Raw genomic sequence first — 101,071 nt, 5'->3', positions numbered from 1 at the left:
ATTTCTTTGTCGTTTTCCTTTTTCACAGTATTTTACTATTGGAATCTAATCACAATTTGTTCACCAGAAACATCATTATTGGGTTTTTTTTTTACTTCGAAAAGGGTGTCGCTGCATTTTAAAATGAAAACGATGGTCAATAACTGGGTTAACAGTTAAAAAATATATATATAAAAAGATTACAGCTATTAAGAATCAAACTTTTGAGAAATATAAACTTTTTTTTCTAACCAAAGTGTCCTGGAAGGAAGTCATCATGCTTTTGTAACCGAATAAAGGAATAAACTACGTATATTTGTTCAGTTTTATTTCCATGAGAGTCGTATATCTCACTCCGTGCCTCTGGCAAATGGGATATGACTTTAGATATTACAAGCAGAGGAGGATAAAAGCTGCTGCCTGGGTCTGAAAGGAGTGCAGTGATCCAAAAAATAATCTCAGGCAGTCTGTCAGAAAAAAAAAGAAACCAGTGTTACATGAGCTGCAAAACAATTAAAAAAAAAGGACCAATTTGTGTTGACTTAATGGTCAAATTATTGAGTACAGACAGCGTTTAATTAAGCAGCACCTTCACATGCACACCACTCAAATTCATATCTGTATGTATGTGTTATTTGCTTGTATAGAAGCAGGTAAATGATCTGCATACAGACTAAGAACAGAGATGTGTGCTATATATTGTTTCAGATTAGGTTTTTAGATTTTTGCCTTTATCTGACAGCATGGAGAGATCTAAACAAGGAGTGTGGAGAGAGAGAGAGATAACATGCTGCGAAGGTCCTCAGCCTGGCTCAAATTTGGGATGGTGCAGTTTGTGATGGAGTAAACCACCAGTAGTCAGTTTCAAACTGACACAATTCACAGTTTGGAGATGAGGAGCTATCCCCTTAGCGCCCCTGTTACTCCTGACTCTTTCTCTTTGCTTTCAGTTTTTTGTTTTTTTCAAAAAATATATTTTTTGACATGTCTGAGGAACGACATTTGAGCACAGTGTCTTCATTCTGGTCCATTTCTGCCATGTCGCTCAGCCATCACTTTTTCCTTTACAAACGAGATCCAACCTTCACCACAATGTGACCATCAAGCAAGAGATAGTCACTTTTTTGCTTTTAACTTTAACCTTCATTGATTTAGTTTTGGCTAGTTGGTGGCGGTGACACAAGCTATAAACACAACACCGTTATGTTGACAGGTTGTGAGGATGCGTGCACAGCACTGGGGTAGAAAAGCCTTTTCCATTATGTCGTAATAGCTTTTATACAGACATATTCACTATTTATAAATAAAGCAGCTTGCTGGAAACCCATGAAAATACTGTTTAGAGGTGAATTTGTATGTGACACATCCTTGAATTGCATACTTGACAATTTTTGAACCACACTCCACCTTTGATAGACAACTCTGGCAGCTAACGTGAGACATATTCCAGTGAGAAACGGCAGCTAGCAGCAGTGAAAATGCCAAATGAGGCTATACACAGTCAGCTTGACTGGTAGAGAGAAATGACCTATTTTGATCCAGAAGCATCAACTTACAGCACAGAAGCCTCATCACACAATTAATGCATTCAGCTCATTATAATATTTGTAACATTAATTGCAGAAATCGTGCTTTTTTTTTTCTCAGAATACACCAGATATTGAATGTGTGACATATGCACAGGATTTTATCAGTATTATTGACCAGCCTCACAGGAACAACAGATTCATTTTTTTTTCTCTGATAAATTAGAACCAATGTGATATGTTTTCCATTAGTCTGCTCCTCTATCAGCTATTCCCACCTGAAACCTATTCCCAATCTGAAAATCTAAATGCACATCAAATACAGAGCTTTAACAATATTCATTAAACAGCCTTAAACACACAATGACAGTGTGAACTGTCTGACCTTCAAATTTACTTGTATTCCTACAGTTTCACTGTAAAACCATCCAGAGCTCTGACCATCACTGGAACTAAATTTCCTTCTTGAGATAATAAAACTTTCCACTCATTAGTTTTGTGGTTTGTGGCGTTTCAGGCACACAAACAATGTTTCATGTTGATCTGCTCATGAACTCTCAGTCATTTTGGGTCATTTTCTGCCCCCAGCCTGTGCATGAATCGCACTAATGTGTCATCCAGAAACTCATATATTGGCACATTATAAGGGTGTTACTGAGAAACGTATCTGGCTCTAGGAGGAAAATGTTCTGCCATTAGTTATTGATTAGATTTGAATACAGTAGGTTTTCAGAGCTATTTTTTATTCTAAAAACAGCTGAGTGTGAACTTAAACAGTAAGGTTGTGGACTTGAAAAGCAAAACAATGAGCTGAAAGACACTAAAAAAGCTCTTCACAGCTGTGAGGAATGGCAGAGTTGGGTGATAATTGTCTGTGGGTTCATCACTATGAGAGACCTCTTTCACATTACATTTTTTCCATTGTTAATTTAAAAATACTGAGCACAGCAGCTTTAATTGTTTCACCGATCAATAAACTTTATAGCGTCAAGCAACAAATATTTCAAAGGAGCACCAAAGGAGGCCGTGCTGTTTGTCTCCTTTGGTGTTTCTTCGAAACATTTTTTGCACCTTCCTCTATAGAGTCAAACCCATCCCCACCATTTTGACATGTAGTATCACACATGATCAAATAATGCAATATTAATGCCGTGCATGAAATTATTTTATTCATCCAGGCAATTTATTTAGAATATATTATTACTGTATGTAGAGTGTGTGTAAGTGTAGAATATTAACAGCATTAATGTTTAGCATCTAGGCTCTGAACTCATCACTCCCCACAAGAAACAGCAAGCTCAGCGCGGCAGGGAATGATGATGATAACTTCCCCCTTGGGAGAACGTAGGCTCGGCTCCTACAGGTGGATGCTGGGCGGAGGTGTGGCTTGTGAAATATTAATACTCTGCAGTGCACAGAGTACAGCATGTGTGTGTAGCAGCAGACTTGAGCTGACTGCCTGAACTACCTCGCAGGCTTCATTTCACTGATGCAGAAACAGGAAATGAGCAGTCCCTTTATATGTAGTTGTACTTCAAACTCTGAAATAACCAGTGTGCCTTCGTGCACATTCAGAATATAGATGAAGACAAGCCAAAGGAATATAGCCTTCTCTATCTGAGACAGTTATATTGACGGTGATTTTGAGTTCCATCAAAACTGCGCCGCCTTTCCAATCTTCAGTCTTTTTCGTTGTGAAACATTTGTAGCACGGCTTTTTTTTTTTTTATTGATTGACCAGAGTGTAATTACTCCAAACCCAAACTGACTGTGACATGTCAATGAAGCTGCTGGTGGTAGACGAATCCTCAGTCATGTGTGTACCTATGTGCACACACTCTGCTCGACGATCCATTTATTTTGTTAGTTTTTATCTATTCATTTTCCTGCCTGCATCATTTAAATTCTGCTTTGTAAATTCCATCTGTGTGCATCAGGGGTGAAAACACACACACACACAAAAATATATAACTTTCAATGCCTGGAAGAAATATTTCATGCAACAGCCGCCTCTTATATTATTATTCAGCCTAGAGGAAGGAATTATCACTATGATGAAGATACAAATATAGAATGTGTCATTGTGTCCCGTAGTGCTCATTGTGTACGTGTGTGTTTGTGTGCTACACAGAGATAGCACGGTGTCATGCTGTGTCACACCCCATGATTAGTGACATCAACAGCCGGAGAGGCCCCACTCTCTCTCACTCTGACAGCTAAAGGCCTAATGTATAATTAACGTCTCTCTTTCCTCTCTGTCGCTCTCTTTCTTCCTCTTCCAAGCGAGGTGTTTCAAGGGTCGCTGCATTTCTGCATTTTTGTTTACCACTTCTCACCCTGTAATTCTCAAGATTCTCGTTTATGACTTTTGAAACAAGGTGCTTGAAGAGACTCGTCACACGCTTAAATGTGGTTTTGGGCGTCGCTTGTGTCCTGCACTGCCCGCTGGACTTAAAGAGTCATCACACGTTGACACTTAGCTCACACCTAGGATGAAATTTATCTTAGGAGAATGAAATCATGTCCCCAGGTTTTAAGAGCCTGAGTAATTAGTTCTTATCTAAAATTAAATCTGGATGCGTCACCTGTCCTGGATCTTCGAGGACCAGTAAATCACATCCTAAAATTATGATGTCCTTTGAAACTATAATGTCTTCAGGAGTACAATTAGAAAAAAAAAAGGCTTCGACGGTGAAATAATGAAGGTTCTCTGAAACAGCTGCAGGTGTGCTGGTGATGGTGAAGGCAGCAGAAATATTATTTAGGAGTGAAGAAGAAACTTTGATGAGAAAACAGAAAGCATGCACAACAAAAGAGACAAGGAGACAGAAAAGTACAGGGAGAGTATCTTGTTCCAGCCTGGAGAGTCATTGAGAGTGAATGCTGGTTAAGTGTGTCCAGGTGCAGACTTCTCACACACTTTGTGTCTCTCATTAGAGAACTGTTGATGAGCTGCAGCAGCAACATAACTCAACACAAGTGGACACACATGCACACACACACACACACCACACACTCTCACTAATAAGCATATTCACAGATTTTTCTAATAGGGACAGTTTATTAGCAACAGGGCCGGTTTCCAAGACGCCAAGACAAACACAGGTGTGGAGGCGCTTACACGTGAACGCAAAATATTGAAGCCTCATGAATGAATCTGTTAAAGAGAAGTCATCACCTAAAATAATGGAAACAAAATTTGTTTTGTTTTAGTTTAATTTTAGTTTTTTTTTCATTATTTGTGTTAAATTTACCACTTACTATCCCACTTATTAGCTAATTATACCTAGCTAATTAAGCTAAGGCCATCTACATGAGCTGGTTGACGGACTTTTTAGTGTTTCAAGCTCAGTTGTTTTAAAACAAAAGCTCTGGGATGTCTTTAATATGAACTTAATTGCTACATGATATTGGTTGAGGTTAAGCTGCATTTCCCAGGTGCCGTTAGAAACTACAATTGAAGGCTTCAGCATTTGAATAACAAATTTTTTGGGGGGGTGACCATGAACCTGTAAAACTCTTAGTAGATTCTACCTGTTGTCCTGCACATAGTAGCCATGTGAGCTCAGGAGCCAGTCATTTCATTAAGTGATAAATTTGGTTGGTTTCACTTGCTGTGTGTGTGTCATGGTGGTGCTGATTATTGATTTTTGCCGAGGGCATTTTGTTTTCTAAATCAGCTCTGCTCCCAAACTCTCTCCTTCTCTTCCTTTGCATCTCAGTAATGCTGTTATGAGGAGAGGTAGTCTAACTTTGTTGCAGTGTCTTATCCTGGCATGTGAGCCATGTTTTTCCAAATAGAGGAGGAAAGGAAATCAATAGTGGTGAAGACGCTGCTGCCAGCTCGTGTTGGAGGGATGGAGTAAAGCCTCGCAGTCATCAGGGAGGAAATGCTTGCTCCTCATTGGAACAGCTTGAGTAAACCGCCTCAGTCTATAGCTAAAGGGCAGAGTCACACACAGCTTCATGGATGTTGACTCTTCCTCATTATCTTTATCTTTTAAGTCACTTGCAATTCACCTGTCTCCCTCTCTGTCCTCTCTTGTGCCTGCCCCTTTGTTCCTCCATGTGTGTTGTGTATACCCACAAGCAGCTGCAGGCAGCGGCAGAACACATTTCTGTGTGGGAGTTTTCTTCCACTCATATACTTGAGCAGACACACACACACACACAGACGTGGACACGTGTGCATGTACAGTATGCCCAAGCACATACACACACACGTACACGCTACGCCCACAGAGATGCTGCAAGACAGAAACCCTGTTCAGTAGCATGTAGCACCTCTCGCCTCTCATCCATCCAGCCCTCAGGCCGTTTCTCTCGGCCCGAGTGACTGGCACTTGCAGCAGGATGAGATCTGAAGACAGAATCTAAGGACACATTGACGATACACAGACGTCGCCTCAGGACAGTCTTAGTCCTGGTTTGATTTCCAAACACATACCAGCAAAGTCTGTACACATGCATGTCACATGCACATATATACAGTACATTAAATTCAGGAAACATATACTTAAAAACAAAGTGATGTTTTTAAGTGTTTTGGCTCTGCACTGCAGCACATTGATTTACAATACCTGAGGTTAAAGTGCTGGCTTTCAAGACCTTGTTGCCTCTTTTACACATAGATCAGCTGTTTTAGGAAAACCCAGCAGGATGGAGGATTTTTGGGGCCAAAGACAGTGGTGGATTCTAGCTAAGCTCTGCACACCCACACATGTTTTCCGTTACCCTGTCTGATTAGACCAAACTCACACTGATGATCCCGAACCCAGAACAGAATAAACAAACCAAAAAAAAGAAAAACAAAAGCAGCACGTTCTGACCACACTGTACAGGCGGTCAGACACAGGTACGGGTTCTACACTGGCCTGAGGGAGCAGTGTCTTAAATATTGCCTCAGTACCTCAGTGGTCAGTAGACACATCAAGGCTCACAGTTTGAGGCTTCACTTATCCCATTAGCGGTTGATTTATAACTGGTAATGGGGTTATATTGCTCTGTAAATGAAAACGTATGAGGTTATGGTGAGTTATTATCCAGTTGGGGCTTTATTGGTCCTCCCACGTCTCTGTGGTGTTGAGGGTCACCCAGGGACAAACTGAGAGGGACAGTCAATCACGAGACAGAGCCTGTTAGTCCGGTGCTCTCAAGATTTACTGTCCCTGTTTGAGATATGTGCCTCCACATTGTTGGGGTGGAACAGAAAAGTTGCTCTGTTGCCAGCCCTCCTGAAGTTAAGGGAAAGCCCACGCCCTGAACCCTACTTCTCTTCCCTCTGTTTCCCATCTGTCCATCTCCTTGGATGCAGGCAGACGACGGCTTTGAGGGGAAGATGGATGGAGGTAGTAACTGGCGCGCTGGAGACAGAAAGAACAGGAGAGCAGGAGAGGGAGGGAGGGAGGGAGGGAGGGAGAGATGTATGGCAGCCCACATCGCCTCAGACAGAATGACAGATGAGGGGATTATGGAGCAGGGCTACTTTCCACAGTGATCAAAGTTTGGGAGCCTCACCGCACAACCCAGGTGGACTCCAAGCCAATCACTCTGGTGTATAGGGTCAAAATCCAAGGAAGAGGAAATACCCTACATTTCAATGTAATATTTGTCTCAGTAGGCCAGAATTCCCTGCTTAAACCTCTGCGCTGCAAAGCAATGCTTCAATTGTCATCTCCATTTGTTGAAAAGGAACTGTTTTTTGACACTAGTGGACATTTTTCATTCTGCCAGTCAGTGCACAGTGGTGTTGGTTGCTGCGAGCTCTGAGTGGGCAATCTCTTCAGTTTTAACAGACAGTTCTTCTGTTCTCCTTCTCAATGTCAGAGTACACTTGGAAGACACTCACATCACTGTAGAAACATCCTTAACTCGAAATTTCAGCCTCGTCCTTCCCGCAGGCCCGGGGCATATTTAGTAGGCACACAAATCAAATTTTCCCAGACAGTCACGTTACCTGAAATGCATTACTGCGGTAATGGCGCATTTAGTCTAATGCATTTATGTGAATGTGCGTACAAGTGTGTGTATGTGTTTGTGTGTGTGTGAGCATGTGGAGGGAGGATACATATATGTATGTATGCATGGAGGAGTGCATGTGCAGGTGTGCATGCATCAGCATGCGAAGCGTGCAGGTGGGATTGTGATTTTGGTAAACACAAGGTGTGAAGTAAACCCTGAATAATGGATTCAGCCCCAGTAAGAGTAATCAGTGAACCCTGAGCTCAGCCTATTGAAGTTTAATAACATTCTGAATGTCAGAACACATGACAGCAGAGAAACGTAATCCCCTCTCCCTGTAGAGAGAGGCTGCAAACTAAATCTCACCCTCTCTCTTTCTATCCCTCTTCCTCCTCTCACCCTCTCACCCTCTCTGTCACAAGCAGCACACACACATCAACACTGGTAAAGCCTTTCAGATTAGCTGTCCTGATTTAAACAGCATTTAAAGAGCAGTAAATAAGGGAGAGTTCCAGCTGAACAGAGCCCCCGTCCCCCCCGTCCCCTGCAGGGTTTTGTCACCTTATCACACCCAGGTTCTCTTGTGTTTGATAATTGGAATGAAAGTTACACAGCGCCCTCGGTGGCATCTTTCCATTTCGGGCTGTGCGACTGTGACTGTGTGGCTTCTATCAATGTTAAACACCATTAGACTATGAAATCATATTTTTTAGATAAATGTGACACCTTGAAATTTCTCTCAGATTTCTGCTGAGATCGTAATGACTAACACGAAGCTGACAGAGGACAATGATATTAAAAACAGATCATAATTAGGTGTACAGTGAGATCAGGTTGGGAAAAGGGCAAACACATGCATAGTGATGAAGGTGTTACTATATTTAACGGGAGAAGCTCTCAGACACCTCTTGAACTTTCTCTCCCTCACACACACACACACACACTCACACACAAGGTAACCACATAATAATATTCACACACTTCATCCCACACAAGCTCTTCAGATAAAGTGGTGAGGTGGGTTTTTTCAGGATCTACAGCACAGGTTCAGTTTCTGTTTGGGATCAGGCCATCTTTACAAACAATCAGACAATAGCTAAGCTAGGTGGAGGCAAACTGGAGCTTTTTTCCATAGGGATACAACTTCATTACACTTTTTTGTTGTTGTAGTTGTTTTTACTTTTAAGACAAAGTAACTAATATCCCTTCTCTGTTTCCTCTACTTGTCTCCACCTTTACTTCAGCCTAAATTTGTGCTCTTGTCTGGCAAACAAATTATATATAAATTTATGGTTCCCTGAAGTATCTAATTCGTGTATGAGAGCCTTGAGAAGTTGTGATGTCCAAATTCGGTCTGCTTCCACTACGTACAAGTAGCCCCAAGCTCATTCACAACACTGCAGAGAGATGATTAAAGGAGAGATGTTAAATTCTCTTCTCAACACACACAGTTTCAAACCGACATGTTCAACTTTGAATTGATTTTATTCCAATCTTATTCTCCGCTCAGATCTAATTTAAATGTTTGGAGAATTTGGCCCAAGGTATATTTTACTTTTAACAACGTGTTTGTGTGCACCTGATGGCTGCCCAGTGTATCCTCCATTGGTCATGCTCAGCACTCTAGTCTACAGGATGCAGAGCTTAAAGGAGAGTTAATATAGGACGTACATTCACCAAGTGGCCGGAGACAGGACTCCAAATGAATGATAATGCTGTTCTGTATTAACAGAAAGTAGACAGTAGAAAACCCAAAGTAGAAAACCCAAAAACAATCACTTAAAGCAGATTTGTTACCATGAGTGTCTCCATTGTTAGTTATGTTCACCTTGTACAGATTCAGAAGCTGATCTGTCATCTTGCGAATATCATTTTTTATCCTCTAGGTAAACACAAAATGCGTATATGAACAGTAGCGTTGTGTCTCAGCCAGTTGTCTATGCGTACGCGTTGTTAAAAAGCAAATATAAGTCTTAATGTCACATTAACATGTGACATTTACAAGACACCTAAATGAAGAGCAGTATTATATTTATCCTACTCGCACCGCTGATTTCCATAACGCAACTCAAAGCCGGCGGTTGATTGTTGACTTTAAATACGGAACATGTAAATAAAGTTTTTATGCAGGATGACAGTCATACTGAACTCTTGATGGCTAATGATGCTGCATGTATCTGAATGCCTCATTATCACGAGTTTGCATTAATTCGGTACTTGAACGCCTCTTTCTTTCTCTCTCTATCTCCCTCTCTCTCTATCTGTGCGCCCTCACTCTCTCACATCTATCACGTCTTCTCTCCACACCCCCCCTCATCTTCACGTTTTCTCACTGTCTCTCTCTGTAATCTGTAAAACTGCACATTTGGCTCGGTGCAGAGAGTGATGAGAGGAAATGTCACATTCCACTGCAAGCAGCGGACCGTCACCCTGGAATGTCAATTGGCCGACTGGTGTCGGGGTGGAGGGATGGCGAGATGGAGGGATGAATGGGTGGAGGAGTGGAGGATGACAGGAGCGACCCTGTTCCATTGTGTGTTTTTTAAAGACATGGCGTTTTTTTGATGATTATTCTAATCCCACCAAGGACCTCTCAGCTCGAACTGGGTGCCTTATCTCCCCTCCGCAGTCATTCTCTCATTAAAACACAATCACAGGCCACCAACTCTAATAAACCTTCAACTTGCTCTTTGAAAAAGGACGGGGAGGGCGGTAAAAATGCAGATTACAGTAGGTCTGTCTGCCAGTCCCTCTGTAAGTGACATAGGGAACAGGAATGCTGCTTCTAATCACTTCTGGTGCAAAATGGCCATTTAAAAATCACTGGATTTGGTAATTTTTTTTTAAATCCACGATGAAGAAGGTCACTCTTTAATAAAGGCTATGGGGATTATAGAGTGCCTAGCAGCATATAGGCTGTATGTACCTTGATTGTTTTTGGTTGCCTTGGTTGAAGTGACTTGAAGCACACTTCTGTCGCTGCTCTTGGGGCAAGTTGTCCAAAGTTAACATCATCCCAAACACTTTAGAGCAGGGCTGCAGGCACTGATGCTACCGACTGCAATCCTTTTTGACTTCCATATCCCACCCTCTCTCTGACACACACACACACACACACACACACACACACACACACACACACACGCACGCACACACAAACACACGCACACAAACACACACTCCAGACAGCGCTTTAAACCCTCTTTAATCATGAGCTCAAGTGAATATATCAACCCCTGCAGCTTGGCTTAAATTCAAACATGGTGCAGTGAGGTGGGCCAGTTTGTCGCCTGTCTACAACTTCAGCATTTGGGTATATAAACTGTGCATTTATATCCTAGGACTGGACTATAAATCAGGTTTATTGACACAGTCAATATCTGACAGATCTCAATAAATAATAGCCTGTTGCCCATATAGTTAACCAGAAAATGGCTCAACCGGTGACATCGCCCCAGTCAGCTCAAAGTCCATTCAAGCAGTCCATGATTTTAAACTCATCATATTGTAACTAATCCATATAAACGAAAGTAAGTCAGCACAGGAAAAGATACAGAGATATATCCAGTGGTGGAAGAAGAAAATTACGAATGTAAATTAAATTTCTTACTATAAAAGTCGGCCGTTCAAAAGGAGGATCAGGGGGTAAAATATTCTCAGACAAAAAATGAATTCATCAAAAGCTGTCATTTTACAGAATGGCCACATTTGGAGTGCTGTATTGTCATATACAGTATATATTACATCTCTGGATATGTTTTTTGAGATTCTTTAACATATAAGGAGCATTTTACTGTTGTAGTTGGTCAAGATGGAGATGCTTTTATCTACTTATACTACTGGGCAGTTTAGTCTGTACCAAATCAATAAAGGCTGATCTAATGTTTTATAAAGAAATCTGCAAAAGTGTGGAATAGAAGTATAAAGTTGCATTCAGGTACTTCGGAATTGAACTTTGGTACTGAGCAGTTCTTGAGTAAATGTACATAATTAAGTTCTGGTCCTTTGTCCAGTCCTTTTGTTGCTTATTTGGAAATGTGCAACATGCTAATATCAACTGATCTACCATCCTACCTCTAGTATTCAGTATTGTAATCAAAAACTTTTCCTCAATATATCAAAGTATATAGAAAGTTTTGATCAGTGTTGCATCTCCAAATAATGACATGACAAACAAAGCTATTGTTCCCCAGTACTGATGATTATGCAAATGTAAATAATGATTTGGCATGACTGCAAGCTTTTTTTTTTTTTTCCTCACTGCTGACGGAGCATCATAATGGTAAATTAGTACAACATGTGTATTTTGGACATCTGCCTCTTTAAAAGTTTAATCACACCACTGATGCGTGGCTTGTTTTCCACTGATGCTGGACCTCTGCAATGCAGCAACCAGTTTTTAAGCCTTTTCCCCCAGCTTTGATTTTTATCTCCTCCCTTCTCTCCTCCTGCCCTTTTCTCCTCTTCCATCTGAAATCAACAAGTCCACTAATCACCATGCAGCAATTATATCTGACTGGAAATTGCAAATCAATAAAGACTGTCCGCCACCCTTAACAGAATGCTGATGATTTAAATGTGAGTGTGCGTTAGAAATATTTCGTCATGTCCCATTTATCATCTACAGTAACACTGTAATGATATTTATCTCCAGTCCTCCTCCTCCCTATAAATTTAGTCAAGAGGGCAAAACACTTGATTTAATTGCTTCAAGAAAACTGAGTGGGAAATCTCCAGGCCACCTCTTTTCTGTTGTTTTCTAGAAGTCACCTTGCCCCTAAGGCCATAGCCTGTGTTCATGTCAGAGACTCAGCACTATGCCCTTTGCATCTGGACACAGCTTAGAGATGTAAGGAGAAGAATTTATGGAAATAATATGCATTAAAAAAGATGAGAGAGGAGCCAGAGTCAGAGCAGGCAGCTGTCATTGGTAGTGATTCAGAGGTCTATGAGGCCTCTCACTTTGTTCCTAAATTATTCATGCAATCTGTCAATGCTGCTGTCTAGGCAGACTCCTCTCCCCATGTGTTCAATGATGACAGAAATCCTGCGCTATGTTCACTGCTATGTTCTGCAAATCCCTCACAGGAGACACACCGGACTCACAAATCTCCAGCACATGCTTTTGTGTGTGAGCGTATGTGAGCGAGCACCTGTGTATGCGTGTGCAGGTTATTATATGCTCCAACTCATGCACACTAATGCTATGTATGGCTACGCATGTGTTTGAATGTCGCCTGTTGTGTTTTTCACTAGCTTTAGAATCTTTTTTCATCGTTATTGTGCGCCTTACGGTCTTTGTGAGTGTTGTCATATGTTTCTTTAAGAGTTATACATACCACATACATCGTAGCTTATGAATATTCAGACACAAATGTGCACGCGCAGTAGCTTGTCTTTTTGTGGGGGACTGAAAAGACTTTCTTTAGACGTTGAAAAGCATGTATTATTGAAGCTCTCCTTTAAATAGCCTCCAAAAGTTTCCTCAAAAAAGAAAAAAAACACTTAACTAAAAGATAAACTTCCTCCAATGAATATTCACACTGAGTGCACCGCGGTCACCTGTCGCTACGTGTAGATCTAATGAAGTATATCCAGCTCTCTAACTATGCACCTGCTGAGTTTTGAGTGGGACCATGCAGCTCAAACTGAGACAGACGTGGCTGTGTGTCATGGTGATCCAGGCCACTGTCACTCAGCATTAGGATGGATTGCGTCTCATCTATCACGGATGACCACATGGACTTTTGAGTCTTTAAAAACTTTATATAAATTCATGACTTTGGTAAACTAGTTTTGGAGCCAGCTAAAGTCTAAATAAATGAGACTCACTGCTCGCACTGTCTGTTAGAAATGTCAGAAATGTGAGGACTGTTTCTGTAGACGCTGACGTCAAGCGTTTGTGAAGCAGGAGGCTCAGGGGAGCAAAAGGCTGAATGCAGATGCAGAGACAGATACTAGTATATTTGCATTTACACATAGACACACAAACACACCTTTAAATACTATCCCTGAACACACAGGATGTCTGTGTGTCCAACAGTGATCTAATTAAGAAGTGCCCACTGAGCAGATTATCAGTGTGACGGTAACCAAGGCCGACCGCTTCGCCTCCATGACAACCAAACATCAGAACTGGAGAAAGTCCCTGTGCTCAATGATACTGTGATGCTTCATATCAGTGCAGTTAGTCACTGCGCTGATCCTGCTCATTTTTCATGTTACAGGAAAACGCTCTCTTTATTTTTGTTCCCTCTCTGTCTCTCTTTCTTTCATCCATGTCACATCTAACTTTTCACTTTTCCCTGCTGCTGCATATTGTTCCTTTGTCACAGGATTTACTGTAATGATAAGACCCAAAGGCTCGACAGTAAATGTGATCTCATCCACAGCTTTGGCTTCTGCTGTTTTCATTCAGGCACCTCCTTATCTCCCAGACACACCTTTGGTTTGCAACAAACTTAAATCCCAAACTCGCCCGAGGTGAGGCGCGCTCTCGCTACGATGACTTGCCACAGGGAAAATTATGACCACCAGGTGATGAGATGAAATAGACTGATATCACTGTATTTACTGAAATGTGCATATTTGTCAAACGGAACTGCCCTCTGAATCACTCTTTCCTCTTATCTCATTTTCCTCCCTGAATCCCTCCCCCTCCACTTCTTCTGCATCATCTCACTTTCCCCCAACGACTTATTTCCTTCTTTCATCATCTTTATCACGATCATTATCCTCTCCAGTGTCTTGGAACTTGTTGTAGATATGATCTGTCTCACTGTTTTTCATTATTCAGATGGTCATTGTTCAAAAGTTATCTCTCCCATATGTCTCCTGGCATCCTGTCATCCTTTTCTTTAAGCAGAAATATCTATCTTTTGCCTTCTCTACAATATGCTAATATTTGAGAGTCTAGTTTGACTTGTTCTCTGTTTCATTACATCATCTTACTGGTCCTACTAAAAAAAAACAAAAAAAAAAAACACATACCCATTTTGTCTATACAAACACATGACTTAAATTTAGCTTGGCACATACAGCTTGCCTTGGACATATGAAAACACACATCTCAAACATCTGCTGTTCACACAACACAGCATGCAGATGGAGAATCACGAATGCACAAACACACTCACGCTGCTGTGGTTGTCTTTGGGCATTTGACTCTCTATCCCTCTGTCCTTGTGGTACATAAATATATAAACAAGCAACACAACATGCACACAGTCCACTTCATACAAAAAGAGCCCCACAGCCAGGTGTGTGTCCCAGCAGGCGGTAACTCTACGAATCAGTGAGCCAGTTGCATGACATCATGCCTCCTGTAGCGCCTTCCCCTCCCACCCTCCCGCTTCCTGTTTCTCCTGTCCTTCATCTCCCAGCAGGTGATCCCGATCTGCTTCATTTATTTTTGTTTGTTTTTTCTTTTTTATACAAGGAATCACCAGAACATGAAAGGACACCCATGTTTTTTTTCTTCCCTAATACACTCAATCTGTGCTGTGTTGTCTCAGATATTTACTTTGTAAAGGAGCAATGGCGCTAATCCATCTTCTTTGACATGTTAAACTGTCAATCATGCACAATGGAAGGTCAAACTCTTTTGCTCACCTCACAAATCTTCAACTTCAAGGCTTGAATGGTTAAGTATCTTCTTCAGGGGGGAAATAAGGGCTTTCAGAAGAAGAAAGGAAAGAGTTTTATTGCCTAATCCTGCAACATAATGGCTGCTCTCTGGGTTCTAGGTCGGATGTCTTTGTCTTTTCTGAGTTTTTTTTTTTTTTTGTGGATCTTGTGTGTTGCTTCGTATCAAGGTATTTATGATGTGTCCCATGGCGCTAACAGAGGCAGGTGGCCAATATGTTTACCTTGGCTCTCTGTGGCACTGTCACACAAGAGCATACTCATGGGTTTATCATCATGTTGACACTCAAGGGGATTATACAAAGACAGAAACAAGCAAGGTTTGTCAGCCTCAGACCCAAAGGAGAACACACACACACACACACTGATGCACACACCCTGAAAAACTATAATCCTCCAAAGAAGAGGGGCATTGAGCACTGTAGAAAGCACATACACACACACACATATGCACAGATTTGGCAACTTGAGCTCTTTCCCACTATCTTCCTCTCCTCTTCACTCTGCTTCAATTCACCACACTTATATCTACAGGAATTAGCCTCCTGCTTGTTGTCTTTCAGGCTGTGTAAGGTAAACAAAATGCTGTTCACTTCAAAGACAAAGTTTCACAATTTCCTAATTGATAATCCCGCTCTTGACATTGAGGTTTGCCAGGCTGGGTTTTGTTCCTATGACAACAGAGCTGCATTCATCCTCTGAAGCTCTCTGTGACTCTCTGGCTGTTGTTCTATATTGCAGGGAGAGCTGGCTGGTCTATTTTAATGGAGGCCCCAGTGAGTTGTTTCATAATTATGGAGGATAATTATTAAAGATTCACACACAAGCACACACTCATTTGTAATATGCTTTTCAGGACTTACACTGAAACCATTCTCTCTGTTGCATTTCTCACCATGATCCTCACTTAACATAGATCCCAACCTTAATCTCTGAACCTAAATTCTAAACCAGTCCATACATCCTCCCTGTGAAGGGGAGGATTCATATTTATATCCATGTGAGGAAAGTTGGTCCTCTTAACAGCAGTCATACAAGAACACACACATCCAAACATGCGCGCACAACCACAGCCGGTTCCCCCCTTTGTGATAACTCCTACAAAACGCCTGTCATCCTTACTCAGTCATACACAAGCAGGGAGTCAGCGCAAGCCGATGGATCAATTTAGTACAGAAAAGCTGTGGCATTCTTCAAATGTAATGGGCTTTGATGTAGACGCTGAGCTGCATTACAGAACCCTGCTGAAGCCAGTGAAACCTCTTTTCATCTGCCTGCTTCCTATGCAGAGGACGCTGGCATGAAACGTGCCTCACTTCTGCTACGCTGTTTTTTTTTTTCTTCCTTCTTGTTCATAGAGGAGTGTCGCTCATGCGTGCCAGCACTCTCACATCCTCCTTTATTTTCACTCATTTCTGTCCTTTTTTAGTTGCATGGGAAATAACTACTTCCTCCCAGCTTGTTTCATGTGACTGGCTCTCGCTGCCAGCCAGAATCTCGCTTTTGACCAAGTCTGTGACACTAACATGATCAGCATGAGCCTGTGTGAAATGGAAAAGCCATATTCTTTTTGAGATTTCTTCTTGTTTGTAAAGTATGATTCCATTTGTGTAACACTGTTAGCCTTCCACAGCTGCAGACTGCCCTCTGGTGGAAACTTTCTTCATAGCATGTGTTTGTAGACTTGATTTGTCCACATTTTTCGCTTGTGTTGTTGTGAGGATTATATTTTGCAGTGGCTTCTTCTCAGATTACACATTGGTCATTGGTTTGGTTAAAAAAAAAATAGTAACTGTTTTAATCTACAGCTGCACATGAGGACAATACTATTTCAGACATGTGCTCCATGAAAGTAGAACATAATAAAAATAGTACCTGCTCTGTTCATTCTAATTTTCATTTCTACTCACAAGAGCAAACCCAATGCGTCTCTCTGCAGTGGCCTAGAGAGTTCAGTGCACTGCATCTTAAGAGAATACATCAAATAGGTAAAAGACCAGCAAATTAAGAAAATTCATCATCAAGTTGACAACACGTGCTGCAAATACACAAAACACAATCAGACAAGTGCACAGCAAATTAAAAAAAACTTTTTGAAGTTACTGAAATCGGCTACTTATCAGCTGTGTTAGAAAATAAGCTAAAATAAAAGTTTTTTATTAATTTTATTTTAAGATTGTGATTGCATGTAGCACCATCACCTGTTTGTGTTCCCTTGGAAACACTATTGTCATCTGTGTTCCTTGCAGCCCTTCTTTGTTTCTGGTTGTGTGTATTTGCAGAGCATTTGTCTGTTTAGTTGTGTTGTATGTATTTGCAGTGCTTGTGTTGTCAAACTGATGAGGATGTTAATTCTTAATTTGCTCGTGTTTTGTCTATCTGCATGTTTTTTTAAGTTGCAGAGCGTTGATCTCTGTAGGCCGACACATCTTTCACTCTGCTGCAGCTGCAGCACTTCACAGTTCTCTCAGTAATTATAACTGTCTCCATGCCAAAGTGTCTTTCTATCAGTATGTGAGGCATGTTTCACTCCCATCATCCCTCCTTTCTGTCATGCTGTGAATCGCAATAGATCCCACCACTTCCATTTGGCTTGTAACATCACCTTAATGACCAAAAAATTAGTGGCATAACATTCAAATCACTCAGACACAAAACATGCAACATGCAGGTTTAATGAAGATAATGCAGGATTTGTTTGAAAAGCTTCATTTATTATAACATTCAAAAAGTCATCCAGGGGGTAAGCAAATGAACAATAATCAGATCAAGATAATTTACTGCTCTTGGCTTAGAGGTGGAGGAATGAATACAAATGAATCAGATAGAAACTGCTTCAGTTTCAGTAGGATGAAATATATTAGCATGTAGGTATTTGTGCAGAGAATAACAGGCATGGCTGTAGTTTACACAGAGACCACAGACCACTGACCTTCAGACCACATGAGCCAACGTTTCCTGCAAAAGATGCAGCGCACGTCAACCATCGCGCTTCTTTACAAAGTACACAGGAGCTGAGACTTGTTCTCACGGGAAGTCGCTGCCAAGAACTGGTTACTTACTATGCTCCATGTTCTGTATTAGAAACAATGTGGATTCAGTGCAAAATGTTTTGACTGTGTTGGAGGACATTTTCTGATAGCTAATTATACCGCATCTACGGCTAATGGGCGCCTGCCAGGGTGTAAAAGGGGCAAAAGCTGCAGTCTGAATGAGATGAAGAATCACGACCGCACTGTAATGCATTAGCAACAGCAAAGTCGAGCCAATTAAAAGATTTTAGGCAAATTTAATTCTAATTTGAAAAACAGTTCATCAAAAACATGGAGGTGAAATAACTGATTTTGTCAAATATATTTAGCATTTTGACACACCGGTGCAGAGATTAGGTTCTGTTTTAAAACCAAGTAAACCACTATTAGACCAACTGCTGTGATCAACATACATCACCATTTTATTCAGTGAAAGGCGGCATCTTTAAGTAATAACAGTGATACACAGAAATATGCATGATTTGAAAAACAGAGGAAAATGTGTGAGAAACTGCAGCTGAGCATCAAAAAACAAAACACACACAAAAATAATTTCACTGTGCAAAAATACGGTTTTCTCCAACAAGAAGTGGGACGAGGGAGTGAAATTCAGCTTAGTGGCCACGGACCTGCAGTCATGTATTGCTGTCATCTGTTTACCACAAAGGCTTATGAGGCTGGTCTTTCAAGAACTCCGTAAGAATTTCAATCCCTTTTTGATTTGAGTAAGCTTTAATCATATCTGGTAGCAGGAAACTGACCTTTGATGTCAGTGACATCAACAGCTTTGGAGACATGTTGTGATAACTGGCGCATTAAAGCCTCAGACTCTGATCTTATTCCCAGATGGCTTCAAGAACTTCAGAATCAAACAACCCATGTTAAGAGATGGTAAAAAAAACTGTTTGTTCCCCCAAAAGTAAATGAAAGTTCCCAAGTCAGAGTTCAGAGATTAGCCTGTTATTCAGGTAGCCAATGCTGAACCAGTATCCATCAGTCTGTCCATTAGTTTGTCCTTCATTGGGACACTTTTGTGCGTATCAAGTCTCATGATTACCCCTTTTATTCTAAGCTATATAAACAACATCACATTAAACTGTACTCCGTCTTAAAGTGTGTCTGCTGGACTAATTCTGACTGCTTAAGGTGATATGTTGGCCATGAAAAGATGGTAGTTCACTGTCCACCATACAAAAGGCATGAGGGTCAAAGCCTAAGTTCAGAGTCTGCGATGTAGACAAACATACACACAGTTTCTATTCAGCTAACTATCCATAGAAAACACATAACATAGAAATATCTATGGCACATTTATCAAAGTAAAAAAAAACAAAAAAAAAACAAAAAAAGAACCAACATAAGCTCTCGTTTCACCCAGTTAAGCCCGTATTTGTTAGTAAATCAACTACATGTAACATTGCAGCTTTGACATTCTATGGAATGTAGCGCTATATCAATAAAAATCAATGGCAAAAATCACACAGTCCATCCTTTATGCTGTGGAGAAACTCTATAACTCGCAGGTCTCCACGTGAGTTGGCCCAGGCACTCAGAGGCACCATGACTGGTGTCAGAGGGGCCAAACAGACAGGGAGACACAGCAGGGGCCAGAGGTAGGTGTTGTGGCCTACGCAGAGGCACCGCAGGGGGGACTCAGCCCAAGTCAGACCCTAGGCAAATTATTTTACATCTGTCCCTGCACAAGAGATGTTAAAGTCTGTGTCTTGCACCTCGAGGGAGCGGACATGACAGTAGCTGTTATCAGTGCTGACACCATGCCATATCTAAAAAAAAACAAACACTAAAAATCAGCTAATGGAAAAGGGCGACTGACAAAAAAAAATGACTCCTTCTTTCTGTCACTGACACACATACATACAGTGCTGCATCCATACCTGACCATACAACATACATAATCACACTGGTTCATACTGTAAAACAAAGCTGGTGCACCTGAATCGCCCATTCACTGACCCCATCTCCCCATTTTCAGAATTTCACAGATGACGTTTCCCACCAGATGATCCAAAGGCAGCAGTGCTCATCCATTTAAAAAAAAAAAAAAAATCATCATCCAGTTGCTGCCATTCCAAGTGACATTATAAACTATTATTGCAATATTTACTGATACTAAATAGGGATCTTTTAGGATTACTCGATAAAATAAAATGAGCCACAGACAACTGCTGTCAAGGCCAACAGATGCAACTAAAATACAAGCATTACAAGTAGTGACTTCCAGCAAACGACAGTCCAACCCATAATGATTACCTGCAACACATAAACATTAATCCTCTGATGTGCATAGTCCTGAAAAATTCTCTACAAATTGCGCTGTGCGATAAATGTTTATTCTCACTCCACACTTAGCTATGCTAATGAAAAGAGTCTGATTTGTATTGGCAACACATGACAGTGCAGTGCAGTATATTGTACTAGCTCGGCTGATGCTGTTGCAAGTTCTTCACGTCTGTAATAACTGGAGAGAAAACAGTGACACCTAGAGTCAATTTTCAGCAACATTATTTAGAAAATGAACAGATTTATCTGTATCCACAAATAATAATTAACCACTTTTGATGGCCTTAAATAAAAAGCATCTTTAGTCGACCCTGCAGTTGTTACTGGTACAGCAAGTACAGTGTGTACTCAGAAATTATTCTGAAACCTTGAATTCCCAGGGAAGAAAATGGTGTAAGAAAGATAACATATGCAAACCCAAACAGCAAAACTCCAAACCTGTATAACTGCTCTGTGTTCTGTAATAAAAATCACTGTCTTTCTGCTTTCAACCAGGTGATTTGGCCTCGAGCTGTTACTTCAAGACAGTCCCTCTATGATTCAGAGTCCAAAAAACCCCAAACCCCGACCTCTGTGTTGTGAGTGCGTTCATTGGTTTCACTCTATTCGTCTGTGTGTGCGTAATATTCCACTCTCAGTTGGCTGTGTACCACTGTGCTGTGGGGTCTAGCTCTGAGAGAAGTACTCGAGAACGAGGCGGAGGTGTCCCAAGCGGTCTTTGAGCGAGTTCAGCGACAGGACGGTGGTCTGATAGGAAGGGTCCAGCTGGAGGACAGACAGCAGCCACCAGCACCAGGCCGGACCGTTGGATGAGGCCTACGAGACAGTTCAAAAGGATGAGAACACAAACATATAACCGTGTTTATCGTGAAAACGCATGAAGCACCATACAAACCCATTAGTCCTTTTAGCACAAACCAAATGACATGACTGCTCTCCAATTTCCCTGAAAGCTTGTAGCTTTCACTGATCCTGTCTCTGTAAACATAATGTCTGTTTATATTAATTCAAAGTTCCTGTTACAGCTGTGCTATGATGGAGCTCTGTGTGCTGTCTGATTGGAAAAGCCTACACTACTTTACCATAAGACAACAGCTGAACTTTGCAGTAATATTTAGGTAAATAATAATGTGATGTTATAGAGGTTAAAGGTCACAGCTACTGTCACAATTATGTTAAGGCCCCAACCTGAATGTTTTCCTCCTTTTCAGGCATGGTGCCGTACTGTCTGTTGATCTGCTCACGAATGCGACTGCCCAGGCGCTGGTACCAGTCCTGAGCCTGCTGGTACACGCTGTCATGGAGGCGCTGCAAAAGCTCCAACTCACTACCATCAACCTGGGAGAGAGAGGACACAAAGACAGGAGAAAGACGAGACAGAGAGTAAGAGGAGAGGTCCAGTGATCCAGGTGTCCAGCAGTAATATTTTCAGAATATTTTCAGTGTGTTTTCTTTGTGTTTGGTGTAGTTTGTGATTTAAAGATGCTGACCTTGAGGTCCTCCAAGTACTCTATGTCAGCGGTGTGGTAGCCATCCCTCTGACCTCTCTTCAGCACCCTGAATCTGCTGCCGCCCACAGTGTCCACATAGGACCGTCCATCAGGCAGCAGCTCCAGACTGAGGATCTCCAGCATACAGCCGTAGTCTGCAAATCTTCAGCACATGAGACCAATCCTTGAAACTCGTGTGTACAACACATTTGAATGTAATATCTGCAATTTAAAAAAAATGGGCTCTGTAGTGCTAAGAAGAATCTGGTTCTTGATACTAAGATAACATATAGTGAGCCTAGCACTAATATTTGGTGGAGGATGAAGATACACAGCAGATTGGTGACCATGCTGCTATTTTCCACCCCCTCAGGGTCACATACTGTATGACTGTATGATTTAAGCTTTGCCCGCCATGCTGCCTGCTTGTGCTGTACCACTGACAATCTCATCAGGTTCCACCTAGCCTGCTGTGTGCTTCACAGTTAGCGAAATGTCAAACGTGGTCTCTCCATACCCAGAAAGTTGGATCCAAATTACTGTAAACGCCTGTGTAAATGCAAACTTAGTACATTTATATCTACCCACATCCACAATATTTAAATAATCAGGTTTCTCAGGATAATTGAACAAAGTATTTATGTTACAGGTATGCTGTGTTTCTGTGTATCGCATACCCTTTGCCATGCTCGTAGCTGCACATGCCAAATTTCTTGGTGCCAGTCTCCATGCAGCGACGCATCATCAGCCGATATCGAGGCTCAAAGATGTGCAGGGGGCAGGGAACTCCAGGGTAGGCCACCGTGCAAACAAATATAGGGATGTCCTTAGTGAGACTGCAAAGGAGGAGACAGAAGAGAAATCAGTGAGAGAGTCTGAGGAGTAGCTACAGTAAATTCTGAGTGCAGACTGTTTTATGTTCAACCAAGAGGTACCTACTTGGACAGTTCAGCCATCTCAGCATCATGGACTTGTTTCCTCTCAGCCAACTGTGAGGGAAAAAGGTGAGTCATGATGTCCTGAAGCAGAACTGTGGGGTTGTACTTCCTGTTTTTGAAGTACTAGGAAGAGAAAAGTTAAATCAGGTTATCAGCAGTCATACACAACAATATAAATACTCAACCCACTGTGTTTTTTATTTATTAGGCGGGTATTTTATTTAAATGTGGTCTTGCTGCATGTGCGTGGAGATCAGTGCATACAAAAGAAATGATAAAACACTATTTAACATAGATGTGATCATTTATCACAAGCGAAATATAGGAATGAGAAACCGTCAGGTTCTCTTGTCCAGTAACTTAGAGTGAATTTGTTAACAGATGAAAGGTATATGAGAAAACCAGTTATGAATGCTAGAAAATCATCTTTACCAAGTTTCCATCCAGGTTAAAAACAGGAGTGAGATGCATCTCACCTTAATCAAGCTAAGTTTGGTATCTGAAGACCTCAATGTGGTGGCAAAAACAAAGTTTTTTAATTTGTATTAGTCAGATTTTAAAGTGGAGATGTCAATGAGAAAAAAAGGGTTTTTCATGTAGTTAAAAACAGATGTATGAATGAGTCTGTAGGTGGTTACCTCTTGCAGTGGCTGTTTGCAGAGCGGACAGCGGAGGTTGTGGTCCAGACTCCTCTCTATGCAGTTTTTACAAAAGGTGTGACCGCAGGGAGTTGTGACTGGCTCAAAAAACAACCTTCAGAAAAACAGAGAATCTTTAGTTAGAACAGCAGAGTGGAGGAAGGATGTGCACACTGTCCATACAGTAGTGGTGACTATGTGTGTACATACTCTGAATGTGCTAAGCATTGAGCAGAGAGGAGAGTGAGAACAGACTGATGTATGGTACAGACAGCAATGCATTATTGATTCGAGGGAGTACTCGAGGATACTGACCTAATGCAGAGAGGGCACTCAAAGTCTGACACAGTGAGAGCACAGAGAGTTTTCTCTCTGCGGTGACTGCCTTCACCTGAAAGAGAGATACAAGGCAAACCACAGTCAGTTTCAAGGTTCTCAACCTCAAGCTTCTGCCCTGCTGAAGAAAAAAAAACGTACGAGTTGTTATGCAATTTCAAAACATCTGTTGGGTGTAAATGGTAAAGCTGTAATGACAATGACAGAGACGATAAGGAAAGTGATGATGAAGACGACAGTCAAATCATAATAAGTGTGTGTGCTGGCTGTGTCAGCGTACCCCTGCCATGCCCGTCTTCTTTCCTCATCATCATCTCCTCGTCGTCTTCAGCAGCAGGGAGGAAGGAAACAGCTTGGCAGAGGCTGAGGCAGCACTCAGTACCCGTGTCATGTTTCACCTTGGAGCGAAAAAGACAGTTTGATCAGGTAAGGTTATATTTACATTCTGTAAATGCAAGCATTAACATGCATTCTCCTAATCAGCTTACCTGGTGTGCCTCTCTCCGCCCTTTACCTTCTCCCTCTTCTCCAAGTGGATGTTTGAGGCCCTCAAGTTGTGTTTGCCCCTGTGAGCCACTGAGGCTGGTGATGGGGCAGGGCTCTTTCAGGTACTCTGACACCACCTGCAGGATGCAGGACACCTCCTCCGGCACTGCCATACCCTCTGCCTCCAGGATCTGCCATTTGAATCCATGTAATGACACAATTAATGTGAAAGGGAATACCTAATAATTAAATGCAAATGTAAAAATGTAAATTCCTGGCATTTCAAAATGTGTGTTAACTATTTTATATTATTTATTTTGATTTTATTGTTGGTATGACACCACTGTGTCATACCAACAATGATACTTCTGCTACTACCAACACTGCTACAAGTAGCAATAGAGTTAATAAAAATAAGATAATAAAACATAAGATGGAAGAAGTAATTCACGCTTCAAAAAACCCACACAAACTAAAACTAGGCTGAAGGAAAACAAATTTAGAGGCAAAGCAAAATCAAAAAGAGAGGGCAATCTCTACCCATAATAACCATAAATAGCACCCACGCATACTGGAAATAATCTACTATCAGAGCAGACAATCGTGCAAGGTAGGTTTGGCTTCTGCACGTATGAATCATGATGTGACCTACAATGAAAAACCATACAATCGTGATAAAGAAAGTCTTTAATGTAGCGAACTCATTCTGCATCTCTGCTCAGGTGCAACGTTCTCACAGATAAAACAATAAAAATAAAACAGTGTATGCAAATTTATAATAACTACACAAATGCTACATCTTCTGTTTTAAATTATTAAATCACATATGATGTGATTTATAGTTTCTGTGGATCTGTACATTAAACAGACCTGTGTTTAGTTAACGTAAACAAACCTTCTTGATCTGGCTCTTTGCAGGAACAAAGTCAGCTTGAAGTTTTAGGCAATGGTGGAACTGGATGAGGGCTTCTGTCTGCTGACCCATTTCCAGCAGCACATTCCCTTTACGAAAAAAACCCTGCACAAACAGAACAGCGCAATCAGCACATCACTGCCTGTAAAAGTGAAAGACACATCTAAAGCGCTTCATTGCAGAGATCATAAAAATTCTATAACGCATCCTCTTCAAAAAGTTTGTTCAAATTATGTTGCAGTGTGATAACACTTTGTTTTTGCCAACTTTTGCACTGACTGTCATTTGCCTCCTCCCTCGCTGCTTAAATAGTGAAATGTAATGTGAAATTTCTGAGTGATATAACACATCTCTGGAAATAAAATGAAACAATATAAATGATTATATACGGTGGGCGTTTCTGCATTAGCAGTGAGCCACCCACTTGCACAAAGTGATTAAATGACATTATGACATAAGTAGCTGTTTGCATAATGTTGCCAATGACATAACATCAATAAAAGCAGCTCTAAGGGGGTCAGCTTCGCACACTACGTTGAAATATAAAAAGATAAATAAAACAGGCAGCACCTCTTTTTTCTGTGGTTACATGTGCACTATTACATTCAAGTTACAAAACCAACCGTCTGTGTTCATCTGAGGTTAAACCTGTGGTGAACTGAAGTGAAATGACAAATTCAAATTTGGAATCGTTCACGAAAGTGCAACAGATTTGTTCATGCTGAGTAGAAAAGAAAAAAAAAAAAGACGCCATTAAAGTGAGACATAATGTCTTCGGCCAACGCCGTCCTGTCTCTCACCTCAGTCCAGTTGGGACGAAGGCAGCAGAGGTAGTTGAGGTCTGTCAGAGCATCAGAGAAACGAATCAGGCCCCAGTTAGCTTCGGCTCTGTACACCCTCAAACTCTGATCATCTGGGACTAAGGATGCAAACGAACAGGAGAGAGAGAGTAAGACAAGGAGAAAGAGGCAGGACGTAATTCTTGAGTCACTGTTCAAGTTTGAAGAGGTGAGGCCTTAATGCTTAGACCCAGAAAGCTTATTTTAATAAGAAAGCTTATTTTACAGACAATATCATTAATATTTACACAAGTTTAAAAGTGTATCTTACAGGTATGAGACTAGTACAAAATATAGCCTAATATAGAGTGTAGGTGCTGGGACAGGCACCCGAAGAGAAAAAAATGGAATCAGGTTTGATTAGTAAACAGGGAGGGCACGCTGCTACATAAATAAATGTAATACATGCACAATCCCTTTCCATTGCAGTGCTGGTTACATACAAGATTTAAATTTTTCAACCCACTGCTGCTTAAAACTGAAAGTGATATTCAAACATCATGTACTGCTGTAATGCTTCAATTCACTTCTGCTACAACAATATTATGTGAGTGAAAGTACTCAAGGCTCAAAGTGTAACTATTATCTAAAGCCATTGCTCCTGTCAAGTCATGTTTATTTACTGAATATAAAGGCTTTGATTACAGGCCCAACCTCAGGGCTTGACAGTTGCCCACATTATGAAATCGTAACAGCAAAATGACCAGGCCCTACCTAAAGCCTCCAGTGACAAATGAAAAACTACCATACACAAATCTGCCAGGAAATCATTACACAAGGTAGAAGAGCGCTGGCACAAGGGAAGCAGCTGTATTTAATTGAACTGGCTGAGGTGGCAAATATGTAGGTAACTCAATGGTATGTTAATCACTGTAGCACAAAAACTTGTATGCTTACGAACCCCAGGACGCCTACTGACTACATAAACTCATCTAGGGCAGAAGTTGTCCCTTTTACTTTCTCGCCGCTGCATGGAGAAAATAAGGTCAATTGCACCAACTAAAGCAAGAGCAGCACAGTTAAAAGCAGCAGAAAATATCTGTGCAGGGCATTTTCTGGGAATTATAGGCATTCTCTAAGCGATGAAAATGTTACACAATGTCCTCTCCACACCCTTCTTTTCTGTACATAGATTTTGAATGCAGAAATGTCCAGAAAGCCTCTTCTGAAAACAGAAATTTCCTCAGGCTGTTTGCTGTACTCTTCCTAGAAAACAGCTTTCATAGCTGCTGCTACTACTTCTTAAACTATGTGTTACTAACTAACACAGAAGGGAAACCACCCTGATGCAGGTTTTTCCTTTGCATCTTCCTTACTCTGCATAAAACCTTAGTTTGCGTGTTTTGCCTAAATGGTTGAGTGTCCACACAGAGGAAAACAGGACTCTTGATATAGATCTAACAAGGAAGAAGGAGCATCTGGAGACTGATTACTGACCCAGTTACAAATTCAGGTCATCAATAGCCTTCCACGGTGGATACAATAAATCCTATGGCGTCAGGAACTTGAGACACAGAGGGTTTCCTGTATCCTCCTGTCATTACACCTGTATCACACTGCTGTACATGAATCAGCTGTGTTCTGTGAAAGGGATGCACTGTCAGTCACCCTCACTGGGCACCAGCCAAGACTGTGTGCGGTGCGTAAAAGTGGGACTCCAGTCTGATCTTAGCTAAATGTTTTTGTTTCTTTGTTTGTTTGTTTGTTTTTATAGAAGCAGGCCTGTGGACATCTTTTCAGAAGCGAACCTAAGTATACATCAGACAAACTTCCGTACAGAGACTGCAGCTGTTACGGTGTCTTACATGTGTCCCTTACCTAAGTCAAGCCCCTCATTTGCGATGCGTAAAGCTTCGGCGAACTCATTGGCTTTGAGCTTCTCCTGTATATGGCACTTCATTCTCGTCTCGTCGGGGCAGCACTTCTCAACGACACTGATGAGCAGCACGTTGTTCTTCATGCCTTTCACCTCACGCTGTTTTAACCTCACTTTGCACGCCGGGCATTTGGACGGAAGGTAGCTCCCGACGCACCTCCGGCAGAACGTGTGACCGCACGACATGGTCACCGGCTCGCACATCAGGAAGAGACAGAGCGGACACTCCAGCAGATCCATGGTCGGATGGGTTATGTCACCAGAACGATGTCCTCCTGGAAGAAATGCTGTTCTTTTCGTCGAAGCAATGTGGACGGAGAAGCTTTTCTGTATAGTAGTACTGCATGGACCATTTATATAACACAGCGACAGCCAGCGATACAGTAAATGTGTCCCCAGTTATATCACGTCTGCTCGAACCCGACCGGTCTGTGTCCAGTTAAGATAACAATAATTTGAGCTCTCATATGCTCACCTCACAAATGTCCTTTTCGTATAAAACTGACATCATCCATTTTCAGCCCTAACTTAGTCTTTGGTTTGGGACACAAAACATCTTCCCTTTTCAAGCAGGTTGGATATATATGTATTAAAAAAAAAAAAGGGTCAGCTTCCAGTCCAGTGCGCCGCTCCAAACTCCATATACGCCACACGAACCACAGCAGGATATCTGTACATTAGTACTGGTTCTTTGTAGTAGCCCGTGTCCGCTTTTAACCCCAGTAGCGATGTATGCACAGCCACAAAGCTGGGTTACTGTGTAACACCATTACATTACATAAATAAAGACCACGTGACGCAGCAACGCGCGATCCGATTGGATGAAAGGACGGCTTTCCGCCCTGTTGTGAAACCCAAGGATGCCGAGTTTCATAACATAATTCCTGCGACAAAAGTTCTTGGATTTTATAAGGTTTAATTAAAATCCCATGGGGTAAATGGGTTGGTGATCTCGTGCGTCTTGTCACCGTGGTAACGACGTATCAGCTCAAGAGTGCAGGTAATGAAAATGACTCTGTCACAGTGTAGGGAATCCCACCAGAGGATAATAATAACAGCCAGGGGGCGGGGTGGCAGGATCATGACATAAGCCCAATTATGTTCATCTTCATTATTTATTTACGTGCCCTGAAAAATAAGGCATGTCCAAATTTACATGTTGTAATGCAATTATAAAAAAAAAAAAAAAAAGCAAACATGCAAACATGTTCCTGTGGAGGTGCAAACTGCACACGGGGAGTAAAACTGCAGTTACTGCTCATGAAAAACAGTTTTCTGTGGTTTTATGCAGTAATGCTACAGAACTGCTGTTTTGTAACAAAATCTCTGTACGTCTGTTATACAAGCCAGTGCACATCAGGTCTGTCTCATGGAAGCCATTCAGGGGCAGTGAAATATGGCTGCAGCCTGGGGCTGGCCACCAAACACAGACGCTTCTTAGATTCACATTATTATAGCCTGTTGCTCTCAGAGGGCCAATCAGGCCACCAGCCCATCAGTGTGAAATAACTGTTTTATACTGCATGTACATGAACATGAAAAACAAACAGCATAAAGTTCTAAATTTGCTTTACATAGTCTCCTAAAGTGTCCATTAATCATCAGTATATTTGAGTTAAACATCTTTAAGTTGACCCCTAAACATTATGGGGAAACTCTGCTACACAAGGACTTGATTAATGTACACATACCTAAGTGAAACTGCCCGGTGTCGCAGACGTAGACCTGGTATATTTCAATATTCAAATGTGCCCCCTTAAGATTTGGCTCTGTGCTGCAGTAAGTAAATTAGGATTGTTCTGAGGATATTTATGTGTGGTACAGTTTTCATAATCAAACAGGTAAACAGGCAGAAGCTTAACAGGCAGCCTGGTAAGAGAGTTGCATTTCTTTCTAAAAATCGTGCAGAAATTACCCTCTGGAAGAAAATGTTGTAGGGATGAGGAAAACCTCAGGTGAAAGGGACTGAGGGAGGGAGGAGTGACTGTGTAACTACAGTCTATACATACTGACATCTCTCACTTTATTAGACACTGTGGAAGTCATAGTGACAGGACCGAATTGCTTTACAAATGTAAACAATCAATGCATGTGATGGACTGACTGTGACAGCATTGCACTTGCACATCTTTTTTTATTGGTTTTATTACAAAAACTGAAAGTTGGCACCCCAACTGATGTATGGTATTTAAATTCTTTCAGTGTTTTCACAGGAAGTGGTAGTAATATCTACATGATAGGTTTTAAATAAAACACCATTCCAGTCAGGATTTCAGGCCGAGTGAAAATACAGCAAACTTTTTCATAGTTACACTATGTATAGAACACAAAAGACAAAAACAGTTTAGATGTACAAAAAAAGAATTACAACTACTCAACATAAAACTTAAGCAATTTCATCAATAATACTGCACATGGCGGCATCCTTGTCCCATATTTTGTCTCTTTTTGCAGTAGGGCTGCTCTTGTCCTGCTGACCCACTGCCATACAGCTGGCACCTGCTTCCTCGACATCCATAGGTTCACTTTTCAGCCTGGGGGCCTGTCCAGAGGAACAACCCATACCGGCTGCTGCAGATCCACTCCTTGTCCCATCTCCAGCCCCATCTGCACCCTCCATCTGTGGTAAGTCATCAGGTAGGGAGGCAAGGCACCCCTGAATCATCTCCACCACCCTCTCCAGATGTTTCTGGAACCTTTCAGCCGTCTCAAGCCTCTGTCTCTTCTGCACCTCCATCATCACCCTCAGCGTCTCCCTGGCTTGATGCGGCCTGTACTCATTTATCAAGTGGTGCATGTGAACAAACAGAAGCTTTAAGTCCTCCAGCTTCTCTTCACGTTTTATACTGCCAGGGCTCTTGATGAGGATGTCCAGCAGGTCCAGAAAGTTCACGAGAATGGACATGTTCAGCTTCTTAAGCTCTCGTTTGTGGTCAAACTGCATGGGATGGAGCCTCTCAATGCCTTGGCTCTCCAGAGGCCGAATGATGATCTCGTCACACTGGAACTGGTTGCCAAACATCATGTAGCTGTCTCTGATGGGCGGAGGTGGCTTAGGAGCCAGACCCTTACGAATGTTTTCATCTGTGTATTCTTTGATGTACTGCATGGGTGGAGGGGGCAGGGCACTAACCTGCTGTGGTTCACCCATGATGCTGACCTGTGACAACAGTGACAAAAATGTTAATCAGTCTCTTTTCCTTACCAAGTAGGTAAAACAAGTTCTTCCTTTAATAAATATGTCACACTTTGTACACTAATTGTGGGTTTAAAAACGCCACGTTTGCTCTGTACAATTTAAACTCTAACACACATAGTGTGTAGTTTACATGTAATGAGTGTTCAAATCCTGTACATAAGAGTAGGAACACAGTTATATAAAAATCATGTATCACAAGTATTAAAGATGTTACATGACTAAAATATGTTTATATAGTATAAGTGTTATATAGGTGCACACAAGTAAGTACAGTAAAATGCAAGTATCAGAAGTACAAGTTTTCTTTCTTTCAGAATTCTGTAAAATGATAATGCAGTGATATGTAAGTAAATTATTATTATTATTATTATTATTAAATGGTAATGTTTCGCTTATTCCAGGGGTTTTGTCTGTGTCCGTGTAATCCTCGGTATTTTACATTCGTATAAAGCAACACAAGCAAAGTATGTGAGGACAAAGTTAGCCTGCTAGTCGTATGTGCGGGCGAAGGCTAACATCACAAGCGAGCGACGCTGGTCTTCCTGAAAAGAGAAACTGATGAGCGGACATTATCATTTGCAATCTAAAGCCTCTATTTGCCTTGCTGAATATGTTAGATCTTCAATGCACAGCCAGGCCTAGACGCTGATTGCGTTTGAAAGGCAAATATAGAGTAAGAGACATAACATAGAGCTAACTAGCAATGTGGCTGCTATTGGGTGCTGATGCTAACCTCTGCTGACTAATTACCTCGTTACATAAAACGAAAAATGAAAAGGCACTGGTGATATTTCTACGTACCTCTTTAACGACCCACCAGTTGCCGAATAAAGATGTTAGATGTAAAAATGCAACGGCGATATATAATCAGACAATTAGCTCATGACAAGCTTTAGCTCCTTCCTTTCACCGACAGGGACCTTCGATTCTGTCCCTATTTCATTGGCTGAACTGTGCTCGTGCTGAACAAACGGAACGCTGATTGGTCGTAAAAAGAAAAAAAAAAAAAGGAAAAAACTATAATGAAACTATTATCAATGGATTGTTCATATTATCAAGGGTAAGTTTGGTTTGTAGCATAATTTGCAACAACAACAATGATAATAATAATAATATTCTATTTGATCTGAAAATTTTGTGGAAAATGTTTATATGTCTTACATTTGTCACTACATACATCATTATACTCATCACTTCCTATTTTTTGGTCTTTTACACTCTGGTCTTTTATTCATTTTGCTGTATGACGTTGGCATTGACCTCTGGTAGTGTTAGTATTACACACACACACACACACACACACACTAGCTTTATCACACATCGACACGCGTACACACATACGACGACAAGCTCCTCTCTTTTTTAAACGCTCAGACTCGAGATTCATTTACACTTCCTAGTCCAAAGCATCCAGGCTCCTTCAACTTATTGAGACCCTCTGTTTGTTTTATTTTGGATTGGTTTATTTAGAATTTTTTGTGAAAAATGTGAATTTTGTACTACTTTAATTAACAGAACTCAATGAGCAATTGACTGTGCTAGATGAAAGTTTTGCACAGTTCAAAATATAGAACTTTACAAAATAACAAAATTATTAAATAGATTTTTTTTTTTAAAGCAAAAACAAAAAAGCACCTTAACATGAGTGACAATCTACCTGGGCCAGATGAGACTCCAGCCTCATCCAAAACTTTACTGAAGACTGAATTGTCGGGACAGTTTTCCTGATGGTGGTGCTGTAGCATTCACTAAACCTTTCATGTGTCAGGAGGAGGATTTGTCTCAGTTTTGAACTCTCCCCAACTCTTCTCCCAGTCTTGTCACAGTTTCCAAAAGTTTGTTTAATTCCCTGGTTTCCCTTCATGTTTACTGGAGCCCAACTCTATAATTGCTCAAATCTATAATCAACATAGTTTTTTAAGAAGCCCAATACAAATAGTTTTTTTTATTTGTCTCTGATTTTTGTAAGAGAGAGAGATTATAAAAGACAAGAAAACTTTTGGTCACAAATATGAATGGATTATTCCTGAATCCTCAGTTTTGTTAAACATTTGTTTTCAAGTGGTTTTTTTTTTTGTTTTTTGTTTTTTTGTTTAATGCACTCCTTTTTTTTTAAATAAACACCTTTGTTCAATGTTTACATCATTGCTAAAAGTTTCATCATCATCGACAGGATATGGTTATTATCTTCACGGTGCACATTTAGGTGGAAAATGTTCGAAATTACCCAGATTAAAGAATCGCCCTCCTACCACTGCACAATCCACAGACTTTTTGCAACATTCTCAGTGAAAGTGCATGTGACTGTGTGTACAGTGAGTGTATATATGTGTCCATGCACGTGTGTGTGTGTGTGTGTGTTTGCACAAGGCTTTTTTTTTTTTTTGCCGTGAGGATGTGGTTTACCGAGTGCAACAACTTTTATGCCGGAAGCTCCACAGCTTCTATCAAATCAAGCAACCCACTTTTTTTTCTCTGTCCCTGCAATGTTCTCAGTCTCTCCCCGTAAAGCCAAAAAGCCTCCAGTGTTTCTTTTTCACTGTGTTGTTCGCAGCTGTAACCATGTTCCCCAGGGTGATTTTGAAGGGAACTATGATCAAAAAATCTCAGCAAAAGAAAAGAACATCACCTTGTAACTACAAGGAGAGATTTTTTGTTTTGGACACCCAAGACCTGAAGTATTCTGAGCGCCGTTCGGGGGTAAGCATGCACATATTGTTAGCCATTCATTTCAAATTATTCAGCTAATAAGGAGGTATTGTTTGGAAGTTTGGCCTTTTTGGAACTAACTGTAATTTGAATCATATCCACGTTGTGTAGAGGAAACATAAAGATCATGTTCTTTCAGAAAAAGCCCATGATGAAAGGTTGCATCGAACTTTCCAAAATTAGATGTGTGGAGATTGTGTGTAGTGATGTCCCCATACCATGCGACTATAAGTACCCTTTTCAGGTGAGCTTCACAATTGTTTAAGGAATACACACTTAAAAAGACACACTAGTTAAATATGGTGTTATATACAGCAAATATGAAGGATGATAAAGTATGTAATAACACAAGTACAGCGTTTACATTTTCTAAAATACAAATGTCTCCACAGATTTTTCATGACAACCATTACTTGTACATTTTCGCCCCAGACAACGATTGCCGTCAGAGATGGGTCAGGGCTCTCAAAGAAGGTAAGAAATTTTAGAACATCGATGATAGTAGTGCAATAAATAATGGCGACCCTGGATTTCACACAATACAATTTCATAAGCTTGATATTTCAAACTATTTATTTTGTCTGATATAGAGACAAAGCATAACAATTTGGTCACAAATTATCACCCAAACTTCTGGATGGATGGAAAATGGAGATGCTGCCAACAAGCAGAGAAACTGGCACGAGGCTGTCATGTATACGATCCGCTGGGTTATGGTTAGTCTTATTATTTAACTTCTTCTTGATTTTTTTTAATCCCCTGTGAACATGTGGTTAGAGCAACTCTTGATATTGATCTAAATGTAGTAGTGTTGCATAGCATGCTCAAGTAAAAATTATTTTGGACAGTCGGCTTTGTCAGAGACATTCTCCAATGTCATATTTTTCATTCCTCCACAGCTTCTAAAAAGCCACTCCCTCAACTCCCGGATCCAGAGGTAGAATTTTCTAAGGCATAAATAATATGTGCTGTTGTTGAAATATTATTGATGTTCAAGTTGACACTCTTCAAACTACAGGAAATAACTTTTTTGATAAGTATTGTGTTGCTTGTTTGGCGATAAGTCATTGCTGTTTTCAATGCCGTTTTGCATTTTGGATGGTATTTTTCAGGAAGCCTGACCTTGACATGTTAAATCACTTTTTATTTAACCATTGCTCCTTTGGTTTGGGCACAGATCGTTTTGCATCTTTTCAACTTGGTTTGTTATCTTGTGTTGTTCGTATCAGATGATTTTTAGGCCTCTTCTACAGCTGACATTTGCTACTTACCTAATATACTTATTATTCAGAGTAATATAAGCCAAATATTATTGTGGTAAAGTGGAAGTTTAGTGGGGTGTTTACATAATTTTTTTCAGCTTATCGTTTTTTGAAGAAAATGTTACGTAAACAAAAAAGTCTCTGCTTGCCTAGTTCATATAGCTCAATAATAACTTAATGTTTCTGGATGAAGTTTTCCTTCTTCATGTCTGGCAGGTGGGACAGCACGATGCAGGACAGACGATGGTCATCGCTCTGCAAGACTACATACCGCAGGGAGACGATGACTTGCCTCTTCAGAAGGATCAGGAGTATGTCCTGATTAGAAGCTCCCACCCTGACTGGTGGGCCGTACAAGATAAACAGGGGTAAAGCACACAGAAATAGCTATTCATTCTTAGTTCTGGCTTATAGTCTAAAACAACGGCACTTGTTTTCAAATAATGATGACTGGTTAATGTACATTTCTTCTGACCCCTCATCAGGAACACAGGCTTTGTGCCGAGTACGTACATAGCTGAAAAATCTGGCAGCAATTTTGAGAGATTTGAGTGAGTTTCATTTAATTTCTGTTCTGTATGTAACAAGTTGTTTACATGTGAATACCTGTCATTCTGCCCCAAATTATTTAATTGTGTTTAATTTGTTGGCTCACAGATGGTACAACAAAAACATAACCAGAGGGGAAGCAGAGGAATTGCTAATGAAAGAGGTAAAAACAATGACAGTGTTTAAGGATCCAACGATTATTCAATTTTCATTTGCGTATGTTTCCAGCTGTGTTTGGACAGGAAAAAAAGCTTTAAAGCTCTAAATAATAAATAAATAATAAAATAATAATAAATGATAATTCTGATGATAATTGGAGGGATGTTGCTCCTGTATGACGCAGTGCAATTTTGCTGTGACTGTGCCACCTACGACAGTGATGCATTTGCAAAATAAATGCAAAAGCACCTGCAAAACAGCAATCTGACTTGACATATAACTTCAACAATGTCTCACAACCACAATGTTTCCTCCAATGAGAATTTCCTGCGATGTGCTATGCTGCATTTTGCAAGCAGGAGGCAGAAAGATTATCCCTCGTTATCTATCAGTCAAAGTGACTACCAGGCCGGTGCTGGTATTAGCTGCAGATTAATCAAACGATTAGTAAAATTGATAACAAGTGTATTGCAAATGTGTTACTAAATTTGGATGATTTTTATGTGGTTGCAACATTTTATTTTTAGGGGAAAGAAGGTGCGTTCATGGTGCGCGACTCAAGGCAAGCAGGGGTCTACACAGTGTCAGTCTTCACCAAAGCACCGGGGTAATTGTAACATCTTTCTTTTATGCTGTAGTTATGTGATTAAGTGGTACCAATAATGACATATAATTCATAGATAATACGTTGACACGTGTACATACGTCTGATATACTTGATGGCATGACATCATTTCATTGAATCTTGTTTAAATCATTAGATGCCAGCACTTGGCATCAGAAATCTCTGGCTTTTTCTCGTGCTGTACTGTAAATTTCACATATAAAATGCTTAGTTTGGAAACACTTTGGTATGATTTGTTGCATAAAAGCATCTCTTTATTACCTTTAGGTCAAACGGAGAGAAGAATCCAAGAGTCAAACATTACCAAATCAGACAGACGGAAACAGGAGAGGGCCCATTTTACTTGGCAGAGAAATACCTGTTCAGCACCATTCCTGAGCTCATCCATTATCACCAACACAATGCTGCTGGTAAGCACGGCTTTCCGCATACTGTGCTATTAACAACATGATCCAAAAGGAAGATGAAGTGGTAAAATAGCTTCACAAACATAGTGACAAAGGCTGGTGCTCTGAAATACTTATAAATATGTATTAATGTCTCTGTGTTATCTGTGTGTGTATCGGTTGGCAGGCCTGATAACGCGTCTGAGACACCCCGTCTCTCAAAATGGAGGTTGCTACCAGGAAACAGTTGATCCTTTAAAAGGTTAGAGGATGTACATTTGTACAAATGGCTCAGCTGGTTGAACGGGAGTTCAAAACAATTATAACCTAATGCTGAAAATCTTGTTTTTGCTGACCTCTAGTGGATTTTGTTTTTTTTTACATAAGTGTACGCAGGGTGTGTTTAGTGCAGCAAACCTGAAACTGACCTGCCTCTGTGGTTATTTCAGCTTAACAAAATGATGTGTGTTGATGTTCACTACTTTTTTGCCGTTCCACAGATCAGTGGGAAATCCACCCTGAGGAACTGACCTTGGGTCAGGAGTTAGGCAGCGGTCAGTTTGGGCTGGTGCTGGAGGGGAGCTGGAGGGAGAGGAAGGTTGCGGTGAAGATGGTAAGAGAAGAGTGCATGTCAGACGAGGAATTTAAAGAAGAAGCAAGAGTCATGATGTAAGTGCAATTCATGATGGCATTTCATATCCAGGCAAAATGAACTGAAAACCTGCTGACTCATGCAGGTGTGTGTGTGTGTGTGTTTTTAACAGGAGATTGTCCCACTGTAAGCTGGTTCAGCTCTACGGCGTGTGCACACAAAACTCTCCCATGTGTCTCGTGTTTGAATTCATGGAAAATGGCTGTCTGTCGGAGTACCTGAGAGACAGGAAAGGGCAGTTGTCTCAGGACGTGATGTTGGGGATGTGTCTTGATGTCAGTGAGGGGATGGCTTACCTGGAGAGCTCAAACTTCATCCACAGAGATCTGGTAAAGCAATAGATAACTTTTTATAATCCACTTTTGTGTCACAGCTGTTAGAGTAATTAACCCTTTCACTGTTCCTCTTTTCCTCTGCAGGCTGCCAGGAACTGTCTCGTTTCAAAGAACAATGAGGTGAAGGTGTCTGATTTTGGCATGACCAGGTACGCTTCTCACAGTCATCAGGCCTTTTAATCACAGTACTTTGTTTTTACTGTAGTGTACCGCTGCTGTATAATGTTGTGTGTCCACTCTCCCGACTGTAGATTTGTTCTCGATGATCAGTACACAAGCTCTCAGTGCTCCAAGTTCCCTGTCAAGTGGTCGGCCCCTGAGGTCATCAAATACTGCAAGTTCAGCAGCAAGTCCGACGCCTGGTCATTCGGTGTGTACCATTCAAATCAATCTGAGTTTCTCAGTGAATCCTGGTCTTTGGGAGCTTTGCAGGTTTGGCAACTACACACCAGAATCATCAGTGTTTTCCTGACAGCACACTGACTCTGGTGTTCTGTGCTATAATGAACTTAACTGGAAGCTTTAAAACACCACAGTGGTTTGGTACAAGTTTCCACTGAGGACACACAGAGCAAAAGATTGTATAGAAAATTATCTTGTGGAAGCTGCAGATGCAATTTCAAGATGCAAACATTTCGGGAAAAAAAAGAATGGTTGTTGGAAGACCTTTTTTAATTTAATGCATTTTAATCAATTTATTTATTTGTATGCGCATGTGTGCCAAACACCATAACCATTGGTAGCTATTTTCACTATGCAATGCCAACAAGGGAATTTACACTAATCTCAGAGAAGTAAATAGTGTCAGGGCCGCCTCCAAAGCAGGGGTTTAAACAGGCGGCAAAATATTAACTTGGCACGAACGGTTCCCTGGGACAAGATTCTGTATTCAGAAGATGTGACTTGCTTGTATCCAACAGATGGTAAACATGAATAAGTTTAATCAGAACTTCCATTGAGCAGCTTCAGCTGCTCTTGTAGTGTAGGTGATGTGTAAAAAGTATGGATATTTCAAAACTTGATGTTAAACAGTAAGTAATGTGCAGCGAGATGTGACAGTTCTGTAGGTGAAACAAGCTGTGTAAAAGTTTGCATCAAAAATATTTTACTGTTACCAAGGATGACTTCTCCTGTTTTTCACATATAGAAAGTTAATCTGGTTAAATATGGATAAATATGGATAAATAGATGGCTTCTCATATTCTTACATATTCTACAACAACCGGAGTCTCCCTGCTCACCCCTGTTCAGGTGTGCTGATGTGGGAGGTGTACAATGAGGGCCGTCTTCCCTATGAGAACCGCTCCAATGCTGAGGTGGTGGAGTCCCTGAACGCAGGCCTGAGGCTCCTGAAGCCCCGCTTGGCCCCAGATTCTGTCTATCTGCTTATGGAGTGGTGCTGGAAGGAGGTGGGCACAGGACTTTAACATATTTCTAGTAGAATATCTGCTGAATCACAAAATAAGCAGACACCAAAGTGTTGTGTTAAAAATGCATTTTATCTCTTCCCATTCCCAGAAACCAGAAGATCGTCCATCCTTCGCTCTTCTCCTACATGAGCTGGCCTCCATCTCAGACCCGTGAAACAAGATCAAATTAGAAGATGATGTTTTGTTTTGGGTTTTTTTTTGTTTTGGTTTTTTTGAAAAAAAAAAAAAGCTTTATTTATTTAATTTATGGATTCATTTACCTAATGTTTGTGAAATGCTTTTCAGATGCGTGTAAAGTTTTTTCATCCAGTTATCACCATTAAGATGATTACAAAACACAGGGCAATTTTACATCCCTGAATATATTGCACTTTATCATAGTTCTGTGTACAATCCCTGAGAATTCTCATACAATCCATTTATACAACTACAGTTGTTTACTGCAAGTTTATGTAACTATTCTACAAGATCTCTGTGTATTAAACAGGTGAGATGATTAAGTCTGACTGCTCTTGTTCCATGTTTTTCTTTCTTACAAGTTCTCAGCAGGTGGCACCTTGTTAGATGAAAGTAGGTGATTACATTTGCCTTTCAGAAATGAAAAAAAAAAAAAAAATTCTTGAAGTTGCCATAAACTGTAGGACTGTAGAAAATAAAATACCACTTGACACAAAATCTGTCTTCAGACAATTATTTAATAATTTTTTTTTACTCTTTATGGAGAATAGTAGCTGTAGCCTCCTTGAGTTCAGGTTTCCTGACCAAAATAAGACAAACAGTTCAGATATGATTATACATATATGGGGATGTTAAAACTCTTAATAACAAATTGTGACTAATTTTGTAAATAAATGGGATCACAACACAACAGGTGATTAATCAGCCTTTGCTATCAGTCAGTCCAGCAAGTCAGAAGCTCTGCTCTGCAGGTGTCTCACAGTGGTTCACAGTTGGAACTGCAGCTGATGCTGGAGCCCACAGAGGCTTTTTACCACGTATACGATCACAAAATACCTAGAAGTATGAATCCACATCCTCTACAGAAGTAACAAGAAAAGGTTGTGACTCCAACTGAGACAGCTATTATATATATATATATATATATATATATATATATATATATATATATATATATATAACTGCATGATTAATTAATAATAAAACAAGTGGGGCAAGATGGGCCCAAGGGCGCCTTGCCACCAGGGGGGGAGATGACCTTTATTTAATTTTGTCCTGTATCATTAATGCAGTGTTTTTGTTTAAAATAAAACTGGATTCGTCTGTCTTCAGTACACCTATGTGTTGTTAAAAATTGACAAACAAAATCAGAAAATACTATCATCACGAGCATTACAGTTACCCTGTATATCCCAAAAGCAGAAACATATAAAAAGTTTATTTAGAGCATTTCCTGTAGAGGACAATACCCTCTGGCCTATTTTGCTTTAAGGATCAAAGTTCACCTGATCACACTTTCCCCTACACACACACACACACACTTTAAATGTGAATGATGGAAAGTCTGTAAAGCAGTATGTGTAACAGGCACAACATTTTTATTATTATTCTTAAAAGAGTAAAAATAAAAGCTGACAGGAGCAGAATCAACATGTCGGGGGTTCCTCACCACCACCACCACCATCACCATCATCTCCCCCCTCTCTCTCTCTCTGCTCCATCACTGTGACTGTCCCTTTAAGAAAATGCACTTGCAGCCATTTTCTGCTCTTTGTGTGGGGTGGATTAGCACTGGGTAGATACTGGGCGAAACTAGAGCATCAATCGGCACAGAAGACGAGGGCAGGGGAAAAAAAAACACCCAGGAAACATTGGACCGCCGTCGCAGACCGCGACACCGTCCGCCCGTCTTCGTAAATCGCCGGACGGACATGCAATTTACAGGTATGTGGAGAAATGTAGCGACGGATGGAGCCGCAGCGCTAAAAGATGATGTGCTCTGGGTAGTGATGATGGCTGGAGACTACAGAGCTGTTTTTTTGTGTGTGTGTGTGCTTTTCCTCCTCCCATTGTTCATCTTTCCTCTCGATACTGGTCAGTCCGCGCACAAACATATAATAAGCTGCCGGTGCTGTTCGCCGATAAATCGCCCTCCAGCCAAAGCGAGCCGGCGGATGGAGCCTCCCGGTCCTCGCGGCGGATTATTCTGACACATGAATGGGATCCCCGTTAGCTTACATCGGCGCCGTAGCTCACGCTGAGATGGGTGGGGTGAGGAGAAGGGTTCCTGTGTAGCAAGTGCACTGATGAATGATGGAGAGCTGAAAACGCTTTTCTGACCTGATAGCGGAAAGCAGAGAGAGAGAGAGAGAGAGAGAGATGTCCGCTATGATAAGGAGAAGAGTGAATTTGATGCTTCGGCTGGCTCGATTTCACATCACCTGCTTTCACATTCTTTCATCTTTTTGTGTGTGTGTGTGTGTGTGTGTCCTCCTGTATCTGCCCCCCCTTACCACCACTACCACCACCACCACACACACACACACACACACACACACCCTTTGATCTAAGCGGCCAGCAGGGCACAGCATGATAGGCCTGTTACTGATGCACAGATGACAGGTCCACCTACTTCCGTTTCACTCAATTGTCTTGAACGCTTGGTTTTCATTCGTTGTTGCTGGAGCTCTCCTGTGCATCGACCGCCTGTGCATCCTGTCACTCAGAGTGCAAGCATGAACCTGCCACTGTTGCATCCTGGCTGAGTTGTAGATCTGTGTGCTTCAGGCCCTCACCGACACGCAGTGATGTAATGATGAGGCTGTAGATGCTCTGCTGCTGCTGCTGCTGCTGCTAATACTGATCCATGCAAACTGGAAACGTGCCAGTCATGTTTCTACTCAAGTAAAGTCCAGTTTTTATTTATATAGCTTGCAATCACTCATTCTCCTCAAGGGGCTTTACAGTCTGCACATCATGTGTCGCCCTCAGGTTGGATGGGAAAATAAATCCCCCCCCCAGAAAAACCTTCAAATGGAAGAAATAAAGGAAGAAACTTAAAGGATAGACATTCAGTGTGGATGTGGTATGTAAGAGATTATAGGTGTCTGTAGAGATTGTTCACTGCCTGTGGCACACTGTCTCAAAGTGATTTCCCTCAGTAGTATCTATGTAATATCTATGAATGAATCAGTCCATTATTAGGAAATTAATCACCAAGGGGTTTGATAGTCATAAATAAAGCAAAAATGCTAAAGAATCACTAGTTCCTGGCTCTGAGATATGAGGATTTGGCCCTTTCTCCGTTTTATACCACTGTAAATTGAATATCTTTGGGTTTTGGACGGTTGGTTGGACAAAACAAGACACTTGAAGACTACATGTTGGGCTCTGAGAAACAGCAAAACACATGTTGTGAAAACATAATTGACAGTTTAGTCGACCATGGAGCTATAGACTCAGCCCTAGTAATATCCACATAATATGGCTATTGTTGTGTATAGTAGCCTTGTGGTTATATGTCTTATTATATGCATTATTATAGCTGTTCCCCTCAGACAGCTGAGCAGCCATTTGCAGCTGACAGTGCTGTTGCTGCTGGGTTTTGTTTTCAGTTGAGTAAACTGAGAGACAAAGGTCTGTAGACATAAATAATCTCCCAGCTAAACAAAAAAAAGGAAGTAGAGGAGAACAGTGCTGAGAAACTATGATGAACATAATCCTTCAGTATTTTTCACCAGTCGTGATTCTTTCATTATTGTTGTATAAATCTGATATTACTTTCTACTATAAATCTTTAAATGGATTTTTAGTTGAAGTTAGTTTTAGTTTTAGGTTTCTTTTTTTTTTTTTTTTTTTTTACCCTCCTCTGCCTCTGCAAACACGGTCGTGTGAGCCAGGCCTGTGTCATTGTTGTTGGTCTAAAAGGTGAGCATGACATCATGGGGCTCATGAGACGACAGCAGTGCTGTTGGTCACTCGAATGACAATCAGCCTGTCAAATACCACAGCCAGCCAGTCAGCAAACGTCCTGCCCATGATGAGACACCGTAGACTGCATAGACACACATTTGACTAGTGTTAGTGTGCGTGTGTGTGTGTAAATCGTCACGTGTGCGTCTAAATGCTCGAGATTCCCTTTTCTTCCCCGCTGATCAGATCTCGTCTTATTGTGTGGATGAATATATATTACAGAGCTAGCCTTGGGGGAGATCCCATTCAGTGGTGTGACCCTGGAGTTGACACACTTTCTCTCGCTCTGTGTCTGTCTCTCAGGGAAGACGTACACAAACCCCTATCAGCAAATACTGGCCACGATTTTCGACTACAAATGATGTGTCATCTGTGTTCATGCTGCTTTTTGTACCTTTCCGACTCCATCTCATTCCCAGCCTTCCTTTTAAGCTGTAACACTTGGAGCACTTCCTCAACACCCTTGGATCCTCGTGGTTTAGTGCTGTCATGTGGAGATCTGACCCGAGCTTGTGATGTATAGAAGCTTGAGTTATGATGTCAAGTTGGCCTGAGGGGGGGGGTGCGCTATGCATATCATTGATGTCCTGTGTTGGATTTGCCCAAGAATCCGACCACTGTATGGGATTTCTGAGGAGAGTTGTTGTCTTAGTTGTTCCGGTGTAACACAGGCCTGCAGCTACGTTACCAAGTGTCCAGAAGGGAATGAGGGGGCCCTTTGCTTTGTAAAGATGCACACACACCAACTGTTGAACAGAGTCGGGTATAGGGTGGGAAAGTTTATTCAGCCAAACCAGGCTGCAGCCTGCGCCTGTATTCCCAAGCACAGATGGGAGTTTAGTAGCACTGAGCGTGTTTGTGTGCTTGACAGAAGCCCTTGTATCGAGCGGCGTGTTTCATTTTCTATAAGCTGAACAGTTAAAAATAACCAGCCGAGTCTTGAAAGAGAACGTCTGAATCCAGGAAACACATTCTTCAAGACATCAAAATCATCCTCCTTTTTAATACCCTTTACTCAAACAGTGTAAGGTTCCAGGCCGCACACAGGGGTTAGGTTGGCACTGACATTTCATCCTAAGCTTCCATTAGCATACACCAGCATCAGTGAAGCTCTACAGGCCTTTGTTTGTTTAATTTTCATACTTACAAAATTAGTCGTGTCTTGATTGTTGCTCATACTTTTGAGCAGAAGTGAAAAGTGTCTGCAAAGGGCACCGACTCTCAGCTTGTCAGTGGTACTGTATGTGACGATGCAAAATAATGTCACTCATTATCAGTCATTCTGTTATGAAAGAACAGTAAGACTTTGACAGAACATACACGAATCATAAGAATCCAGTAAATCTCATTCTGCATCAATCACTATCCACCTCTGTGTGGCTTTTTCTCTGCCCATACTCAGAGATGTCCCTGAAGAACCATTAAAAATTTAATAACTCCTTCATTTGTCTTCTTTTTGGGCCTAACCCTTGTGGTGGTTGCACTTTGTGCAGCTACAACCATTGCATGTCAACTCTGGCAGATTGATGTGACAGGAAACCTCACCCTTAATCTGTGGTCATATCAGTAGGCGTGCACACGTGAGCGTGACCAGCGACAGTGGATACCAGTGTGTTTATGGTATAGACATCTGTCTGTATATGCCATAATTAATACGTCTCCCTGCTTTTTACAGGAAGACTCATCGTAAGAGTGATCGTTTTTAGAATTTTATACTTTGTATGATATCTCCACTTAGAAAAGCTGAATACTAATACTGCCAGTGAGCTGTCAGCATGCTGCTGTTTTGACATTTAGATACATTGACGGTCATTTGTATGCAGAAGTATTACTGTGTTTGATTCACCTGTCTGTTCCTCTGAGCCTCAGTCTGTGGCGGACTGCCAGGACAAATAAAAAAGCCGTTTGACTGCATAAGGTGCCGTAACGCAACTTTATCCATATTAAAGCTGAAATAACTGTGTCCATTAACAATTTTACAACTCGATGCAACACTTTACCTTCTGTTGCTGTCTACCTCAAACAAGTAGAAAAGAGACAGCCATGTTTAGTTTTATCTCCCTCTTTTCTCTTTGCTGTTTGGCCCCCTGGCCCACTCAGCTCTAGTCATGCTCTCGCTGGCTGTGAATATTAAGCTGATTATGGGTGCTGTCAGCTCTGTCTGCCAGGTCAGACGTGAAACACACATTTCTGAGAGGCACATGATATACGGGGTGGGCTCATACGCACTGGTTTGCCCGGGCTGGTGTTTTATAATGAGGGGAAGGCACTGCTGGGACTCTAGAGTTTCAAGGGGAACTAACCATTTATACCATGGATGAATCAGGTAGGGTGCAGTCATAACGATGGCCTTGTACATGAGTTGAATATTCATTCGTGTGTCTATATTAATTTTGATGTACATAAAATGTTTCTGCCTTCAGCTTTGCCTGTCATTGCCTGTGGATCCACTGTGTCTGTGAGACAGCACCTTCTGTGTTTAGTCAAAATGTCATTCGTTCTCTGCTTCCTTCAGATCAATGAGATTTTCAGGTCTTGGCATTTCAAGAATTAAACGCTTCATCTATTCCTCTAGTCAAATAAGAAGATGAAAAGGAAACAGTGAGGGGCCTCTGCCCTTTACTTCCCCTGTGCGTTAGTCTGGTAAAGACACACACAGCATTGTGAAATGGGAGAGGATACAGGTGCAGGGTGAACACACAGACACACTGCTTCCACGTAGCCCTGAAAAGGGTTACATAAGAGGAAATGAGGTTGTCTAGGCATGTCATGACAATATCTGGTGTATTTATTTGTGACTGAAAAGCTTCATCGTTGCATTCTCTGACTGTGGCATTTATTTCTATCTTCTGAAGCAGTGGTTCCCAACCTTTTTTCTCAGATGACTCAAGTCCCCCCCTCATCAACACCTCCCATGATGTTTCAAACGTGTTTATTTGATTTTAAACTGCATATTACTGACCTCCTGAGAATTTCTTTATTAGGTCCATTTGATTAAGTTTGTGTTTCTATTATCACCACGATGCAACATGTGGTGTTTGGATCTTATTGCCAATTCTATATGTGGATACATTTTTATAAATCAAATTGTAATTTCTGTCTTATCAAATCTACTCCACAATCTTTCCACGTACTCTCTGGCAACTGCAGAACTACCCCCTGGGGTAAAAGTACCCCTGGATCAGGAATCGCTCTCCTAAAGCTTATCCAGTCCCATCTCGCATCTTGTGACTTTCTGTAATTGAGCTTCTTCTGACTCTTTATCTCATATCGCTCCCTCTTCCTCCCTTTCTGTCAAGACTGGGGTGTTGTGTGAGTGACGCCTTGTTACCATGACGACCCACGTGACCCTGGAGGATGCTCTGTCCAACGTGGACCTGCTGGAGGAGCTGCCCCTCCCGGACCAGCAGCCATGCATCGAACCCCCTCCCTCCTCTATCATGTACCAGGTAGGCACTCATGCAAACACTGCCACGGCCGTCCACCATCACCCCCCGACCCTCCCCCCGGGCTTTCTCTCAATGTCTCTCAATGTCCCCCCCTTTCTCTCTTTTCTCCCCCCTTTCTACAGGCTAATTTTGACACCAACTTTGAAGACCGGAATGCATTCGTGACTGGCATCGCCCGTTACATTGAGCAAGCCACAGTCCACTCGAGCATGGTGAGGCTTGTGTTCCAGTTTCCAACCGCACACGTCATGGCTTGCCTTCATATTGGTTTTTACATCTGATTGGTTAAATCAATTTGTTTTTGTTGCCTATCTTCAATAGCCGCTGTTCCTCTTTCAGTGGACACAAAGACGACTGTGGGATGCAGCCTCACGCCCTTAAAGAGAGCCTTGTTTTGTTTTTTCTTTTTTTGTGAATTGATTATCATTTGGCTCCTTTGTTAGGATTTGGCTAGGCCTGTGGCAGGACACACACAGGCACACACATACACGCTCACACTCATGTAGACACACATTCCCCTCACACTCTGGTGAATCAGGCAGGCAGTGGACCACTAAACCTCTTTCCCCTGATGGTGAATGAATGGAGAGTGTGATTCGACTGGTAAAGAGGGGAAGTAGCGCTTTATTTAACCCTATTTAATCAGGAAGTCCCATTGAGGTTGAAGCTGGTCTATTTGAGGACACTCCTTGTTTAGATGGAGCGATGGAGAAATCTGTCTCACCCTCTGCTGAATGGAAGAAATGTTCCCCTGCTCAAATATTTATCATGCCCCATACATCTAGGAATGCGTGACTCCTCTGAAATGTTTGGTGTATTTGTTGTTGTTAAGTGCCTTTGCAAAATTTCCATTAGTAGCACACACATAGATACAGAGAATTAAGGCCTCCATTCAAGGTTTTTGTCTATTGGAATTTTGTTGTGATTGTGCATTGAGAGTGAATTATGTCTTTGTTGGGTGTTCGTGCAGAATGAGATGCTGGAGGAAGGACATGAGTACGCTGTGATGCTTTACACCTGGAGGAGCTGCTCCAGAGCCATTCCCCAGGTGACACACACACACACACACCACACACACTTGCACTAACCTTTCTCTTTTCATCACACCTCTCTTTTGTGATGTAATTTTTGCTCTGCAGACTCTAAGTCAACTAAATCCAATTATTTGCCTCTACTCTGCATTTTCTCGTTTTGATTAACTACTTTTAAAAAGAAAAACAAATCAGAGATCTCCCTCTTTTGGAAATACATTAAAATCTACTTATTGGATTGTTAAAAAAAAACATTCTCAAGAGTTTTGTACCATTACCATTATTACATTATTGAATATAATTTTCCTAAAAATGTTCAGCTCATAGATACTTTAAATTAGGAAGCCTTGGTGGTGGGAAAGATTAAAAAACACACCTTAATATTTTTTAAAAATCATGTTTACTTGCAAACAAACTAATATTGCATAAACTGAAGTAAACATATTGTACTGCTGCAGTAATGTGAAGCTGTAGGATTGCACCCTCTTGTGTTTGCCAGGTGAAATGCAATGAGCAACCCAACAGAGTGGAAATCTATGAGAAAACAGTGGAGGTGCTAGAACCTGAAGTGACCAAGCTCATGAAGTTCATGTACTTCCAGGTAAGACTCCACTGCCCGACAGTGTCTTTTATATTTTATGATTAATTAAACCAGAAGGAGACATATGTTTTTAAAATATATTTTTTGTTGGTGAAAGGATCAGTAATCAATTGCATATGAACTGAAATCTTTGTCTTCACAGCGGAAAGCAATAGAACGATTCTGCAGTGAGGTGAAGCGGCTGTGCCACGCTGAGAGGAGGAAGGACTTTGTGTCCGAGGCCTACCTGCTCACTCTGGGCAAATTCATCAACATGTTTGCAGTGCTGGACGAGCTGAAGAACATGAAGTGCAGCGTCAAGAATGATCACTCTGCCTACAAACGGTAGTGTACCGTACATTCAAAAATCCAAATAGGTTTTGTTTTCCTCTGAAGAGACAAGTGAATGTTTCTCTCCTCCTCTTGTCTCCAGGGCAGCTCAATTCCTGAGGAAGATGGCCGACCCTCAGTCCATCCAGGAGTCCCAGAATCTCTCCATGTTTTTAGCCAACCACAACAGGATCACTCAGGTTGGTGTGCAGACTTTACAACATACAGAAAGTTGATTCAAGGCTGCTTTTCCAGTGCATCTTTGTAAAAAATGCCCCCCTAAAGCCTTTTGATCAAAGGGTTGCTGCAAATGCAGCTAAATATTCTGTTCAATCTGTGCAGCAACTGAGCCTCTAAGTTTTTAACTTAATATCTCAGGAAATGACATGCCAGACAAGCTGTGGGGCTGAACGCCTCAGATTTGTACTCTGTGCCTCTAGCTGCATGAACGTATTATACAGTCTGATTAAAAAAATGTAACTAGAAGTCTGATAAAAGCTTAACTTGAAGGGCAATCAGAGAGCACAGACCTCTGCCAAGGCCAGTGTCAAACGACATACACAGACTTCAGAGAAAAAAAAAAATCAGATTCATAGTAAACGATTCAGATCTGCCCCAAAATGTAATGGGTTCATCCCTGACCCGTTCCTCGTCCCTCCACCGAGTTTGTGGCAAATCGGTTCAGTAAATTTTGTGCAATCCTGCTGACAAATAAACAAACCAACAAACGAATGTAGCACTGACCCCTGTCATTGTCATCACAGGCCGTTCTCCTTGTGTTTGCTGATATGTCAGTTCAGGGTAAAAAAAAAACATCAAATAATTGCAAGGTCCCTTAAGGATTCATCATTTTTAATGATCAAAGGGCCCATTGAACGCCATTTAGAATGAGCCAGTGTTTAAGAATAACATCGTCTTGAGTTAGAAGGTGTTCACACAGCATTATGAGTGTTCATCCTTTTTGTATATGCAGGAAAGAATTGTCCTTTTCTGGCATTTGCCTGTAAATGTACTGTTCAGCTAAAGTTGACCTGTTGTCCCGTCTCTGTCTCGGTGCAGTGCCTGCACCAACAGCTGGAGGTGATTCCTGGCTACGAGGAACTTTTGGCCGACATTGTCAACATCTGTGTGGACTATTATGAGAACAAGATGTACTTGACACCGAGTGAGAAACACATGCTGCTCAAGGTACACGCATTTGACATCTTTACGCGCTGCCTACAGATAACAGTCAATAGTCTGATCTCTAGATGACTCGGTGTGTTTTGTCATCCTTAAACAAATCTGTCTTTCTGTGTGTCAGGTGATGGGCTTTGGTCTGTACCTGATGGATGGGAATGTGAGTAATATCTACAAACTCGATGCCAAAAAGAGGATCAACCTGAGCAAGATTGACAAGTTCTTCAAAGTAAGGCTTTTGTCTTTTTCAGCATCTGTTTTATCCGAGAATATGTTTGTGCGTATAATTGGCGGGTTGAGACATTCGTTCCTGTGTTTTTCAGCTTCAAGTGGTGCCGCTGTTCGGAGACATGCAGATCGAGTTGTCACGCTACATTGAGACAAGTGCTCATTACGAAGAAAACAAGTCCAAGTAAAAGAACTTATCCGTTTTTCTGAATACCTCGTTAACAGAACTGCTCTGAACCAGAGACAAAATCAGAAATTCTTGACCACCGTGCCATCTGCTCCCGCCCACCCCCCTAACCTTCCATCTTCTCCCCTCCGTGCCCAGGTGGACGTGCACCCAGAGCAGCATCTCGCCGCAGTACAACCTGTGTGAGCAGATGGTGCAGATCAGGGAGGACCACATCCGTTTCATCTCGGAGCTGGCGCGCTACAGCAACAGCGAAGTGGTGACGGGCTCGGGCCTGGACAGCCAGAAGTCCGACGAGGAGTACAGGGAGCTGTTCGACCTGGCTCTGAGAGGACTGCAGCTGCTGTCCAAGTGGAGCACGCACGTCATGGAAGTTGTGAGTAAAGCGTGGGATTGGTTGTTTTCCCGCGTGGGCGGGGATAATGTTTGTGCGGCAGTCATTATGTGTGGGTTGAGGTGTGAAAAGTTTGTGGTTCTGCCATTGATCGTTGTAGCTTTGGTCTATTTATAGCTCTCCGTTGTCTCTTTCAGTACTCGTGGAAGCTGGTCCATCCCACAGATAAATTCTGCAACAAGGACTGTCCAGGCACGGCGGAGGAGTATGAACGGGCCACACGTTACAATTACACCAGTGAAGAGAAATTTGCCCTGGTGGAGGTCATTGCCATGATCAAAGGGCTGCAGGTAAAACACCGTGACCCCTGAGAGGTATTGAAGAGTGTGTTTTTGAAAATATGAGGAGCTCTCTATTTGATTCTCTCAACAGCTTCGTCTGTGTGTGCGTATATGTGTGAGAGGAGAAGATTAGCAAACCCACAGGAATGGGTTCGCTAATCATGAAGCTACAGCCAGCAGCCGCTTAGCTGAGCTTAGCATAAGGTAGCCTGACTCTGTCTGAAGTTATTTTTTTCTTTTTTTTTTTTTAGAGGTGCTGGTTGGCTAGTATTTTTTAACCTTTGGACAGAGCCAGGCTGTTTCCCCTTGTTTCCTGTCCTTATGCTAAGCTAAGCTCTGACTCTTTGCCCCACTTGCGTTCAGAAACGTGTTTTCTTTGCTAAAGTTTGATGTTCAGCCTTCACAGGTTTCTCCGATCTATCTCTTAATCTCAGTTAAAGATCTATACACACAAACATGATTTTGGAAGCCAATCGTGTATTCATAAAACACAAGCGTGATGTGGAAACTTGAAACACCCAGCACACACACTGAGAATGGGCTTTTCAGCAAAGTAGGAGACATCTTGTGTCCATCAGTTAAACTTCTGAAATGAACAGTATTTGCATATTCATAGATTCTGAATTTTTCAGTGAGGGAGAAGTGGTAGATGTAGTTTTAAGAGTCAGACATGAATAATTATTCGGAGCAGAGGATTTTTATACATTTTTTATGTCCTCAAACATTTCTGGAGAGAATCTCTAATGGATATGACAGTGATATCGATCTTTTTATCTAATTCTTTCTGGAAAGCGAAAATGTGTATTTCCCAAAATCTCAAATTATCCCTGTAATACTGAGCTGAAGGTCAGGAGTCCTCACAACCAATATGATGATGATGATGATGATGATGACGGTGGTGTTGTGTAATGTACTCTGTAGGTTCTGATGGGCCGAATGGAGTCAGTGTTTAACCAGGCCATCAGGAATACGATCTACGCAGCGCTGCAGGACTTTGCCCAGATGACCCTTAGAGAGCCTCTGCGTCAGGCTGTACGCAAGAAGAAGAACGTCCTCATTAGGTACACAAACATAAAGATGATCCGATTAAATGTACATTAAATTTAATCTTATGGCTCTTGTGATTTTTGGCTCTTAAAGACCTAAAGCACTTCTGTAATCCTGTTTTCTTTACAGTGTTCTCCAGGCCATTCGAAAGACTGTCTGTGACTGGGAAGGGGCGAGGGAACCTCCAAATGACCCCTGCCTGAGGGGGGAGAAGGACCCGAAAGGTGGATTTGACATCAAAGTGCCCCGAAGGGCTGTGGGACCCTCCAGCACACAGGTGGGTCTGTGTAATAAGACCATCTTAGATGGTTTTGGAAAACGGGCCCCAGACAAACCGAAATGTTGTTGGTTCCTACTGTTAACAACAGCTGTGGAGGAAGAACTGAGATTTTTTTATTAAGTAAAAGACCAATATCACGAGCAGATCCACTAAGTAAAAATACAAGTAGAAGTCCTGCGTTAAAAAAAAAAAAATTACCTCAGTAAAAATACAGAAATATCATCAGGAAAATGGACTTAAAGACTCCAAAGTAAAAATACTCATTATTCAAAATGGCTTCTTCCATAATCTTTATGTTTCCTGTGTTATGCACACAACTTATTATGAGTTGTTTTTGAACACAGTAGTTCCCATGTTCACACATCTCTGTGTTGAATGAGACACAAACCCGAGTTACTCAGCTTTTGCCATCTGTCACAACACGCATTAATAAGCAACTGTAAAAATTGCAAATGCTTTGTCACATAAATAAATTCTAAATCTTTTGACATGCAGTGTGATTGCAGAGTGAGTTATAGTGGATGGCGTAACTAAGCAACACGCCCTTAGTTGGATTTTATAAACACCAGGATAGATTAAAGAAAGAACAGATAAGGAGACATGAGAATAAATCAAAGTGTAGCGTGTTTGTGACTGATAATTTGTTTCTCTCAGAACATTCAGCACTAAACCTAAATTATTCTCTATATTTTGGGGCTCTCTGAGCAAGGGTTTTATTCTGAACGTTAGAAACTGTGGTTTCATTTCATTTTACCTGGAAAATTTCCTTCAGCCAACTCTGTACTACGAAGTATATTCAGGAAATTACAGTCATGTTTAATACCAGGGTGGAAATTATTAATATTGTTTCATTACATAGTGTTCCACCTTTCCTTTGTCCTCCGTCTGCAGCTGTACATGGTGCGCACCATGCTGGAGTCACTGATAGCAGACAAGAGTGGGTCTAAGAAGACTCTCCGCAGTAGTCTGGACGGACCCATAGTGGTGGCCATAGAGGACTTCCACAAACAGTCCTTCTTCTTCACACACCTGCTCAACTTCAGCGGTGAGTATATTGAGGCTGAAAATAACCCGATGTGTTTTGTAGATCTGCTGACATTTAAAAGTAAATCCCTCCTTTTCTGCTTCGTTCTGCTGTGCAGAGGCTCTGCAGCAGTGCTGTGACCTGTCCCAGCTGTGGTTCAGAGAGTTCTTCCTGGAGCTGACCATGGGCCGCAGAATCCAGTTCCCCATCGAGATGTCCATGCCCTGGATCCTCACCGACCATATCCTGGAGACCAAGGAGCCCTCCATGATGGAGTAAGCCCGAAACTTTCACGCCGAAATTCCGAATGTGTCCGCACCTTGAGAAAACGGACTGTATTGTAACTGCTGTGCTCCCTCCCCCAGATATGTGCTGTATCCTCTAGACTTGTATAACGACAGCGGATACTACGCTCTCACCAAGTTCAAGAAACAGTTCCTTTACGATGAAATCGAAGCTGAGGTAATGTCGCTTTCTTTAAGTTTTGTCTTTGAGAAATAAAATGCACCACCACGTTTCTGCTGCTCTTTAAAAATAATACCTTCATAATGCGTTTCTTGTTTTTAGGTCAACCTCTGCTTTGATCAGTTTGTCTACAAGTTAGCGGATCAGATATTTGCCTACTACAAAGCAATGGCTGGGAGGTAGGACAAGAGACTTTATTAATTAGCACTTTTTGGGACATACTGATCTTCTTAAGATGTATAAATCATATAATCTGTGTTCCACAGCGTCCTCCTGGACAAGCGGTTCAGAGCAGAGTGTAAAAACTATGGCGTGATCATCCCGTACCCTCCATCAAACCGTTACGAGACGCTGCTCAAACAGAGACACGTACAGGTACTGGAAAAATAAACACTGTTTTTTTGGCAGCCACTGAATTTATTCTTTCATGGCTCACTTAGGCTTTTATTTTGTCTCTTCTACTTCTCATATGTAGGGATGCAGGCTGACAGCCATTGTTTTGGCCTTTACAGAATATCTTTTTATCTCTGTATTTCTCTGTTATTCTGTATTTCTTATCCACTCCTCCTGCATCTTGCAGCTGCTCGGTCGCTCCATTGACCTGAACCGTCTGATCACCCAGAGGATCTCTGCAGCCATGTACAAGTCTCTGGACCACGCTATCAGCCGCTTTGAGAGTGAGGACCTCACCTCCATAGTGGTAAGATCACACACCAGGAATCTATTAAAAATGAGCTTCCTGATGACCCTTCATCAAACCTCATCACAATGCTTCCCTGTGTGTGTCCTGTACAGGAGCTGGAGTGGCTGCTGGAGATCAACAGACTAACCCACCGTCTCCTGTCCAAGCACATGACCCTGGACAGCTTTGATGCCATGTTCCGCGAGGCCAACCACAACGTCTCCGCTCCCTATGGACGAATCACGCTCCATGTCTTCTGGGAGCTCAACTTCGATTTCCTCCCTAACTACTGCTACAATGGATCCACAAACCGGTTCGTTTCATGGTGTATATTTTTGGGGAGACTTTTTTTTTCTTCTTCTTTGGTTTTTAACATTTTTCTCTCTGTAGCTTTGTACGTACAGCCATTCCCTTCACCCAGGAGCCTCAAAGAGACAAGCCAGCCAATGTGCAGCCTTACTACCTGTATGGGTCCAAGGTATGTCGTTACGAATAATCTGTATTTTATACAGCAGCAGAGATTTTCTTAAAAGCTTGTATCTTTGTGTAAAGGAAACCCTTCCTCCTACTGTTCCAGATTAACACTGTCTCTCTCTCTCTTCCTCTCTTCTCAGCCTCTGAACATTGCCTACTCCCACATATACAGCTCCTACAGAAACTTTGTTGGCCCGCCTCACTTCAAGACCATCTGCCGTCTCCTTGGTTACCAGGGCATTGCTGTAGTGATGGAAGAGCTCCTTAAGATTGTCAAGAGCCTGGTATTTATCTTCCTTTTCCACTGCTTCCATAAAAGAGAAACATGTTTCCCGCCCCCTTAGTCTGCTGGGGTCTTACAGTCATTTTTCTATCTTCCATGTGACTTTGCAGTTACAGGGCACCATCCTGCAGTATGTAAAAACACTGATAGAAGTCATGCCCAAGATCTGCCGCCTACCACGCCATGAGTATGGCTCCCCAGGTGAGCTTTTAGTCTCCACTGTCACAGTGAATACAGTTCATGTGGGGCTTTATCTCCAGCATTTAAAACAGCAATTTTCATCCCATTAAAGCTGTAATAGCGGAAATACTGAAAATGGTACATTTACTGCTGACATTTGCAGAGTGGATTTGTGTGGTTGCACCTGTCCAGTTTATCACCTCAGTAAATATTATGTTCATAGTCACATTAACTGTTTGGTCAAAGATATTTTTACTGGATTCACAGCGAGGGGAAAAAAATGTCAAACTGGTTTGAGTTTGAACAGAAAGTTACAAATTTCTGTATTAAACAAAACCTTTTTAATTGTCATTTGTTAAACTGTTTTGTTATAATAGCAATTAACACAGTACCTGCCCTCTAAGCACAGAAACTGACATGGGCACTGACAGTTACAACAGCTGTGTATTTCAGCTTCCAGATTCTCCTTTCAAGTGCGTTCCCGGCGAGTTTAAAAAAAAGGAGCATCTCAGCAGAAGAGAATCACATTTATGGTTCAGAAGTCTCACTTAAACTTCATACTATTTTAGTGCAGTGAGCTACACTGTGCCCAAGACATAAAACTAGTTTTCTCTCCATAACTGTTGTCGACTTGATTTTCACCTGTGAGTGATTCAGCATTTTAAACAACTTTGTTCTGTAAGAAATATATCAAAGTAAGAGAGCAGGGTGAGCCATGCTGGTGACATGGCTCTAGAGATGGCAGTATCGGTCTGTCGATCAGTCAGTCAGCCACTTTGGTCCAGGATGTCTGCGGGCTCTTTCCCGTCACTCCACTCTTGAGAACAACCCTTTTATCACTTCTTGGAATATTTTTTTTTTCTCTTTAACAAAATTTTAAGAATATTATTATACTATGGTACGGTCTGTAATATGTTTAGATCAAGTCGGATTCTCGTGGGCGGTTTCACATCACATGTAAAGGTATCTAAACTGTTTACCTAGGACTGATATATTTTAATGTACTGACCCATTTATGGTTTGATTCTCAGGTATGGTTGGTAGTTGGGCCTGTTCTTATTTTCTGATACATTCAGTGCATTTCCATTCCCACTCTAGCACAGACTGCCTCTGTGAGTGCAGTCAAGGCTCGGCATTAACACATCATTTGAAGAAGATTCAGCTGTAATTTTGTATCTGCAGTAAAACAGTTGCAGCAGAGGAAAATGCTTACAGCGTATAACCCACTACACCAACAGGACTCAAACAGCCATCATTGTAAAAACAGGAGGGGTGTAAACGAGCCAGCTGGGGACACAGTAGGGAAAACAGGTCTTTACACTGTAATGGAAATCAAACTAAGTATAGGTTTATATATTGTATTTAAAATAAAACAAATACAGTGTTATAAATTATTTATTCACCAATATGCGATCCAGAAAACTAAATCCAACATCAGGTATAGAAGAAAGTCCTTTTAAAGCTTAAAAGATGGTTTTATTTCTCTTCCTGCTTGCGTTGCTTCTTTGTGTATTCCCTGACCTGCCTCTGTGCATTTTGGCCAGAGCTGTGTGTGTGCAGATTAGAGGCCTGTCAGATGGGATATCCCTGTGAAGCAGGGTTTAGTAATCTGTAGATTACTGATGTTCTGTACACTGAGTTCTGTACCTGGCTTATTGCCCGTGATCTTACTGTCAGCAGTTAATGATCCTCCAGTCCTCTGCTGCGAGGGCCTGATGCTCGGACCAAATGTGGGTCAGAGCAGCCGGGCAGACACGCTGGACAGACACGCTGGACATGATCTGGATTCATCCCGGTAGCAATAGATTATCGGTGACATAATGAGGTATTAGCAGGTGCTTTCTGCTCAGCCGTGCGTTTGACTGTAGGAATGAAAAACTGTTTTAATTGATGAAAAATGTGCCGTTCCAGGTATCCTGGAGTTCTTCCACCATCAGCTCAAGGATATCATTGAGTATGCTGAGCTGAAGACTGATGTCTTCCAGAGCTTGAGGGAGGTGGGAAACGCCATCCTCTTCTGCCTGCTCATCGAGCAAGCCCTGGTAAAATGTTTTCCTTTGCAAGTTGTCCATTCCCCCTCTGACAGTTATGCCATTATTATTATTATTATTTTTTTTTACTCCCGTTCCCTTCCACTCCTCCTTTCTTTGTTGATGTCTCTCTTTTTCCCTGCATTTATGTCTACACCCTTTTGCCACATTTTGTTGTCTCCCCTTATTCCACTGCCTTCTCGACTTTTCCACTATTAATTCCTTCTGTGGTCCCTGAGCATGATCAGTGAGCAGGGCCGCCAATGTGTAGCTGTCTTGACTGCCATGTTTTCATGTGGGTGAGCAATAACCTGGGTGCCTGAAGGTTTCTGGCTAATTTATGGTGTTGATTCACATCCTAAATCAAAACTCACGGACGGAAACTGTCAGGCCCCCAGTCTGAGTGCCCCCCCAAGTGTGTTTGATCTTTGATGTTTTTTTTTCTGAAATACAACTCTATTTTTCATTACACGCTGGCAACTACCTCAGGTGGTAAGGATTTAGGTCTTGTCGTTAGTATCAAAATAACACAGAGACCGAATATATATTTTTCTCTTTTATCTCTCGTTGGTTTGGGCTGCTGTGTTTCTGTTTTTTTTTTCTCTTTCTCTTTTTCACCATGTTACTTTGGCACACACGGTTTCACCTCCAATCAGCCATGGAAGCAAAAAGGACTGAGACACGAGGATTTAAGTGAAATTTTCCCTTTTGACACAAAAACCTACAGAAGTAAAAAGCAAAGACAGACATTTGATCAAGAACATTTAATAAGTCACTAAAAAAAAAAACTCCACACATTTAGCTGCTGCATTACAGAATCTTTATGTCCTTGTCTTCCATGGAAGAGGTGATGATACATTTCTGGTTGGTTGTTGGTACAGTCTTGTGCTTAACTCTGCACTTCTGCCTCCATACTCTCTTCTGACTCTGGGCGCTTGTATTGCCTGACTACATAACACTACCTCAGCTGTCACTCTTTCTGCCATTTCTGTCTGACTGCACTGACCTCTGTACGTGTAGTGTGTTTGTGTGTATGTTGATTTGGACTGCCTGTGCGTGTGTAGATGTGCGTGGGTGTGTGCTTGGGTGTGTGTATGTGTGTGTGTCTGTCTGTGTGTGTGTCTTGCTTTGATCATTGCATGGCTCTCTTTTCTCATTCATCACCCTCTAGCCGGGGTTTCAAGATGCTGCTTCTCGGCATTTAGTTTGATTTGTAGCTCGTTGTCTTGACTAACAATCGCCATGACAACCATCACGCTAAGTAAGCCGGTAACAAGTAACAAGAGTTGTCTCACAACTTCACATAGCTAAAACGCACACTGACATTTTATCCAGAGGGATGAGAGTTTATTAAGATGGTTGCAAAGTTGACCTCTTGTTGCTAAACCAGATTAGATGGGATGTTGTACTTAGAGTATGACAAATTATAATCCTCCTAATATTGGCCTGTCATCATGGCTTGATAAACATAGTTCCATGATACACACAGACACACACTCAGTGATCTCCTTCTCTCCATAAGCTGAAGATAGAGTTGACTAATCTATCTACATACTCCTACAGTATGGAGCTCATGGCAGTTTTCTTAACTCGCATTCCAAAAGCTTTAGTCTCAAAATGAGTTTTTATGCAGCCGTAAAAATGAATTTTGAGACTAATTTAAGGAATTCAGCAAAATAAACGTCACCTCATGGCTACCTGCATGCTCTGTAAGGGTGTCCGTAAAACAGAGGGGGTGATGTTCTTGATTAAAATGATGTGGTTTTGTGTTGTGCTTGAATCTCAGTCCCAGGAGGAAGTGTGCGATCTGCTTCATGCCGCCCCCTTCCAGAATATTCTGCCCAGAGTCTACATCAAAGGTACACAGAAGAGCTAGAAACAATACGTTAAAGGCAAAGCAGTCAGATTACTCACATGCAGTCCAGTGTCCAGTGATGTATGTGTCACTTTTGCACAGCGTGTATATGTCCTTCCTTGCGTTTATGTGTTACACAGAGGGAGAGCGTCTGGAAGTGAGGATGAAAAGGCTGGAAGCGAAGTACGCCCCTCTCCACCTTGTTCCTCTAATTGAGAGGCTGGGAACCCCACAAGTGAGTTCTGTCTTCAGGACGGCTGACGGACATAAAAACAGACGAATGAGGAAAAATTTGATCCTTAAAATTCTGTATTTTGTTGTGTCTTTCTTCTGTATTTTTATACTTAAATGCTGTGGCTCCTCTCTCCACCAGCAAATTGCCATCGCCCGTGAGGGAGACCTGCTGACCAAAGAACGTCTGTGCTGTGGCCTTTCCATGTTCGAGGTCATCCTGACACGCATCCGCAGTTTCCTGCAGGATGCGGTGTGGCGTGGGCCTCCACCCACCAACGGTGTGATGCACGTTGATGAGTGTATGGAGTTCCACCGCCTGTGGAGTGCCATGCAGTTTGTCTACTGCATCCCTGTGGGTACACACGAGTTCACAGCAGAGTAAGTAACACCTGGCCGCTGTATGTATGGTACACATGGGTTTGCAGATGTATAGCTCTCTAATAAAGGTAATAAGGCAGTCTGTTGTTTGTTTGCCTGAATGCACGTACCTTGAAAAGCTTGGTAGAAAAAAGCCAAAATATCACAACATCGGTTTTTTTAGTCTCAGCCAAGGTGGAAAATGTGGCATATCTAAAAAAGAGAGGACGTGATAAAGGTTGAGTGAAACTGATGTTTTCAGTACACCTTGATGCTGCGGTACCTGCTGCCACTCTTGTTGTGTTGATCCACATGACCTTACCTTGGTTTAAGACTGGGACCATTTTTGCATGCAGCTCCTTTCTCTTTCACAATAAACAGCTGAGAAAAACACCACTACTCCAGGGTATACCTGGATCAGAAAAGACGATTTGCACAACTAAATATATAGTCTTGTCAGATCTTCTGGAATATATTTGCATAAAGTTAGATGATGGAAACATGCACTGAATTGGATTTTATTTTGCAGAAGCATCTTGAGCTTCAGCTCACTGGAAACATAACTCCTGTGGTGTTGTATGTGCTTTGTCTTCCAGGCAGTGCTTTGGGGATGGGCTGAACTGGGCCGGCTGTGCCATCATTGTGCTGCTGGGACAGCAGCGTCGTTTTGACCTCTTTGATTTCTGCTACCACCTGCTCAAAGTCCAAAGACAGGACGGCAAGGATGAGATCATCAAAAATGTGGTGGGTATATTGTGTCCTAAACGTTTACTCACACAGATTAACATACAATGTTTGACATATTTTCTCTTCGGCTGCATGATTTAGATACACCCGACTCTTGTCTGTTTTCCTTGACAGCCCCTGAAGAAGATGGCAGACCGCATTAGGAAGTACCAGATCCTCAACAATGAGATCTTTGCCATCCTCAACAAGTACATGAAGGCTGTGGAGACGGACAGTTCCACTGTGGAGCATGTTCGCTGTTTCCAGCCTCCTATACACCAATCCCTGGCTACCACTTGTTGAAAAAGGCCCTTCACACATAGTACACACACACACACACGCGCACACACACACACTAGTGCACACGCACATTCCCCATAGCTGTGATACTAATTCCTGCCTCTTGCTGGTCTTGTAGAGGTATAGATTACCATGATGGCTCCTCATGGGCTGTAAGAATCCAAAGACAAACCCTCTCAAACTGTTCCTCTGTCTAAAATATGACCTGTGTCTTTGGATTCTTTAAACCCGTAGAAGTGGACCAAACCAGAGGTGGAAGTGTATAATCACACCTTTTCTGTTTTTTTTTTTTTTGTTTTTTTTTTAATTTTACTATCTGTGTGGCTCTCACTCAGACTCATGCATGCCTTCTCTTACTCCCTCAGCTGCACACCTGTGGATTGGACCACTGACACAAATGCCAAAAGAGTATGACTATCCTATAATCCGAAGCCCTCTTTGGCTCCACTTGTTTGATGTAACAGCCATTCTGAGTCATAAACGCCTTTCAGAATTTGTAATCGAGCGCTGAGACAAAAGTTAATCTAACAAAGTTTAAATAAAGTACTAAATAATGCGACAAATAACTAATTTTCTAAGTTATATAAAGTTCTTTTAAGCGCAACATGGTGCTCTTAAGTGCTACTACAGCTACTAACAGTACTAGCACAGGCACCAGCACACCTGTGCTGTCATTATGCGTGCCCTCTGAATGACCCAGACCTGTTTATCGTGACACATTTCAAACTCTCCATCACTCATTTGTATGATAATCTGATCTGCCCATGGTCATCATACATAGTGTCTTATCATGATGCATTTGAATACTTCTTCTACACCTGCTTGCTTTCAAAGGAATGAAGGTACATAGCATTTTTGATTTGCTTTTATTCATCCTACTCTCCAGTCTGTTTTTTTTTGCTTCCTGCTGACATTTTTATTCAGTACCAGTTCCACTGTAAATTTCACTGTTGAACAAAGTGAAGTGTTGAGTGTTGTAATTGTTCTTGTTTTTAATGATTAATATTTTAATTTACGCATCCTTGGTATACTCGCCTCTCTACTACTGACTGGAAACCTCATCAATTTTTTTTGTTGGAAAGATTTTTATATTCTGTACATGAATACAGTGATATTATTTACAATTTGGAAAAGACACATCTTCATCTGGGTAAATGTGTTTGCTTTTTCAAGGGTAAAAAAAAAAATCAAAAGAAACAAGACTAGAAAATACCTCTAGGTTGTACAAAGACAGTGCTGTACTAGATTAACCTGTTTTGAGTGTGAATGGATGATGTTGGTCTAGCAGACCCAAGAAACATTAACTCTGCACATAAAGGAACAAAAAAAATCAAACTAAAATATCACTTATAATTAAAGGGCAGTTTCCTAAATATAGTCAGTATTTACTATTGATGGATTTTTGCTTTAGATTTAGCAGTGTTATTAAAATATGCAAAAGTTGTCCCAATTTTTTTTTCTTATGAAGAAGAACAAATGAATTCTTAATAAGTAATCCTCCCCCAAACAGCCCTGTGATCTTTTTCTGCTCCGTTTTGAATGAAGAAAGTTTCTTTTGTAACTCCAGTGTCTTTTTATCATATTTATTCAACTCCGACTTCTTGTTCATTTAAAGGTTAATCTAGTAAAAATGAAGGTACCAATGTATCATCTTGAAACCTTAGCATGGCAAGTGTAATTTATTGTCATCAATGGCTCCATTTGTGACATGAGGCTTTGTTTATGATATTGTTGTACAAGTGACCATGTTTTCAAGTACAAAAAAAATGGACAAAAGAGTATAAAATGTACAACAATGGTCCTGCAAAGGATTTGAAATTATGTTGTATTTCCATGAAATAAAAAAAATGTTTAACTGAAAAAATGAAGTTGTATTTTACGATTTTGGTTTTCAGTGGGTTCGACCTTTAAGTGCAGTATTAAAGTTGTCAACAGACGTCTCCTCGGGTGCTTGTGGGCCTTTCCTCTTATATTTAGATGATTAGTAGTATAGGTTTGTTGAGTAAGTGGCACTTGCACACAGGGCCATAGCTGCCATTGAGGACACCACGGTCACATCCCTTCCAGGAGCTCTGGTGTGTTTAAAAGCATGAGAAAAATGTAAGAGTTTAGATTCTGATTACAAATACACCAGTCGACCACACTGTTCTATCAGGTGAAGTGAGAAACATTGGTTATTCTCTTCACAATGACACCTGTCAAGGAGTGTGATATATTAAGCAGCAAGTGAATATCAGTGCTTGATCTTGATATGTTGGAAGCAGATAAAATGGGCAAGTGTTAGCATCTGAGGGAGTTTAACAAGGTCCAAACTGTGATGGCTGGCAGATGATTGGGTCGGAGCATCTCCAAAACATTGGAACCAAGGTGGGACCACACTCATCTTGGAACTCACATTTTGATCTCAATTACACAACTGTAAAGTTTTGTGACTGCATTTTGCACACAGTAACAAAATCTGTGTGTGCAGATAGACAGAAAGATGACTGCCTAAGTACTCAAAACAGAAATTTAGACTCATGACTTCAGTATTACTGAATTGTTAATGGTAGTAATGTTAAAACTAATGTTAATTTCCTTTGGTGCACAGAGTCCACATGCCCACAACTGTGAAAAACATGAAAAATATTACCAAACGTGAGCCTGTATGAATGTTATAGCTTCCTATCCCAATGTTTTGAGCATTACAACACATATATTTTTAGTATTTTTTTCAGTAATTATGAATGAATATAAATTAAATTCGACATTTGATTGGAGCATAAGAAAGAGAGACACGTTATGCTGCATAAGTATGACGTTCTGGGCTAACAGAGTGGCTAACAGAGGATAATCGATTAAAGATTATTCATGGGATGGGCAGTGTAAATATTCCATCCGATTAATAACACTGCCATACGTAAACGCACACACACACGTGCTCGTTCAGACCATAGACTGGTTCAGACGTTAGGTTTGAGTGGAGAGGATGACAGGGAGGAGAGGGACGGCGTCATCCAACACTGGCTGCCTATTGGTCATACGTACGTAAACGTGCGTATGACATTATTTTTGAAATTTCAGCGGTGAAGCGTCTGTTGTTGTGAGCCGTCGGGAGCTGTCCCGCAGCTTTATCGATACGGATAGAAATTCAAATTTAGTTACATACACCGGCTGAGAAATGTCTTTTTCAAGAGCCCCTTTGAAAAGGTTCAACGAGCAAGTGGGTAAGTTACGTGAAAAAAAACAGTAGCATGTTAGCAAATTATGCACGTAGGTAAAGTTACTCAACGGTAAGTAGCTTATGTTAGCTGGCGTACGTTATGTAGGCAGCAAACGTTATACTTTGTCTGTGTGATAGCCTGTGTCCTGAAAACAAAGCAAGCAACGCAGGCTGGATATTTAAGCTAACAAAGAAGGAGCACCAGTGTTTGCTTGACGCTAACTTAGCTAACGTTGTGCTTTTGGCTGAAGGCTGTGCCCCTCCACCGGGGTCCTATGAGATTAAACCTGGGGACCTGAAGGGAGCTGCGTCCTTCGACAAATCTGACCGATTCAGACCTCTTAAGGCAGGTGGGTAAATCTAATAAGCGCAATACAAGAAGGAAAGAAAGCGAATAAGTAATCTTATCTAGAATATAATGTGTGGCGCTACTTATTTTCATTACCCGTGTCTCCAGCAGCTGGAACTCTTCTGCCACCGCCATCGCCTTCCAGAAATGTCCTGGTGTCACCTGTCCGCAGGACTTTGTCTGTTGATGGTCTTGTAAGTTTTCTGTCACTTCAGCAACGTAGTAATGCCACTCCTCTGGCTCTTCATTAAACAGATCTGTTAGTCCTACAGCTGCTTCTGTCACAAAACTATCCCTGTTTATTGCCTTGTCAAAACTTAGGTTGAGGGGTCAAGTGTAAAGAAAGAGAAGAATGGCATGACCGTGGAGAGGAAACAGCAGAAACTCTTGGAGAAAGAGGTACTCTTTATTCTCTGTCATTGGTTAATCACAAAATATTTGTGATCTTTCTTTCTCTGTGATTATTGGTTCCTGTTACTCTGAAAAACTGCTAAACCAATAGATGTTTACATTGTCATTGTTTCTGCTGTGTGGGAGTCAAACACTTAGCTTTGAATCCTTTCAGATAAGGTCCTTGGTTCAGCAGCGAGGGGAGCAGGACCGTCGCTTGCAGGCCCTGGAAGAGGAGCTGAAGAAGGTGGAGGCCAAACTGCTGGCTGCAGTCAGGGAGAGGACAGGCCTCGCTGCCAGTGTTACCACCCTTGAAAGACAACGGGCTGAGCTCAAGAAAGTGAATGAGTTCCTAAAAAACAAGGTGGGTGTGGTTTTGATGCTTTAGTGTATTAAGAAATCTTGTCTTAGGTGTTAAAAAGTCTTTTTTTAAATTTCTCAGCAGTGCTGTGTGGAAATTGTGACTGAGTACATGTTTTTTTAGGTTTCTGCTGACACTACAAAAAAGAGAATCAATTCACTAACAATGGAGTTGATGGAGGCCAGGAACACTTTGGATGTTAAAAACAAGGTAGTATACTTGTGTAAACGTAACCCCCCTCATTATTCAGTAAAATACTTCATTCATGGTTTATTCTCTGCCAGACATTAAATAGCACATTTTCAACTGCATTAGTTTGTGCTGATGTTTTGTGTGTACATGTGTGTGCCCAGGAGTTAAGTGTCCTGCAGATTAACACTGAAGGCCAGCTGAAGGTACTAGAAACTGACCTCCATGCTGCGAGGGCTACGGTCACAGCTCTAAAGGACAGGAACAAGGACTTGGGTAAGATTTATGTACATATAGTGCTATCAGGAAGACAAATGTGTTTGCCAGCATGTTTTGATTAACTAATCAGGGCTTTTACCTTTTTATAGAGGACCTCCATCAAGTGACAAAAATCCAGAACGAAGAGATGGAGAATGAGAATGCACGGTTACATGGTGAGTTCAGTGTATTTCACGCCTTTTCGTTTGTAGCCCTTTGTTCATGTTGGCTCATAACTGTAAAGAAAATACACATTTTACACAAGTAGACAACTATTTCCTAGTTACAACATTTCTCATTCTGTCATCTGCACATAAAGATGCTTGTATGTCCCTAATACTGTAAAGGTCACAGGTGATACAATCCCAGCTTGTGTGTTTGGGTTCGCCTGCTTATTACTGCCCACAATGGTGTGTTGTTTTCCAGCTGTGATACGGGAGCTGAGGGAGGAGATCAGAGTTGTGCAGGGATATCTGGACACAGCAAATGACCAGATCCAGGTAAAAACTAAAAGCCTACATGAGCAAGTCATCCATAATTGGGTGTCTTTCGTCCTTTTTTTTTTAGTCATACTTTATGAAAGACATGCCTGGTCTATTTGTGTGTTTGTAGGATCTCCGCTTGAAGCTTCAAGAAAAGACGCATGAGAGCACTGTTGCAGGTTCTCAGCTGGAGAAAGTGAAGTAAGCAAATGCTTAATGGAAGTAAGTTAGATCTCAACTGTGCACCATGATGCTCACTTGTCACTTCTCCGCAGGCAACTAGAAACCGAGGTAGAACAGCGCAGCGCTGAGCTAGAAACCACAAAAGATATGCTGAGACAAAAAGAGGAGGAGGCACAGAAATTCCAGCAAGAGCTGCAGGCGTCAACGGATGCTTTACTGGAAGTGGAGAAGAGGTTGGAGAACCAAGAGCTGGAGCTTAAGTCTGCACGAAAGTCAGCAAGTGACATGGAGGAGGAAATGAAGTTGACCAACCAAGAAGTTCACAACTCTCAAGCAACAGTTCGGCAGCAGGAGGCAGAGCTTGCCAGACTGAGAGAGGTGCTCAGACGAACGGAGAAGGAGCTGGATGAGAGAGTGGCACATCTCGAACAGCGGTGTCTTTTCTCTGAGGAAGAGAGGAGTATGTTCACCAAAATCCGTTTGCTGTGTTAATTACAATAGCAAAAATGTGTTGTCAGTTATGTGATGCATGTGTTGTATGCATTTTCTTGTTTGGCTACAGGCAGGACTCAGGAGGAGGGGCTGAGGAGGGTGCAGGAGCTAAAGACAGAGCTCAGCTTGCTAAAGGAGGCTAAAAGAGATGAGGAAAAGAGACACATTCAGCTCCAGCAGGAACATGCTGCTCTTACTGAGGAACTGACGAAAGAAAAGGTTACACAAACATTTTCTCTTACATGGCAAATTCTTTTTAGATGAATAGAGTGACATTTCAGCTGTAACTTACTCTTCCCTGTTTTCTACAGGCGCTTGTAGACTCCCTGTCTGTGCTGGTGGAGCAGGAGAGGGAGGACTCCGAGGAGCGGCTGAAACAGTTAAAGGAGGAGATGGAGGAGGTGCTGGGAGAGCTCGCTGTCTTGGAGGAACAGGAGCAGAAGAGGCAGGAGGTGGTGGAGAAAAGTCAGGAGGCTGTCCAGAACCTGCAGGAGGAAAACAATGAGCTGGAGAGACAACTGAGTGATACCAGGGCACTGCTGGAGAGGTGAGCACCCAAAGGCCAAATACGTTGACAAGAAGTGTTTACAGAAAAGAAACAGTAAAGGTGAAACTTGCACGTCCAAACATTTTCTTCACAAGAATCGAGAATGGAGTTTGAAAGTTGTACTTACATTAAAGACGTCCTGCTCACTGCACTTGCAAAACAACACCTTTGTTTTTTTTTTGTTTTTTTGTTTTTTTTTTCTTTTTTTCTTTTTTTGGATTTGTTGTCACTGCCTGTGTTACTATTTAGAGTTACAGGCAACTGGCAACATGCCCCAGAATTTAAAGTAGAGAAAAATAATTGACAGGTTGCCAGTCCATCACAGGTTTGACATCGACAGTGTGGGTCACTGTCTATTTCTGTTTATGAGCAATTTCAAGTTTGCAAGTCACCTCACTATCTTGTTTTTGGAATATGTGGGTAACCAGGGTCATTGGAGGGGCATGTTTTTTTTTTTTTGTTTTTTTTTTATTAGACAGCTGAGAGTAGAGATGGACTGAAAATAATGGCAAGGAAAAAATAGTATGCCTGACACACTACAAATGTCCTGAATTTGAACCCAGGCTTGCAGTTTTTTTTAATGTTCAGTTTGCAACTAGGGCAACTAACGGTGATTTCATAGTTTTTTGTCAGTTATTTTCTGAAGTATTAGATTAAGTTGTTTAGTTAGTGTATGGAATGAGGTTGAGTAGTGACAGTTTCTCAGAGGTTAGGATGGTGCCTTCAGATGTCTTGTTTGGTCAGCAGTACAAAACCTTGTTTTTCATTTTTGCTTGTAAAATGATGTAAATGATTGATGGAATACCCAAATCAAATAGCTGCAGACTTATTTTCACTCAACTATTAGAAAAGAACAGCATATAAATATGTAAAATGTCAGTCTTATGAAGAGGCGTCTCTCAGTAAAGGTATCTACTTTTAACACATCAAAAATATGTGCTTGTCGTTTTTAGCAAGAGCAATGATGTGGCAGCTTTGGAAGAGCAGCATTTAGCAGCCACGAGAGAACTCCAGGAAGCATACACAAACTCACTGAGCAAGATGGGAGACACTGTCACAGAGATGGAAAGGTGAGCGCTCAAGTGTCAGTATTTCTGGAACATCGGTTTGATTTGTGTTGGCATTTAGCTTAAGATTCTGTCAATGTGTGAGCTTCACGGACTGCTTGTCTTACTTTTCAGTGCCAGAGAGGCTCTGAAGGGAGCAGAGGGGAGACAGAGAGAACTGGAAGAGGAGATGGAGAGAGTGACCCAGCAGATGAAGGAGGAGATGGACAAAGTGGTTAAAGAGAAAGAAGCGGAGATCAAGAGAGTGAAGGAAGGGTTTGAGGAGCAGCAGGAGAGACAGTCAGCTGAAGCGAAAGCCAGAGAGGAGAATGCAAGGTATGCTTCAAATTCACTTTCAGTCTGGGTTGAAATAACTGTCACTTTTCTATCACTTTTTTTTTTATGTTTCCTTTTTCCTTTTTGATTTGATAGAATGTTGCTGGAGCTGCAGACTCGCCTTGTGCAGAAAGATGAGGAGATGAAGGCCATGGAGGTGAACCACACCGGCCTGATCAGTCAGCTACAGCAGGAGCTACAGCTGCAGACAAAGGAGAGGGAAGAGGCCCTGGGGCAACTAGAGGAACAACGAGGTCAGAGTGTTACTCTGTTCCAAAATGAGAAGGAAAAAGCACAGAGACTACTAGAGGAGGTCAACCTGGAAAAAGAGGAAATAATGGAACAGCTCCAACAAGAAAGAGAAGAGAGAGTTAAAATTCAGACAGCACTTCAGGAGGAAAGGGGAGCATTGGAGGTTGAAAGGAAAGACCACCAGCAGGTCAGGTCAGAAGTGATCAGACTGCAGGCCGAGCTTGAGAGGGTAGGTGAGGAAAACAAGAGTCTCCTGTCTCAAGTAGAACTCAAAGACCAGTCCAGGCTCGTGCTTGAAAGTCAACTAAACATGGCAGAGCAGGAGAGAAAAAAGCTTCAGTCTCACCTAGACGATGTTGAACAAGAGTGTGCGAGCTTCCAGGCCCAATTAGACCTCATGGAGGCCCTGCAGCGTGAGCTGGAAGAACAACGACAAGGCTGCCGGGCTCTTCAGGAGCAGGTGGAAGTACTAACTCAGGAGAAAGTTACACTGCAGTGGGAGATGGAGGAGCAGCGACAGGAACTGCAAAGACAAATAACTGAAGCACAAGAGCAGAGGTGAGTGAGATTTTTGTGTGTGATTTATAGATTTTTTTTTTCTTTTTTAGAGTTTGCAGATTTTAACTCCTCAATCCTTTCTTCTAAGCTCCCTGAGTTCAGAGGCAGAACACTGGAGGAAGCAATACGAGGAGCTGTTTGCTAAAGTCAAGCCCTTTCAGGTCAGTAGTCGCTACATGAGTTAAGTAAAATGCAAAATGTCAGAATATCCCAGAATATCTTTCATTAAAGCTGAACTAATCATTATGTCATGTAAGGCATAATGTGTCACTCTTAGTGATGAAACCACAGATAATTATCACTCGTCTGCTGTTCCACTTAGCTCTAAGGAGCATTTTGGTGTCTTTCAGCTCATGGTTTTGGTTTTACAGGGACACAGTTTCACTGTTTTGATTCGGTCTCCCTGCTCTCATGTCCTGCCGCAGCTGTTTCAACAAAAAATAAAAACTGTCTCATAAACCCACTGTATGTTACATGCTCAGCACCAAACAGCAGACAGACAAACTTAGCAGCTATCTGGTGAACCTAGTGAAGAGCTGGATTTGTCCTGCAGCAGTTGGACAGTTGTATTTGCAGTCATTTGTCAGGTGGCCAGAACTACAACTCCAGATGAATGCTCTTGCTCCAACTCTGCTCGACGTGGAAAACTGTTTTCTAACATGTTTGCCAAATAAAAAAATGTTGCGTTGCAGTGTTGTTTACAGCTTGTTGCACTGCCCCCAAGTGGCCAAAACACTCAGTTCATGGAGGTTTAAGTCAATGTTCACATTCGTGTGTTTCCACAGGAACAGCTCAATGCCTTTGCAGCAGAGCGAAATGCACTGCTCAATGAGAACGGGGCAAACCAGGAGGAGTTAAACAAGTTGTCTGATGCTTACGCTCGCCTGCTGGGCCACCAGAACCAGAAGCAGAAGATCAAACACGTGGTGAAGCTGAAAGATGAGAACATCTTGCTGAAACAGGTAAAACACAAGAGCAGCGCTGTCTGCTTTCCAAAACACACACGCGTTTTGTCTCAAGCTCAAGTGCTTGTACTTCATCCCCCCTTTTCCTGGCTGTGTGTGTGTGTGTTTGTGTAGGAGGTGTCTAAGCTTCGCTCCCAGGTGAGCCGGCAGAGGAGTGATCTGGAGCAGCTGAAGTCAAAGCTCCCCGGTGCTCCACGCCGCAGGTTTGATCCCAGCAAAGCTTTCCAGCACGACAAGGAGAACAGGCAAAGTGAAGCAACTGAACCTCTTAAAGAAGGTAAGCAGTAAACTGACCTCTCACCTTGACACCCTGAACCCTTGGAGAAATGACAAGCTGTGATATAACAGTTATTTATCATTTTTGTTGATGATTTTCACCTTATTTGGCCTATTTCTTTCTTTGTTTTGTCAGGGAATCATTATGAATAATGGAGCTCTTCTATCAAACAAGAACTGATTGGCTGACAAATTTAATTTCAAAGGTTTGGTCTTTTGAATAACTAAACCCCTAACAAGTATTAACTGTATTCCCACATGCAGATGCTTTACAGCCCCTTGATATAAGGAGTCTGAAGATTTATTTGTTTAGATTTTTAAAAAGAAATGTGTGTGCAGGAGCCATGTGTGAAAATAATGAGGATATAGATGGGAGCAAGTCTTAAGTGCTCACATTTGAGAGCACAGGAGCGTAGTTGGCATTAAAGTAAGATGCATTTTAGTGTTAAATGTATTTTGGAATTTTATCCTTCTGGCTTTCTTAGCAATTCTTAGGGCAGCAGTACTAATAACTATTTCATGTGGAGTAGCTCTTTATAAACCTTTCTTCTTTGTAAATAAAGACAGATTTTAATACTCTTCTTAAACGAAAGTCTTACAGAGATTTATTTACTTCCCAAATGTAAAATTGTTGTGTTCTAGGCCTTTGTTGCTTGGGTCCTTTTGGCCATATCTGTCCTCAGCCAGTAGAGTGCACTCTAGGACTACAGCCACAAGATGTAGCACAGCACAAGGCTATTGCAGCCCATGCCTTATCCACACTATATAGCAGCTACAAAGAACACAAATTCACATCTTTGCAGAGAGGAGCCGTAGGTTATGGGTCATGAAGCTTTATTTCCTTCAGTTGATAAGACATAGCCAGCAAGTATCGGGCCAGAAATTGACTTCGGGACCTTTTTTACAAGCTATGAGTGGTACTAGTTGTGGAGTGGCGAGTCAGTCGCAGTAGCGCTCCAGGTGGTAAATGCTGCATGGCTTATGGCAGCACTGCTCCACGATGCCTCTCTTCACCTTGGGCTCGTCGTGGCCAGACAGAGCCCTCCACAGCCGCTGCTCCTGTCTGGCCCTCTTAGACAGGAAACCTTTGAAGTGGAGAAAGTTTCCATAGCTGTGTTAAATCCTGCTGCGGCTGCGTAAACCTCCAGTTCCTCAAACTACCATTTAGACTGTTCACACTTTAATGGAGACTTAATGACTACGTAATCTGATCTCCCCAATCCATTTAGTCTTGTTAGTGTCTACTTCAAGAGGAGATATGACGGAGCTCCAACAGCGGCATAACATAGCTCACACCTCTAAAGTTAAATTCAAAACATCAAAAGAATGTTTGAGGCGGAAGATCCAAATAATGCATTTTGGGAATAACTTAATGAGGAATTTGGGGATTTCACGAGATTTGTGTTTATTGGATTTGTCACATCATAGCTGTTGAAAGCAACAATAAAAAAAAAACCAAAAGCTAGGCTACACCACTGAATTCAAAAGGGGTCGGAGAGAGACTTTGCACACTAATGATGTTTTGGACAAATACATAGATTTAGTTCAGTAAAGTTTCCAGCGTGCTGTCCCTAAACATTTTTCCTGCAGCTAGCATCCAAATTGGCATTCTCATTAGACCCGGTCTCAATTCTGAACGTGGTGGGTAGAGACTTGCAGAGACACAAAGCCACCCTGGGGTCTCGGGGCAATGTCATGCTGTTTCTTTGTGAACTCCCACCATCAAGGGGACAATTAACTTATTTTACACAAGTCATACAAAAGAAGGCAGAGCTGTTCCCACAGTTAATGACGCCTTACCGAGCAGATGTTCCAGATCCCGCTTGTGGGGTCGGTTTGGACTGTAGAAAAAGCCCCTTTCTCCACATACGAAGTAGAGGGCGTCCACCAGGTGGGAGCCGCACAGGTGCTGGGTGGGGGTCGAGGACACCCCGTGGGAGTAGAGCACCAGCAGAAACATTACAGACACAGCCAATGGTACCCTGGCCATAGGAGGGAGACCTCTTGGGCAGAACAAAGAAGTAAAAAGTTCACATACAAAGTAGTAAACATCTGATCAAATTTTTATTATAACAGGTTTTGGAGACGAAAGGAGACTAAATCCATCTATCAATACTTAATACCTCGGGGCCCAGCAGTTTAAAGCTAAAGGATGAAGTGATGTTCAAATTTGATCAGACCTTTCTTGATGAATCTCGAGCTTTACAAGACCACATTGTTTTAATATTTCTAGATATAGATATTTTTGCAGTGTTCCTGTGAAATTCTACCTGATAGCTCCAGGCCTTGAGAGCATAGTAGCACAGAGATAACATAGAAGGAATGCAGCAATACGGCAACATAAAATAAGGGCTTTGAAGTGAGTAGAAAACTGAATAATTCATTCTTTCAATGGAAATCAAAGGCTAGGATGAAAAGCGGTGAAACAAGGTCTATAGGAAACTCATTGGATGATGTCTGACTCTAAAGTCTCTAAATCTGACAAATTTGCAAGAGCCTTAGCGGGCAAAGATCACAGATTAAGAAAAGGGATGAGCACAAAATCCCATCTTGACAACCTAGGTGGTCTTCGAGCTGGTCTTCACTGGGGTGATGTAATGGTACGTTCTCAATTTCCTGTCTCTGTCAACGCCTAAACTGTATGTTGTCTCTTTGATGTCGCGCATTTCATAGTTCATATCTTCTATATCGGCATTTCAGAGATCAGCCATCCAAGGTTACGTTTAATGCTGTTGTCCACACAGTTCATACTGAATTTAATTGAAAACTGATTTTTTATTTTGATTTGCTCTTGCTTTACGTTTATCCCCAAGTGAGCCTTACTTTATCTTAGCACCATCTGTTACAAACGAGAAAGACTGCATATGTATCAGAATCAGCATTGTGGATACTGTCAGTGTATCCTCAAGGTCAGTCCCCACCTCGCTCGTCCAGCTTAGCGGCTATAGTGCTCAAGAGTGGGAATGATCTGTCTACGATTACAGAATTGTTATTAGTGAAATCCCATTTGTGATGGATATTCTTCCGGGTTTGAAGTTCAGATCCTGTTTCAAGGTGAAAAACACATTTAGCAGTCATTTAGAAGCTATATAGACCTTTTGTGGACATCTTATAGTGTACTGCAGATTATTGGATTGAAAATGAATCATTTTAACAGTGTCTTTAACAATGCACCTGTGCCAGACATTACAACATTGGCAGAGCGCTCTTTCTGGCCTGCCGCTCCTCTATCCCTCTTGGCCATATGCCAGGCTCCTTGGCACAGCAGATTGGTTGAATTATAGATCCTTGCTTGTGCTACTCTTTACTTTCATCCTGGCTATTATACACATAAATTTTAAAAGTTGAAATCTTGAGGGAATGGAGAGAAACTTGCTTACCTGTGTTTGAGGCCTTGGTGCAGCAGAGCAGCTTGTAGTTACAGATGAAAAGGGCCTAGGCCTATAGGACTATACAGGTACAGAGAACATCTCCACTTGGCTACCTTTCCCCTTTATAACTCCCCACCTCCACCTGGCCTTTGTCAGCCTCAGCGGAAAACGCTAAGGTCCTCTCATTAACTCCCTGACCTGTAAGTGTGTTGATCTGCTCTGGAGTGGCACTAAGTCATTTAACTGAGTATAGACTGACCAGAAGAGTTGGGACAAAGTTGAGAAGGCAGTCGCCCAGAGTGATACCCATTTCAATCCCTGCTGTGTGGTGGCCTGACTGGCACGGTTCACAGGCTGACAGACGAACACCATATGCCACGTTCTGATCACAGAGTGTAGATTAGAGGACTTTCAGGCTTATCAGTGACCACTAGTGGTGTGTTTAAGATGGAGCTGTGTGTCCAAGTAATGGCTCATGAGAAAAAAAAATAAATGTGTCTACACCTGTCTTACAAATCAGAAGAAAAACAGCTTTTTGCTAGAAATTTTAGAAAATAAAACAATACATTTGTACATTCTAAAACAGGAACATAAATATTTTTTATTATTAAGTCAAATACCTTTAGTGCAATGTAAAGAAACCACAAAAAGGCATGTTCAGAATAATATGGCAAGTTTTTACTTAACTGGCTCCACTGAGTATATGTGTTGGTCATCTAATTTAGTTATATGTTAGTTATGTGCACAAATAAACCTTTTCTGTGACGTAATATCAAATCTACTGTGCTACCCTGAAATACTGATATTAAGATTCATTATTTGCACCTATTAAATATACATAACATACATACATTATACATACGTACTTATATTCATACATACATATATTCCATCCACTGCTTCCTTAAAGGAAAGAGATATTATAATTCCAAATCCTATTGTTTGTGACTGTGCTATATAAATAAAAGTGACTTGACTATACAGATAATATGTAATATGTCAGTACTGACTGTTAGCCCCCCTCCACCAAAAAAAACCTGATTATATACACAGATATTGTGTTACAGAATGTAATAAATCATAAATGTAGTTCCTGTGAGAAAAGGTTAGTCTTCAGTCATAGCTTTGTTTTATTGCATAGGTTTTGACTCGTCTCTTGTCATGTGCAGCAGCTGTTCTTTTGTAATTTTAGTGTGCCTGTCTGAGGGTGGGCCAAATTTAGATGAGAGGTGACACTGCATAATTTTATATCAAATGATGACTCAATTGTCAGGCTCTGAGGATGCAGCGCAGCTCTGTATTATCAGCTCTTTGTGGTTTAATTTAACTTTTACTGCAGCCAGGGATTCTGGGGTACACTGATGTTCAGTGACTCTCTGGGGTAAACTCCCTCATTTTTAGCTTCAGGAAATAGAGGTGTGTGTATATACATGAAGTACCAGCTCAACTTGTCCTAGGAGCAGAAATGATGTGATTTCTAGAAGTGTTTTGCATTCTCCTTATAGTTGTCATTGCAGCATTGAATTTAAATATGTCCACTAGCTGCATGCGCACCGTGAAAACAGTCCAGTGAACTTTTGCAATGAGAAGTCCTCAGATTGACAGATCTGTCTCTTCTAATAGCCCTATCAGTTTCTGCAGTTCTTAATTCATATTATACTTTTAAGTTTTATTTTAGAAATATCTTCTACAAATGTAGATGTGTATTTGCATCCTGGTATATCTTTTCTCTTATTTTTACTGCTATTGCTGTGTGGGTTAGGCGTCTTTTTATATGTATATGGGACTTAAATAAAAACATGCAATATCTGGGATTCATAGGTAGCCCAAGATGCCTTATGCTGCTTGCTGTTGTGTGTTTTCAACATTTTTTTTTAGGAAACTGTTCACTAACTACTCCTCCTACCACTACTACTAGAAAATGCTCTTTAAAGAAATGCCACCAAGGGGATACATGCTTTTCTGAGAGTAGTATTTAAAAATCTGAATTCTGGTTTATTACAGCGGCATGTAGGTACATAATGTTTGAAAGAGGAAAATTCAATAACCTTCTATTCGGACCCCGCACAGAGATTAATATGTAATCCAATATAAATAATACAGATATAAAAAATGCAGAATGAACAGCTCTGAAATATCAGACATCAAATAACAAAGCAGCTTAAATGTTACATTCAGGTAAAGAAAGCTCTCATCAGTATTAGTACAGTATATACATATTTGTACAGATGTGATTGTGTTTAGTTTTGATCCAGAACAACAGAGGGAGCCGAGCCTGTTTGTGGAAATGATAAAAACATGAATGCTGTTGGGCAGAGGTACGACAGGGTTGAAAACCCTTCACATATTTGAAACGTTGTGGTATAAATTGCCTTTTTACAGTGTATATACATTTCCATTCTGATTATCTGAGGGTTTTGGTTTCTCCAGATCAGTGATTCAGTTAGTGGTCCCTCTGTATACATAATATCTGAGACAGAAAGAAGCCAGAAAACCAGAGCACAAATTTTTCACTTGGAAATTTTACCCAGAGCTTTAAGAGACTAATTAACTCAAAGTTCAACTTGTTGTTCCTTTATTTTCTACAAGGGGAATAAAAGCTGATTTTAATGAGTAGAGCATTAAAAATCTTATCTTTTTGATGTATAACATTTGATCATGCTGACATGATCAGATGTTCTTTTAGTAAGTAAGACAAAGAACATGACATTAGGGTCCGTGTGTGTTGAAGTGGCTTTTGGGCGCTGCAAAAAGTTATCTGAAACAGATGTTCATTTCCTTCAAAGGACACAGTCTAGCTAAATGACAGTAGAGTGAGGGCAGGTCTTTCAAAACCCAGCTAATCAAAGGACGGTCTTCGGAGGAATGATAAAAGAGAAAGGTGGGAAGAAAGCTATCCAGCACCTTGGCACTGCGATTTGAGAAGGTGTTAAATGTAGAACCAGGAAAGGTCCAACTTTGCCATGCTTTGAAACTTGTTCCTCGAGGGAACAGAGCAAAGCAGCAAGAGCTGCGAACAACAGGCACATCCTTCTTGCCCCGGTCGCATGGCTGCTTCAAACACGCACATCAAATAGCAGAGGACTAGCAGACGCCATAGACATGCAGAGACAGACAGAAGTTGGGTGGAAAGTCGGCTGGGTCCCTAAGGTGGGAGTTGCGTAACTCGTCTTCTCTTCTACTGCGTTTGAGGAGATAAAAGGGAGTGAAGAGTTCAGCCCAGTGAGATGTTGTTAATCTGCTCTGATAGTGAGCCTTTTTACTCCCATAATTATCCCCAACTTTCTGAGGATGGAAACCGAAGAGACTTAGAACATCAAAAAAAAAAAAATCGTTGACTGACGCAGCAGACAACAAAAAACGGCTTGGATCATTATGTTTTTATGTGAGAGTTTGAACAGTAAGAAGGCAGAAGTAATGAGACAGATTTCCATAAGTCAACTCCGAGAACTGGATACTGATACAAGGGCTCCACAAAAATTCATCTGTGCTTAAACGGAGCAAATCTTTGAATACAGAGCGACTGCTAGTAAAAATCAAAAATCACTCCAGGCTGAAGAGAAAGCATCAAAAAAGGTGTCAAGAAAAGTTACTTCTTGCTTTTTTTTAAAAAATAAATTTGAATCTTTAGCAAGGGCAAACAGTTTGGATTCTGGCAGGTCAAGTGGCCCTGTCATATGGAAACATTGTCTCATGCATGTGTGCGTATACACACGCAAAAGACAGACTGGACACGTCCGCCTGTTCCAGACACTGCCCTCCATGTGTGTCACGGCCTGCTGGCTCAGATCCATGACAGGACGCTACGGAGTTTCCGAAAACGCCAGCGTGTGTGTGTGTGCATGTGTGTGTGTGTGTGACTGTGATTGAGAGGGAGAGGGCTGCTCTGGTGTCTGCACCCTCCTGTCCTGCCAGTGACAGTTGCTAATGCAGTACTAACCTCTGTCATGACCTACTTTGCTATGCCACCTCTGTCTGGATCCTTACAGAACGCACACACACGCATACATTAATAATGAATAAGAGGAAAGAGATCTTATAATTCCAAAGACATTGTTATAAAAACTGTGCTTGATTCATTGCTCATAGAGAGAGAGAGAGAGGAAGAGAGAGAGACATTTGAGCAGATTAGAATTAGAGATTGACAGGGTGGGTTGGGTAACAGAGCTTGGTAAGAGCATGGTTTGACAGCTGAGAAAATGACTACTTGTTATAAATGTGTCCCCAGGAGAGAGGTGAGGCAGGACAGAATGATGGCCAGTTTGATTTTCAGGCCAGAAAATAGATTTCTATTTAAACCCTCGTGTGACCGGCCTTTTCAAGTTGAGCTCGGCGCGAGACAAGAGAATTTCATTTAGAATTGGCATTTTTCTAGTTTGCTTGAGGTGTCCTTTAGTGTGAGTGATTGATATGAGAGAGCCTCGCTCGCTGTCTGAAGGGATTTTTTTTTTCCACACCACATCTGAAGGGAGCAGGATGTTGTGTCTCTTTGTATTGTGACCCTTCCCAACTGGGTATTATAACCCTTCAATGCTCCAATGAGAAGTAGTCGCAGCTTGAAATGTGCTTTATCTCTTACTTTTCTCACTGAAAGAGGGTGTTGATTCACTTTAGCTTGGGATTGACGTGATACAGTCTTTGTCTTGTTGATGTTGACAGCATTGGAAATCAGTTTTATGGTTGCATCCGTCTTTAGTATGAGTCTACAGCCAAAGTGACAACTCCTAGAATTTCTGAGTTCTGCTCCATAGGCAAGAAAATCTCATCCACTGACATTTGTGACAGTGCTAATAACTAAAAATTAAACAGAGCCTTTCTCAACAGTATGTTGTCTGGCTCGCTTCATATGTTTAGATAAGGACAGTAGTGAATGATCCTAATATAGTTTTGTTTATTTAATATTGCAGTTTTTAGCTGCCTTCTTCTTACCAGAAGCAGGAGACCTTTGTGGGCAAAATGTGGGAAGAGGTGAGGTGCAGAAAAACTAGAATTAGAGCATTAGACAAAAGGAAATTTTGACCTGATGATGGCACTAGAAGAACAGTTAAGGGATCATAAAAATGATCCCAATCACTCCCAATTCATCCTGTGTGGAGCATGAATGTCTGTAGCATATGTCATGGCAATTTGTCAGTAGTTGTCAAGTCATTTCACTGAAAACAACAAACGTCAACCTCATCGTGGCACTAGAAGAAAAGTCAGGGTGATCACCAAAGTCATTAGCGTTCATCCTCTGGGGACCATGAATGTCTACAAAATTTTATGGCAATCCATTGAGTAGTTGTTGAGAAATTTCACCTTGGACTTTGTTGCTAGCATGGCTGAAATCATCATCAGCATCTTTCAAAATAAGAATATTAAATGTTAGAATATTGCTCGTTATCTTGCTTTACATCTGTGTGTGTATATATTGATATTGAGAAAGAGTTTTCATTTTTATCACGAATCAGCTTTTAGTTGCGGTGTAGGATAGAGAGCGTTAAATCTTAAGGATTACAGCAAAGCTGAGCACAGCCACCTGCTATAATGAATGCTGGTGTTTGTGTGTGTGTGTGTGTGTGTGTGTGTGTGTGTGTGTGTGTGTCTCTACACATGTTTGCACAAATCAATACGGCTGGTATCACCCCCCTGAGTCTGTCTCCCCCTGCTCTTCACGATAAAGTAGAGAAAGCAGACCTACAGCCAGACATATGAGTGGGATTAACAACAGGCGCTTGTTTGGGAGAAGAAAAGAGGCAAAAGCTAAAGATAGAGGGATTTCAACACTTTTCATTATTTTGTTGAGAATGTGTACAGCAGGTACTGTCAGGGAAAAGGTCAGAATCAATCAATCCAATGTTCTCTGCCAACCTGCCTCAAATTGCATATTGACTCGATGTTACACTCTCCAAACTAGTGGACGAGATGCATGTTGACAACTGTAATGCTACAGTGGGGCTTTTCTGGAGAAGTATCTGTGTGCCGTTATTGGGTATCTCAGGGATTTTGACTCTGATGTTACTAAAGCCCAAGTTGTTCATTTCACTCCTTCCTGCTCTGTCTCTTCCTCTAAAACTTTCTCTCATATGTTGTATGGGCTTAAATGCGAGTGAGAGAAGGGGTGCTGGTGGCTGCGGAGCAGAATGCCAGACACGGCCATGTTTGTGTGTAGGTGCGTGTATACTTGACACCTAAGAGTTGTCTCGATCTGTAACTGTCTGCTATCTGCAGGAGCTGTCAGCGCGATATATATAAGTGGTGTGTAGTTGCAGAGGAGGGCGGTATGTTGCCCTGTTGGCTTCCACTGGGTTCGAATATAGCATGTTGCACAGCAGGTAGTACAGCTTTGATATGTTGATGAGAACCTTTTATGTTCTGTGTGCATGTCTGTGGGAGAGTGTGTGTGTGTGTGTGTGTGTGTGTGTGTGTGTGTGTGTGTGTGTGTGTGTGTGTGTGTGTGTGTCAGTGCGTGTGTCGGCGCATGTTTTACTCTTTTGCTCGAGAGCAGGAGGGAGATGCTTCAGATGTGTTGTCCTTTCATTCCAGAGTCCTCCTTTGAGGTAAGAGGATCCCATGGAAACTTAACATTTCATTGTGACTTGCTGCAGATAAAGATTGAATTATCTGTGTTCTCCTTAAATCCCCATTCAATTTTTTTTTAACAGGGATGAAAGATTTTGTCTGTGGCGCCTGGGGAGCTGTGTACCCCGCTGTTTGGTAATATCTGAAATTAATTCCTCCACCCGTCCCAGTTGTGCCTAAACATTTCAAGGGCAGTGTTAGATCCTCAAATTGAGAATTTACTGAAAGGCCTTTGTACCACAGTCAGTGATAGTGTTTTTGTTAAGCATAATTCCATTTATCATTACTGTGCCCTAGCACAAACTGGCTTGTATTGCGCAAACAACAAACTATATGTGACGCTTAATCACAAGGGTTGTTACCCATTAATGGAAGTAGATTTCTTTCCCACTGTTCAAGAAATAGCAAGGAGAAGATAATTCTTTGAAGTGAAAGCAGAGGACTTCCCTTTGAGTTACCATAAAGAAGAATTTCAGGGAACAGAAGGCAGGGTGGGAATGGAGAAAGGTGAAAACAGAGGACTCTGAGGTTTTTTTTTTTTTTCTTTTTTGAAACCGAACAAGAATACTTAATTCTTTCCACCTAGGGCTTGCTCCATAATTCAACAGGATCTGGACCTGAGCCTCTCATCCACACAATATTTCCACTATATACACACACTTGTACGCACGCACACAATCACCCTTTACACTGTGTGATTGGCCTTTGCCCTGGCTCAGTATATGGCTGCCTCGGGATGTGAATCGTCTTGAATGCAGAATCTGCATTTTGGTCTTTATTTAATCTGCAAATATAACATAATGTAGACATGTCTAATAGAGTTTGGCAGTCATGTCTTTGGATGAGGTTAAAAGGGCTTCCTTTTCTACTCTATATCATATTTGATGGTGATTAAGCCAATAGGTCATTGCTGGGCTTGTAGAAATAAAAGTTTTCAACAAAATGTATATGTATGAAAGTGTGTGTGAAAGTGTATGAAAGTGATACACTTTTTCCTTTCTTTCTTTCTTTCTTTTCTTTTCTTTCTTTCATGTCCTTATCTTAAAGCTGGCACCTTTGTTTTTTGCTCACATTGGAGTAGCACAGCAAATCATAAATCATAAAATTAGCATAGCGAACATTTTAGCATCCTGCAGGCACAAGCAACATGAACGCTCATTTGGACTTGTATTTCTGGCAACCTGAGTAATGTAAGCCCAACATTTATAGTCTTTTTCGCTTTGGTCTCCAGCAACGTCTGAAAACGAGAAAAATATCTGGCTCATTAGCTGTTAAATGCTCCACTGTGTTCACAAGGTAGTTGGCAGCTTTGTGGTGTTGAGCAGGTAGTGCATAGTAGGTTTATCCAAGCTTTTTCTTGGAAAACGAGAGTTACAGGTCATAACACCAAAACAAGTTAAAACAAGTTAAAAGATGCCAATAAACTGTCAAGAGCTGAAGGGAACTACAGAGTCGGAGGATATGTTGGATGGACTGGATATTGGATATGATGTGTTTCACTTTACATGAAGGCATTTGATCCATTGTTAGTCTATATATGTGTATATATATGTATATGGTCTTTTTGGTGAGGATTGACATCATTCGACCCTGGGACATAGACAGCGATCTTTGCAGTTTCACACACAGAAATCAACAGCGCAAAGCAAAATAATACACTTTGGAGGATTCTGTGTGTTTAAACATTTGCAACAGCTGCAGGATTCAGCACATTCTGCTGCAGCAGATGTAAACAAGAAGAAACATCTATCAGAGGCAAGAGAGGAATCCCAAATGTAAGAGAGACAGAACCCACTCAGAGGCGAGGATAAATATTAGTTCAGAAGCCTCCACACTAACAACTGGCTAAAGGACGGGAAGGGATTGAAATATGACTCACAACGTGTGTAAAGTTAAAGATTCCAGCTTTAAGCATTAAAACGGGCAAAAAAGAGCTTTAATAAAGCAAACAGCACAGATGATTTAGTGCGACCAACCTGACTTGTCAAAGAGGCAATCCTTCTAATAGAACCACTCTGATTTATCACCGAGACTCTCCACAATAGAGACTGTAATGGGCTTTATTCATATTTTTATTTTATGAAACACGATGAAAGGGGTCATGGTGGCCATTAAGTTGATTAATGACATGTGTTGGGTAAAGAAGATGCTATAAAGCCTTAAAAGTTAATGCTGTCATCCGCGGACTGCTGTCCTGATGGGGAGGGAGGGGCCACGTGTAGCTAATAGACATAATTCAGCCAGGTAATGTCGGATCAGTGGGAGACAAGATGGATATCACTTGGCAATGTTATGGGGTGTGTCGTGGTGCGCCGGCACATTTACACAGGTTATTTATGCTCCGTAATGAAGAGCATAATGAAAATTGGACACAACTATAAATATGAGCAGGGAAAGTGTAATGTGGAGGGATAATCATTGATGCAATTAAGGTGTCGTACACATGCAGCGTGAGTATGGCCTCCCTTGACTTTCTCCTCTTCCTTTCACCAGAGCTGTATTTTATTCTGAAACATCACGTTTAATCAGCTGGGGGACGTCGGCGTAAATCCACTGGTCTTGCACAAGGAGGCTGGCATTTTAAATATGTTAATGCAAAAGCAATAAAGTCTTTGGTTAATCTATCTCCGAGGTTATTGACAGCTATTGTTGGTGGTATTTCTTTGTCTTAATTGGTGTGTGGATGCTTCTCTGTGGATACTGTTCTCTCTGTGTGCATAATAGAGGGGCATGAGGGAGAAAGAGAAGAGCATTGCCTGCACATTTTGGTACTCTGTCAGAACTGTCAGTCCATGAGTGACAGAGAGAAGGGAGGGAGGCAGGGTGGGAGAGAAAGTCAGGTCAGGAGATATGGGAGGGAGAGAGATGGAGACAGATGAGAAAGGGAGTCCGGGAGCTGAAGTGACCCTGCGGACCAGATGCTGATAAACTGCCATCACTGAGCGCTCTGTCAGCTCTGGCTCTCATCTGTCACTGTCATCCTGCTGCATTTCACCCTCTTCTCCTCCTCCTCCTTTTCTTATTTCTCTTATTTCACCTTTTCTACATCATCTTTTTGTCCACCTGTTTCCCCATGTGTCTTTTTCGTGGTTCTTACACACACCTATACATCAGCGTCATTTGTCCCTTCGTGCACGGTCGCACAGCTTTTATCCTCCTGTAAAGCTTTCCTCACTTACCTTTGCTCCTGTTCTTTAAATACATTGCTTTACGGTGAATGTTCCACAGTAAGCAATGTTCGGCTCACGGGAAATGACTCACAGCTGCAGCCATTATTTTGACAGACGGGGCAGCAGACAGAGGTGGAGGCTTTTCACTGAATATTAAGAATTTCCCTGCCATGTGGAAGAATACAACATGAGCTGTGTGCCAAACAATACTTCTTTGTGTTCATTTGAGAAACAAGTTGCAGTGGAAGACAAATGTGTTTTTTTCAGTGTTTGTGACAAGCAGTGACAAGTGGTTACATATTGTGGTGGAGAGATCTACATTACCATTCCATACAAAGCCTGTGTTGACAAGAAGCTACAGAGATGACAAGTTATGATTTTCATGTTTAAACTCTTAGTGCACCTGTGGTTGTACATGCTGATACATGCAGATTTGTGAGGTTTAAGTGAAGTAGGCACGTTCGCGTGGGGATTTCCTGCTCTTATACTTCTTTTACTGTTATCCCCTGACCCTTACCCTCTGGCGAGGGTAGATTAATAGTGGTCTTGTGTGAGGTGGATGCTTGAGCATAAAGCTGCCTTATCTCTGCACATGTCTTTGAAACAATGATCTGATATTATGTGACAAAGATGATAGAGAACAGAAGATTCCCGATATTTCTTCTTGAGCTTGAACGTTTAATCCAGTATGTGGGTGTAGTGCAGTTTAAAGATATGACACGCCATCTGACAGAACTTTTTTTTGATGATGAAACTCAAAGCACCCTCACATATTGCAGCCATGTATCCTTCACTATAAAGGTAAAATATGTAACGGGACGGAGAATGCTGTGTCCTTGCTCGGCAGTAAGGGTTGGGCAGAAATCCCTCAGGTTAGTCTGTCTAATAGCAACTATCCTGGCTGTCACAACCAGGTTGGGACAGCCACTTGCAGGCTCAGATGACTTTGTTTTGTCCCTGTTTGAGAAAGCCCGACTGATTGAGATTTTGTGTGTTTGTGTGCCTTTACTGTATATGTGTGAGTGTGTCTTGAAAATAGAGCCACATAGACATTGATTTGTGTTTGGTGGAACAGATCAAATTGTCCCCTCATGCTTGTACCCACTTTTCCATGGCTGAGTGTGTATGTGTGTGTTCTGAGTGTGTCTATATCTGTGTGTGTGTATGTGTGCGTCCTTATTCTCGGGCCAAACCCTGTCATTTTGCGGCTGTCACATTCTGTTAAGTGTAGCTTACACTCCTTCCTTAATTCCCCTACATTCCCTTGTCGCCTCCACCGTCAGTCCAGACACTCACAAACAGCATCTCTCAAAATGGCATCCGATTCATTACACCCAACACCGCACGCAAAGAAGGGGGAATATACCCCACCCATGCATATTTCTGGTACACTGCCAAATGTTAAGCTAAATTTCTTCAACAACTGACTTGTCTTTGTAACATTTTGCTTTGCTGCCATTTAACAGTCCTTGAACTGTTTGGTGGAAACTGACACAAAAGTACCCTATAATATTACCTTGATCAGAATCGTAACATTGGTGATACTATTGGTGGAACGTGAAGAGCTTACTCTGCTTAATTTAATACTTGTATTAGCGCTTGATACTCACTGAGCTACATATAGTATTTATACAGTTCTCTTCACACAGGCAAGAGAAATGATGGTTATACATTGAAACTCTTGTTCTATGATCTATAGCACTGACAAATTACTGTACATGTTCAGAAGAATTAAAGGGCCTCCAATCTGCCCAATAAACGCTGTGGATCTGGCTAACCTATACTATGCTGTTCTGTGCTCTACTATATAATGGCCATGAAAAAATATTTCTTATTTTCTGTATATGTTAGTCCACACTAACATCAACTTGCCTCTTAAAAATGTATAGCAGGTCTAACAACACTGACACCATGTCTAGTGCATTGTGGTAATTCTCCTTTATGTTCTGCACTCGGAAAAATCACAGCCCTACAGCGCCTGCTGTACCCCTCTACTTCTATTAACGTCTGTCTGCCCAAGCTCTCGAACCGTGGTCCAGACTATGGTGGCTGCAAATACTGATACAAGCAGGTTCTATTAGCAGGCATGGATGGTGCCCTTGTACTTAACAAGGAACACTAACTGTGTCAGGTGCTGTGTTAACTGGGCACTCCAGAAAAGTCAAGTCAATTTTATATCCATCCATCTGTCATCTACACCCACTTATATTTTTGCTGAGTCCCACGTGGCTGGAGTCTATTCCAGTTCAAATTGGGCAAGACATAAGGTCAATTTTATATATAACTCCCCAAATCAACAAATCACACATTTGCCTTAGAGGGCTTTTCAATCTGTACAACGTATGAGAACCTCTATCCCTAGACATGACCCATTCTTTGAACTGGGTCACAAGAATAAGGTTCTGCATGCATGGTGGCCATGGAGAATCACTGGTAAAACAACCTTGCCATCTGGAAATGTTACAAGTAAAGGATGAACCACTGTTATTTTACCTTTTTCCAGGAATAGCTACACAATTCACCAATGCAGGAGAGATAGGATTTGTGTAAATAACAATAATTTGTTACAAAAAGTTAAAATGCCAGGCTTGTGGAAAAATTGCATACGCCTGCAGCAGGTAAGGCAAATGCTCAGATCGTCCATCCAGAGTTAAGTGACACTCTTCTGCCCTAAAAGAAGAAAGAATGTGATCACGACCGACACCTTCCTCAATCAAAGTTTATTGGGGCTCTGCCACCTCAACTAAAATCCCACTATATCCTGTAATAGTGTGAACAATGTACGGGCCTAAATGCAAGTCCTTTGTCATGGTTATTTAGTTGCAGTGAATTTTCTTTTTTGTATTTCGTAGTTTTAGTTGTGTAGTTTACAAGTTCACTCATATTTCATTTTGTTTATTTTGTATTTTGTGGGGCAAAGCCTGGGTTGCAGTGTTTCTTCATTTGAGCCGTAATCTCTCACATCTTTCTAGTCCAAGATTCGCATAAGGAAGTATAAGGCAGTAGCGTTAGCGTCTTTATGAACTCTGATTATTTGGCAGCTGTGACCTTTTGCACATTCAGATAGTCACCACACTAATTCTCTGCGAAGCGGTGGTTAATTTCTTGCTTCCTTACTTGCAATGTCACTCTCTGCTGGGCTTGACAAATAATATATATATATACATGGTAAAAACTCACTTGTGCTAATCAGTCTTTTGCCAAGCAAGTAGAACAGGGTATTCTGTCACCACTTAGTCCTTGTTCACACATACATGCAGACACATACAGTACACTCACTTTGTCACAGAGGCAAGCTGATAGTCAAAGTAATGCAAGACAAAAGACATGGTGCCAGTATTTACTAAGCTGCAGCTGGTGGACGAGCAGACAGAGAGAATCAAGACACAGTGGCTATTTTTGGTCAGGGGATCTTCATCTCACTGCTGTGCAAAGATTTGAGACAAAACATTTATACACCACTTACACACCAGCACCCTGAGCCAGAAGAAATGAGGAGGGTGGACTGGCCACTGGATATCTGGCAAGAATCATGCCTAGAGGTTTCTTTGGGACAGTGATTACTATAAAGCACTGCCCTTACAATACTACCAGAAGAATGTGCCAGAAGACATTTCTTAAGTTGGGCTCATGGCAGGCAGTGCTCTGCCATCATTGTAGTTTTGTTAGTCCTAAACTGGGGTGTGCCAGTTATCTGTAAATCCATCATGACGTTTGAATGTGAAGCCTTTCCTACGTTTCTTGTTAAACTTAACTGCCAGTCTTTTAGAAATATAGGTAAGACTTTCTTATCAGTTGGTACAACATCATTGGCTTTCATTTTGGATCATGTTTGTGTCCACCTGATGAATGTAAATATAATAGTCACAAGCTGCCATTCTAGTTCTGTTTTGGTCTCCACCATCTGTGGAGAAAAATGCGCTTCAGCTGGAAAATGCTCTACTCTGATCAGTTATTGTCTGCGTGTCATTTGGTGCTTGGAGGATAGTGCACAGTGGGCTGTAGCATTTTTGTTGAAAACAGCTACCTGCTATGACTGGAGACAAGGTAGATGAGAGCGGTGAGACTGAATCAAAACAAGCTGGGGGACGTAAAAGCAAAACAATGAGATGAAAGATGCTAAATTTCTGTTTAGAGCTGAGTTAGGAGATAATTCTCCGTGGGTTCATCACTGTGAATGACCTGTGAACGACATCACACATAGTCATTTGATCAATTGTTCATAAAAGTTAAATATTGATTAATAGCACCTTTAAGGTTTAGTTTTATTGGAAAGGGCAAAAAAAAAACACCTTGAATAAAAGAGGAATGGTTGAAAAAGGAAAGAGCAAAAGAAAGAACAAAATGGAGTGTGGTGCAGGAAAAGGACTGTGTTGTGACTGCAGAATTAGTTGACGTTATAAGCCATGTATGAGTAAATAAGCTGAAGTAACCTTGATTAATTAACTGAGAGTGACTTGTCATTTAGTCACTGCTACAGATGCTGTAGGACATAAACTCCTTCCAGTCGCCTGTGTGCCACGATAGCGATGCATGAACTACTGCCAGGACTGAGGATAAACTGAACGTATTTTTGTGGTTTGTTAATATTATGATGACACACAGCTGTAAACATCAACAAATGCTTTGAGGTTTTGGAGGTAATCAAATCATTATTGTTGATAAAGATGCATGACATTTGCTGAAGTTCTCTCAAGCCTCGAGAAGTACATAAAGTACACATGAAGTTCCCACTGATCTTTAATCAATTTATTCTGCAATAAGCTGCAGGAATAGGTGGAGGATGGCGCTGCATTAAAATTCAGTTTCATTTCACTTCAAAAGAGCCTTTTAATGTCTGACATATTTACCTTTCAAAATGGACCTCTTTGAATGATTCCTTTGTTGGGATTTCCTGCTGTATAGTTCCTGGAAATATGTAGGAGAATACTAAGTAAACCATACTGACAAAAGTGAACTTTTGTTTGATTAACTCGAATGTTCTGTTTGGGGTATTGGAGACCTACAGCCCTTTTAAACAGGTTAGAAAACTGACTCATTTACTTCTGCTTGGGGTCTCAGAGACTCTGGCTGCAAAGCATGGTTAATTACAACAGGTTTTTATGAGGGCTATCTCTATGTGATTGGTATAGACAGTACTTTTTACACAACACTACCCTCCCAAAGGCCAAAGGAGTCTAATTGTATTTCTCTTTATGGAGTTTTACCTGTTTGTTGAAATAAGAAGTGAGACTTATGGGATTTAACTGACCCCAGACAAGTAACATCACTTTGTAAGACTGAATGACTTTTTGGCAAACAAAACAAATATCCTATATAAGCACTTTTTCATGCATAACTAATGTAACATACAAAGCATAAAACATTTCCTTATTTGGTGTTTATGACGATTCTGGATAATTTCTGTATATATTTTTTAATACCATAAAATGTACATTCTGTGAAAGGGTTTCCACCTCAATACGTCTACATACTAGGTTTTAAGAAATAATTAAAAGAAACAACAAGAAACAAAAAGAAAAATCAAATCAATGAGAGTAATTAGCTCAAAATTTAATTGAGTTAAATTTATACACAGTGTCCATAAAATGTAGAATGCAAAGGCAGAGAAAAAATGTTTACACTTTCAGTTTTGCATTTTTTGTCCATGAGCATGGCGCCACATAGAACATGAGCAGCCCAGGGAATCATTAAGGTGAACAATCTTAACAGAATAATATTAACAGTAAGAATACAAGACCTGTTTTGTATAAACATAGAAAGCTTCTAATGCAGACTGTTCAGTGTTAAATCAGAAACGTATCCATATGTTCAGAATCAGTTTGGCTTTATACATATAATTTTTTTTTTTTTCATGGGAAAAAGAATAGGCTTAATTTTTAATTCCACTAACAGATTGCTGTAAAGGTTGCTAGCAATTGATTCCAGCATTACCAACAACAGGATTTAATCCATGTATTCTGCATAAATCATACACTAACCTTGAATGTTGCGCAGGCCAAACTTTCCATCTCTATTAAATCTGTGAATTATAACATTAACATTGTCGGCATGTTCTGTATTAGTTACTGTGACCATATGCTCATTTCCCTCAGCTTCACAACAGCTGAATCAGTGGTCGTCTCTTTTAACCAGAAAACACAATATGACAGCATTTGGCAGGGCCTGTTTTCTCATCTTAATGCCACTGTGGGTGCCAAAGATTCTCTGACTTTCTAATGAATTAGAGCAGCAACAGTAGGTGGCAGTGTTGCTCTTCTGCAGTTCTCTGGCAGGTTTCTTGGCGTCTTCTAAGGCCCAACATTGATTAATTAGTTTATAAAATGTTGTGTAGACTTTGGTGTATTGGCTCTCGTCCGCTTTGGCTCTCCACCTCTGGTTGCAGACAGATTAACAGATAAATGGATCACCATAGAGTATTCCAATGTGTGGTGCAGCAGGAATCAATATCTATTGTCCAGTAATGGCTTCACAAAAGAGACAAGAATCTCTCTTTTTCTTTATTTCAAGCCCTCCACCTATTCATACCCCTATTTTCATACTCTCTCACAGCAAGGGATGGATTATTTTTGGAAAATGAATCACTTGAATATGTAGAATAATGTGTTATTATGCATTAAAATAGCCAAATTAACGATTTTTCACTGTCTATAATAATTGATGAGTATACACTTTAGTGTGAAAAAGTCTATTGTGTCTTCTGAATATTCATACAAGAGGTGATGGAAAACCTTTCAAGCTTTGCTAAATTGCCATTGGTTGTTAAGCATATTGTTAATTTCAATGAAAATTAATTTCCTTTCATTTCAATTTTGTAAGGTTAACTAACTTTGAATAGCTTACTGAGAGTCCACCATTATCATTAAATGTGTCCTGATTGGGACTGGCCTTGACTGAACAGTTTATATGCTTGAAATAGAACAGGAAATTGTGGGTGCAAACCTTCTGGGAAAATGATAAGGAGAATCCTCTCTTTTTAATGAATCAATTGTGTTTCCAGCAAAAGAAATTAATTACATACCTAAATATTGCTTATTGAAATAGACAAAGAAGTTAAACACTTAGCAATCAGCGGAGATAGAAAAGCACTTAATTTGTCATATAAATGAAATACTGAATGAAACATCATTAATTAGCAAGAACAATAAGAGTAGCTGTTTAAAGGATACAGTGAAGGGTAAAGGCATAGGCTCGTGATCAAAGCTGCTGAGCTGAACCAAACTTTGGTCTTTCAGATCAAACAAAAACACTTAAAACGTACAGCTCGGTCAACAATGACTAAACAGTACAATTATTCCCATTCACATGCAGCGGTGCAGTTGTCAGGAAGCTGTGGCCACACAGATAGTTGCACTGTGTTTGTGCACACATTAGGAGCTATCAGTTTGTCAGTCAAGTTGTTTAAATCATGTCGGCTTGTAAATGCTGCAGAAATACTTTCTTTGTCATTTTATTGGCTGTTAGCAGCCCCTATGTATACCAAAGTCTGTCTCTGTTTCGTAAATGTGTTTCTTTTCCTCCCTGTCAGAGTGGGATGATATGAAGATGTTAAGATTCTGTGAGTAACATGGACTGCTGAGCTTATCCTTCCTTTGCTAAGGAAAAAAAAGTGTTATGACAGATGCTATGACTGTGTTTCCCTTCTTTCCTGACAACATGTTATGCATTTTTATGCATATATATGTATAAACTCCTCAAACGTAACAGCAGGTGAGGAGATTCTACGAATCTGTTCAAATTTTTCTGCTGGATTGTTGAATAATTGCTGAAGCACTATTTGTATTAGCAGTCCAAAGTGCTCTCTGAAACCTAGGCTCTGACTTCAAGACAGCCTCTTTAAGAGAGTCACAGCATGAAGGTCATCACTAATTCAACACTCGGCACCCTGACAGAGCAACAAAAACGTCCCAGAGAAAGAAAAGAAATCCTGAACATGTTTAATACCAACCGTGTGTGGATCTAATCATGCCCATTCTCTTTGAAACCCTCAAAAATGGTAATTAATTTTTTAGAGTGTGAATTAGAATCCTAATTTGGAAATGTGAGATCAAAAGAAACAATTTCAATAGCTGGCTAGCTGAAGTAATCCTCAGTGGCCAAGAACAAGAGGCTGTGGTGTTCAAGATATTCCCAGTGGCAGCTTCACAGCAGAATGCAAAGAGGGATTTACTGTTTTTCTTTTTGCTGAATCACATTAATAATCCATGTACCTATTAAACCATGGCAACACTCATATGAGGAATGAGTCATGCTGATTTTTTTTATTTTATTTATTTTTAGAACATGCTTCTCTTTTGAAAAACACATTATTCTGCATTCCCAGACTGGTCTATGCACATAGACCCCATAGGTTGTACAGTACATGTCTGACAACCAGCTAAATGAGCAGCGCACTCATTCAGTGCATTGCAATAGGAGCAATTGCATTAGGTCGGGATCAGTTCTGCAGGCTGAATAGAAAGGTCGCTGAGGTTGTGAATCACAGAGGAATCCTAATCAGGCCTTGTTGCAACTCTAATTAATTACAGCCCAGAGGGCAAGAGATCATACAGAGACCTACAAGCTAGCACATTTGCAAACACTGACTCACACACACTCAGAAACACATGCACTTGAAAAGGGAAATTGTATCTTTGGATTGTCTTCTGCAGCTGTACATGTATCAGTCTGTGACTTATTTTTTCTACCAATTTTATTCTACCAATTCAGTTTGTTGCCTCAGAAATTTCCTGTATCTTCAGAAAATGGCTTTTGACAATCTCTAGAGCACTTGCCTTGACTTGTTGCATCCAGCTGTTTTATGCATGTGTAACAGCAAGACAGTAAGAGTTTGCACTTGTGAAACCACAAGAGTCATAGTTGCTTTATAGACATGGATCAATTCAGAAATCGATGTCAGTTTCCTTCAGTATGACTTGCATTGGGGGGAAATGGTGAGTCCAGAGAGAACCATTTCTTATCAGTTTTGAGGAACAAAACTTCAAACTTGACGTTTTTAAATATATATATATATATATATATATATATTATATATATATTTTTAGGGTAACTAATGTCACGGCTGCTGAGGAAGAATCTCGTCAGTAAGAACTGTGTCATATTAAATTCTAAAGTATGGATCGATAATTTGGGAAATGTGCTTGTTCACCTTTCATGCTGAGAGTTTGAGGAGATCAATACCATTCTTTATGTCTATCCAATAAGGCTACAACCAGCAGACCGTTAGCTTAGGTTAGCATGAAGGCTGGAAATGGGAGACAGCCCCTTTCAAAGCTCACTTATTAAACATACTGGATATAATGTGTTAATTTGTAAAATTAAGTGTAGCTGGTAGGTGGACATTGTTACCTTTGGACTGTGCCAAACAGGAAAACAGCTAGCTTAGCTCTTTGCAACAAAACTTTGCTAACCAGCACCTCAGAAGCTCAGTAATTAAATTAACAAGATATAATATATTAATTTGTGAATTTAAAAGTAGTTGGTGGACATTTTTACCTTCACACAGCATCAAGCTAGCTGTTTCCCCTGTTTCTAGTGTTTATTCTAAGCTAATATGCTAAGCCAACCATCTCTTAGATGCTTTTTATTTCATGCACCATCCAGAGAGTGGTATCAAACTTCGCTTGATAAGGAAGTGAATAAATGCAATACCCAAAATGTTGAACATTTGCTTTAGAACTGGAGCGTTCGTGGTCCTTGTTCCCTCAAAAAGTTACTGAGCTCAGTAGTGAAGTGCACACTAGCCCTAGATAAAAGACTTAGACAGTATAAAATATTTGCACTATTGACTACATAAAAAAAAAACAACTTCTAGGTTTAATATTGGTTATTGCACTTGTGTTTGCAGCAAGCAAAATCAGAAACACCAGTATGTGGGAGCTCTGATTAGCATTGGAGAGGCCGGTCAGAGGCTTCCAGGGCAGCTCTGTTTGCAAACAGTAAGAAGAGCAAGGGCAAGCTAAAGCAGGAGATCACGAGGGTGTGTGTGTGTTTGTGTGTGAATGAGTACGTGTGCATGCATAATGACATCCCTCTAAATTAGACAGCGATGGACAAAACTCTGCTGACTCAAATTCTGGAAGTCACTTTCAGATCATCAGTTTCTGTAAAATATCGTGATCTTTGACAGGCCTGAGATCAAAATAGTCTGATCAAAAAAAAAAAAAAAAAAAAAAACACATTAAGGTGATAAATCAGTGATTAACAAAAAGGATGGCCAATATGAATATGTTAACCTTGAGTTTAACATTTTTGCTAATGTGCTGAGTAGGTGAAAAACAGTGACTTAACTTCAATAATGCCAAGTTCTCAAACTCATACTGATGCAGAGTACATATTTTCCTAATCGATTTGGGAGCAAATCCTCCACTGAAGGCAAACAGGACTTTAGTATTCATGGGGGCATGTGCGCCTCTCACTATGTTAATAATATTGTCTTCAGACAGGCTCAGGCTATAATGAGGATTCGCGAATTCAAATCACAGTCTGCTACATATGTCAATGCCATCAATATACCACAACTTGAGCGCTACCGTTCCCTCTCAATTTCTGACACAGGCCGACTTGTTGACCCTCCCCACCTCAACAAGGAAGCAGTAAGGAAGTTATCAGTGCTCCCTTCAGATAATGACAAGATGATGACTGGCCTCTGGCCCCGGCTCCATGGTTTACAGCAGAGCTGTTGGCAAGCAAAGGTCATAAAAGGAAAAAAAATAGAGAAGAAAATGGAGAGTTCTGGGCACTACTGCTATTTATTATTTGTCAACATATCACCAAGTGTGACGCAAGCAGAATTTGGTGGAACTCAGTTCCTTCCACTTTTTGAAAATAATTTTGCAATATTCATTTTTATAATGTCCATTCCAGTTTCTCTGTATGGCTTTTTAACAGTGTTCTCCCACAATGAGCTGCTTTAACTATGTTTAATAAATGTTTAATAGGATGGGTACATGAGAGTCAATCTACTTTAGCCTCCACGCTTTCTGTGTATTGAACAGTAAGTGTTTATGTAAATGAGAGACGGCTGGCAACTCTCCCTCTGGTCTGGTCTCAATGGATATAATTTATTCACACGAAAAAAAAAAGAGTTAAAGAAAGGATTGCTTTTACATCTTATCAAAAGCTTGCATTAATTTTGATCTTTGATGCTACAATGTTAGCATGAGCACCTGGATAGTTTAAGCGCATTTCCTCATACTCCATATCATCATTATACCAAGGACTACTAAGCTGCAGTGTTCATTTGTTGCAATATCCCAAGGACACTCTTCAAGCTTCCCAAGCTACTTCTCTCTTTTACGCTTTCACTTCTAAATAGTTACTTTGAAGAATGAACTTCAGGTCATTATAGCCAAAGTACGTGATTAATTAAGTAGTTAAAAGAGAAAGCACAGAGCAATGGTTTGTTGCCTTTTGGTCAACGCTTGTTTGCTGCTGTTTATTAAAAAGGATCCTTTGGGTGAGGAGACCTCTTAAATGGGGTTAGCGCTTGTTGAAAGCAGCATTTTGTGGTGAATAATTGTATTGCGGCTTTGAGCACGCGTGTGTTTAAATGTTGGGATTGAGCAGCGCCTGGGGTGTGTTTACCTGAGAAGGCTCTATCCCCCTCCTATCCTTCTTTTCTCCCTCCTACCGTCCATCCCTCCTCTCCTCCTCTCTAATCAGTCTGATAAAGGATATCCTCTGCAGTCCCCCAGCAATAGCTCTGCAGCAGCAGATTAGACCGTCTGCACGTATGCACGCACATTGTCTGCTGCAGGGCCACTGGAAATGGGCAAGCAGAGACAGACAGAATTACAGATGGACAGAGGTACAAGCACCGGGCTGCAGATATAAAGCGCTCCCATCCAGAAACACAGATTGCTGATTTTTTTTCCCCCTCACATACAATAAAATACACACACTCTGGCAGGTGTAAGATGCATGGACATGCGAATGCCATGCAAGCTGGCACACGCACTAGAGTTAACAAACTCTCAGACGTGAAGTACTCTGCTAACAAGCGGAAGTGAGTGGCTCTGACAAATTGGTGTGTGCTGATGAATTGGTGCTTGTGTACTTTGGCTAACAACACTTGGAGTAATGAGCAGATTGCCCCTAAAGTAACCTCTGCATGCTGAGTTACAGAGATGGATGCTGCTGCCTCGGACGGCTGCAAGAGGGCTCACGTTAACACATGTTGGTGTGTGTCTACAAGCACGTGCTTGAACTGCGTGTGTCTTTTGAAAGTTTGCAAGAGAACTTGGAGGATGAATGGGCTTCACATTTGAATGCATGTCCAGAATCCTCTCGGGGTCATCACAAATGTCCAGGACTTTTATGTGATCGCTCTAGCACCAGACTATTTGTGTGCCTATAAACGCAGAGCAGAGCAGAAGAGCTTGTTCAATGGCTTTTACTATTCTGGGGATGGTGTATGGAGACTGTTTGCTCATCTGCAAATGGCGAGCGAGATGCCAAGTCAGAGACATTAGTAGTTGATGTTGCTGATTTCAGACACGTTTTTATTTACTCTGAGCATGAAATTACACCACTCAAGCTGTTTGTGGCACTAGAAAGCTTCTGAATTTGTAACCTCCTGGTGGCACTTGGAGGTCTCCAAAACCATTGTTCCTAAAATACACATGGCAGCATCTCTGCCTCTGTGACAAGCCTATCATACTTTACTTGCTATAGCTTTTATAACTTCATGGAAAAGGGCAGCAGAGAATAGTTTACAACAGTGTCTGTCTAAGGCTGTGTGTTCATTAAATGCACCAGCTTGCCGGTTTATGCGATTCTCTATCAAAACAATGAATGCAGGCATATTCTTTATGAGGTATTTATGTTGGACAGTACATGTTCACTCAGAAAACGCTCTCTCCATGTTGGCTTCCAAGTGAGACAAGACTTGCTGTGTGAATCAGCTTGTGCATCATTGTGCCCCCATTTAGCCTTCCCTGTGGCTGAATGGAAGCTGTTACAAACTGAGATTCACACAACCTTGATAGCTGCTCGGCTTAAATCACACGCTTTTATGACCTAGCTTCCCACCCAGACACACTAGACTGAATAAGGTGGCACGCTTTATAATTGGAGAAATGCTGCATCGGACCCACCTCTCACAGCATGGTGTCGTGGCTTTAGATTTACAGTGGACAGAGTTATTAAAACACAAGCCAGTGGTGCCTTTTTACGCATGTGGCTGTTGGTTTCGTGTGAGGCTGCTAATACAACATGACGAGGAGGACTTACACACTGATTCACAGTGTTGGCACCGTGATGGTCACAGCTCTCCTTGACCGCAGGTTTATTTAAGCAATAAAAAACACAGCACAACTGTTAAAAGTCAGAGGTAGTCATATTTAGAAAGTTACCTTGAAACAAAGAACAGGGCAGGTTATTTGAGTTGAGCAAAATATCCATATACAGAGAGCAAAACCAAGCTGAGAAGTTTTTGTTGTTGATACTTGCAAACTTACAGAATCATGTGGGGAAAGGTTAGAAAACTCTGCTTTATCATCCTAGAATCATGAGGAAGTTTTTATCTTGTGAGTGCGCCTGCATTTATACATGCATGCGAATTCTCCGTAATAAGGTCCTGAACTTCATCAAGACACTCGGCATGGTGCTATTATCTGCAACCAGAGAGTCATGCAGGGCCCCAGTGGTTGATGGGATTAAGGAACAAAGAGAATCATGGGATTAGTCGGGTACGGTAGAGGGGCTGGAGTCTGGAAGGCGACCATTTTGTTTACCTTTGTCTTTATTCTTTTATTCCATTTCCTCTATGTTATGTTGTGACTCCCAGTCGGGGGGCGGGCGAAGAGTGATATCTTGTTTGGCTCCTGACAGCACCACTTGGAGAGGAAAATGAAAAGAGATGGTGATAACACAGAGACTCACGCATTCACACACACCTCCTGCCGGCCTGTCCACCCCACGCTGTTCATAGGGCAATTCAAGCCTGGCAATTTAGGGCCGAGTTAAAGTGGAGGGAAAAGCCTAAAATAGTGAGGCAAGGCAAAAGAGAGGGAAAGAGGAGAAAAAAAAGGAGACCTAGGGAGTGATTGGTGGAAAGGTGGGGGACAGATGTAATTTACAGACAACGGCAGGGAAGTGATGTAATTTTCTGGATGCAATTTCTTTGTGTGTGTGTGTGTGTGTGTGAGTGTGTACATGCATGCGTTTGTCTGCTAGTGTGTGAAGTGGGACAATGCAGATGCTAAAGTAGCACCTGGATGGAGGGCTCATCTGCTGAGAGAAACAAAACATGTTTTCATGATTTAATGGCTAGTTTCCAGATAAAAGTAAAGTTTTCATCATTGTTTATGGGCTTAACTAGTTTGATCACATACACATTTGTCTTCAGATGATATTAAATGAGTGTTCACTGTAAAAGTGACGGTTGTCAAGTGACTAATATTTTCCCTTTCTCTTTTTGCTTTTCGCCGTAACAACCCAGTGATAAAACAGCGAGTGTAATCTCTATCAAATGAGCTTTACAGTCTTGGAAGGACACAACTGATATTCCTATCAGTGTAAATTGTGACTTTTATTTTGCCTTCTCTGTTGGACTCGCCAAACTATTGTTGTGTCGGAATAAAACTGTTTGATGCATTGTGCTCCTGGCTGTCTTGGTAGACAATTAGTCTGACAGATGAATTAAAGAATATGAGGCCATTTTCTGCAGGAGATGGATCCCTCCTGCCTAAGCATATATCCATTTATGGGGAGTAGGAGGGAGGACCAATTTTCATATCACTGAAAGGAGAAACAATAAAACTTTTTATCATAGAATGGTTTGATGGCAGCACTGTCAAAGTGAACTAAGGACATATTTATTTTTGAATTTTAACTTTGAATTCAAACTTTGAATGCAGTGATACTGGACTAAAAGTCAGTTTAAAGGTCGAAGTTTTTCTTATTGTCAGCATTGTCAGTTCTAAATGCTCCAGTGTCTTCACCAACTCGCTAACTTTGTCTGTTTGCCATTTTGTGCCGAGCAGGTTGTGAACAATAGGTTTTAGAGCGTATATATTTCATGTATTGTTTTCTGTATTGTTGGTTTTGGATTTGTTGACAGAATTGCTTGCAAATACAGTAAATGTGAACAACTTCCTACATTGTAATTTACAATTTACAGAAATGTAGCCTATTCATAGCCATCACTAAATTTTCAAATGCCCCTCTTGATCACCCGGTCTATTCTCCAACCCTTAATTAAAATCAGGATTTAAGATGAGTCTCACATTTAACTCTTTCCTCCATAACTGTGACTTATGGTGACGAATTAATCTCAATGAAGCTGGTGACTCATGTGGTCACCATAAATATGGCAGGGCCGCCTTCTGTTGTTAAACTGTCTTCTTACCTCATCCCTCTCTCATTATGTCGACAGCAGGTCAGCTACAAGGTTAGAGGGTTTTAGACTGAAAAGACAGATTCTGTTAGTTACACCTCCTGCTGGTCTCTGTGTTAAATGAGCTTGATAATCATCATGTGACTGAGTAGTTGATATAGTAAATCCTGTAGCCAGAGGTTACAGTGAAAGGCAGATATATTACAAAAGCCCCCATAATCTGCTCAGATAATTGGGTAGTTTAAAATAAGACCATATAACCAATCAGGGATATGAACCACTTTTTAAGGGTGTAAACACACAGGTCACGACCTCATGAAATCACAAAATCTATGCAGGCGAGTAGATTTTATTTGAGCATTCACCTGAAGATAAGACAGTGTTTATTGGCTCCTCTTGTGACCTCTTCGTCCTTGTGAATCTCAGCGGGACTGTTAGTGTCTTGATGGAAGGTTACCGCCTAGTAAAAAACAGTCAGCCTCTGCAACAACAACTTTATAGAACACCTGTGGGAGCAAGATTTTATGAGCTCATCGGCTGCATGATTTTACATTTTCCAGTTGGCAAAGTGACATATGCTGCAGGAAACAAACACCGAGTCCTCGAGACACCTGCATCCGAACCTGACAAGCAGCACGCAGATTGGCGATAGGCTGGAGTGGAGTGCTGTGACCTTTATTGTTTTTCTGACACAGCACATCCAAGATTTTTAAAAGGGAAGTACATTTCAGTAGTGATTTTGAACCACGGGACCAATTCCCATGACGAGCATTTGATGATTATGCACTAACCACGAATGAATCATTACATTTCTCCACAATCAGAGTCAAAGTGATGAGTCAACAACAGTTAACCACAATCTTAATACTCAATTAGCACCCCTTTTTTTTCCTAACAGCCTCCAATAAATATGCCCATTTGCATGCATTTTGCATAACCAAGCTGGCGGGAGCTGACTTAGAAGAGCAGTGGTTATATATTTCCTTGCAGCAGAGCACCTCAATTCTTTTGGGGGCAGTTGAAATTCTGCAGAAGCCCAGTTTTCATTTTCATGGCTGCATTTACATGCTGTCCTACTGTCTGCCCCTTTGAGTTATATCGGGTGGCTTTATCACCTGAAATAAAGCAGAGATAAATGTTGCTGAGAAAGTGTAAAACACAGGCCCCTCAACACTATGTATGTGCGTGTGTGTGAGTATACGGGAAGCTATACGTGTGCGTGCGTGTATGGGTTATTTAATGCTCTAAATCTTGAGCCCGTATGTGTGTGTAAACTATGAGCATTCTGCAGACTCGGCTTCTCACGCTGTTCTCGTGGTTCTGCTGAGGATGCACTTTTGGCTTGGGGTTGCAGGAAGTCACTGTCTGACAGAGCGCACACACACACACACACAAAAACACACATGCACACACATACATACAGATCCGCATGTGTGCGGATGTACCTTTCCTGACATTTGACACAGATATGGATCCAGCTGCCACTAAAAGAAGTCCATTCCCCTGGTGACATTTACCTGGGGTTACCAGAAATCATTAGTTAAGGTCAGTTTCATAACTTGTGAAAAGGGAGGGGGATAAGACACTTGACTCTATCTATAGTAGTCCACTGTGCTGTATAGCTCGATACACAGTATAGCCATGTGGGTGGGTGCACTGAGCAAATATGCCCTCTGAAAAATGATCTGGCACATTCTGATGAACACTGTGTGAGGAAAATATCTGTAGAAATACAGCTCTTGTCCTCTAACAGAACCATGCTTATACTGGAATTTAAAAACCCATTCTCACTGTATTAAGGCTCTAGAGTCTGTTTGCTTGCACCTGTGGTGCCTTTGTTATCTTGTTTGTACTTAAACAGTTTTTCCCAGACTTGAGCTCCTTTATTTGGGGATGTTTTGGTGAACTTTTGAGCTCTCCTGAGAGGCTAACTCCGCTCCGTCTGAAAACAC

General features: G+C 41.3%; 6 protein-coding genes across 7 annotated transcripts; 3 read left to right on the top strand and 3 right to left on the bottom strand.

The window, feature by feature from the left end:
* Window positions 1-18,541: 18,541 nt before the first annotated feature.
* On the bottom strand, window positions 18,542-28,701 carry lonrf1 (LON peptidase N-terminal domain and ring finger 1). Its single transcript, XM_041048617.1, has 12 exons — window positions 27,902-28,701; window positions 26,045-26,163; window positions 25,227-25,349; window positions 24,334-24,522; window positions 24,126-24,243; window positions 23,825-23,900; window positions 23,510-23,624; window positions 22,873-22,994; window positions 22,611-22,769; window positions 21,934-22,096; window positions 21,632-21,781; window positions 18,542-21,259 (listed from the first exon to the last, which is right to left on the bottom strand). The coding sequence occupies exons 1-12, from the start codon at window positions 28,197-28,199 to the stop codon at window positions 21,110-21,112; spliced, it is 1,782 nt and encodes a 593-aa protein (XP_040904551.1). The 5' UTR covers window positions 28,200-28,701; the 3' UTR covers window positions 18,542-21,109.
* Window positions 28,702-29,128: 427 nt separating this feature from the next.
* med7 (mediator complex subunit 7) lies at window positions 29,129-32,090 on the bottom strand. Its single transcript, XM_041047445.1, has 2 exons — window positions 31,960-32,090; window positions 29,129-31,119 (listed from the first exon to the last, which is right to left on the bottom strand). Exon 2 carries the CDS (start codon window positions 31,108-31,110, stop codon window positions 30,346-30,348), a length of 765 nt encoding a protein of 254 aa, XP_040903379.1. The 5' UTR covers window positions 31,111-31,119; window positions 31,960-32,090; the 3' UTR covers window positions 29,129-30,345.
* A 1,558-nt stretch (window positions 32,091-33,648) lies between these two features.
* Window positions 33,649-39,900, top strand: itk (IL2 inducible T cell kinase). The gene is made up of 17 exons (XM_041048750.1): window positions 33,649-33,858; window positions 34,007-34,111; window positions 34,260-34,341; window positions 34,458-34,583; window positions 34,767-34,804; window positions 35,346-35,497; window positions 35,615-35,680; window positions 35,787-35,841; window positions 36,365-36,444; window positions 36,730-36,872; window positions 37,036-37,110; window positions 37,349-37,517; window positions 37,613-37,829; window positions 37,920-37,984; window positions 38,087-38,205; window positions 39,087-39,244; window positions 39,354-39,900. Exons 1-17 carry the CDS (start codon window positions 33,721-33,723, stop codon window positions 39,417-39,419), a joined length of 1,854 nt encoding a protein of 617 aa, XP_040904684.1. The 5' UTR covers window positions 33,649-33,720; the 3' UTR covers window positions 39,420-39,900.
* Window positions 39,901-41,016: 1,116 nt separating this feature from the next.
* On the top strand, window positions 41,017-62,006 carry cyfip2 (cytoplasmic FMR1 interacting protein 2). The gene is made up of 30 exons (XM_041048149.1): window positions 41,017-41,167; window positions 46,495-46,644; window positions 46,767-46,856; window positions 47,615-47,692; window positions 48,175-48,276; window positions 48,419-48,600; window positions 48,689-48,785; window positions 49,645-49,773; window positions 49,889-49,993; window positions 50,088-50,176; window positions 50,318-50,555; window positions 50,711-50,863; window positions 51,776-51,915; window positions 52,031-52,178; window positions 53,073-53,226; window positions 53,324-53,480; window positions 53,571-53,667; window positions 53,773-53,849; window positions 53,937-54,045; window positions 54,251-54,370; window positions 54,466-54,665; window positions 54,743-54,830; window positions 54,967-55,110; window positions 55,220-55,310; window positions 57,201-57,331; window positions 59,106-59,178; window positions 59,315-59,409; window positions 59,548-59,786; window positions 60,362-60,509; window positions 60,627-62,006. The coding sequence occupies exons 2-30, from the start codon at window positions 46,528-46,530 to the stop codon at window positions 60,792-60,794; spliced, it is 3,759 nt and encodes a 1,252-aa protein (XP_040904083.1). The 5' UTR covers window positions 41,017-41,167; window positions 46,495-46,527; the 3' UTR covers window positions 60,795-62,006.
* A 1,854-nt stretch (window positions 62,007-63,860) lies between these two features.
* hmmr (hyaluronan-mediated motility receptor (RHAMM)) lies at window positions 63,861-71,243 on the top strand. 2 transcript variants are annotated; one of them, XM_041047399.1, is made up of 20 exons: window positions 63,861-63,997; window positions 64,245-64,343; window positions 64,454-64,536; window positions 64,664-64,741; window positions 64,908-65,096; window positions 65,217-65,303; window positions 65,447-65,558; window positions 65,651-65,716; window positions 65,967-66,040; window positions 66,153-66,223; window positions 66,298-66,665; window positions 66,768-66,916; window positions 67,009-67,244; window positions 68,198-68,314; window positions 68,426-68,626; window positions 68,723-69,436; window positions 69,525-69,597; window positions 70,222-70,398; window positions 70,516-70,678; window positions 70,814-71,243. In XM_041047399.1, the coding sequence occupies exons 1-20, from the start codon at window positions 63,952-63,954 to the stop codon at window positions 70,828-70,830; spliced, it is 3,120 nt and encodes a 1,039-aa protein (XP_040903333.1). In that variant the 5' UTR covers window positions 63,861-63,951; the 3' UTR covers window positions 70,831-71,243. The 2 variants fall into 2 exon arrangements, with proteins under 2 accessions (XP_040903333.1, XP_040903332.1); XM_041047398.1 differs by having other exon boundaries at window positions 64,451-64,536.
* Window positions 71,244-71,616: 373 nt separating this feature from the next.
* On the bottom strand, window positions 71,617-72,667 carry insb (preproinsulin b). The gene is made up of 2 exons (XM_041048325.1): window positions 72,478-72,667; window positions 71,617-71,762 (listed from the first exon to the last, which is right to left on the bottom strand). Exons 1-2 carry the CDS (start codon window positions 72,665-72,667, stop codon window positions 71,617-71,619), a joined length of 336 nt encoding a protein of 111 aa, XP_040904259.1.
* Between the last annotated feature and the right edge of the window lie 28,404 nt (window positions 72,668-101,071).

This window comes from Toxotes jaculatrix, chromosome 10, assembly GCF_017976425.1.
Source record: "Toxotes jaculatrix isolate fToxJac2 chromosome 10, fToxJac2.pri, whole genome shotgun sequence".
In the NCBI taxonomy this organism is placed as follows: Eukaryota; Metazoa; Chordata; class Actinopteri; family Toxotidae; genus Toxotes; species Toxotes jaculatrix.
This window is presented reverse-complemented; position numbering and strand designations above follow the sequence as displayed.

Excerpts from the sequence above, each read along its gene's own strand:
- hmmr (XM_041047398.1), top strand. The coding sequence starts at position 63,952 with ATGTCTTTTTCAAGAGCCCCTTTGAAAAGGTTCAACGAGCAAGTGG. Across the intron at positions 64,537-64,663 it reads CTTTGTCTGTTGATGGTCTT|GTTGAGGGGTCAAGTGTAAA; the intron begins GTAAGTTTTCTG and ends GTCAAAACTTAG. Across the intron at positions 66,666-66,767 it reads TTTCTCTGAGGAAGAGAGGA|GCAGGACTCAGGAGGAGGGG; the intron begins GTATGTTCACCA and ends GTTTGGCTACAG.
- med7 (XM_041047445.1), bottom strand. The coding sequence starts at position 31,110 with ATGGGTGAACCACAGCAGGTTAGTGCCCTGCCCCCTCCACCCATGCAG.
- lonrf1 (XM_041048617.1), bottom strand. The coding sequence starts at position 28,199 with ATGGATCTGCTGGAGTGTCCGCTCTGTCTCTTCCTGATGTGCGAGCCG. Across the intron at positions 25,350-26,044 it reads TTCGTCCCAACTGGACTGAG|GGTTTTTTTCGTAAAGGGAA; the intron begins GTGAGAGACAGG and ends CTGTTTGTGCAG. Across the intron at positions 23,625-23,824 it reads GAGTGCCCTCTCTGCATTAG|GTTGTTTTTTGAGCCAGTCA; the intron begins GTCAGTATCCTC and ends GTTTTTCTGAAG.
- itk (XM_041048750.1), top strand. The coding sequence starts at position 33,721 with ATGTTCCCCAGGGTGATTTTGAAGGGAACTATGATCAAAAAATCTCAG. Across the intron at positions 35,498-35,614 it reads GCCGTACAAGATAAACAGGG|GAACACAGGCTTTGTGCCGA; the intron begins GTAAAGCACACA and ends ACCCCTCATCAG. Across the intron at positions 36,445-36,729 it reads GTCTTCACCAAAGCACCGGG|GTCAAACGGAGAGAAGAATC; the intron begins GTAATTGTAACA and ends TATTACCTTTAG.
- insb (XM_041048325.1), bottom strand. The coding sequence starts at position 72,667 with ATGGCCAGGGTACCATTGGCTGTGTCTGTAATGTTTCTGCTGGTGCTC. Across the intron at positions 71,763-72,477 it reads GGATCTGGAACATCTGCTCG|GTTTCCTGTCTAAGAGGGCC; the intron begins GTAAGGCGTCAT and ends TCCACTTCAAAG.
- cyfip2 (XM_041048149.1), top strand. The coding sequence starts at position 46,528 with ATGACGACCCACGTGACCCTGGAGGATGCTCTGTCCAACGTGGACCTG. Across the intron at positions 52,179-53,072 it reads TGGGACCCTCCAGCACACAG|CTGTACATGGTGCGCACCAT; the intron begins GTGGGTCTGTGT and ends CTCCGTCTGCAG. Across the intron at positions 54,046-54,250 it reads TCAAACAGAGACACGTACAG|CTGCTCGGTCGCTCCATTGA; the intron begins GTACTGGAAAAA and ends TGCATCTTGCAG.